Source organism: Coptis chinensis, chromosome 8, assembly GCF_015680905.1.
Source record: "Coptis chinensis isolate HL-2020 chromosome 8, ASM1568090v1, whole genome shotgun sequence".
NCBI classification, from domain to species: domain Eukaryota; kingdom Viridiplantae; phylum Streptophyta; class Magnoliopsida; order Ranunculales; family Ranunculaceae; genus Coptis; species Coptis chinensis.
Window position 1 is genome coordinate 68,013,500 of NC_141463.1, and position 144,179 is coordinate 68,157,678.

The 144,179-nt window shown below is 38.4% G+C and overlaps 10 protein-coding genes, 1 long non-coding RNA gene, 1 other non-coding gene and 1 pseudogene across 18 annotated transcripts; 11 read left to right on the forward strand and 2 right to left on the reverse strand.

Annotated features, from left to right (window-relative positions):
* The first annotated feature begins 26,524 nt into the window (after positions 1-26,524).
* LOC147482607 (uncharacterized) lies at positions 26,525-27,595 on the forward strand. The gene has a single exon (XM_086579360.1). It carries the CDS (start codon positions 26,525-26,527, stop codon positions 27,593-27,595), a length of 1,071 nt encoding a protein of 356 aa, XP_086435486.1.
* Positions 27,596-27,779: 184 nt separating this feature from the next.
* Positions 27,780-29,306, forward strand: LOC147482608 (uncharacterized). Its single transcript, XM_086579362.1, has 3 exons — positions 27,780-28,131; positions 28,224-28,738; positions 28,833-29,306. Exons 1-3 carry the CDS (start codon positions 27,780-27,782, stop codon positions 29,304-29,306), a joined length of 1,341 nt encoding a protein of 446 aa, XP_086435488.1.
* Positions 29,307-31,935: 2,629 nt separating this feature from the next.
* Positions 31,936-33,829, forward strand: LOC147482609 (uncharacterized). Its single transcript, XM_086579363.1, has 8 exons — positions 31,936-32,244; positions 32,335-32,504; positions 32,604-32,889; positions 32,980-33,064; positions 33,140-33,258; positions 33,351-33,432; positions 33,533-33,668; positions 33,743-33,829. The coding sequence occupies exons 2-8, from the start codon at positions 32,346-32,348 to the stop codon at positions 33,827-33,829; spliced, it is 954 nt and encodes a 317-aa protein (XP_086435489.1). The 5' UTR covers positions 31,936-32,244; positions 32,335-32,345.
* A 140-nt stretch (positions 33,830-33,969) lies between these two features.
* LOC147482610 (uncharacterized) lies at positions 33,970-34,952 on the forward strand. 2 transcript variants are annotated; one of them, XM_086581105.1, is made up of 4 exons: positions 33,970-34,087; positions 34,193-34,369; positions 34,441-34,554; positions 34,679-34,952. In XM_086581105.1, exons 1-3 carry the CDS (start codon positions 33,971-33,973, stop codon positions 34,453-34,455), a joined length of 309 nt encoding a protein of 102 aa, XP_086437231.1. In that variant the 5' UTR covers position 33,970; the 3' UTR covers positions 34,456-34,554; positions 34,679-34,952. The 2 variants fall into 2 exon arrangements, with proteins under 2 accessions (XP_086437231.1, XP_086437232.1); XM_086581106.1 differs by having other exon boundaries at positions 34,441-34,550.
* An 8,060-nt stretch (positions 34,953-43,012) lies between these two features.
* Positions 43,013-71,158, forward strand: LOC147482611 (pyruvate kinase 1, cytosolic-like). Of its 3 annotated transcripts, XM_086576942.1 has the most exons (17): positions 43,014-43,034; positions 46,090-46,197; positions 46,277-46,373; positions 46,499-46,596; positions 47,882-48,037; positions 66,161-66,238; positions 66,539-66,670; positions 67,052-67,132; positions 67,324-67,395; positions 67,517-67,606; positions 68,977-69,121; positions 69,216-69,304; positions 69,444-69,539; positions 69,713-69,780; positions 69,952-70,051; positions 70,322-70,381; positions 70,716-71,158. In XM_086576942.1, exons 2-17 carry the CDS (start codon positions 46,129-46,131, stop codon positions 70,866-70,868), a joined length of 1,584 nt encoding a protein of 527 aa, XP_086433068.1. In that variant the 5' UTR covers positions 43,014-43,034; positions 46,090-46,128; the 3' UTR covers positions 70,869-71,158. The 3 variants fall into 3 exon arrangements, with proteins under 3 accessions (XP_086433070.1, XP_086433068.1, XP_086433069.1); XM_086576944.1 differs by lacking the exon at positions 67,052-67,132 and having other exon boundaries at positions 43,013-43,034; XM_086576943.1 differs by lacking the exon at positions 43,014-43,034 and having other exon boundaries at positions 46,301-46,373.
* On the forward strand, positions 43,028-44,819 carry LOC147482612 (uncharacterized). The gene has a single exon (XM_086576945.1). The coding sequence runs from the start codon at positions 43,198-43,200 to the stop codon at positions 44,581-44,583; it is 1,386 nt and encodes a 461-aa protein (XP_086433071.1). The 5' UTR covers positions 43,028-43,197; the 3' UTR covers positions 44,584-44,819.
* On the reverse strand, positions 45,557-45,629 carry TRNAR-UCU (transfer RNA arginine (anticodon UCU)). The gene has a single exon. It is a non-coding gene; the product is annotated as a tRNA-Arg (tRNA).
* LOC147482614 (uncharacterized) lies at positions 51,489-53,739 on the forward strand. The gene is made up of 3 exons (XR_015204273.1): positions 51,489-51,975; positions 52,392-53,075; positions 53,190-53,739. It is a non-coding gene; the product is annotated as an uncharacterized LOC147482614 (long non-coding RNA).
* A 272-nt stretch (positions 71,159-71,430) lies between the features above and the next one.
* LOC147482615 (uncharacterized) lies at positions 71,431-74,598 on the forward strand. Its single transcript, XM_086576946.1, has 2 exons — positions 71,431-71,732; positions 74,211-74,598. The coding sequence occupies exons 1-2, from the start codon at positions 71,484-71,486 to the stop codon at positions 74,328-74,330; spliced, it is 369 nt and encodes a 122-aa protein (XP_086433072.1). The 5' UTR covers positions 71,431-71,483; the 3' UTR covers positions 74,331-74,598.
* Positions 74,599-76,397: 1,799 nt separating this feature from the next.
* Positions 76,398-81,642, forward strand: LOC147482616 (Phototropic-responsive NPH3 family protein). Of its 2 annotated transcripts, none has more exons than XM_086576259.1 (4): positions 76,398-76,894; positions 77,145-77,214; positions 78,794-80,002; positions 80,729-81,642. In XM_086576259.1, exons 1-4 carry the CDS (start codon positions 76,845-76,847, stop codon positions 81,296-81,298), a joined length of 1,899 nt encoding a protein of 632 aa, XP_086432385.1. In that variant the 5' UTR covers positions 76,398-76,844; the 3' UTR covers positions 81,299-81,642. The 2 variants fall into 2 exon arrangements, with proteins under 2 accessions (XP_086432385.1, XP_086432386.1); XM_086576260.1 differs by having other exon boundaries at positions 76,844-76,894; positions 78,750-80,002.
* A 290-nt stretch (positions 81,643-81,932) lies between these two features.
* LOC147482617 (aspartate/glutamate/uridylate kinase family protein) lies at positions 81,933-87,407 on the forward strand. Of its 3 annotated transcripts, none has more exons than XM_086576262.1 (7): positions 81,934-82,814; positions 84,279-84,423; positions 84,545-84,598; positions 84,675-84,766; positions 86,257-86,492; positions 86,606-86,780; positions 86,856-87,407. In XM_086576262.1, the coding sequence occupies exons 1-7, from the start codon at positions 82,078-82,080 to the stop codon at positions 86,875-86,877; spliced, it is 1,461 nt and encodes a 486-aa protein (XP_086432388.1). In that variant the 5' UTR covers positions 81,934-82,077; the 3' UTR covers positions 86,878-87,407. The 3 variants fall into 3 exon arrangements, with proteins under 3 accessions (XP_086432389.1, XP_086432388.1, XP_086432387.1); XM_086576261.1 differs by having other exon boundaries at positions 81,937-82,814; positions 86,606-86,776; XM_086576263.1 differs by lacking the exons at positions 84,279-84,423; positions 84,545-84,598; positions 84,675-84,766 and having other exon boundaries at positions 81,933-82,814; positions 86,606-86,776.
* A 20,567-nt stretch (positions 87,408-107,974) lies between these two features.
* LOC147482618 (leucine-rich repeat receptor-like protein kinase PXC1) lies at positions 107,975-110,318 on the reverse strand. Its single transcript, XM_086577485.1, is given in 3 exon segments — positions 107,975-108,483; positions 108,486-108,830; positions 108,934-110,318. Coding segments are annotated over 3 exon segments (1,941 nt in total). The 5' UTR covers positions 110,204-110,318; the 3' UTR covers positions 107,975-108,157.
* A 7,663-nt stretch (positions 110,319-117,981) lies between these two features.
* Positions 117,982-120,313, forward strand: LOC147482619 (protein FAR1-RELATED SEQUENCE 5-like; annotated as a pseudogene).
* The last annotated feature ends 23,866 nt before the right edge of the window (positions 120,314-144,179 follow it).

Sequence of the window (144,179 nt, forward strand, 5' to 3'; positions counted from 1 at the left end):
ACCCCGATCTCCTATCCTCTCCGGACCTCGGCTCTCCCCTTTGTACGACCCCCTCTCCTTGTCCTCTATCTTTCTTTTACCCTTTCGATCATCCCTCTCAACCTCTTGCACTGCTTTTCCCGATTTCTTCTGTTCCTTTGCAGTTCTCTTCATTATATCCTCATATCGTATGTATTTTTCTACTTTCGGGTATAGTGCGTGCAAAGTAGTAATTTCGATTTTAGAGACCGACTCATGGACTCTCGTTCCTGACCTCAATCCGTGCTGGAAAGCTATGACCGCCGTATGCTCAGCCAAGTTTTCCACTCTTAGCGTCTCTTCCTTGAATCTACATAAAAACTCCATTAACGATTCTGCGGACCTTTGTTTAATATTGAATAGAGCCGCGATATCGACCACCCTTCTCTTTTGGTGAATGAAGTGGTCGATAAATGCGCGCTCCAATTCTTCAAACACTTTGATGCTCCGCAAAGCCAACCGGTAATACCAGTCCGAGGCGCCTCCCTTAAGGCTGGCCGGGAACATCATACAGCGGAGCCCATCATACTTACTCTCCTGCCATAACGGCATTTGCTGCCGAAAATGGTGCAAATGATCAGTTGGGTCTCCTTTCCCATCGTACCGTTCAAATCTGGGGAGAACCTCTTAGGTGCCGAAATTCCATATTGAATCTGCCAGCGGATTTTTATTGAGGCTCGCTACCTCTTTCTGAGCCGCACTCTGGTTCACTTTTTCTGCCACACGGTTCACTTCCCTATCTTTCTCGATCATGGCCTGAACTACCTCCAAAGTGATACCCCCGTTGGTTCGGACGTCCGTAGCGGGTACTCCACATTCTCCCCCTCCGCTTCACTGCCCCTAGGATCCCCCAGCTCCGTTTCCCCCCATGTAGTCTCCCTGTCCTTCCTCAACTCGTCATTTTCATTTCTTAGCCTAACTACCTCTTCCTGCAGAAGTCTGGTGGCGTCAGCCGCCACATCTGATAATTCTTCCTCTCCTACCCCTTCCATCCCAGCGCTCTCGACTTCCTCAACGGCTTCTCTAACTGCTCCTTTCTTAGGTCTTCCAACGCCTCTTTTTGCTATAGTGGTCATTTTCTCCTACGAGTCCCCACAGACGGCGCCAAAATGTATGATCAGATTTTACAACCTCTGAAATTACTATATCACTCTGGTGTTCTCTCTCTCCCTCTCTCTTTTCCTTCCTTTCTTTTCTTTCCTTCCTTTCTTTTCTTTCTCCTCCTCTCTATATATCCCATAACCGCTCTCTTTCTCCAACCGCTCCATCCTCTCTAACCGCTCTCCATGATCTCTTTTCGTGTCCCACGTCTGCCACTTGTCCAACCGTCTCTTTAGGTATTGTGTCTTGGCTACTGTGCTCCTGCTACTTCTTTCCTTAATCCACATTCCTTTAGGCCCCGATATTTCACTGAAACTTATGCCTTTCTAGGTTCCGCGGTACATCTCTGTTCCACGGGCTTGATCCGACGCTCCCACTCTTTCTCTGGCAGTTACAGGGCAGTTCTCGGCAGTTGTATTACCGCGGACACGATCCGCTACATTAGGTCTCTTCTTCCCTATTTGGCATACGACCCACTTGCCACCTATAACCCCATGTGTCATGAATACGTCCTATACAATATTGTCACTTAAAAAAGTATCTCTTTGAACTAAAGCACCATTTAAGACGAAGTCCTTAACGCGTACTTGTTAGAATCTAACTTCGTGTTGAGTGCTCACTTTCCCTTAGCTAACACTTTTAATTCCTCAAACCCTTCTTAGCCCCTAAACGTGTTAGGGAGGGCTTAGAGCTCGTGGGTCAGCCGGGGAGGGGCCGAGGGCCCTAACGTTGTTGTCACTTTTTATTTTATTTTTATATTTTTTTTCCATTCTTTCGTTTTCTAATTTGGTATATAATTTTTTTGCAAAACAAAAGAAATAACTCGTGGGGTGCACTGAGTCCAAACCATTACACAACTCCATAAAAAAATAAAAATCGAGAATAAGCTAGGATTAGGCAGACCCTCACCTGTATTAATAAAATCTATACTCTGTTGTACAATTTTCCAGAAGCGTCTTCCTCCACTATTACACTCAAGTGAGAATCTAGTGGTGGGCTTAAAAAGATACAAAAGGTACAACTCTTTTGGCATAGACCCGCATGATAGTCAGCTGCCCTATTATACTCCCTTAAATATATGATGAAAAGACACGTAATCGAATCGAATGCATACACATGGTTATGTATATCCTTGACAATATCCTCACAATACCAGGGGGGTTTCTCAAGCTTGTTGATAACTTGTATTGCTCTCTTGGAGTCAGATTCGACTTGGACTTGTTTGAGCTGCATGCTAGCGCAATGAGCAAGCCCCACTTCAATTGCCTTTAGCTCCTAATGTATTACTGATTCTAGTCCACCACTCCCTATATAGCCAGAGAGCACATTACCATGCTCATCTCAAATGACGTCTCCATAGCCACACCCATTTGTAGCCACTGATCCATCCGCATTAAGTTTGACCTTTCCTTCTTCAGGACACTTCCATGGATATAGCTTTTGGACTGGATCTTTAAATTGTACTAGTATGCCGATACATGAGATAACCCTCCTTAAGTCAGGAGCATCAGTCAAGTCTCGAAGGGTGACCTGCAAACAGCTTTTCAAATATCTGTATAACTTTCCAAACACCACTGCCACTGGTCTTCTAGTGTTTTGAAATCGTCTAGCATTCCTCTCCTTCCAAATAGCATCAACACCAGCACAAATATATACCTTATACACTTCAGACAAAGGTCTCGATCTTTGACATAAAATGTTAATAACCTTGTGCCTCGTAGAAAATTACATAGCTTCTAATTTTGTATATTTTCTTGGTAGACAAAAAAACTTGGCTGCCCGTATGAATTTCTATAACTTGAAATGTATATAAGAGAGGTTAACTAAAACTTGAAAGAAATAAGTTTTTGACATTTCGTAGAAAGAGTAGTTATGTTTATTTTTAAGGGTTAACTAGTATTACCCCCCTACTAGATGAGCCAATTAGGCTTTCCCCCAACTAGATGGGGAACTTAGGGTCTCTCCCCTGAGTACGCATAAAAAAAACACGGTCAACTCAAATTGACTTTTTTTTTGTGTGTACTGATAAACACCCAAAACTGTAATATTAAACCCCGAGAGACGTAGCATTTTGGTCGATTATGTGTTTAATAATCATGTAATAATTATATTTTCGTACTTTTGCAGGATTCCACAATTAAAATAAATATAGTGATAAAACATGCATCGAAGGCTGGGAATCTGGGGAATAATTGAAGTTTCCCACTCGACTCGCGGAAGCCGAAGTTTCCAAAAGAATGAACCGGTCGCGAGCGGGTCCACATATAAAGAAGCAAACAAACTTTCAAGCTCAAATCGGATAAATCTAGATGCCGACGTTGGCTAGTGAATTTTGCCAAATCAGGAATCTGGGGAATATTTGGAATTCCCACTCAATCCCCCGTGAAGCCCAACAAAGCCCGACTAGAGCGAAGTTTCCAAAAGAACGAGAACCGGCGTAGAGCGGGCCCACATATAAAGAAGCAGGAAACTTCCAAGCTCAAATCGGATAAATCTAGGTGCCGCGGCGTTGGCTAGTGAAGCCGCCATAGCGACGGCGGCGAACTCTCAAGAAGGACAAAAGTCGTAAAAACGCCAAAATCGACGCCACTTGACACATAAGTGGACACTCTCAAGGGCCCGAAGGCATGATGAGTCGAAGATAGGCAGGTGGCAAATGATGGTTTCAATTTGATACCACCTGGCAAGAGAGAAGACCGCGTGCAATTCAAACCGGTGGTTTGAATTGAAATGAGCTACAAGGCCTAAACTTAAAACAAAGAAAAAGACAAAAAGTTAAAAGCGGTTAAAACAAAACTTTGATTCTCAAAGTTTGAACCATTCAATTAGCATAAGGCCAAAAGCCAATTAAATCATTCACGGATAGTCATCCTATGATGCCTATAAATATGAGGGGTGACTTCATATATCCTCCTTCAAAGATATTAATGCTTTAGCTACGCTTTTAGTTTTTTCTTCTTCAAGACTTTACCTTCCGCCATTTCCATTTGGTAGCTTAATCGTAAGTTATTTTACCTTTAATAATGATCACTTCTTGTCTAGTTTAATTTCGTCATTCCGCATTTATTTACTTAATGTATCTGAAAGAAGTTTTATTATTCCTTCTAACGATGATGAGCTAATTCCCCTCGGGGAGGGTTATCTTTGCTTTCGTGTAAAATCCGGATTGACTTGTTAATATTCTAGAATCACTACTTAGGAATTAGGCATAGAATTAACATCCGTCCCAAAATGATCGAGATCGTACAAAGTTGGATCGGCCGATGCTCCAGACGATCTCAGCGCGACAATCCAAAATGTCTTGTGGCGACTCTCTGGTGTGTCGGGCGACTCTCCAACTCGTCCGGTGATGTGAAATCGAGGCGGGAGCTTAAATAATATACCGGAGATGAGGTATTATTGAAACTCCTTATGCTAGTGAAATGCGACCTAGAGATGTGGGCATGCACTAGGGATCAATACTTTCGACGCCGTCTCCTAAACGGAGGCGAATTAGAGATGTAGTGATTTGGTAATAAAACTGTTGAAAAATGATTCTTGCATGAGCATGATTAACTCTCTCCCTGTTTCTCTACTTTTGTTTACCTACATATAATCGCCGTAGTAATTTATATTATTTGCATTACCGTTATTTTAATTAAAAACCAACTAAAAAGAAACCTAAAAATCCTACTCACCAAGTTGTAATTCCAGTTGTGAATCTATCCGAGCCCTAAGGTTTGGACGATCCCTTACTCGACCTATCCTACCAAACCCACGTGAGTAAGGTAACTTGACTAAAACGTACGACCATACGGACGTTGGACTTTAGACTGTGGACCTCGGACTTTGGACTGTGGACCTCGAACTTAAGAAATTAAGTAACTGAAAACCAATAAACGTGTGTGAAGAGCGATCTATCAAATGGCGCCGCTGCATGCCGAAGGACTTTGGACTTAACGTAATAACAAGAATACATCCATAAAAACCCCCTTCCCCTACCTCCTCATCTTTTTAATTTTCATTTCTGTTACAATACTAACTCTTTACCGTAATTTTTTCTACTAACAAATATCTGTGAGCCAAGTTTTGTTTATTTTCATTAAGCGGTCTAAGTACTCGTAGGAATTTGAAGTACTAAACGGACAAAAGAGTCTCGAACAAGACTGAATTAGTAAGCCTTGAAACTAACCCGGAGTATCAACACTCCGGTTTTAGTCTGAGCCACTTTCCTTTTCGATTACTCTTTTGGGCTCTTTGGTCCTGTTTTTCTAGTAAGCATAAGCTTGGGAGTAGTCGATCGCTATATGAAGAATCGCGGGGCCTTGAGGGTTTCAAACTCTTAAACTCCTCAAACTTTGTCGAGGATATTATTTGCTATAACCTGTTTTACCTCGTATATGTATATGTTGGCATGAGAACTCAGTGCATGTAAAGATGGTTCGTCATTACATATTCACGTAACACAATTAATATGATTCGAATATATTTTGATATATGCGTAGCGTCAAACCACCTGCTTAGAATATTTTTGTATGTGTATGTTACATCAATTCACGTACACGGTATTCAATTGCATGAGTTCGTTCTTGACATCCCCCTAGCTCACATATAACTTACATATAATTGCAAGTATAGGTAATATAGATTTGCATGGGTAGACTTTCTGCGTAAATTAGTATATGATTAGTTAGTTCTATTTTGGCATCTATCGTTTTAATTGCATATTTCGTAATCACGTCTCCATAATACACTAATTACGTAAAATAAAATAAAAAATAAAAAATCATAATAATTAAAAATTTCATCTAAATCATCTTAATAACACCCCGCATAATACATCATCATAAATCATCATCCTATTCCATCAGTGCCTAGGAAACTTGAAAAAATTGAGGTTGCCTAATTAAGGAACGTGCTAACACGAACAACCTCCCTCAATTCTCTCAGGTAACCTAGCTGCTGGAATATTCACACGTTATCCTAGCTTCCCGCCGAAAGTTAGCAAATTTCGGAAGGCGCGGCTTCAACTCCCCTCCTTCCTAACTTCTAAAACCTCCGGTCATTATTCGTTCCTTATGAGCACTAAATTAAAATTCATATTTGTATGAGACTACGGTCCGTAAACATAAGGAATTAGAACTTACATATCATCGTCGAAAATACAAGAAACAACTGTTTATGTTATCTCCTAGGCATAGTTCCTCCTCCGTAAATCAACCTCGTCAAACATCTCCGTTTCCATTATCTCCTTTAATTATGGCTGAAGAAAATCTCACAGTCGAGAAACCCCTTTCGGATTTCTATACTGCCATACAGGAAGGACCTGCTTCCTGCATTAAACTCGATGCGATTGTAGGTGATTTTCGTATTCCGCCAAACATTTTCGGTTTGTTACCTGTTTATCATGGTTTAGACCATGAAAAACCGTACAATCATCTTCGTCGAATGCAACAAGTAGTCACCACTTTCCGCCATCCGACCGTTACCAACGAACAAGTCTTGCTTAGGTTGTTTCCCTTCACCTTAGTTGATAAAGCTTCAGTTTGGCTCGCCGGACAAGCGCCGCAATCCATTGACACATGGGCCAAACTTGTTCAAGCATTCATGATAAAGTTTTATACTCAGAAGAAAACTACAGAAATGCTTCAAAAGATTCAATTCTTTCGCCGGCACCCCCAGGGATCCTTTTCGAAGCGTGGAGCGATTTATTGATCTACTTCTCGAATGTCCCCATCATCAACTTCGACACTCGCCAGTATTAGTCCGTTCATTCTTTAATGGTCTCTCGACCATCAAAAGGAAACATTAGATATCATGAACGGGTTGTTTCATGGACAAGGGCGCCATGAAAGCATACACTTTTCTTGAGAAACAGGCCTCACGAAGCACCCATGGGGAAACATCGATTCTTCTAGATCTTCTAAAGACACTCCTACCAAAGTTACATCTATGTTAGAGGTCAAACCCGATCCGAATTAAAACTCTAATCGAGTCCCTAAACAAAAAGGTCGATGCTCTTTTCGGTACAAGTAAATGAACAAAAACCCAAAACAGTCATGGTCGCCAACGCTTCCCCATGCCCTCTTTGCTTAAGTCCCGAAAGCACCCGATTCTTATTGTCCTTTGGTATACGAGTGTCCTCCCCCAACCTTCTCAAGAGGCTTGTGCTTTCAACATCCCTAATGCACCTTGGCGACAACATCCGAATTTAGCTTGGGCACCCCCTGTCCAACAACAAGCTCCTTCAGGTGGCAACAACGTTCCTGTACGACCACCCGCGAACTACAATTCCTATCGTCAAGAAAATCCTCCACAATTTCAGCAAGGGCAAAGTAATTTTCCCAACAACGCAAATATGGGATACCAAAACAACCGCGAACCTTGTTCCCGTAACCAAGGATATGGCTACCAAAATCAACCCGTGAATAATAACCGCGGAACTAGTTCCTCGCCGCCTTTGGTATAATCCACGTACCGATAAAACGGTGAAACTTTCCCCGACATACATGAATCAACATAATCAAATCCTAGCTTCTATCCAGCGCCTCTTCACTGTTAATTCGGGATAAAGTCAAAAGCGGCGTGTTCCCCGCCAAGCGGTTCCAAACCCTAAGCCTACAAACACTGCCTTTGAACTCAACAATGCACCAGGACCTAGTAATCCAAGCCAGGGTGAGGTAAATGCCATTACCACTCTTCGTTCTGGCCGAACCATCGACAATAATATACGTATGCCAGACGAGGAATCGACGGAAGCCACGACTAACGTCCTTCCAACTCCTACCTCGCAACCTATAACGGACGAAGTTGTACCATCAAAATCTGCACCTACGTCCCTAGGAAAAGATACCATTGATCCTTGTACGCGATTCCGTCCAAAAGCTCCGTTCCCTACCCGTTTGGTAAAGAACAAACATGACGAACATTTTGATGAGATCCGTGAAACCTTCAAAAATTTGACCATAAACTTACCTTTCCTAGATGCGCTAAAGCATTTGCCCACGCATGCCAAGTTTTTTAAGGACATGTGCACCACCAAACGACGCATTTAATGTACCTCAACAAGCGTTCCTCATCGAAAGTTTCCCTCGATTACCACTACCAATGGTGTGGTAAAGTATAAGGACCTGTGTCGACCAACCGTACCATGCACACGTTAGGGCGACAAGTATACCGCCATCGCACTTTTAGACCTAGGTCCCGGTGTTAACCTACTTCCCTACTACTTATTTAAGCAAGTTAGGCCTTCATGAATTGAAACCTACCAATATGACTTTGCAACTCGGCGGATCGCTTCTATCAAGTACCCAAAAGGCATAGTAGAGAACGTTATAGTAAAGGTCCAAGATTTTTACTATCCGGTTGATTTTGTCATTCTAGATAATCGAAGTAGCTTGTGACTCCATCCCTATCATCTTGGGACGCCCTTTCCTTGCAACCGCCAACGCCTCATAAATTGTCGGGATTCGGTTCAATGACATTGTCTTTCGAACCTTTTCTCATCGAACTCAACGCGGTTCAAATTAATGAAACAGGTTTCCGATCCTATAATGGAGGGCTTAGATTAGCTTGGTTGATAGTCCGGAACATGATTATTTCACAAACTCTTTTCCCCCAGACGAGATACACCAATTTCTTTCTTTTGATAATCCGGAGTTTGACGATGACTCGTACATAAGGGATGTCCATGCATTATTAGAGTCAGTACCACTATTTGACCCTAACGCTTCGGTGCAAACTAATTCAGAAGAACCGGATTCACTCTTTTCCATTGAAGAGATGATCCCTCACGAATCCTTGATTCCCAATCCTCCAACTCCGGATTTAAAACCTCTACCCCCTAATTTGAAGTACGTACATCTCGATCCCGATGGTAGTCACCCTATAATAATTTCTGCTCACTTGACTACAGACGAAGAGACACGTTTGATTCATGTCATCCGTGAACACCGCTCCGCTATCGGATGGTCCTTAGATGATATTAAGGGAATAGACCCTAGCATATGCATGCATCGTATACATCTTGATGACGACACAAAGACATCACGAGAACCACAACACCGCCTTAATCCCGCTATGAAGGAAGTAGTGAGAGAGGAAGTTCTACGTTTACTTGATGCGGGTATCATATACTCTATCTCAGATAGTGATTGGGTTAGTCCTGTCCACGTTGTTCCCAAAAAGTCCGGCATTCAAGTTGTGCAAAATGAAAGTGGTGAGTGCATCTCCACTCGCATTCCTTTGAAATGGAGAATTTGCATTGACTATCGCAAACTTAATGCCAGAACCCGTAAAGATCACTTCCCTCTCCCATTCATTGACCAAATGCTAGAACGTTTAGCCGGTCATGCCTACTACTGTTTTCTTGATGGTTATTCCAGATACTTCCAAATTGTCATCGATCCCGCCGATCAAGAAAAGACAACTTTCACGTGTCCCTTTGGAACCTTTGCATACGCATCGAATGCCTTTTGGTCTTTTAATGCCCCAGGCACTTTCCAACGCTGCATGCTTCACATTTTTAGTGATATGGTGGAACGTTATATGGAAGACTTCATGGACGACTTTTCCATTTACTGAAATTCCTTTGATGACTGTTTATCCAACCTTTCTAAAGTATTAACGCGTTGCGAAGAGAAAAATCTGGTACTCAATTGGGAGAAGTGTCATTTCATGGTTACCAAAGGACTTGTTCTAGGTCATATTGTTTCAAAAGACGGGATAGAGGTTGATAAAGCTAAAATTGTTAAAACTTCTTCGCTACCCTTCCCACGTATAGTTCGGGATATCCGTGCCTTTTTAGGCCACGCTGGGTTTTACAGGAGATTCATTCAGGATTTTTCTAAAGTTGCTCGACCCTTAACCAACCTCCTACTTAAGGATGCAGTATTCTATTTCAATTTCAATTGCAAACAAGCTTTTGATACTCTAAAAACCGCTCTGACTACCGCTCCTATCATTCAACCCCTTGATTGGTCTCAACCATTCGAACTGATGTGTGACGCTAGCGACTTTGCTATTGGTGCCGTGCTAGGCTAACGACGTGACGACAAACCCGTTGTCATTTACTACGCTAGTAAAACTCTTAACGATGCTCAACGTAATTATACCACAACCGAGAAAGAGTTCCTAGTCATTTGTCTATGCTTTGGATAAGTTTAAGCCCTACCTAGTTGGAACATCGACCATAGTATATCTTGACCATGCCGCCTTGATTTGGTACTTACTTCGAAAAAAGGATGCAAAACAACGATTGTTCCATTTGGATCCTTCTCTTACAAGAATTCACCCCGGAAATCAAAGACAAGAAAGGAACCGAAAATGTCGTAGCCGACCATTTATCAAAGGCCGGTTGGTGACATCGATAGTGATTCGGAAGCTATCGGTGATTCCTTCCTGCGAATACTTGTACTCTATTTTCTCATCTCCATGGTAATGCAGATATCGTTAACTACCTAGATTCCGAGGAAGTCCCCTCCTTTTGGTCACGCCCCGATCATAAAAGTTCTTATCCATGTAAAACATTATTTACGGGATGAACCCTACCTCTTTTAAGTATTGTTCCGACCAACTCATTCGTCGTATTTGCATTCCGACGGGAACACACCGACGTATTATCCTTTGCCATGAACAATCTTGCGGAGGTCATTTCAATGGAAAGAAAACTGCAGCCAAGGTGTTACAATGTGGTTTTCTCGGCCTACCCCCTTTTCGCGATGCACACCTAACATTGCGTAGCTTGCATTCGTTGTCAACACCTAGGTCGAATTACCAAACGAAATATGATACCCCTAAATCCTATCTTAATTGTGGAAATTTTTGATGTTTGGGGCATTGATTTTATGGGACCCTTCCCTATTTCTCAAAGTTTTCTATACATTTTAGTCGCTATAGACTATGTGTCCAAATGGATTGAGGCACTCGCATGTCGCTCAAATGACCATAAGACTGTCGTGAGATTTGTAAAAGAAAACATTTTCTCTCATTTTGGTGTTCCCAAAGCTATCATCAGTGATGGGGGTACACATTTTTGTAACAATTTTTTTGGGTTTTTAATGAAGAAATATGGAGTTACTCACAAGGTTGCTACTCCATACCACCTACAAACGAGTGGCCAAGTGGAAGTCGCCAATAGAGAGATAAAGTCTATTCTGGAGAAAACTGTCAACCCATCAAGAAAGGACTGGTATCTCCGCTTATCGGATGCCTTGTGGGCATACCGAACAACATTTAAAACACCTATAGGGATGTCTCCTTACCGCATTGTTTTTGGAAAACCTTGTCATCTGCCAGTTGAACTTGAGCACCGTGCCTTTTAGGCCATCAAAAGCCTCAATTACAATATCATCGAGGCGGCGAAGTTTAAAACCGCAATTAAATGGTGGAGGAGATTCGAGTGATGCTTATGATCTCGAAATCCTACAAAGCTAATATGAAAAGAGTGCACGCGACACAAGCACATTTTCGCGTAAGGATTTCAAAATTGGCCAAAAGTTTTTTGTACAACTCCATTACACATCTTTCCGGTAAATTGAAAACACGATGGTCCGCGGTCCTTTCATTGTGTCACTGTGAAACATTATGGGGCAAATCTTTGCTTAATCCAAAAGATAACAAATAATTTCAAGTCAATGGACAAGCGCCAAAAAACATTACCACTAATACGGCTTCACGGATGTTGGTGACTCTTCTTGAATCCGGTTTACATCGACTAGATGTTTCATTTGGCGTACTTAATCTTGTTTCTATAGAGGGTACACCATTTTGGTAGCGGGCCATCTTCTATCTTATGATCTCCAAAGTTCTTTGAAGTGTGTGTGGTTGCAAAGCGGAACCTTAGTCCATGAAAACTCCTTTCGTAACCCAGTATAAAATGTCTTCTCAGAACCACGAAAGCAAACGTGCTTTTGGTAAACGATGGGTACCTAAAATTTCACCTCCTTCCTTCTCTTCCCTTTTCTACTCTCTACCTCGCGAACTTCATTTAATCATTTGGTGTAAGTCTCACTCATCACTTAATAAGAAATGGTCGTAGTTCTTTTGCTTTCGTAAACGGCGTCGGCGCTTGAAGGATGGCCGGTGTATGCATTGCCAAATACCCTACTCGGCCTAGGCCGGACTTCCTATCCGATACTAGCGGTTTTAAGGTATACTTTTGTCTAACACCACCGCGCGGGATAATCTTCGTCGCCGCGCCGTTTCTCCCACAGGATGGGATTCGTCTTGAGAATCTGACGTTAAAAGACTCAATTCGTCTTGAGGATCTGACGTTAAAAGACTCACCTTGTAAATATGTTTATTTTGTTACCTTTTCCCTTTGCATTAAGTTTTGCACAAGGGATTCGCGGTCAAACCTCGGATGTTGCATACTTGGAACACAAACGGGCAATGGATTCCACCAGACCAACCCTAGAATTGGTTACTTTGAGTCCCTTGGGGCGGTTTGAGGATAGCCGTATGTAAAAAGGGCAATTTTATTAGACCGTAGTGCGCACGGTCCAGGATGGTACGAATCCCCGCCCTAACCCCATAATACATAGAGGTGAAGCCACAACCGGCTGGATTGGGTTCGCTCGAGAGCCGACATGATAATTGTCTATGATTTAAGATGGTGACTTCGAACATCGGTGTTTTTCACGATATCTCCCTTGTATGTAAATAAAACCTTTACACTCTCCTTCTCTAAAAAAAAAAAAAAAAAATGTGACTTTCAAGAATGACTCATACAATTGGATAGAATTTTTCGTGCCGATCGTTTTCGATATCTCATTAAGCCCAATTCGAGTCCAAACGAAGTCGGGTGCGATTTAGATTTTTAGGTTTAAATCAGGCTTTAGGCTTGATTTGGGCTTCGAGAAATTTTTGGCCCAACCAAAATATCGATTTCTCGGTCCATTTAAACCCGATAACACGCGTCACAAATACACGATTCGTCTTCCTAAAAAACCGGATCTTGCCCCCTCTCGAATTAGTCTCACACGAGACAGGCCCACACTAAAACCAGGTCTCGCGCGAGACCCTCACAGCTCCGATCAAGAATTCCTTCCGTCAGATCATCCCAATTCTCCACCTCATCAGTAATCAATATCCATCCTCTCTATACAACCAGAAATGGCCGGAAATTTGTTTGAAAACGGGATGTTTGCACCATTCTTTGATCACGAAATTCACTCTAGAGGATGGGAGAGTTTGTTATATGCCAATGGAGGGCTTTATTCCAAGGATTTGGTGATGAAATTCTACGACAATGGGAGCTTTAATGGCGACCATTTTTGGGTCACCGTCGAGGGTGTGCGCCACGAAGTCACACCGGTGTTGCTCTCGGGATCGGGCATTCCATCTGGTCGACCACATATCGACTTCAAGAAGTCCGTGTACCCACGGACTTATGACCTAATGCTCGACCGCTTAATCGAGAGAGTACAACATTGATGGGAAATGCGATATCATTAGCTTCGGTCGACGGAAACCAGCTAGCAGTGACTCAATGGTGGGACCGAACGTCATTGGCACCTCGAAGCCTTCCGACATCAACAAGACCTTCCTCCACCTTCTCGGATCCTTCAGGCGAAAAGGGTAACTTCGCGATCGTTACCTTTCTTTTTGATATTATCACACATGCCACTCTTAGGTCAGCCCCTTTGCCGTTCTAGTAGCGCAAGTCATGATTAACCGGGTTTTCATGCGCCACCCCACTACTCCCTATACCACAATATGAGAATATGCTTGTCTTCAAGAAATGCATACAGGACCCTTGGGAACCCACAGCACCTAGGGCTGCGAAAGCACGCTTAGCGTAGGATCCTCTCACCCACCATACTTTGATGAGGACTGCCATGAGTAAGATCACCCAACCCATAGAGGCCATACGGCGCTGCGGGAATGGTCTGCGAGGAGACATGTACACTTTCGCCCGGTATCGATGAGGCGTACCTTGGGCGAAGTTAAGGACAGATATGACCACTTCGCCACGAAGTCGTCGATGCATGCAAAGCATGGGCTTAATCCCCAGAAATGAGAGCCTCCATGACGCATTTTCAGATTAATATGCTCACTCGCGCCGGAACCGGTTTTCAAATGAATGTTCATGGCGAGCCAAAGATCGATTCAGGTGCTCGAGGTGATGGATACTCTTGGTGATATCCAGGAGCAGTTAGTCTCCACGGGAGCTCGTACTGCACAACGTCGCAGGACTCCTGGTTCTTCTTCTGCAGCCCCCGAGGATTCTGCTACAGCACCAGAGGATCATCAGTAGCTAGATTTATTTTTTCCGGTCTTGTATAATATTATATCAGACATTTTATTTACGTGTTTTCACTTTCTAGCTTAATAGTAGATGGTTCCTAAATAGTTTTATTTTGATATATTAGCTATATCTAATATTATAGTATATAGGTAGGAACATATATTGCTAATAATAAATTATATATATATATATATATATATATATATATCATATATATAAACAACAAATTTAAACAACAAATTTTAACGTAACTAACACGTTCAGAAACCGATAATGAAAACGCATAAAAAACGGTCAGAAAACGGTCAGAAAACGGAAATTTTCTTTCTATAAATAAGTTCAACCCTTCCTCCATATTCACTCATTTCATATTCTTCCCTCTACACTTCTTATTCTAAAAAACGTTTTTAGATCACTCCAAGCTCAAGATTCATGGATGCACTAGAAAAGTTTGAGCAAAGCAGCTACTTGAATATGCTACTCAAGTTTTCATGCTTTCGGTTGTTTTATTATAGTCATGTTGTTAATGTGGCATATAGTTCTATCTAATATTTAGGTTTGTAGTTAAGTCATCGTTATCATTATGTTGTGTTTCCATACCATTGTACGTTCTTACATCCTATTGTGATAGTATATCTACATTTTCCTTGTCCTTCTACTTTAAAAAAAAAAAAAAAAAAAAAAAAAAAAAAAAAACAACAATAAACAAAGGGGCACTCCTTGTCACATGCCCCATTCTTCTCATCCACACTTCATCCATGCTTTGGCGCATATCTTAGAAGATACACGTGGTCTAACTACCCCTGTGACACCTCGAACGTATCTTTTACATTTTTTCGGATGGGTGCCTATTTATACCAAGGATAGACACCTCAAAAATTTAACTTCCCTTTTTCCAAAATAATTTTTCACCACTCCATCTTTAATGGCCTTCACTCGAAGTTTCGTGCCTGAGCAAAATTTTATGGAAAATTTTCAAAATGGTCTTTTTCATCCTTTTTTTGACACTGAAATATTACGTCGAGGATGGTACCCTCTTTTACACCATAAGCAAACATTTTATTCTAGAGAATTAGTCTTGTTATTTTATAAAAGCGGTTATTTCCAAAAGCGGACAATTCTTTGTCGTGCTATAACGGATGCGAAAGCATGAATTGACTATGGAAATCATCTCGAGGTACTTCAAATTCCTATTACAACCCAAGGAGTACACCTTCGGGATTCACCTTTCGATAATATCCGGCATCGATGTTTGCAACTATCCTTCACGGCGAATACTGTTGAAAAAACCGTATTGTTTATCAACGATCTTTACAAAAGAACCAATTATCTGTGATCCAATGGGTAGCTCATAATGTCCTAGGCACATCTAAGACTTCAAATAACCAAACCACTCCTCCATTTACTCCGGGTGTTGCGGACTAACCGCAATGATTTTTGCATTATTAAATTTCTCTGCGGAATGCGATCGCGACGCGTGCGGGAAAAAGGCAGCCCCTTTACCAACCATTGTGACACTTATCATGATACATTGGGGTTTTTCTAGTACTTCTCCTCACACACCTCTTGAACGCTAACATTCTTACCATTCACTTAGTATGTAGGAACGGATTCTCGAACCCCGGCGTTGCAAAAGAACCATGTCGGTCGCGAACCAACGAAGATTGTTCCAACCGACAACATCTTTCATGAAAATGCATTATGCAACGTATTTAATCCCATGGAAGGGCTTCGCTTAATTTAACAAGGATTGATGACATTATTCAAACGTCAGAACATTATTATCACCAGCCTTCTTGAATTTCAGGACCTGCGGACAATAAACGAAGAGGAACAAGCACAATTCTTGCACAGCCACAACCAATTCTTGGCAAACCACACTCTCATAATGGAGAACCACGCCAAGATTTACCAGACAGAAAGCAAAATGTTGCAACAGACTGTTGCACGGATTGACGGCATAGAAAATCTTATAAACGGATCCCTCCCACAAAAGGATCTTCGCCGTTACTTGGGCCAATGAAACCATTTAAATTTTGCAATTTTATATTATTTATCATTTTCTTTTTAGTTTTTAATTTTCGTATGGTAATTTGTTTTTACTTAATTATTCTCATCATGCTCTAATATTTTTTTTATCCTTGTCTAAACAGGTCACATTTTTTCACACAATGGAAGCTCCAAAGATGATTCCAGAACAATCCTTCCATTCATTCTTTGAATTCTCCGGCATATGGACATCTTTTTAGAGACTACATCACTCAAGTTGGATGGAACTCTCTCATTCTACACCCGGAGCAGACATACTCCCCAGGTTTGGCAACTTATTTTTATGATAACATGGAAGATCTACCAGCTGTCCAGGGTTTCCCTTTGAATGGGTTTACACTACGTATTGGTAACACCCGACACGCTTTTTACGAGCCAACAGTGGCTATGGCTCTAGACCTTCCTCCTCTTCAGCCAGATCTCCCCATCCAATACATGATAGAGAATGACCTTAATGACTACTCTAGGGAAGATTTTGCTGCCCGCTATGGCGATGGCCTTGCCCACGTCAAAGAACGATCGGAAGCCGGCGATGGCCGTAATTCACTATTCCACTAGCCGATTATGACCATGAATGTTGGAACGCCATGTTATTTATTCTTTCAACATCATGGGAGATTGGCATTTTTCCACGGCATCAAAGGCAGCGTGTAAGACATTCCATGCATTGGCCCAAAGAACGTACCACCTTCGACATTCTGAAACTAATTGAGAATCTTAAGAAGGCTCGGTCTTTAACGGCAACACTATATCACCCCTCGCCCGCCATAAAGATGCGGGATAGTGAGGACGATACTTCCCTCGAAGTTTGTTTGCAGCCACCTTTCGGGGATCTGGGTAAGGGTTGACTCTATGTGTCCAACAAACAAGATAATTAGTTTTCCTTGCGATTTCGGACATGGACACGCAAGGTATCTTAAGAAAGTTCGTTCTTTCCCTAACGATGATAAAATGATAGCTCATCTAGACAATGCAAAGAAGAGGAAGTGGAGTGAAGTCCTGGAAAGCTATGATAGATTGGCGGGATCGCTGAAGGAATGACATTTCTACGAGGGACGAGGCAAGGAGGGACTATCCCCAGTTCAAGGATGGGGCAATGTGAGTTGATGCATGTACATATTTGTTTTATGTTTTGATGTGAAATAAATAAATAACCTACGATTGTGCTGCTACTCTAACAGCGGTGTGTTTCTACTTTTATGATGTATAATATATAGTGTGTTACAATAAATTTACGTAGAGATGTCACTTTATTTTTGCTCAAAGCCTCTCGTATATACTCTTTCTTCCTCTTAACACTTTGAGGAGGAACGATTGTCCGGACTGTTTTGGGGTGGTGAGAACCTTTTGCAAAAATTAGGCATGCATAGTTGTATATAGTTACTTAATGTCTAAATAAACGTATTTAGTGACAAATTCTCGTTTTCTTTCTATGATGAAAAATATTTAGAAATCTCACCCTAGCATCAAAATTAGGACTTGTTCTTAGAAACTTAATTTAATATGTATGCAATAGTTTTTACATCTTTTCATGAGCATTCATGCAATCGACTATCATTAAATGTACACGTGATAGAAGTTTTCGGGACCCACGGTTAGACAACTTAGTTTCCATATCTGTAGAAGAATCTAACCAAAAAAGCCTCAAAATGTATGATATATGAGTAATGACACGCGAGAGGAGTAGTTCTTCCGAATAGAAGTTCACACGCCTACTTCATCGATCACTACCCAAATCCTAGGCGAGAATTTAGGCCTTCTTTGGATCGATATAGCCAAAAAATTCGACCTGAAAAAAATTTTTTTTACCGCTAATTAATCGAACCTTTCATTAATCCTTTCTACTTCACCAATAAAAATCATTACGCATCTAGTAACCACAAATAAATAAGCCTACCTAGATGATGAGTATGAGAAATAGGATGAAGTGCAGAAAAATGAAGAGAAAAACCTTGTCACAAATCAAAATCAGTTACCTGTTTAAGAAGAAAAGAAAAAGAAAATAGAAATATGTTTCCAAAAATCAAATCAAAAGGGAATACAAAAGCTTGAAAAATCCAAGTATGGAAACCCATGTTAGAAGCAGGAAGGAAAATAAGGATTCTCTAGTATAAATATCTCGAAGACCTTATTCTCTCATACTTATCGTTTTTTGAATTTTCCATTCCATTTTCTTCTACACTACCACCTAAGCCGCATAACACCTAATAAAGACCTCTAGCTCAATTAGGGATAGGATAGTGTGATAATAAGTAGTAGTTGTGACTTCTCGACCTCCTGGCTCCTCGACCGTCATTGAGTATGTGAGGAAACGTGTGCCCACCGCATTTGGAGATAGCAAAGCTTGAGTGGAAAAATAAGAGAGAAATTGTGTTTCGACACATACACCGTGAGAACCTACTTAAGGACGCTATCCAAAGGATCCGAAACGGCCCCGCCAGACATTACATTTCATTATTAGATCATCGCATGCATGCTCATAACGTAGATGTTTCGATTCTTGTATGTATATTAAAATTGAATTTGGAAAGAATAAAATCCTTGTTTCCCTTGCTAGTGAGATGTCTAGATACCTGAGATTAATTAAGGAAACAAGCCTTTGTTACTGAGTCGTTGTAGTATAAATGAAGTTTGTGAGTATCTTCTCTAGAAAACTCTCACGAGGCTATAACTCGTCCACTAGGGAATTCCTAGTGGTTCAAGGCCTTGTTGCATACGGTCAATGCAACCGCACTCTGCGAAATGAGATTTATCTTAGGCCAACACATTTTTGACCACTTATCGTCTTAATGTCTCTTCTTTGCTTGAGGACAAGCAAAGTGTCTTTTTTGGGGGTGGTGTGATAAGCACCCAAAGCGTAATATTAAACCAGAGAGGCGTAGCATTTTGGTCGATTATGTGTTTAATAATCATGTAATAATTATATTTTCATACTTTTGCGAGGATTCCGCAATTAAAATAAATATAGTGATAAAACATGCATCGAAATACATGGGAATACGGGGAATAATTGAAGTTTCCACTCGAACCCCCCGTGAAGCCGAAGTTTCCAAAAGAATGTAATCGGTCGCGAACGGGTCCACATATAAAGAAGCAAACAAACTTCGAAGCTCAAATCGGATAAATCTAGATGCCGACGTTGGCTAGCATAGTGAAGGCCGCCAATCTGAGAATACGGGAATATTTGGAATTCCCACTCAATCCCCGTGAAGCCCAACAAAGCGACTAGAGAGCGAAGTTTCCAAAAAAACGAAACCGGTCGCGAGCGGGCCCACATATAAAAAAGGGGAAACTTCCAAGCTCAAATCGGATAAATCTAGGTGCCGGCGTTGGCTAGTGAAGCTGCCATAGCGACCGGGCGGCGAATTTAACTCGCAAAAGGACAAAAAGTCGTAAAAATGCCAAAATCGGCAGCGCCACTGGACACACTAAGTGGACACACTCTGCGGGCCCAGAAGGCATGATGAGTCAGCATAGGCAAGTGGCAAATGATGGTTTCAATTTGATACCACCTGGCAAGAGAGAAGACACGTACCAATTCAAACCAGGTGGTTTGAATTGAAATGAGCTACAAGACGAAACTTAAAATAGCAAAAATACGAAAAGTTAAAACAGTTAAAACAAAACTTTGATTCTCAAAGTTTCGAACCATTCAATTAGCATAAGGCCAAAAGCCAATTAAATCATTCACGGATAGTCATCCTATGATGCTTATAAATATGAGGGGTGGCCTTCATATATCCTCCTTCAAAGATATTAATGCTTTAAAATTTACGCTTTAGTTTTTTTCTTCTTGACTTACCTTCCGCCATTTCTATTTCAAGAGCTTAATAATCGTAAGTTATTTTACCTTTTAATAACATCACTTCTTTTCTAGTTTAATTTCTCATTCCGCATTTATTTACTTAATATATCAAAGAAGTTTTATTATTCCTTCTATGATGATGAGCTAATTCCCCCGGGGAGGGTTATCTTTGCTTTCGTGTAAAAATCGGATTGACTTGTTAATATTCTAGAATCACTACTTAGGAATTAGGCATAGAATTAACATCGGTCCCAAAATGATCGAGACGTACAAAGTTGGATGGCCGATGTTCTAGGACTGGTCGCTAGCGATTCCTAAAATGTCGTAGCGACTCTCTGCAGTGTCGAACATGACTCTCCAACTCGGTCCGGTGATGTGAAATCGAGCCAGGAGCTTAAATAATATACCAGAGATGAGGTATTATTGAAACTCCTTATGCTAGTGAAATGTGACCTAGAGATGTGGGCATGCACTAGGGATCAATACTCGACGTCGTCTCCAAAACGAGACGAATTAGAGATGTAGTGATTTGGTAATAAAAACTGTTGAAAAATGATTCTTGCATGAGCATGATTAACTCTCTCCCTATTTCTCTACTTTTGTTTACCTACATATAATCGCCGTAGTAATTTATATTATTTGCATTACCGTTATTTTAATTAAAAACCAACTAAAAAGAAACCTAAAAATCCTACTCACCAAGTTGTAATTCCAGTTGTGAATCTATCCGAGCCCTAAGGTTTGGACGATCCCTTACTCGACCTATCCTACCAAACCCACGTGAGTAAGGTAACTTGACTAAAACGTACGACTATACGGACGTTGGACTTTGGACTGTAGACCTCGGACTTTGGACTGTGGACCTCGGACTTAAGAAATTAAGTAACTGAAAGCCAATAAACGTGTGTGAAGAGCGTTCTATCATGTACTCAGGGGAGAGACCCTAATTTCCCCATCTAGTCAGGGGAAATCCTAATTGGCTCATCTAGTAGGGGGGTAATACTAAAAAATCCTATTTTTAATAACCAAAACCAAATGCTAAAAAAACAAAAACAAAAAATGAATAGCAAATGTGAAGTTTATGTGTCAGCATTAGCCTCCTCATATGGGGAGGCCCTATGTCTCAATCAATAATCAATAGATTTTTTTAGGCAATCAATAGATGTACGCATGCATATCTATTTTATAAGGAAGAGAAATATGGGGCCCCATATGGCAGTTCCAATTCTCTCTTGCAGCTTATGACGTGGTGGATCTAAAGGATTGTGGCGCAGTTTGTTATTTAGGCACAAGAGTGCTAGATCCTTGTTGATTTGATCAACAAAGACTGTCGGGTTGGGCTTTTATTGTTGGGTGGGCTGGGCTTTAAAGTCTGGTGGGCTGGGGGTTTTTGGGCCTACTTTAAATAGTGTTGTAGGCACGGGCTAAATAATAGTATACTTATATATAAAGCCTTATGAAGTAGGCAAGATGATTTAATCTAATATAACAAGGGAGGGAGGTTTTATGACCAACGGCTGGGATTCAGTTTGAGGGAGGATAAATCGAGGGTCGCCATGCCTCCACGTTGGATTAGGAATTAATAAGAGAGCTTAATTGTGAAAACCCTTCGTCCCTTGGTTCTCACTTGAGAAAAGAAACCCAAAGGTTTTTCAAAACAGCGAAAACATTTTGGTTTTCCTTCGTTATTTCTTCCTCCACCTCTTATCTGTGGGTGTTCTTGATTCTCAACTCTTCATTTTCGTGCACCAAACCAGGTACCTTCTCCATATCTCTTCGAAATCATCCTGCTTAATCATCTTATTCTGTTTATTTTTATTTTTATTGTTCTTTTTGTGTGTTTGTGTGTGTTTGCAAATTCAATCATATTATTATTCCATATTCACATTTTAAGGATTTGAGAATTATCCGCCGTAAGAAAAGGTTTAAAAGAGTTCGGATGAGGCTTTTCTCCCTTCGATAGATTTGACAAAGCTTTTCGTGGAGCATTTATTGGCGTTGCTTAAATGAAAGTCTTGCTTCTCCATACAAAGCGGACGGGACTCCTCTCTTGATTCGTTTTGAATACATCATATAATAAACAAGGGTAGATTGGTTGACAACACCTCCAAGCAAGAGGATCGGGCCGTAACCAATTACCACCCGATCAAATGAGTGAACTTTCTCTTCTTGGGTCTATTCATTTGGCATTGTCCTAGGAGCAGAAAGCCTTTCCTTCTCCGTCTCACTACTTGAAGGAATAAGATTCAGTAACTGGATTAGATCACTTTACAATAGATATGGCACCTCCATCTCTTTGTTCATTCACCACCTTTAACCAATTTTGCGTATATCATATCGATTGCCCCTTGCTGCACCACCTATCTTTCAGAAGTGAGATGCACAAAGATCTACACTGATTTGAGAATCGCAGCATGATGAGTGAGCACATCCAAGTCCGGAATTGAACCTACTGATATCGCATTGGCAGAGTGCCCACAGCTGGACGACAACATCCTTTTTCAGAACCATCACTTGCTCGGATTGAGATGATCTTACAAGGCTGCTACATTGGGAGTGGAATAAGCCAGTTGTTTACTAATGCTATTGGCCTAAAGTTCTTTTTGTCAATTGTTCCACTGAGGGCCGATATGTTATTCACTATTAGGTCTTGGAAAATATATGATTTTCGTCATCTTAGAATATCTTAGAATATGGCTACTTAAACTCTAACACGTAAATTTGTCTTCTTCTTCTTATTTATTGAATTATCAAACTTCCATTGTTTTTTTATTTTTGACTTATCACATTGTTTGCATTCTTAGCTTACTCTGCGGATGAAGTGGATTCAATCACCAAGGATATTCGTAATTCTGTCAAGCAGAAGAAAAACAAAGATGCTTATTCTCTCGAGGTAAGTCTCTTAAGCTGTTTACTTTCCTTTAGGTGCGTGTTTGATTGCTCTTCAAAGTAATCAAATTTACTTTTGGATTTTTTTTTTTTGTGATCACTGGCTTTATTCCTTATAGTGATTAGACCATTTTACCTGTTCATGCTGTTAATATTTGTTCATCCTATCATTTTGAGGTAATGTAGTGCAGTTTCAAACCTTTATTTGTTTGTGTGCAAAAAGAACTCACAACCTTCTTGCTCTTAAAAGTTAGGTTCACGACAGTACGACTGGCAATAATAATTAAGGGAGGGTTAAAAGGAATATTAAAATCAAAGATCGAATGGGTGCGATCAAAATCAAGGGGTATAAATCTACGGTCAAAACCGAAGACACGTGTAAAATTAAAAAAAAAATTAACGAGGGGGAATTAATTTGAGAAATAAATTGCCCGCGTAACACTCTCTCTCTCTCTTTCTGTCTTCCCACGTAATTAAGCTCCTTTTGCTCTCTCTCTCTCAGCTTTCAAGAACAATGAATCCCTTTTTTTTTGGCTCTTTGAGATCAAGTTAAACCATAACATTGAGTTGCGGACACTCTTTTGCTTTGGCAAACAAACATGGAAACGCAAAAGGATGTAGTAACTCAGGTATACATTTTTTTTTCCCAAAAATGAACCGTTGTGATCAAACACAATTTCCTTTATGCATCTCACCGCAGAGACTTTTCATTCCTGCAGATGGATGTGGGGCCTCTGCAACCAAGTAAACGACGACAAATTCGACATATAAATGTTCTTTGAACCTCATGTATGTCGCAAAATCTTTTCCATAGTGTATTCGAGCAAGACAACAAACATTTTCTCTGCTCTCTCTCATGCAAACTCATTTCACGTTGTCTAAGCTATCGTGAGTATGTTTTGACTACTTTTCTCATTTGTAGCCGAATGTAGATATTAATGGAGCAAGGGTGCGTAAGAAAAAATCGAACCAATACTGAGGTACATGTTATTTATTTTTGTCGGTAATGTTTCAGTATTACAATGCTATCACGGCTTAATTTCTTTTTAGCCTTCTTATTTTTCTTTAAAGAATGGTTGATTTTTGGTTAAACTCTGATCATCCATACGTTCGATATTTGGCTCAAGGAAGTTTTGATTTGCAAACCCGACCTCAATTTGTTATTGGCACCCAGGTTTGTATAGTATTTTTCCTTTAGTCTTACAAGTTAACGAAAAAGTGGGTCTACAGACAAGACGCAGGCAGAGAAGTGGGCTGGTGCAATGTGTTTTTGAAATCTGCACATGTATGTCACCATATCAAGTACTTGCAATTAATCATGTCAAATTATTGATAATAGATTTCGGGGCTCCAATCAACCACAATCCAACAACTCAAGTACAGCCTCATCAGCTCCCCTATAGGGCTTGTTACTCTCGAACCATCTCGCGGTGTCTCACGCCGTGCTTTCGAAGGACACGGCTAGAGCCATGTCTTCGCCCAAGGCTCGAGTAGCCGATCTTCATCTGATTTGAACAATCATCCCCTCCATCTGTGCTACCTACTCGGATGGCATTGGCAGGCGGCACGTAGAGAGCGGGAGAAAATGGAGAGGCTCTCTGCCTCTACTTTAACTAACATGGGACATCTATCACCGGTCATATCTTCTCCCAACGCTCATAATGGCCAATCTTCATCTGATTTGAACAATCGTTCCACTCCAAATTGCTACCTACCGGAAGGCATTGGCGCTGGCGTGCGCGTAGAGCTCGGAGAAAATGGAGAGTTTCTCTGCCTCTACTTTAACTAACATGGGTCGTGTACCATCAGAAGCAGCAGACAACTCTCACTCACTATTGCAACCCTGTGTTCTAAAAGACAAAGGAAAGAGCATTGTTCGTGATTTGGCGCCAACCCCACTGTATACCACAGTCACATATTTGGTTGGGTCATCCTCTACTGGGGACTCCACTCGAGAAAACAATGTTCTATGCAAAGAAAATGTTGTGGAACTTGGCAGTTGTTATCCTCAACTGGGTCATAGTCAGATAACCACACCTTTACGAATCTACAGGTCTGTCCCTCTATATAAAGTGTTTGATCCGTCAACGAAATGCCATTTCACCCAATGCATATTTATAATGTATTGCTTCGCATGTTGCTGTAGTTCCAGGTCTGAAAGATGTTCGGGAAGCGATGGACGTTCCAACGAACCAGCATATGAAGAAGGAATAAGTATCTTAAATGAATCAATAATATCGTGTGAAGACATGGAGGCAGATGTTCCAATTGGACCAACGACTAATCTGCCGGTAGAACGTCATTTCCTTGGTTGGATGGATGTGCGTTGTTCACACTGTTCCGCTCTTCACTGGCTAGATGAGAAATTGGCGCACTCATCTAAGAAGAGGCCTAGGTTTGGGATGTGTTGTTTACAGGGCAAAATTCAGTTGCCTCTTCTTTCTCCATTGCCACCTTCTCTCCACTCACTCTATGAAGGATCTGGTGGACACACAAACTCATTCCGTGAACACATTCAGCAATACAATGCATGTAATGCTTTTACAAGCCTTGGTATCATTCCGCATTTAGCGTCTGCGGCCGGGCGGGCGGGGCCAAAATCATTTGTTATACACGGAGAGCTTTATCATAGAGTTGGAGCATTGCTGCCGGATCCAGGCAGGGATCCCGTCTATTCACAACTTTACTTTTATGATGGCAATGAGGCTTTGGATCACCGCATTCATCGTAATCCTAAACTGTCAAAGGAAGTCTTGAAAATCATCCAATCTGCTCTCACAGAGCTCAATGGCTTTTGTAAGCTATATAAGAATGCTTTTGAGATTTTAGATTCCCAAAATCTTGCAGACAACAATGTTCCGGCATGACTTCACTACAATCCTGGAACCGATCGACATCGATACAACCTACCATCAACAGACGAAATAGCTGTGCTTTTGCCAGGGGATGGTAGTACTTTCGATAACATACGAGATATTGTTCTATGTTTCAAAAGGGGTGGGTTAGCGAGGATCAGTGAGTGTAACCCTGCATATTTACCCCTTCATTATGTTCTTTTCTTTCCTAGAGGAGAACTCGGTTGGTCTCCTGATCTCTGCCAGTGGAATGTCGTCAGCAACTGTCCATCCAATGTGCGCTTGACTCAGACGCAATACTATGCTTACTGTTTCTTCGATCGCCCAACCGAGTATTCCCCGATCTTGAATGGTGGTCCTCTAGGATAGCAGTTCATTGTCGATGCTTGGGCAGCCACTGAACAGAACCGCTTGCGTTGGATTAGAAATCGTCAAGCCGAAATTCGTTCAGAACTATATCAGGGGTTGACAGATATTGCAGCCCGGGGGTTAAGCCCAAGCCAAGTTGGGCAGCGTATTATTCTGCCCTCATCTCATACAGGAAGTCCACGGCATATGTATGAAATATACCAAGATTCAATGGCTATCACACGGTATAATAAACATCCAGACATCTTTATGACTGTCACAGCAAATCCAAACTGGTCGGAAATTCAAAATGAGCTGAAGAGTTATCAGAAATCAACTGACAAACCTGTGTTGGTTGCACGCGCTTTTGATCTTAAGCGAAAAGCAATCATGGAAGAAATATTAAAAAAAGGTGTGTTTGGTCGGGTCGTTGCACACGTCTACACCATAGAGTTCCAAAAGCGGGGCTTGCCTCACATGCACGCTCTTATATTCCTTCAACATGAGGATAAGATCCACACTACTGAACAAGTGGATCGAATTGTATCTGCCGAGATTCCAGACCCTGATACACATCCTACTCTCTTCCAGACCGTTATGAAGTGTATGATTCATGGTCCGTGCGGTGCTGAAAAACCAAACGCTGCCTGTATGCAAGATGGACGGTGCAGGTTCCATTACCCACGAGAATTTGTTGAGAAAACGATGATGGATCAAGAAGGCTACCCTCTTTATATGCGTCGCAACACTGGAAGAGTTTACAAGCGCAGCAAAGACACAGTTGGCAACCGAAATGTAGCTCCATATAACCCATATCTGTCTGAAAAGTTTGACTGTCACATTAATGTTGAAGTGTGTGCATCAGTTCGTGCAGTGAAATATATCCATAAATACATCTACAAGGGTTTCGACAAAACAACTATCGTCCTAGCAGGCGCCGATGATGAGATTCAACAATACATTGATGCAAGGTATATCGGGCCACCAGAAGCTGTATGGCGTCTGTTCGAGTTTAGGATGCACGAGGAGGTGCCTAATGTTGTTCGGTTGGCAATCCACTTGCCTGGCGTGTATCGGGTTCTTTACAGCCCAAATGAACCAATGGATGAAATTATTGCTCGAGGAGAGCGTCAGGAGTCAACTCTCACTGCCTTCTTTAAATGTTGTGCTGCCAACCCAATAGCCCGAGGGTATACTTATCCAGAGATCCCTCACCGCTTTGCCTTCAACAAAAAACTCAAACAATGGACACTTTCGGGGAATCAAGCATCTTCTCCCGCTATTGGGTCGGATGTATTTTGAGAAGCCTAATGCGGAGAACGATTCTATCTACGGTTGTTGTTAGATTGTAAAGGGCCCCACATCATTTGATTCATTGAGATTTGTCGATGGTGTTCCATACAATACGTTCAAAGGAGCGTGTGTCGCACGAGGCCTACTGGAAGATGATGCAGAGTGGAAGAAATGTCTTGAGGAGGCCTCAGAAATGAGCACTGGTTATCAACTGCGTAGATTGTTCAGCATTATCCTACTTGAGTGCTCTCCAACCAGTCCAGAATTACTTTGGGCAAGATTTGGCGTCTATATTTGTGATGACCTTGCGCCTAAGATGAAATCAGTTTTGCTTATACAAAATCCAACTCAAGAACAAGTTAATGACTACGGCTTATTTTTATTGGATCAACTTCTTATAGAAGGTGGGAGGAGCCTTTCCAACTTCCCTGACATGCCATTGCCGAAAGAAAAGTGGGGAGATATTGTCCCCAATAGGCTTATTTGGGATCAGCAACAACTCCAACATGAGGGACTGCAGCAAGAGGCAGATACTAATATTAGCCGTCTTAATGGAGAGCAACGCGCCGCTTTTGACTTCGATGTGATTCCGTTCACAATGCAAAAGGTAAAGTTTTTTTCTTAAATGGGGCTGCAGGCACTGGGAAAACTTTTCTGTACAATACCATTGCAGCCTCATGTCGTAGTGTTGGAAATATTGTTATTATGGTTGCTTCATCTGGCATTGCATCTTTATTATTGGCTGGTGGTAGAACTGCTCACTCAACCTTTAGCTTGCCGCTAAATGTGTTTGAAGACACCATGTGTGGTTTTTCTATGGACTCTTTGCAAGCCGGACTTTTCAAAGAGACCAAACTTATTATTTGGGATGAAGTCCCCATGCAACATAGGCACTGTGTTGAAGCTGTTGATCGATCACTTCAAGATATATGTAGTAACAAAAAAACATTTAGCGGCATCACAGTCATTCTTGGAGGCGATTTTCGACGGACTCTTCCTGTTATACCAAAAGGTGTCCGTGAAGATTTTGTTACTGCATCACTACGGAGGTCTTTACTATGGAGACATGTCCAGGTTTTGCATTCGGTTCATAACATGCGTCTCGACATGTCAGAACCAGACAACATCAATTTTGCAAACTTTCTTACAGAGGTTAAAAAATTATTTTGAAATATGTTACTTTGAACGGTTTTCTCACAAATTCTACACATAATGACTAAATTTTCTCCTTTGGTTGATTATTTAGATTGGCACAAATCCAACCGAGACAATCGAGTTACCATCAGGTGTTCAAAACTGTTCGAACCTTGAAGATCTCATTGACTCTGTTTACCCAAAATTAAATGTGGAGGGCACCGCTTCAGCTGAGTTTTTAAGAGAGCGCACTATTCTAGTTGCCCGTAATGACGATGTCAAGGAGATTAATGAACAAGCCTTAAATTTATTCCCTGGAGATGTTATTGAATATCTGGCTGCAGATAAAGCTATTGAAGGAGATAGGGACCCTCGGTCACAAGACAGGGAAGCAACTCATAATTCACCTGCAAATCTCAATGGGTCTCATTCAAAAGCAAAAAAAAAAAAAAAAAATGGCAGATCTAATACAGGTGTTGGTGAGTACCTAAGTGAGTTCTTAAACTCCCTTGATCCATCCAGTTTACCTCCTTTCAAACTAAAGTTGAAACGTGGAAGTCCAAATCATGTTGCTAAGGAATATTAAACCAAGAGATGGGCTCGCGAATGGAACGCGGCTAATAGTTCTTCAATGTGCTACCGTGAGTGATTCAAGCTATGATTATAACTCGGAGACAAAACAGTCAGCCAGTACTTCTTCCTAGAATATCTTTGACGCCTTCGACTACAGAGATGGCTGTTCCCATGACTAGGCGGCAATTCCCTATACGACTCGCATACGGGATGACGATTAATAAATCCCAAGGGCAGTCAGTCAAGTACATTGGGATAGATTTACGGACGCCAGTATTCAGTCATGGACAATTATACGTCGCACTCTCGAGATGCACATCATCAAAAAGAATTAGTGTCCTCCTTCCACAAGATGCTTCTGGTTGTACTACAAATATTGTCTACCCAGAAGTTTTGCTATAACTAGAGGTATGTCGTCCTAATAACTCCTGAACTATTGTAGCCGTCGTGCTGTCCTGGGAAATAGTTGGTTTACTTTGTAATTATGCACTTGACACTATACATGCTGTTGTAAGTCAACCGTTTCACTATCCTAGCCTTTTATAGCTGTGGCTCAGCTCATTCCTGATTTGAGCATTTCTCTGTTTAGGTTTTTTTCCATATATCCTTATCTGACTTATGCATTTCATAACTGAGTTACTTGCAGGCTAAATGTTTACAAAAAGATAACTTCTTTGTAAGCATTAGCTTTCCGTGCATGAGAAGTAGGCATTCTTATTCTACATGTAGTTCAGGTAATATCACATGCCTAACAAAAACTTAATATTATTCCACACTTACTCTTAAAAATGCAGTGCATTTACCCATATTCACGGTTGTCAATCCCGCCAACTGTATGTGGAGATAACCTGTCTGATCCATCGATTTCTGGTGTTTACCTGATTTTTTTAGCAGCCAGAATAAACTGCATAATTCAGGCCTACTCTCAAATTTTGTTGGTTGGCATGTGGTCAATACATGGTAGTTTTCCGAAATGGTCCTGTCGATAGGTTTTTAAAATTTGCGTGTGGCCTTAACATGCTAGGATTACCTAATATTATTCACATTTAATAAACTTTTAGAAAAACTTTAACCACTGACAACGGCAGCTACTGGACCAAAAAATCCACTTTGGAAAAAACATTCTAATTGCTTTTGGTCATGGTGTCTCCTGTTTTGGAAACTGCCTAACTGAGAACCCTTGCTTATTTTGCTAAATTTATCTGTTTCCCGATTCCTACTATACGTATGATATATTTCCATTCGCACCTGTTTGTTTCGCTTGGCATTTGCAATTACTTGATATTATCCTGCAAAAAGAAAATGTTGTTTCGTTTCAGATGCAAACCATTTGTCATTTGTCGGCTTGGTGTAGGGTCTCATTTAATTTCTTTGCCGGCTTGATGTAGGGTCTTATTCCTCACATTCCGGCTTTGATTTCATCTCATTGGATATTATTCATTGTGTGTACAGCCCTTTCCTACAGACAGATTAAAGCTTCACTATAGAATACAACAAAGCCGGAGATTTCTAAAGGCATAAAGCAGAATTTGGTATGGAGTCAAGTACCAGAAGTGTTCCTATGGTGTGAATTAAACAAACTGTGTCTTTCGACCATTTCTTTCCCCACCACCACAAGAGCGCAGCCCAGTTGTTATTTTAAATGCAAAAAAAAATATTGTTTGCATTCTAGGTCTGCTGTTATTTAGTCTCTGTTGTTTGCTCCTTTCGAAGCTTACTTGAGTACCCGACATTCTAAACAAGCTTAGTTGCTAACTTATGGTGCCTGATGGTAATACTCTTGCAATGTGGAAGGATATCTCACCTTTTAAAAAGCATGTTTGTGTTCATGGCATACTAATATATGTCTGCTAATGTGCTGCAAATATTATAGTATTGTTTTTACTAATGATTATAAATTAAATGAGTTCGCTTGGTTAAAGCAGGCATCAACTACACCATGTCCTCGCTGAGTACCTCTTCGTAGACCTTAGTTGCACCCGTTTAGAATGGGTGGCAAGGGCTTTCGGTGTGCACTCAATGCGAAGGTAAGACGTGACGAGATTTACATGCATCCCAACTTGACTAAGGAAACTAAATTGGTTACTTAGCTTTACATCACATTAACCAGGGAACCTTGAATTGTAGTTTGGGAATATGGAATACCAGAAATAGGCCCAACTTTGTGAATGCTACACTTTAGAGTGTTTGCAATCATGCCCGACATCATGTCAAGACAGTCACTGGAGCCTATGCTTCCCAAGCGAAGACGTCCCCTTCCATATCAACACTCGATAGTGACATTGTGTGTGCTCACCCTCAGCAGACTATATATGGCTGCTGCCCCAAGATTATCTTTCATGGAGCCTTAAGCGGATTCGAAAGCAAAATATGGTATTGCAGCAGCTTTCTGTGAGAGACCTTAATGCAGGCTTTTTCAAAAAAATGATTCCAAGTATATATGCATAACTGTTGAGCAACCATACAATGAAGTTGGGTGACCTTTCGAGCATGTGGAGCAGCACTGCTGCATCCCCTTAGTGCTTGAGTTCTTTCTCCTTATATTTAGTAACCCATGTTATAGGGAAGCCCCTGACTTTGACAAGCGGGCAAAGCAATATTCAGGAGTGGGAGTTGGTGTGGGAGTGGGAACCTCTTTATTTCTATTAAAGTTGAATGGTATTAACATGTGAACAAACTATAAATTGCAAGCGCATAAAGACCAGCAAACCGTACGCATTTCTTCCTATCCTACCTCACCCAAAATTCAATCAGACCTTCAACCCTTCGTCTTCTTCAACTGTTATCTTCATATTCCACGTTTAGCTGCCATGTAACAAATGGGCCTATTCTCCTTCCCTCTCTTCATGTATCTTTCTAACCTCTATAAATTCAGGCGGTTTTTCCTTCGTCAACATATGTTCAACTTCTTCACACCAAGAAACTTTCTATTATACAGAATCAGTAATTAGGTAATCCCTTTCTCTCCTCCATTTCTAAAAATTATTTGTTTACCAGGGACTGTCTACTGTTAATTTTGCCCCTTTCATTAAACTTTGCAGCTACCAGTCAGATGTCGACGCAGAATTATCAAGATTTTGATAAAATCCGCAATGGATCTGACCACTATAAAGTTTTAGGCCGCATCACAAGACTCTGGGAATCAGTCAATTTGAGTAATAAGTACACTAGGGAAGTGCTTAGCTTGGAGTTTCTTCTTTTGGATGCAAAGGTAATTACAATACAATGTGCCGTCTATGCAAAAACCAAAAAAAATCCCAGCCAAAACTAATTTATTCACTAACTTGGCTATTTTCAAGCATATATACAGGGTACTCATATTCATGTTGTCCTACTGAAGAAATATTTTACGGATTTTGGAGACATCCTTCAAGGGAATGTGTTAAAGGAAGGTAATATCTACACATTAGAGAAATTCGACGTTTGGTTTGCGAAAAGTTATAGGCCGGTTGAGCATGATCACAAGATCTTTTTCAAAACTGGCACATTGATCGCGCCAATTAATGAAGAAGGTATTGACATTGCAAGGCACAAATTCGCCTTCTCCCAGTTTGACACTGTTTTAAGACAAGTTGGTGACAAGACTCACCTAATAGGTAATATTCTTTCAATGACCACTTACCTTTGTTAACTCAGCACTTTGTTGGTTGGCTTTCTCCTAACATTTATGTTACTAACGATTGTAGACGTGATTGGCCTACTGAAGAGCGTCGGCAACATTACACCCAAATTTGGGACAGTTTTCCAGGAGATTGTTATCATGGACAAGAGGTGACTTGCCGTCCTTACATCTTAAATGACCCCAGTATGAATTTTCCCTTCTAACACAGGTGATCCTATTATCAGTGAAATGGAATTGACTATTACATTATGGGGTCAGTTGACCGCCCAGTTTCCGGAAGACATTTTCTCACAACAAAGTGTTATTGTCATTGCAACTTCACTCAATGCAAAAGAAATTCAAGGTTAATAATTTTTTTGGATTCACACTATTGGAATTCGTTTTGCAGTGCTCACAAAAAAAAGCTACAAGTGTTTGACGTGTCCATATTGTTAGGTAAAATTTGTCTTTCATCACTCAGTGCAACAAAGGTCTACCTCAATTTGGATGTTGCCGATGTTACTGCCTACAGAAACAGGTTTATCTATCCTGCTCGCGCACTAATTCATTCTTCTATCATACAATTTGATCATGTTGCCTCTTACTCATGTCCTTTGTCACATTCCTTTTCATTGTAGTTTGGAGGGTACCCACATGCAGATAGACCACCTTGATCCATCTACAACATTGGGCCTTTCTGAGGAAGAACTGCTTAGAAACCGTAGGGTTTCGATAGACAAATTAAAAGAAATGGGTCTAGATGAATCCTACAAGGTAACGTTCTCTCCTTTTAGGTTTCTTATGTTTCGTTGCGTAATTCATTGATGGAAATGATTGTCTTAAAACAGAGAGAAACATATACTTGCAGAGCAACCATCGGATATATCTTCAACACAAATTGGTACTATAATTCATCCAAAGAACAACAAGTGTAACAAAAATTTGTAGACAGAGTGTGCCCGGTTGTGGGGTTGAAGTTGGCGACCCGAAGTGAGAGGTGACTTATAAATTCCTTATCCAACCAATTCTTTGTTAGCTTAACTATCTTTGAAACTTTATTTCAAATGGGGATGTACATGCTACGCATGGATGTAGAAGATCGTCCAGGGGTTACTCTATTTGTTGCATTTGATAGAGAAGCTGAATATCTTATTCAAAAGTCGGTTACGGAATTGGTTGACTCCTACAAAAAGGCAAGCCCCTGCAATTTTACATGTCACCTCGGTGTTTGTTTTTTTTTAGTTGAAAAAAAAATAACCTAGGTCTAGCCAATTTGAATTATCTTCTCACCGTTACAGGAGAATGGGCCACAGGCTGTTCAGACTGCATTGGAACAAGTTGCTGGAAAAGAATTCATTTTCCAAGTTAAAATAAATTACTACAGCCAAAATAAGGAAAACCAATCTTTTGTTATCTACAAAATTTTCCCAACTACTGTTGATGATGACACGATAAAAAAAGAAACCATTGAAAAGGTGATCCTCTGTTCCCTTTACTAAATTTCATATTAATTCACCTTCATTAAACTAAATCTGGTTCAATGCAGGATAAAACAAACTGAAGCACTGATTTAGATGATGGGCTTATTGGAGTTGAGGTGTCAAGCCAGGCTATGGAATCTGAACTCCCCCGAGCAAAAAAAACAAAGATAATGTAGTGGGTAAACACTTATTCAACCATTTTCTCCATTTCACTTATACTCACTTGAACTACTCTATTGGTTTGTTTGTCAAGAAAATAAAAACCAATCGGTATACCTAATTATTTTCTTCTCCCCAATGCAGGACATGTGTGCAAGGCATCTATCGAATCATGTGACCATTTTCTTCCTTCTCTAAGATTTTGTGCTCACAAACTTCTCTTCCTTCAGCAGTCCACTTTTCAGATCTGCTGCGTTTTTAGTTTGCCTCGGTGACATTGTTAGACACTATGTATTGTCACAAGATTTCTTCTACTTTAAGCCAGGATGTGTTCTTAATTTGTGCTGTGTTTTTAAGATGCAATCTCTTATTTAATTTGATGTATGCTTGGGTTTGATTTTTTATAATTAATTCTTCTTGGTGCTACCCCCCGTCTTTTTCACACTATATTGTTTCACTTGCATACCATGAGCTAATTTCTCCTCTCATAATTAAGCCCCCCTACAATATGGTTTAACCGCTAAAGCAAAGGTAATGCCTTTCAACATGTTTCGCTTCTTTCGCGCAAGCCACTATGGTTAGTCCATCTGTCTTTTAGTATATATTCTACAAGCATTAACAGCTCAATTCTCCTGTTTCTCTTACTCCAAAAATCTGTTAACGTTAAATTATGCATTCAAGCTGTCCCTAATGTGAGAACCTACTTATGCTAAAAGGGTTGACACCCCCACAGTGCAGTTATCGGAGTTGTCCAGAATTAGATCTCTTTAGAGCACTATTCACTTGCCTTCCTTTGCCCGGGTATGGTGACAGTTGTTGCCTGCCTTGCGAAGCTTCGAATTGTTGTTTGGGAATATGTGATACCCGAAATAGGCCCAACTGTAGGTTATGTAAATTCATGCAGTCGATAAGGTTAGTGAATTTCTGTCTTTTTAAATATATACCGAGTTTTCTTTTACAGTTTGAGAATTTCTTATTCCTTTTTTTCTTTCTACTTTAATTTGGTTCTCCATTTGTGTATCTGAGTACATTTGGTTTGTTTTGTAATATTTTGAAAAATGCAGGCCAGTTGATGATCCGATCCACCGTCTTTGCGTCGTCCCCATCAAGTCATTATATCAATATGCATAGGTCCAATCCGGATATAAGCAATCGGGCGGCTAAAACCAAGCAAGTGTCCTTGATAAAGTTATTATTGATGTCCCATCGGACATGACATGAAGATTTATAAGCCGGTAGCAAGAGCTCTTCTCCCTTCGCATCACGGGTAGACATTCTTCGTGCGGCAAAGAACCTCCCATCTTGGCGGGCTTCCTCCTTGAGACTGATTTGTTAAGGAAATCAATAACGGCATCAACAAAGCCCTCTCTTGCTCTCCTATCCTCCCTAAACCCTAAACCCTAAAACCGCTCTCTTGCTTCCCCTAGACTGGGTCTTAACCCTTCTCTTGGACTTATACTCTACTCCTTAGTCTTTGTCATACGGATACCGCGATTACTTCAATGATATGGGTCGTGCCGTGGAGCTCATGGCGATTACCACCCATCCCATGCATGCCTTTCTGCAGTCCATATAACATCATGATTGCTCTTCATGCATTTTCATCCGGGTAATTTGCACGACCATAGGCGTGTGAATAAGGCGATTATAAGTTACCACATTAGGGACGGAACCATCCTCAACCATTTCATCAAGTAACCTGTTTATGGCATTGAACTGTCTGGCACGTCCTAGGATGCCAACCATCGTTGTGTAACTATGTTCATCATGCTTAAACCCAGGTTGACGTTTGAGATGTTATGTTATGTAACAGGGAATAAATGTTTGGAAGATGAGAGTTTTGTGTAAAATAACGGATTTTTATGTGTGTTGGTTCATCTTAGACATGTTATTCAGTATTTATATCGATTAATTTGTATCAAAGGGTGAAACTTTGAGCGATTTCTAACGGCCTGTAGCAGCATTTGGTCTGAAAGTGTTCGTATGGTGTGGAATATCAAACTGTGTCTTTGGACAGTTACTTTCCCCAACACAACAAGCATCGGTCGTTACTTAAAATGCCCATATATATTGTTCAGGTGCTATGTTTGTTGTAGTTTAGTCTCTTTTGTGTGCTCCTTTCGAAGCTTACGTTAGTGCTACCCATTTGAAACGCACTCAGTTGCTAGCTCATGGTGCGACTCTAATACTCTTGCAATATCTAAGGAGGCTCGCCTTTCAAAAGCCTTGTTTGTGTTCATGACATGCTTACATATGTCCGCTCTTATGTCTTGCAAATATTATTGTATTGTTTTTAAGAATATTATCAATAAGATGAATTCGCCTGGTTAAAGTAGGAATCGGCTCCACCATGTGCTGGATGAGTATCACTTCTTTCACCTTAGTTCTACCCATTTAGAATAGGAGTCAAAGACTTTCACTGTTGAACTACTGTGTGAGGGTTAGCCAGGCACTTAGATTTACACGCAACCTAACTTGATCAAAAAAACTAATTTGGTTAATTATCTCTACATCACATTAACTAGGGAACCTTGAATTGTTGTTTGGGAATATGTATTACCCGAAATAGGACCAAATTTGAGTATGCTGCAATACAAGGTGTTTATAATCATGTCCGACATCATGTCAAGGCAGTCGCTGAAGCCTACAATTCCCCAGCCAAGAACTCCATTTCCATAAGAACCCACATATAAGAATATTGAGTATGCCCACACTCAGCAGCCTCTATATAGCATCAACCCCAAAATTATCTGCGATAGAGCCTTCAGCAGCTTTGATAACCAAAATGGGTACAACTGGAAGCAGTCGTTTGAGACCACAACCGTTTCAACACTGAAAAAATAAGAAAATTCGGCAAAAAAACACACCTTGCCGAACGGCACTGCCACGTGTTCAAATAGATCACGTTTCTAAACTGCAACATACAGCAAACTGAATGACCTGTTATTTAATGCTTCAATTATGCTATGAACTAAATGAGGGATTTACGCCAAAAAAAACATGTGACTTTAAAGCACATTAATACCCATAACTAAAACACGTTAGTAATTAAGTCAATTATAACTTAATTAACATTAGGTTTCACTTTTCGGTTCCACGTTAAGCTCTGACTCTATATAAATCATTTTCAACCAGATGAACAACAAAATTTGTTAAAAAGTTTCCCTTTTCTTTCCCCTCTTTATTGTGGTATGTTTGTATGTATTTTAAAATATTTCTTTCTAAATAGTTTTATTTTTTATTTTTATTTTTTTCTTCTATTATTAACCCGATTAATCATAATAAACTATCATTATTATAACTGCTACTAATCTATACTTTTTTCCGATGGAATTATTCCTACCTCATTCCTCTCAAATATTTTGATTGAATTAATATTTTTCTTTTTCAGGAATAGATAATCTGCCAATCATAGCTCCAAATACATGCAAGCCATCATCAACATCCTCTGAAGACAAATTCACCATTTATAAGGCCCATAACACCTCAATTATTACAAATCTAAAAGCAGTGAAATATGTTTTCGACTACATCTACAAGTCGCACATGAAAATAAAGATCTCGGTTGGGGAGAAGCCAATCGCAAAAAATAACGATATAGAACATGACTCAAATTCCATGGACGACATCAATTAATTTGTAACACATCACGAGTTAAACTCAATAATCACTTGCCACTATCTTACCTTCAACAAACAAATTGAAACTGTCGAGTTTTCTTATTACCATTATTTCCCCTTATAGTCAAATTTATACATTATTTATCTACTCCTAAATGCTTTCAATGCCTTGGCAAAATATTTAGTAAATAAAGTTACCCCAAACTGCATCCCCAATTAAGTGTTTTTTTTTTGGGCTGATTACACTTCCCATGTTGCCTACATTTCAAAAAAACGATCAAACTATAAATAATATATGCGTTAGTTTATATTATATAAAATCGACTTTGTGCATCTATTGAATATCGACCATATTCAAACCAGGCGATGCATTGTTAACATATATATATATATATATATATATATATATATACAAAGTCGAGCCTATAACTAATCACGATGTGTATACTAAACAAACTAAAAAAAAAACATTTGCAACTATATAATAAGGTAACAAAAACTACAAAAAGTATGGATGGTTAATACACCTAATAATATTAATTTATACACTCTGTGCCGAAGGCACGGGCACTCACTAGTATATATATAGAGGAGGGATCAATATACCATGGTTAAACCATACTATGGTTTATACCATGTCCCCCACAGTTTCACCCACAAGACAAATTATAACCTAATTTTTTGTGGATAGGTCCAACAAACCATGAAGATCACTTCCAAAAAAATTCATCTCATTTGATATATATATATAATTGTTCTAGTCAGAAGGTTACATATGATCTATTTTGTTCCAGAAAATCCACAAGCCTTGGTGGAGGCATATTGTGCCATTGAACATTAGTAGGGATAGATTTTGCAAAAGAAGCAATCTGGAGTGCCACCTTATTACAAGTTCTAGGCACCCAGTTACATAAGATTGTCCTAAAAGTGGACATAATAGATATAATATCATCTAGTATTAACATAGAGTTCCAGGAAAGGCTCGAAGGTTTCTGTTTTAGGTAGTTAATAGTAGATTGAGCATCCATTTCTACTTCTAGGGTTGTGCATTGGACTTGCTTGCACCATTCTATGGCTCTGAGTACTCCTAAGCATTCCACATGTTCAGCACTGGTGGCACAATCTCTGAAGCTTCCTGGAAGAAGCCTTTTGAGTCTCGCAATACAAATCCAAAGGTTGTTGTTTTATCTACTTTCCTAAAACTTGCATCCACATTCAGTTTAAGGGAGTTTAAATCCAATGGTTTCCATTTGGTATTTGGTATATCTTTCAGTACTAAGCCCTGCATAATAGTAACAACATTTTCTTCAAAATAAGTAGCAATCAATTTCTGCATATTATAGAAATTAGTTTGGTCTTCTTTTAGAGTGATAAACTTCATATCTCTCTGACCAAATTTGCCAATAAAGCATAAGACATAATTTCTTCTAGGCTTTGCTTTCTATTGGCCAGATTTTAGGTGGATAGAACCATGCACATTTCTATCCATTCCTCATCTGCCTGCAAATTCACAAAATGAGTCAGTCTGCCAAGGTGTGGCATACCATAAAGCTTGTGTAAAACGACAAGCAAGAAGTAAATGGTGTATGCTTTCAATGTGCATGCCACATAACAGACACCTTGTGTCAAGAGCATAGAAAATCTGTGCAAGATGGTCTCTAGTGGGAATCATGTTATGATAACACTTCCAAGCAAAGAGAGCTTCTCTTGGTTTGTTATCAGTATGCCAAAAAGCCATATTTGTTATGTTGATCAACACAGATTGATCACTAAGAATATGATACATGGATTTAACAGTGTGTGCACCTCTTTTAGTGTGATTCCATTTAAGGTTATCTTCCAAATGTCTTCAAGACAGGAAAATATTTTGTATGTTCAAACAAGTGTTAGTATCAAAAAGTTAATTAAAAATATCCACTCTCCAACTTCTGGAGATAGGATTGATGAGTCCAGATACATTAGTATAGGAAGAATTTACAACGTTTGTACAAGGAACAATGCCATTAAGGGTTTCTGGTATCCATGGATCTTTCCATATGTTAATATGTTAATGTCATGGCCTAGACCTATTTTCCAAGTAGAGTTATCCTTAATAGATTGTAGGTATTTTTGAAAACCAAACCAAAACCAAGATGAACCTTGCTTACTTGTTGAATGTAAAACATTTGTATTGAAAAAAGAGGAGTTAGTTATGATTTGCCAAATAATTTTACTCGTGTAGGCATGATTGTTAGTAGCCATGTCTTTAATGCCTAGTCCACCAGATTTTTTTGATTAATCAACAAATAAACTTCCAACTCTTGAGATATAGAGGATGTGATTTTCCCTTGTTAGTTCTTCACCAAAAATCTTATTAATATTTTGGGCCCTTTTGAGGTGATTTTGGGGCAAAGCAAGGTGTGACATAATGAAGGCCTCAAAACCATTTGAAAGGCTTACTCGAGGTTTGTACACCACCATTTGAAATTTGTTACGGATTTAATTTGAGCATTTTTGTATTGGTAATAAACTTTTTGTTCACTTAAAGTATGAAAAATAATAACTTTTACCTAAAATGTCTCTTGACAATATTAGATACACAGCCATGAATGACTACTAAGTTGGCTCCATGTACACCGTATTGTGCTTACATATGATTCAATTTGTGATGGATATAATCTACGCATTTTTGTACCGATAATAAATTTGTTATTCATTTAAGATTTATGGTATGAACTTAATTACTTTCACCTAAAATGTCTCTTAACAATTTTAGACGTATGCCAGTTATAAATTCGTACACATCGTGTATGACTAGTAAGTTGGTCTTTCTTGTTGAGCGAGCGAGTCTCAAAATTTGATCATGTAACAATGTAGATGGCAGGATTTCAGAGAAATTTTAATTTACATATCATGAATAGTAGGTTCTTGTTCTCAATTTCTTACAACGTTGTTGATTCCACATTTTCATATTCATTCAGCTGGTTTTATTTTAGTTAATATCACTTAATTTTTTTATTTCCCTTTAAGAAAAAAAAAAAAAAAACTTTGTAAGTGTATTGACATATTATTACAATTTTTCACGGCAAACTTTTTGTTACATATATAAGTGTAGGGTGAGGAGATTTTACTTAAAATCTTATATATTTAGGTTTTTCTTATTAGACGTGATTGCTATCCTTCAACTGACATTTTACTTGTAAATGGTGAATCAAACCATGTTTCTTATTGGTGTTTGCGTGTGTATCTCTTTATTTTTTATTCTCATTATCATTTTTGAACGTGATCTAATTCATATATTGAAAAAAAAAAAATAGAAAATTTCTCTAGTTCGAGATTTCAAGAGCTTGATTTAATCTAGATTTCCAAGGTCGAAGAAAATGATGTCAAATATAGCCAGTTGTGCTTATACTCAAATATTTGCAAAAGACATCATTATATTTGCTAAAACATGTTATACGTACATTAGATATGGTCGATATATATAAAAAAGTATTGATATACAATCAAGATCAATTGAAAAGAGGTGCTGAATTTACAACATTGTCAATATTTTTCTTTTTAAACAACTTAATTTCCTTTGCCAAAACTTCAGATTTCGGTTACATTGAGAACTCTTAATTCGTCCTCGATCATCCTTTGCTTTATTGGTTATCCATCAGGAGCTCAACAAAAGTCTTTATTACAATTTGTAGATTATAACAATTAACAAATCTTTACCATCAATTGTAGTGTATTTAATATATCTCCATCTAAATGATCTAATATGTTCATCTTTGGTAATTGCAGAAACAATAATAAAGATGGATAAGCTGTTATTGGCCCCTTTCATCTTGTGGCAAATGCCGCAACGGAGAACAATTCCAACAGGATCAGCGATTTACCATAAACAACTCTCGCATTTGTCTAGGTAAAACTCTAAAACTCTATGGTATTGATCCATTTTGCCAACACGTGTGTTTTTTCTTTCTCCAAAAAACAGAGGAAGTTCCATTACATTTTGGTAGACGGAATGCTAACACCAGGGTACATTGTTACTGATTTCGAAGTCAAGAAAAGTTGATTGGCCTTGTCGTAAACCGGATTGTACTTTCTCCTGCTTAGAAGTAACTTATCTAAAATAGTGTCAATTTAGAAATAACCATAAAATAATTATTATTTTTCGATAATGACTATAAAATTCAATAGTCAATTGAAATGCTTTTAAACTGGCGAAAACAAAATATCCAAATCCTTACTACACATCAGAGTTCTCTAATAATTTGGTAATTACTTATTTGAAACTTAATTAACCGAGAATCTTCACTCTTGTTTGTAGGTTCGTCCGAGCAAAGCAAATGCGAATTGTACAAGACTAGCTAGCAGCCTCTCTTGTTGGTTCTGTAAATGTCGAATTAGTGGTTGATAAACCATACTCATTCGGCCACCCCAACATTGGAGCAGATCCAACAACTATCTGAACGACAACAATGCACCACATCAAGTCAGGTGCCTTGGGAGCTTTGGCTAGACACATGTATGACAATGAGTTGTGGTTGTAAGTTTGTAATTGTTGTGTATCAGATACGAGTAACATGAGGTATAAATATAGTTACCAAAAAAAACCATGACGTATAATATAATATAAAATATTTTATTTAATAATACTGTGGATCAATCCCACTGCGGCTTTTAGTATTACACCCAAAACCATGGGCAGTTGTTTTCTCTGTTTGGCCCCCACACATAACTACATTTCACATTCACCCCCTCTTCTTTATCTCTAGTTCTCTACTCTCTAAGTTTCAACCTTGAACACCATTTCTATGGTTGATCTTGTTCATGAAATCAGAATAAAACCCATTGTTCCTGATCAGAAGAAGTAAAGATAGGTTCTTGCATAACTTTTAATCCAAAACCAGGTGCTTCTACATTCTTGACTGAGATTTCTATATTTTTTTTTCTTTAATGGTGTTGTCTTATTTATCATGTTTAAGAAACTCATGTGGTTGAAATTCACGAAAGTATAAGAATTGGGTTTTAATTATTTTTTGTTTTAAGATTAGTTCAAGGTGGGGTTTTGTAATGGAGAGCAATGGTGTAAAAGCTGGAATGCTTGGGTTAGAAATGCCTTTGCATTCTCTCCACCAACAAAACCACCCAAGTAGTCACAATTTTAATTCCAATCCACACCAACAACAATACTCAAACCAACAGCACCAACAAATGGTGTCTTTTACTGCTCATGATACCAACCATAATACTCACCCGCCCCAATATGTTAAAAGTACTTATCCTACTTGCACCACTAAAGCCAAGCAACCCCAACAGCAACAAATGGCGTTTAGTGATGAAGATGAACCAGGATGTACTGCTGATGATGGTAGTGGAGATGGAAGGAAGCGGGGTTCGCCATGGCATAGAGTAAAATGGACTGATAATATGGTTAGGCTACTTATAATGGTGGTTTTTTATATTGGAGATGATGCTTGTCCTGAGGGTAATGAAACACAAGGAATGAGTAAGAAAAAGTCTGGTGCAATGTTGCAGAAGAAAGGAAAATGGAAATCGGTTTCGAAAGCAATGATGGAGAAGGGGTTTTCTGTGTCACCGCAGCAGTGTGAAGATAAGTTTAATGATCTGAATAAAAGGTATAAAAGAGTTAATGATATACTAGGAAAGGGAACCGCTTGTAAAGTGGTAGAGAATCAAAGCCTTCTTGATACAATGGATCAACTTTCACCTAAAATGAAGGATGAAGCGAGGAAGTTACTTAATTCTAAGCATCTGTTCTTTAGGGAGATGTGTGCTTATCATAATAGTGGTGGAGCTGTTGGTGCCCATCAGTCCTGTGAAGGGGCAATAGAGATTACTCGTCATCAGCAGCAAGGGTGCTCCCATCCATCGGATGGTGTTCAAACTGCAAATTCAAGGAGGATGGTGAGGCATGAAGAAGATGATGAAGATGTGGATGATGATGATGAAGACGAAGAGGAAGATTCAGAGGATGATGAAGATATGGAAGACGTTGGGGGAAGTCGGAGGTGTCTTAATGAGCACAGTGGGGGACATGAGGATGGGGGCATTATTGGCAAATTATCATCAAAGAAAAAGCAAAGGGGCATGTCCTCATCGTCAGCTCCATTATCACCATCAATACAACAGTTAAGCTTTGAATTAATGAGTGTCCTACAAGATGGAAGGAAGAGCCCATTGGAGCAGAAGCAGTGGATGAGGAACCGGTCAATACAGTTGGAAGAGCAGCGAGTGAATTACCAATGTCAAGCATTTGAGCTTGAGAAGCAACACATGAAATGGGTTAAGTTTAGTTGGAAAAAGGAGAGGGAGATGGAGAGGATGAAATTGAACAATGAGCGGATGAGGCTTGAAAATGAGAGGATGGTTCTTCTTCTTCGTCAAAAAGAGCTCGAAATTCTTGACCTTCATCGGCAACAGCGTTCGTCTAGCTAAAGACCTTATCTGTCCAGATCAATTGTAGAATTTAAAAGGTTAGGTAAATGTATACACATGTTGCTAGGTGGTTCTTTTGGAAGTTATTTTCGATCTGTTTCCAGTTTTGTACTTACGTTTCTCAGTTAGATCAATAGCACTCTTTCATATCTTTTGGTCTGGCTCTTTTGGGCCTTGGGGGTGCTGTTACTTCATTGTTGTAATGTAGAGAAACTGGAAATCAGTTGAAGCAAAAATGTCTTTGAAGAAGCTAGTGCGTAAATGAAAATGGATTGAAAGTCACTGTACTACCGGGGTGAATTGGAAAAACGTGACACTCATTTTTGGTGATATATAGGAGGAGACCAAGCACGTATTCCATCTTACTGATCTAGCCTTCCAGATTAACACCTTGCTTTGCATGTGTGCAGAATGCACAAATTTGTTAGGATTTAGATTTGCCGAGTTTAATAGCACCTTAAATCTTAACAAGCTACTTTTAGTCATCTATTGATTTTAGTTCTTTGAAAATCAACAGCAACGAAGAAAAACTAGATATGTGCATTTTCCTGAAGTATCAGACTAGTTGGGAGAGTACTTGTGAACATACATGATACATGGTACGAAACCACTGAAAATAGACCGGCTAGAATCATAAAATCTTAATCCGCTTCAATCATTGGCAATTTGGCATAGCGTAGCACTATTGCTGCAAGTCCTGCAACTCGTCCCTTGTCAGAGGGAAGGTGAGTGTTGGAATAACTCATGGGCCTGAACAAAACATGGCTAATTCCAATGGCAACAACCAACCAGTTAAATCTGGTTTGCATTGTAACCCGAAGATGCGAAGCGCATATTACGTGTCACTTCGGATCACCATCAGAACAGACACTACGAAGCTATGGTGTTAATGATTGGGCTGAATCTTTCCTTCAACAAGAGGCGCCCAACAGTAAGAAAAAAAACGAGAAAAAAACTAGAAGGGTTGATCAAACACGCCCGGTGGGACTCGAACCCACAATCGCCTGATTAGAAGTCAGACGCCTTATCCATTAGGCCACGGGCGCTGCTTTGAATGCTTTGGAAACTTGTCAAATATAATATAATAATAGTTTGCTTTCCTTATAAGATGGCAATTTAGAATAGACCTTAAGATCATCCACATCATTTAATCACTTCCCAGTTAAGCTTCCGAAGTAGACTTCTATAGCACTTCATCTCCAAATCGGAGGTGACCAATCTGGCCAATAAGACATTTTTCGATGGAGTGTCGACTAACATATATAAATAAGATTTGATACATACACTTTATCGAGATCAAATAAATACATCTACTCTAATCATTTGATTCCCCACTTATACTCTAATCTACTATATGCCATCTGTGACCTGTATATTAAAATTGTCCTTTAACGCGTAGCATTTGTGCAACACCTGTCGTGGTCGGTATTTCATATTTTGTCTCTGACGAATACATAATACTTGCTTATCAAGATTTATTAATTTTTTTAAAAAAAAACACAAAAGAAAGAAAGAAAAAGAAGAAGAAGATCAAAAAAAACAAAAATGCATGGAACTCACCTTTTTCTGGAAGACCCAATTCGCATGGCTTCGATCCTGGAACCATCAAAACCAGTAAGCCTTTACTTTACTGTTCTTTTATCATATCGCTCACTATTTAGTATTTACAACACTGTTCACTAATTATTTGTAGAGTTTCTTTCCATCAATGACAAAGATTGTCGGGACACTTGGTCCGAGATCAAGATCAGTTGAAGTCATTTCTGATTGTCTCAAAGCTGGAATGTCTGGTATATATGCTTTATTTTATTTCTCTCATCTCATTTAATTTATTATTAGTTTATTACAGTCATGTGATTCTGATGTTTTGGTGTTGTTGTGATTTGCTTTTGTGGTGTGCGTGGGATATATATAGTTGCGCGATTTGATTTTTCGTGGGGAGATAATGAGTATCATCAACAGACTTTGACTAATTTGAAGCTGGCTATTAAGAGTACTCAGAAGCTATGTGCTGTAAGTAGTTTAATTCTCTTTTAGTTGATCAATTATTTTCGGCATTATTTATATGAAATGATCAATTGTGTACTAATTGAAAGGGGATCGAGTTCAACCAACCATAGTCTAAAAGTTAAACAAATGAATATGATGAACTAGAATGATATTGGATCTTGAACTAGTAAGCTGTTTAGTTGCAACGTATGTACACGATGGCCATCCATCCTTCACCCCTTTTCCCTATTTTTTTAGCTATCATGTTTTGTTCCTCAACTTAAAGTACATTGTGGTTCGGTTTTCTGTGTAACAAAAGATCTACCATTCTTATCAGTGTTAATTTATGATGGTCGAGGTGTTAATATTTAGCAAAAGAGTAGTCTTAATTATTAACAAAAGAATGCACAAAAGTAAGTGATCCTATTTGCACTATGGCCTTGGATCTTGAACCAGTAAGTTGTTCAGTTACAATGTAAGGGCATCACCAATGCAGGCCCTCAAAATAGAGGGCCACATCACCATTTTAAAGGTTAGGTTGAAGGAGAGACTGGGTATGAAGGACCTCTAAATCATGGGTTCTCCAACGCAACCTTTATAATCAAAATTAAAATCCAAAGGTAATGAACAATCTGGTTTTCAATGGACTAGTGGCAAAGTTTGTGACCAGAATAATCTCGAGGGTGGGCACGGTGTGGGTTCGACTCTTAGCAAGAACATTTTTTTTATTTCTACAATTCCAGCCTTTTGTAACTCAAAACAGTTTAAAATTGAGAAGTTACCCATTCCAGGAACACCTTCTACCAACTATGCTGGGTTTTCACCCATTGAAATGTTTTCAGACGTATTTCTCTTTAAGTCGCGAAACGGACCGGGCCCTCAATAAATGTGATAGAAATAGAGACACTTTTAAAGGATGATAACTGTAGAGGGCCATATAGGGCTTGCATTGGAAGCCCATTTTCGTATTGTTCCTTTAAATTTGAAGATAGAGGGCCATATAGAGGTCCCATTGGTGATACCCTAAGTATTTTAATGGTATCCATCCTCTACCTCTTTTTCTCATATTAAACTTATGGTGGTTCATTTCGCAACTTGGTGTACACTGTGAATTGGTTTCTCGGAGAGTGCAAAAATATATATATAACAAGAGATACTTATTTAAAATTGAAAGAAGATGAAAGCTAACATTGTACCATTCTTTTCGTCGTTGTTAATTTATAATGGTCAAGGTTTACTGGAAACACATTTATTTGCTATTATGAAAATATTGCATCTTTTTATACTATCTGTTTTTGCACTTGTTCAGGTTATGCTTGATACAGTCGGCCCAGAGTTGCAGGTTGTCAATAAAACCGAGCAGTCTATTTCTCTTGAGGCTGATTCTTTTGTCGTTCTAACCCCAAACCAAGATCAAGAAGCCACTTCAAAGCTATTGCCGATCAATTTCCATGGGCTGCCAAAGGTGAGCAACAATATAGTTTTCATCGTATAGTAGTTTTGCATGTACAAGGGACTAAACAGTTTATCTTGTGTCTCTCCAAAGAGTTTTAAACTTTTAACGGGGGGGATGCCAAGACAACATTCTTCATAGACACCACCCCATTATACCTTTCCAGACATATGCCCAACTTGAATGCATAATGGATTATATTCCAATTAGTGCTTCCTTTTGAGAAGATATCTGTTAGGAAATAATTATCCATTGATCATTAACATGCTAATCTATTATTGATTATTAAGAAATTAAAAGAAAAATGCCTTCAAAGTCGGAATTGGAGATTGACAATAAAGAAAAGGGTGAACTAGTGTTACCCCCACTAGATGGGCCAATTAGGATTTCCCCCTCACTAGATGGGAAATTAGGGTCTCCCCCCTAAACACATGGTCAATTGGGTTTGACCATTAACTTTCAAGTCAAACAACTGAAAATGATATAAATGCTCTCATTATTTTCAAAAAGAAAATGTTTAATTTTAATTAGGTGGGGGCATTTGTGTCATTTTCAGTTGTTTGACTTGAAAGTTAACGGTCAAACCAAGTTGACTGTGTGTTTAGGGGGGTGTGTAATACTAGTTAACCCTAAAGAAAAACTTTCCAAAGCTGAATCCAAAATACTTAGTCTTCAGCCTTCTAGTAGTATTTACCACACAACACACCAAAAAACACTTTTGCTTTTCTCATACTTTTAGTTCTACTTTTTCTGGAAAAATTAATGGTCTCTTTCACCAAAAAACCATTCTCTTATATAGAGAAACTTTGAGAATACGTAAGTGTGTGTAGTGAGATCCACTTAGGATTCCAAGTCTTATCTAAAAGAGGACAAGTTCTTGTTATACAAGTACTTGTACTTATATATTAAAACACTTTTAATATATATCTCTTTAATACAGAAAGTGCCCATTAACAAATCCATATTTACAATATGGCCCATGGAACTATCAAGAAAGTCTTTTCCTACTATTATTTAAATCTAAGTCCCTCCACCTCACTTGTATTTACAATTAGACCATTGAGAATATGTTCTTCACTGTCGCACTCACACCTATGTCTAATTGACCCAATATGACATTCAACATTAATTAATTGAGCATTAAAAAACTGCTTCTTATACCGGCCGGGTTTGAGCTCAATTAGTTATGTCACAATTTTCTAATACATTACTCCGTAGAGTGGTAGATATTTTATTAGAATTTGTGATTCAAGACATCCTACATTCATTTCCCAAACATTAAGTCTAGTCTATGAATAGATATTACTTTTTAACGTCTCAAATTAATAAATTTGATACACAATGAATTTTCACAATTCCTCAAATCTAGGGATTAATTGGTAGAGTGAGATTTGCAGATTAACCTTAACAGCGAAATTATAGTGTGTTCTCACTTTGATTCCGTCAGTGTCAGTTATGTGACTATACCAATATACAAACTTAGAGTCATACTCAAATAATAAATATATCATCATCCTATCATATAAAAATTATGTATATTACAGTCGTATAAGTGAAGTATCTGACTTTACCCCTAAGTGTAAGCATTCTAGGTAAATAGATACAATCAAATCTCTCGCACATGGCTCTTCATATACTTGATTGTTCTAATTCTATTATCTATGGAACTTATGGTTTTATCATATGATATTAGTTCACCTATGTGCATAATAATAAGATTCGTGTATTTAATCATCATGTATAAATAATAAATGTTCATTGGCTTTGTAAAGGTCAAATATCCCAACAATCTCTCACTGGCCTTCAAAGCCATTTAACAACTATTCTAAGACCCATATTATCTATATAAAGGTCTGCATAATCATATACCAATATTTAGTGTTTGGTCTTTGTTTTGGCAATAACCTGTTTCAATACAACGAGAGCAAATGATAAAGAATGCACTAAGAAACAGAGAAAATTGATGTTGGGGGAGATGAAACTGAACCAAGATAATGGCTGTCTACGTACCCAAGATCTATTATCTAGGGATTAAGTTTCAACGTAGTTCACATTATGAGAACAAATAGTTTTTATATGAATGAAGAGATTGAGTCCTACGAGGACTGTGTTTGTTTGTGTCAAAAGAATTCTTATCTCTTTGAACCTCTATCCTTATATTCTACAATAATAAACCTGGACATATTCATAAATAGACCAGTTATTGGGTGTAGCTAGGATTAAGCCCTTGGGCTGGATTTGTGGGCTTAATGAACCACAAAGTGGGGGTCTATATATCGCCCTCTCTTTGATGGATGGGCAAAGCCTATGTAGCAAAGAAGTTAATATTGAAAAAAGAATGGAAGAACATCGATTTAAAAGAAAAAAATAATAATAAATAAATAAAATAGAAAAAAAAATGTTACCAAGTACTGGCGTGCGGAATTTCATTGTCAATGGCGACAATAGGCGATGACAGTAGGCGAAAATTATTGGCGACAAAAGACGAAAATTATTGGCGGAAATTATTAGTGGAAATAATTAGTGAAATTTTTTGGCGGAGGTTTATTGGCGAAAATAATTGACGAAAATTAGTGGCGAAAATTATTGGCGAAAATAATTGACGAAAATTAGTGGCGAAAATTATTGGCCACTAATTTTCGTTGCCCTTTACCTTTTTAATAGTTTTATAGCTTTACCCCCCCAGAACTTAAAGCCAATTAGTTTTATCCCCCCAGTTCTTTCATCTAGAGGTTTACCCCCAAAACCACAACACATCTAAGTCAACTGAGTTTGACCGTAATGTTTTTGATCAAGACAAATGAAAAGACTCTAATGCCTTTTTCTAGGTATAATTACATAAATACCTTGTGACTTTGGCGAAGACAAAATTGGAATTAAAATTATCTATGACGTGTCATGATCTTGTGAACTCTATCCGACGGCCATATACCATCACTGTAGCATTATATTCTCCAAGTCATACACCACTACCACATAAAAAGACTTTATTGTCCTTTCACGGTTGGTTTTTTCCTAGCATACATGTAGTTTTTAACAACTGTGAGGTTAATTAGGTAATTTCATAATATTAAGGGTGTGGATGTCATTTGATAAGGATTGGTGATAGCCGTCGGATAGAGTTCACAAGATCATGACATGTGTCCTAGATGATTTGAATTCCAATTTTGTATTTGCCAAAGTCATAGGGTATTTATGTAATTATACCTAGAAAAGGGCATTAGAGTCTTTTCATTTGTCTTGACCAAAAACATCACGGTCAAACTCAGTTGATTTGGATGTGTTGTGGTTATGGGGGGATAAACCTCTAGATTAAAGAACTAAGGGGAGTAAAGCTAATTGGCCTAAGTTCTTTGGGGGGGGGGGGTGTAAACCTCTAGATGAAAGAACTGGGGGGATGCATTGACCAAAAAGATAACAGTTGACTTGGATGTGGTGTGATCTTGGGGGGGTAAACCTCTAGATGAAAGAGGGGGGGTGGGGTAAAAAGTCGCCCAAGTTAGAGGGGTAAAGCTAGAAAACTGATGAAGTAAAAATGCTTGGCCGGTATTAAGCACATGGAATTTGGCCGGCTTAATAGGATGTAAGTATTGATAATGGATAGGACCGGCTAAAAGTCTTGGGAATAGAATTTGTTTTAGTACTTGGTTATTGAGCTGGTCGTAGATAGATATTACCAAGATGACAAAAAAATAGGCCATGTGAATACGTAGGGCCGACCTTATCTATTTTGGTGTTGTTTTTGGTTTGAGAAAGAGACAAAACATATTAGACCGTTAGGTTTGAGAAAGGGACAAAACGCACGAGACAAAACTAAACAATCTTACGATTTGACTTTTTGAAAAAGGTGAAGAGCAAACACGGTAGTATAAGGAAACCAATAAAATAAAGTTTCTGAACTTGTTCGATTTTAGAGTAGAATTCCATTGCTCGAGGGAAACAGACTTACAGTCAAGGCCCAAAATATCGATATCGATGAATATATCGGTGTACCCAAAAACCGATATATATCGGATATTTCGGATATATCCATTTTTTTTGTAACAAGTCTAAACTATTTAAAATATCGGAAATATCGGAAATATAATATCGGAAATATCGGATATATATCGGAAATATATTGGAAATATCGGATTTATATTTTAAAATGGTCAAAAAGTCAACCGATATATATCGATTATATCGGAAATATCGATTATATCGGCGATATAAAGTTTCATATCGGAAATTCCGATATATATCGGGAAAAAAAAAATTCTATATTCGGTGGATATATGTCGGAAATATCGATGTCGGTGTACCAAAATACCGATATATATCGGCGATATATCGGATATATCGGCGATATTTTGGTCCATGCTTACAGTTCTAATCCAACTCAAACAAAAGAGTTCATCATTATAAATAACAAGGTACGACACACATGGATAAAACATAGTGAAGGAAAGAAAAAATAACAGGAAAGCGAGATTAAGCAATCTGATTTAACAAATTAAAAGTGAGAATTTGATGCGATAATGGTGAGAATTCAACTTCAACGAAGATGGACTAAGACAAAGGGTACTTTATACATACGAGGTCAACTAAGGAAGACTCCAATAACGGAGATAAAGCAATGTTTTGCATTACAAGAATTCAATGTGGACAGTGTAAAAAGTGTTTTACAAAAAACCAAAGAAGATGAAGTAGTAGAAACATGGCACCAATTATCATATGGGTTGAAATTTTCCTTGGATAATACCGTTACAAGGATCTTAAAATGGTGGCATGTTACACCTGTACAGATGTCAGTTCCGTTTTGGTTAATAGTTTCAAGGATGCAAAAATTACAATTACGGTACAAGCAAAGATCTGGGTGTCAAGAGCTTTACTCAATTGCAAGGCCTCGTGTCACTCCGAAAGACAATTTCATAATGCTCGGTGTGCACTTTAAAAAAAGAAAAGAGAGGTTTAGTGGTCTTCCTGATAGCTACAAGCATTGGGAAGATTATCCGTATCACACGAGAGAAGTGGAACACGACAGGAAGGGACGTTCCAAACAATTTTACTAGTAAGAAACTGTATTGTGTTTACGCATAGGTCGATACTATGTTTGTGTTAGGAAAGGAAGATTTTGTAATAACTTAATTACTGATTATGTTTTTGTTATTGGTTGTATTTGTAGATGAAATTCCGCCGATTGATATTGTAGACATAGATAGCAAAACACAGGATAACTTAAAATTTTACTTCCATGGCAAAATACCATTTGAAGTATTTGACCTAAGTTTCCCATATGATATTGTGGACTTCTTATGTGAGGTAGAGAAAGAGGTGGAAAAAGAGGATGAGAGTGAAGGGCAAAAGAGTGAAGAAGAAAGTGTTGAAGGAGAGGATGAAGTTGAGAGTTGTAAAGTGGTAGGAAAGAAAAATAGTAAAAGAGGTGTGGAGAAAAAGCGAACTATAGAATTTGAAGTTATGAGTGGACAATTAATTAGACAAAATAAAATCAAATATCAAAACAATATTATAAGGAATAATCGAATAATCGTAGAAGATGAAGATAGTAATAGTGATAAAGAGGAAGAAGGGAATACTTTAAAAAAGAGGAGAGCATTAAAAAGAAAAGATTATGAGTTACCGTTGAAAGACGACGGTGAAACTTACAAATTTTTATAAGATGGTTATGGGAGAGAAGATAGCGTAAAAGAAAAGGAGAAAACTGTGGCTAAAAATTTAGAGAAGAAAGACAATACTGTATAGGTTGGATTTGACATTTTAGCATTGAAGGAAAATCACAAAACTCAAGGTGAATCCAACAATTTAATCCATGTGACAACTAGCATGCAACGAGAGAAAATGAACGAGGTAAATTATGTTTCTATTTGTTTATTATTTATCTGTAACATGTGTCTTAAGGTTACGTTAATATTTCAGGTAGTGAGAATAATGGAAGAATTAAATTAGATGGAAGAACAGGAGTAGAACGCCGCTGTAAGGACCGAAGAATTAGAAGATTTGAAATCCGGGGTGAAAACTCAAGAAGAAAAAAACGAAAAGATGACTGCAAAAGTGTTGGGGTTAGAAAAAGAATTAAGTGCTGCTAAGAAAGAGAATGTGGAAAACAAGAAATTGTTAACACAAGCTACTCTAGAGATAGGAAATAAGGAGATGGAAAGGATGCAAGCAGTTATGCAAAAGGCAGATGTTTTAGAAGCGAATGAAGAGAGAAAGTAAGCCTATAATAAATTATATCTAATGTATATAGAGATTGTTAAAGTTGCTCCGAAAGGTGTGCCTTTTCCAGAGGGAACTTAAGAGACTGTTGATTTTGAAATAAATGTAGTAAAAATACTACCAACCTTGAATGAACATGCATCGTTGGCAATAATTTGATAATAATACATCATCTTGCTTTTGATCTTGCGTTCTTTGTTGCATGTCGAGACGTAGTATGGATAGAAAAATATGATAGCGATATAATGAGGGGAAAGCAGACGCCCCCAATATAAAATCCATTAGAGAAAGTGTGCTTGAAAGGCAAAGGGGCCATGATCATCCTCAATGAACCTAGCTATTCAGGTGTCAAAATATTTGTACCGAACGTGAGGCAAGACCTGACAACTGTTGGAGTTTTCACAGGTGCAAGGTCGTTACCCATGCACTGTGACCAAACTAAAAGACAACGTCGTTGCCTTAGTAGTGGAATTTGCACGGATATTGTAATTTGGGAGTATTGCAATAATTGTACCGAGCAAGAATAACCATCTTATTGATTTGGATTTTCTTCAAGTAGGCATGAATGCGACTTACTTGGACCGAAGAAGGCATAATATGGACGGCCTCTCTAGAATTAACGTTAATGAATGGCATTGTTGAAAAGAAGAGTACAGAAGAATAGAGTAATGTAAAATGACAAACAAACATATGAGAATGGAATTTGAATGCCTTTATTGATGGATAAAATAAAACGAACTACATAGAAAGATAGATTTGTGATTGATGGAGTAAATGTAAAAGTGCAAAAGATTTCATAACGGTAAAACTTGCGAAGGTGGTAAACATTCCATGGCTTCTCTATCATTCTTTCAAAAATAGTACGGAGGAAATATGACCCCGTAGATGCTAGACGATCTATGATGTAGAGTCCTTGCCAATTTTCTCCAAACTTTCTTGATTCTATAAGCTTTGGGTTTCTACAGAGAATCCAGTCCTCAGGAGCAAAAGACTTAGGACGGATTTTCTTGTCGTAGTTCCGTTTCGTATCAGCTTGATACTTAATAAGCTGTTGTAGTCCCTCAGAGCGAACCTCATCAATAGGAGCTTTTGGCATGGCTCACACCTTTCAGATAGGTGTTTTGCATCCTTTTGCATCTCTGGCCACCAATATCCCTGTGTCATAGCCTTATGAGCTAAACTTCGTCCCTTGGAGTGGCTTCCGCATAAGCCAGAGTGAATCTCTTCCAAAACTTGAAGTCCTTCGTGTTTTGATAAGCATCGCAACATAGGGTTTTAGTCAGAGCTTTTGCGATATAATTGCAAACCTCTGTCAGTAGTGCAGATATCACCAAAAATTTCCATGAATCGCATTTGATTCTTTCAGTGAGTTTTGGTTCTGGTGGAAGTGAAGAAACTTGCAAGTATTGGATATAAGGGAGACGCCAATCTTGCTCATCGGAGATCATTACTGGCTCCGATAGTATCATATCAAGAACTTCAGGACTATCATCTACTTCATGTACCAACTCACTATCTGTTTTTGGAGCGAACACAGGAGGTACCAGTGTTATCAGACCCGGCCCGGCGGTTTAACCCGGTGAATCGGCGACCCAGTCACCAAACCCAGTTGGGTCACATAGTAGATCGTTTAAGTAGTTGATCCAGGCCAAACCCGGTTAACTCGTCCGGTTTTCTTGTAAACTGTTTTAACCCGGACGGTTTAGTCCGAGCCACTGGTCCATAACTAACTTTAGAAATTATAAAATTTTAATTTGTTGGTACTAAGACTCGAACCTTGGGTGACTATTAAACAATCTAGGATCTTTACCATTACACCACAACAGCTTTTCTTGCTAGTTATTAACTATATAAGAAATATAAATAACATCTAATAGTAAACTAGTAAAGAAATATTTTAATTTTGAAAAACATAACTTGTATAGACTCGAACCTTGGTTTATTGGAATATGAAATGTCTTTAAGACCACCTGGGCCACTAATAAAGTTGTGAGAATGTATGTACTAAGTGAATTATATAATATTTTCAACTTAAGTATTGACCATTTGGTTGAACCCGGTGACCATTTGGTCGAACCGGTGACCCGATGACCAGTTCTTTTTTGTCGGTCGATCTGGTCCGATAACTATAACTATGGGAGGTACAAATGGATCCATGGACTCTAATGGAAGATCCAAAGTACGGTCATGTTGTGAATTTTCCATCTCCCTTTTCCGCTTTCGAGTCATGATTAGTGCGATTATACGTGGGTCATATTTCGCTATTGCGTACAAGCAAAAAAGGTAATTGCTTTCATTTACATACAAGTCATGCAACTCTTTTTCGGTAAAGGCAATGTTTGGCTCTTTCTGGAACTCCACAGTGATGTGTCTTGACTCTTTGTTTCTAATTGCGGCGGAGAGATAAGCCAACGAATTTGGCAGCCTCATATTCGGCTTCGTTATTTAAAGCGGCGAAGCCAAGTCGAATAGATTTCTCAATCTTCTCTCCATCGGGTTTAACAAAAATGCATCCAATTCCAGACCCAGAATTATTATGGGAGCCATCTGAGTAAACAATCCATAGGTCAATGGTATTAGGAATTGTGTTTTCAAGTTGGTCTTCGTCGCCCCCAGTTATTGGCGGCAGAATGTCTTCTATAGATTCTTCTTGGTGCAAGAAATCGTCAATAGGAGAATCATCAATCGGAAAATCAGCTATCAAAGAAGCCAGAGCATGTCCTTTTTTAGCAGTACGACTTTCAAAAACAATGCTATATGCACTAAGATAACTTTCCCATTGGGCTAATCTGCTTGATTCCCGCGTTACGAAAGATTTTGCGTAAAGGGATAATCGATTATAAATTCGACCAACCTCCCCGAAGTATGGTTTCAATCGGGCGGCGGCATGAACCAATGCAAGTGCAATTTTTCCATTTTGAATAACGAGACTTCGACTCGGTTAAAGTCTTATCGATAAAAAGGCGGGTCTACCATCATCAATGAAAAGAATAGCATTAACGGCTTGAGTTGTAGGCTGCTAGGTATATGCGATAGGTTGACGTTGAAGGACTTGTCAATATAAGAGGGGCCCGACTAAGTATTTCTTGGTTGTTGCAATGCCGTCTCGCGAATCAAGCGTTCCAAGTTGCCCACCCTTTTTAAAGTCCGGAAGAAGGGATGACAACGATCGGAATATTTAGAAATAAATCTATGAAGAGCGAAATGCAAACCCGACTAGTAAGTTGTTGAATTTCCTTCTTATTTTTGGTGATGACATATCAATAATGGCGTGTATCGATCGGGATTAGCCCTCAATACCTCTACGAGTCTTGAGGTATCCCGAAAATTTTCGGAAGAGGCCAAAAAGAACATTTGGCGGGATTGAAGTCTCATGTTATACTTGTTAAGCCTATCAAAACAAGTTGAAGATCGGAAAGATGATCACCAAAAGTTTCGATTTAACGACTATATCATCGATATAAGTTCTCAATTATTTTTTCAGATTCGGAAAAATTGTATTGACAAGCTTTTGGTAGGACCGGCATTTTCAGACCAAAAGGTATAGCGATTAGCGAAAATGCCTTGGTCGGTGATGAAGCGGTGAACTCTTGGTCATCCACATTCAAAGATATCCGGTAGTACCACGAAAAAGCATCCATGAAAGATACTGGCGTTGGAAGCCCGAAGTGGCCACACCACCGGAAATTCGTGGCAATGGATACGGATGAATCGGACAAGCTTCGTTAAGGTTTGTAAAGTCAATACAAATTCTGATTTGTTCGTTTTTTTCAAGATCGCGCGGCGACATTAGCAAGCCATTTTGGGTAAGTAACTTCGTCGGATAAAGTTAACCCAAGTAGCTTATCAATCTCCTCCTTAATTTTTGAAGCCCGATCGGGTGCCATTCTTCTTGGTTTTTAACCGGCCCGAAACTTGGATCAATGTCAAGTTTATGACAGGCAACAGAAGGGTTTATACCTGGCATTTCCTCAATTTTCCAAGCGAAAATATGCTTATTCCGCTGTAAAAGGGAAACCAATTTTTTTTGCTCTTCACTCGAAAGTTCGGTAGAAATAAAAGTGGTTTCTTCTGTTGAATCTCCTACTTGATCCACTGTAGGCGGCCCTTTCACATGAACCTCAATATTATAGATGGAGGGCACGCCGCTTGGTATGGGCGGGGCACTTGCAAGGATTGTATTACCATAAACTTCAGATTTTTTATAGTCATCCATTGCTTTGTCATGGCAGGCATGGGTAGATACCTAGTCACTACGAACCTTGCAAATATGCCCAAAGAATGGGAATTTGACACACTGATGAAATGTGGAGACTACAACACCCATGGAATGTATCCAATCTCTGCCCAAAATTGCGTTATAGTGGGAACGACAGTCCATCAATAAGAAATCGAGTTCAACTTCTTTGTTCATTAATTTGATTGGTAAGGTGATTCTTCCAACCGCTGAAGATGTTGTCCCGTCAAAACCGATGATAGGATTCTCTTGGCGATGATCATACCCCTCGAAGTTGCATCCGAGAATAACATCCAGAAAAAATGACGCTGGAAGTGGCCCCGTGGTCGATCATTACCCGTTGAACACGAGAAGTACCTATAGACACGCGAATTACGACCGTGTCATAGTGTGGTGATATACACCAAGGAGATCATCATCGGTGAATCGGGGGGCTCTTCTTCGAAGTTTGGTGGCCCGGATTCCTTTGACAAAATCGACTTTGTTGACACGGTTAAACTCACCAACATAATTAACTTTCAAACGCTTTTGATTTTTACTCTGACTTTTGGAAAGAGACTCAACATGAGAATGAAAAACATTAATGACATGCTCATAAGTTAAAGTATTACTGTTGTTGAGTTTTTAGTAAGATATTCGTTTAAAAGTCCTTTCTCCACTAATTTCTAAATCTGACCTCGGAGAGAGCGACAAAGTTCTGTCTCATGGCCATAGTCATTATGGAATTTACACTGCAAGGATTTGTCCCTTGTACTTTTGGTATCTTCTAAAAGCGGATAAGGCAGGGAAAGAAGATTTTCACTTTTCAACTTCTCATATATAATAGAGTACTTGGCATTGAGCGGAGTTAGCTTTAGCTCAGGTAGAGTCTTTCCATCACGGTTGAAATTGACTTATTTCTGATTGTCATTCTTTCCATCGTTATGTTGTTGATCTGACTGTCCTTGTGTTGGCTTAGAATTCTTCTTTGTCGAGGAAAAATTTTACTCGAATATCAAATCTCTTCTTTGCTTTTCGCCCGATATGTTATCCTCGATACGGATGTGTTGTTCAACCCTAACATACAAATTGTACCGAGTTTTAGGGACATCTTTAAGTAGAAAATGGTAAAGATCCTTACAATGAAATTCGAACTTCTGTCTTTTTCATAATATAATGCTTCTTTAAAGGCGAAAAGAAGCATCCCATCAGAAACTTCTAGAATATCTGTTGTTGCCTTTCGGAACCTAGTAACAAAAGTACGTAACTTTTTGTCACGTTGTTGCTTGATGTTCAGAAGTGAGTCGACATCTTTTGGCGTCTTGCAATTGTGGCGGAAACGATTAACAAATTAATTTTTCTAGTTCATTGTATTGGTGAATTGATCTTGAAGGCAACTCACTAAACCAACGTAATATTTCTCCCATTAGAGTTGATGGAAAGAGTTTACACATGAGCGGATCATCTCCACCCCATAACACCAACTTATTTTTGAATGATAGAATATGCAAGCCAGGATCTCCTTCCGACTCATTATAAAGTTCAAAATCGGGTTGTTTGAAGTCGGGATGGTGGTAAGTTTCACGAATGTCGGTTTAAAACTTATCAAGCACGCCATCGTTGGATCAAGTTTTTATTCGACATCCCTCGACTCTCTATCGTTAAGTTCTTTTGTAATCAACTCTTTTCAATTTGTTATTACGTTAGAGTTAAAGTATTGGCTCGAATAATTTTTCCTCGGTCGTGCCTATATATGGAGAATGATACTTTCCATTGTCTCTTATTGGAGTTAGAGATCTTTTTGATGACGCACAATCGGCTCAAGCCGGTGATTGTCTTTTCTATCCCTCAGAACAGCTTTGTCTAGGGCGGTAGTCACCCTTGGCAGGGTGGTCGGTATAATTATACCGCTTCTCCATGTTTTGTTGCTCTTGTCTGGGATGCCCGCCTTCCCAGTCATGTCGGACATATCTCGGATGACGGTCTTCCCTGAAATTGCTTCTCAGAGATAAATCTTCCCTTTGAGATCGGACATGTCTAGGGTAGTAGTTATCCCTGCCAATCTAATTCTCCCTATAAGTACGGGTAATAGGGTTATTACTTTTAAAGCGTGCACTGTTTGACTGTGCTTTAGAAGTAGCACGTTGCTGAAGACGATGAAGTGGATCTTCAAAATGGTCCCATACACTAGAATGGCCTGCGTCCCTGTGTGGTCGCTTTAATATAGTTGAATTGGCAACATCGTCCACCGGCCTTTGCCTCTTTGCCAGTTTCCTTCTCAAGTTCCTATTTAAATTTTTGACTTGTCTTAACTCACGCTCAACCGTATTAGGGGTGTATTGGCTGTTACTATCCCCTTTTTCGTTAGTTGGTGTGAGAGTAATGTCCACGTCCATATCCATGTCAACTGAAAGATTGACACGGACGGATGGCGGACCACGTGGGGGATTACCGACTTGCAGGTTTTCTTGTTGCAAGACTGGTGGCGGCGGTGCTGCTCCACTAGGAGCAACTCGATTGTTCAACGATTCTTGCATTGGCCGACTTGAATTTCGAGGGTTGCGATTCCTATTGACAAGAGGAATATGTTGACTGTTCGATCTGCTTATTGTGCTTACCATCTTGATTGTTTCACGTGATAATGGATTCTAAAAAACTCACAGACGGCGCCAATTATATTTCGGCAATAACCTGCTTCAACACAACGAGAGCAAATAATAAAAAATGCACTAAGAAACAGAGGAAATTGATGTTGGGGGAGATGAAACTGAATCAAGATAATGGCTGCCTACGTACCCAAGATATATTATCTAGGGATCAAGTTTCAACGTAGTTCACATTATGAGAACAAATAGTTTTTATATGAATGAAGAGATTGAGTCCTACGAGGACTATGTTTGTTTGTGTCAAAAGAATTCTTATCTCTTTGAACCTCTATCCTTATATTCTACAATAATGAACCTGAACATATTCATAAATAGACCAGTTATTGGGTGTAGCAAGGATTAAACCCTTGGGCTTAATTGATTTGGGCTAGATTCGTGGGCTTAATGAGCCACAAAGTGGGGGTCTATACAGTATTTATAGGCTATATCATTCATAATGAATAGTATATCATATACATATGAGACCAAAAACTTTGCCATCTTACCTTCAACCTTCTTGTAAAACACAAGGTTCTTCCTCACATTGATCAAAACCAAATGATTTGATTGTTTGATCAAAGTTTACATTCAAACTCATTACATTGTTGGAATAAAATGACTCCATTTCTCATCTCATTAATTCAAGCCATTTACTCAAATCAATGTTAGAAATTGATTCTTTGTAGTTTATAGGCCAGATCTACATCCTTGTCATTTGATATAATATAGAAAGTTTCCCTTAATAATAGGGTTAACTTTTCTGGAGGTCTAATTGTTCTCCCACTATGACGAAGTACTGGAGTAGGTTTAGGTAAACACTAAACTTTACATGGAAGTTTTATCTAAATTATAAGTTAATAATTTTTTAACATAAATAGGAATATCTGTTGACATTGCTAAGGCTTATCTCTAAAAAGATATAGGGAGAGTTTGAATAACTCACCATAGTCCAAACCATATCCAATAAGGTTATGTTCCTTCTTTCTGTAATCTCATTTTGTTGTGGAGTTCTTGGTGTACTTAATTGAAACAAAATCATATTTTGCATTAAGTTACCCTTTTTTTTCCCACATTTATAGGCCTATGTACATCTGTATCTGTATGTACTAACTCCATTAACTATGTGGCTCTTGACCCTTTACTTTAAAAGATATATTAGTTATCTCTCCTTCTAAATAAGTTTATAGGTTGAGGAAAATTATAAAGGGAGTGAACTTAAAATCCTATCTTTCACCCAAGCTATCAATTTTATTCAGATTGATATGACCAAGTCTTAAGTGTTACAAGTTTGTTGGATTATTATAATAAAATATCCTCTTTTGAGGTAAAAACATATGATGAATTACTAACAGCAGTATCATTTATTTCTAGCATAGAAGAAAATAAATAGAGACCATTTTCCAAAATACCAAAGGCAATAATCTTTCTATTTAATCTGATTACAACTTTTGAATCAAACAAAATAGAATATTTTGACTTATAAAGTGCATAAACAGAAACTAAATTCTCCTAATCTCTGGAACATAATAATAGTATTCTAAAACCAACATTTTCATTTCTAATGCTAAATAATAAACTCCTATTGATACTGCAACAACTTTTGCCTCTGCCTCGAGTGTCTGGTACACCTTTCCTTCATTCATCCTTCTTTTCCCTTGAAACTCCTATAACATTTTACAAAAGTGGTCAGTGGCCTCTTATTCCACATAACAGGTGTCATAAGGAAAAACCAACGCTTTGGTTTCAAGAATAAAGGATTGCATACCTTCTTGTTGTTTTTGTTTCATAACCAGATACTCTCTACAGTTCCGCTTCTAATGACCAGGTTTTTCACAATGGGCAATTACCTTTTGCTTTAGCCCCTGAATTCTTCTCCACTCCCCCTTTTGCCCCAAGGGCAAACCTTTTACCCTTTTTCCACTTGCCTTTGCTTTTCGGCTTATGCTTAGAAACACCAACATTTTCTGAGACCATTACACTTGGCTTAACCTTAACTAAGTCTTTAGCCTGTTGCAAATAGTTCATTAACTCTGGCAGTGTCAGATCCATATTGTTCATGTTGTAGTTCAACTTGAACTGATTAAATGAAACTGGCAAAGACTGAAGAATAACATCAACTTGAGAATTGGTGTCTATCAAAGCGCCTAGGATTTCCAACTCATTGACATAGACAATCATTTTAAGGATATGCTTCCTAACTGGAGTCCCATTAGCTATTTTAGTATTCATTAGGTTAGACATTGCAATTTGACGTTTAGTGTGATTTTGTTTGCCAAATATCTCTTGCAAATTGGCCATGATCTCAGTAGCTGTACCAAAATTTTGGTGTTAGTGTTGGAGTAGACATGGATGCCAGGAGATAACACTTGGACATCTCATTGGCCTTTTGCCACTTTTCGTACTCATCTCTCAACCTAGCACTAGCATTGGCTGCTGGTTAAGGGGGGAAGGGGTAGTGAGAACGAATTTGTAACTTTCAGCAGTTATTAATGTTACACTTCCAGTCCACATAATTAGGACGAGTCAACTTGTTCGATTAAAATTTAATTGAGACATATCTGGAACATTTACATATACACAAAAATTATTATAATACATTTAATATTGGTTTTGGGAATTTAATAAACCAATTACCCGCTTATATTATAAAAATACAATACCCTCCATATTGTATCAATAATATAAATATAAGCAATGGAAACCTAATACTTATGAATAATTTCTTATCCGTAGGGTATCAAAATTATTTAACTTAATCAGGCGGGTTCTACTAGACCCATCAATTTTTCATACAAGTAATATGATTTCCATTATCATGTCTTTTGCTACTAAAACGTAATTGCATAACCGTGGGGCTGCAACTATATTTTAGTCAAGTGTACCATCATCATAATTCATTAATGTAACCGTGAGATAATGAATCCGTAAGGGAAAACACTCCCACTAGCCATACATAAATTTTTCTTCTCAAAAATAGACAATAGGCCAAAATATTTTATCATGCAATTAATTTATCCGTAGGGATCATATTAATCACATCTAGCAATGTAATTCTTATCGAATTGATAATAGTGTAGTAAGGGATTCAATTCGTAAATTAAATGCTTTTACCACTTGTTTCTTATAGAGCGAGAGTATTAATCTACAAATATCCAACGTTAACAGTTAATGACAATGACATCTTTCTGCTATCATTTTAACAGGATATGCATCTCATGCCAAAATTAAAGATCTATCATTGATATATTAGTGTATTATGGAAAATCTGAATAGCTTGCATCATATGCAAATAGTTATCTCATAACTATCATGCATGCATATAAGAAAAGGATCTAATTTAGCATGCAAAGTGTGTACTTAAGAAAAAAACACGTCATGTGTCCATGTGTGTTATCATGTATGTTATAGCAATGTGTGTCTTGGAACAAATATGCATATAACAAGAAGTAAACTACTAGATGTGTGTTATCTAATATATGCATATTTAGTACATAGTGTATGTCTCCATGTGTTTAGTCTTTGTGCATCTCATGCAATGAATTAGTACTATACCTTTCCTTCTATGTTTCAGTAGACAAAATAGTCAGCGAACTGTGCACACATCTAAAACAATATAGCTTTTACTTATTGACCCATGTCTGATTGACTTGTTGACCCATGTCACGTCAATCTATGTTCTTCACTGTCACGTCACACCCATGTCTGATTGACTTATTGACCCAATGTGACATTCAACATTAATTGAGCATTAAGAAACTATTTCTTATACTGGCCGGATTTGAGCTCAATTAGTTAAGTCACAATTTCCTAATACATAACTCCACTCCATAGAGTGGTGGATCTTTTATTAGAATTCGTGATTCAAGAAGTTCTGCATTAATTACCCAAAACGTCAAGTCTAGTCTATGAATAGACATTACTTTTTAACGTCTCAAAGTAATAAATTTGAGACACAATGAATTTTCACAATTCCTCAAGTCTAGGGATTAATTGGTAGAGTGAGAGATTTGCATACTAACCTTAATAGCGAATTTATAGTGTGTTCTCACTTTGATCCCCTCAGTGTCAGTCATGTGACTACACCAATATACAAACTTAGAATCATACTCAAATGATAGAGATATTATCATCCTAGCATATAGCAGTTATGTATATTACAGTCGTATAAGTGAAACATCCGACTTCACCCCCTAACTGTGAGCATTCTAGGTAAATAGATACAATCAAATCTCCCGCACATGGCTCTTCATATACTTGATTGTTCTAATTCTATTACTTATGGTTTCAATATATGATATTAGTTCACCCATGTGCATAATAATAAGATCTGTGTATTTAATCATCATGTATAAATAATAAATATTCATTGGCTTTGTAAATGCCAAATATCCCAACAATATCTAGGGACCATGAGCTAATAATAATTCCTTTGCTGAATCAGGCCAAACCAAATGTACACCCTATGATTGCCCGAAGAAACACCGATAGATTGATTGCACAATTAATGTTCATTTGCATATCTTTTAAAGCGTCTTCTACAGTCTACAAGTCTACAGTGACTGTATGAGAATATTCAAGTTCCACAGAATGTCAAAGTTTGTAGTGATTATGTCTTGCACATAAGCTTAAGTGCATATGTGTTTCTTCCTATTCCTAAGTGTTTGGTAGGTTTCTTGTTCTTATGAATTTTCATTGGGGATCTGGTCTCCTGCACATCTAGTCCTTCATTAGCTGTAAAAACTGGGATCGTAAACTACCAATAAATTTCATGATGCTATTAGTTGCTTCAAGCTAGAATTTCTATATGGTGTATCGATGTACAAATAGATGGGGAGAATAGAGAAGTGTGACAATTCACAATTAAAAAGCTCCTGCAGTTCTTAGTTGATTGGATGCTTGAGATTATTCCCTCCTTTTGATGTACAGCAACCAGGGAAGAGAACAACACATTTTCTTATCATAAAATGTTTTTTTATTTACACTTAATTGCTGAATAAGTATATACTCTCTTATATATTTGTTTTGTACACAAGCTGAATGAAAATGAGTGCTCTGCAGGCAGTGAAGAAGGGAGATACCATCTTTATTGGTCAATACCTGTTCACAGGAAGTGAAACTACTTCCGTCTGGCTGGAGGTAAGGCACTATTAGGAGATTTGCCGGTTAATTGGTCATATGCTTGGTTTTTTAAGCTCAGGATGTCTGGTAGACTTGACTGAGATAGGAGTATTGTGAAATTGGTTACATACTTTTGTAGGAATGACATCAGATTATTTGTCATGTTTCCTTTTGATCCTTTTCCGATTTTAGGAAGATGATTTGTCCTACTAATGATTTATAATGTTTCAAGAAATCGTGTGCTAGTACCAGATGAATAATTTTATGTCATACGCTTTGCCATAAGCTTTAGGTTTAAATCCACAAATATTACTGCAGGTATCTGAGGTGAAGGAGGAGGATGTGGTTTGTGTGATAAAGAATTCTGCTACTCTGGCTGGATCATTGTTCACCTTGCACGTTGCTCAAATTCGTATTGAACTACCTACCCTCACTGACAAGGATAAAGAAGTAAGTGTTGAGTTGCATGTAAATCTTCTCATCTATAGAGATGAGCCAGTAATTGATGTGAAAGAACAGAAACATTTGTGCCTTCTGAGAAAACCAATATATTTAACATGGTAAAACTAATAGGTTTGGAACAAAAGCTAATTGGAGCTTTAGATCATAAACTTGTTCCCACCAATGAAAAGATGAAAAAAATCTTAATCTTGTTCCCTCCTCTGAATTCTGAGGAATATCTCATTATGTGCTGTCTCTAGTGACAATTATACACATTCTACAATCACTTGAGCTGTTTTTAAGGTTCAATGCTCATATAATGTGCTCGGCAGTAAGTTATATTTGCTTTTTCCTAGTACCTTTAGGTTGTTTATGTTATGTGTATTTCAGGTATTAAGTACATGGGGCATTAGGAATAAGATTGATTTCCTCTCTTTATCTTATACCAGGCATGCAGAGGATGTTCGCCATGTAAGTAATTCACCGATGGGTTTCTTGATGAGTTTTTTTCTTGAATTTATTTGTGTTGGTCTACATTACTATTATTCCCTCAAGTCTATGCTCACTCTTTTTTCATTCTATGATCTAGTTATAATGTATTAAGAGTCCAGTGTTTATCCCCACTTCTGAAGTGATTATTTCCCTAATTCCATTGGGTGCAGGCTCGCGAGTACCTTTCCAAGTTAGGTGATCTCCAGCAAACACATATCTTTGCAAAGATTGAAAACATAGAGGTAAATTCTGCATGAAGAATATCCTACTTGAATATTTTCATGCTTGATATATCTACTCTGTATTATTTTCTACTTTCACGAGCACAGCATCTATTACAATGTCAACTTGAAACTATTTCAGGGACTAACTCATTTTGATGAGATCCTACAAGAAGCTGATGGCATTATACTATCTCGTGGAAATCTGGGTGTCGATCTCCCACCTGAGAAGGTCAGGGCTATCTTTGTGCACAACATGCACTTCTTTTTGTACGAGTTGCACATGGACAATATATTGATTATTTTGTGTATAATTTAATATATGGAACTCACAGAATCACAGATACACTATGTTGGTTGTCTTTTAGCACTCACTGAGTGAAATTTCTTTGGGTTATATTGGTAGACAAGGTTGTGTGTGAACAGTAAAAAGGAGTCCTAGGTTTAGTAAACAGAGATCCCTTTATTGAAATGCTCTTGATACAATTTGTCTGAGAGCAAGAGACAATGCAAACAAAACATCATAACCCAAGTTATAGTTCTTGTCAACTGATGTGATCAGCACTCATGAATTTTGGTATGCAGTTAACTCTGTAATCCCTTTAAGCAAAAATAATGTTGGTTTACTCTATGGAGCGTTGATTATGATCCTTCCTATCTGGATAGCAAAATGGTAAGTTGGTTGATCAAGAAATTGATTATCCAATTGGAGCATTATGAATTATGTAGCTTGTTTGTTGACAAAAACAGGGACTTTCATGTTTGTTTTTTTGTTTGTACTTGTTAAGTATTGAGGAATGGAAGCCATGTTTAGGCTCTTAGATCTTCTTTATCAATTAATCAGTCTGAGTACATGTATTGAGTCTTAAAAAAAAATTGACATGGAAGCAGCTGAAGTGCTGAACTACTGCGAAGAATTCAAGTGGCAGATGTGCCCATCTTTCATACATCTATATGCTCATACTCGTTTTGGTGGTTTAATGTTTTATAGTATAGTTCCAAACAACATGTACTAAAGCTTACATTTGTGATTGTTTAAAAACAAGACACTCCTCAATGGAAAGCAGTTTGTGTACACTTTTTCAAAGGGGCATTAATGTAAGAGTAAAGTGACATACTTCATCCGTGTTAATCTTAACTTTGCACCATAATCTATGCTTATAACCATGCACATGAAGGAATTCCATTTCTGCTCTTCATCTCAAGACCTTCATGTTGTTTATGTAACTGGTATGCAGTATGCTTGATTTCATGCATGATGCATGCTTATGCCAAACAGTGCTGGGGTTGGGCTGTTATTTATTACTTCTTAGAAGCAGTTCTCTTCCGAAGTAGGATTGCTGGGACAAGGCTTTTGAAGTTGTATTTTGATTCCATAAGTTCTGAATTGGTGAACTGGCAAGTAATTTCTTTTCGTGTGATGGATCCTTTTTCCAAGTGTGAAGCCTTGGTCATATTTTAATGTGCTTGTTGGGAATTATCTAACTTACACCCTTAATCACCATTTTTGTTGGTTAAATCGCTAGACATTCCGTAGACCTCTGCTAAATTTCATATTGCAGCTTCTTAAGCCATTCTAATGTCCTTTGAAACCCTTTACAGGTGTTCTTATTTCAAAAGGCTGCTGTTCACAAATGTAACATGGCGTGTAAACCTGTAGTTATAACTCGTGTGGTGGACAGCATGACAGATAACCTGAGACCTACTCGTGCAGAAGCAACTGATGTGGCTAATGCTATATTGGATGGTATGTGTTGTTTGGAGATGGTTGACATGATCAGATTTTATGTGCTTTTTCCATTTTGTCTTAATATATTTGTATCACTTTTCATTCCGTACAGGTAGTGATGCAATTCTTCTTGGTGCTGAGACACTGCGAGGGATGTACCCTGTTGAGACAATTTCTATTGTTGGTAAAATCTGCTCCGAGGTGAGTCTTCCTGGCTGAGTTATGAGTATTGATTGTTCATCGGATGTGCAATTCGATCAGGTTCATCTCATATTTTGACCGTTTGGTTATTATCTGACATGTGAAAATTGCCATTTGCTTATAATGCGACATTTTACAGGCAGAGAAGGTTTTCAATCACGACCTGTACTTCAAGAATACCGTGAAATACGTCAGTGAGCCGATGACCCACTTGGAGTCTATTGCTTCCTCTGCGGTATACTCTTTCTAGAGTTCTCTTATGGATTTTTTGCCTGTTTATATCAATTGGTTGAGTTTTTGTCTTGGTTAGATGTGTATATTAGTTAAATGTATACTTTTGTTTGCTTTTCTTATCTTTTTCTTTTGGATTTTCTACAACTCTATTTTCACTGGTTACTGTTTATCTAGGTACGAGCTGCAATTAAGGTGAAGGCATCTGTTATTATCGTGTTCACTTCAACTGGAAGGGCTGCAAGGTCGTACCACGTTTTTCATTTTTTTTAGTGAATTTTCAGTCCAACTTGTTGGTTGAATGCTTCTCACGAGGGCCATCATTATTATTAACAAAGTGTTATATAACCAAATGACCGAGGTTTTCTGACTTCTTTGTGTCCTCAGGTTTCTAACTCATTTATTCTATGACTCAGATTGATTGCGAAATATAGGCCAACAATGCCTATTCTATCAGTTGTCATCCCTCGTTTAAAAACTAATCAACTCCGATGGAGTTTTACTGGCGCCTTTGAGGTACACTACTTACTGTATTCAAAGTGTTTCCTTTGCCTGAATTTTAATATTGTCTTCAAAGAACATATATATTTAATTTAGCATGAACCAGCGATGGTTTTCGAGTGCCCACTCTTACTCAGTGTCCACAGTGTGGGGGAGATGATGATTTACCAGTCAACCATCTCCTTGACTCCCACGACACTGAAAATTCTGCTTTTGTGTCTTACAATCAATTTAAAATCACTTCAAGGAACTGACGTGTTAACATCGTGGTGTTGAATTTGGCAGGCAAGGCAGTCACTTGTAGTTAGAGGTCTTTTTCCCATGCTGGCAGATCCTAGACATCCTGTAAGTTGTTTCTGACTTAAAGTAAATGCTTTAACTAGAGTAAAAAATTGTCTATTTATAGGTGTAAACCCAGATATTCTGAACGAATTTGCTAACTAGGTTTCTGAACTTTGGTTACTAATGGATATTGTACTTGTCACATATGTTGCTTCGATTTCATGATGTACATGGGAATAATGGATCTCCGCTTTCCCCTGTTGACCTGAGTAGTGCTCTCCCTTCTATACTTTACCCACTGAGGATATACCTCTTTGGGGCATACTTATGACTAGCCGTCTTGCTGTCCAAATCAGTCTCATATATGCAATCTAATACTCTTCGACGAATTCTGCAGGCTGATTCTACAAGTGCGACAAGTGAGTCAGTTCTAAAGGTTGCTCTAGAACATGGCAAGGCCTCAGGTGTAATAAAGTCACACGACCGTGTTGTCATTTTTCAGAAAGTTGGTGATGCGTCTGTTGTGAAGATTATCGAGCTTGAAGATTAGACTTTTCAGGCCTTGTGAATTGGGATAGTGTTTGATCTAATAGCTATCGTACGCTCAGAAACTCGTTAAATTTAAGGAAGAGCTTGTCAGTTGGTATGCACAAAACGTGTACAGTCGGGAAAAGTTATTACTCTTTGGTTGGGTATTGAATCATATCATATCCACTGTTATTCAGGCTGCATGCCTGCATCATTCGATTTCCATAAAATACAACTTATAAATGCTATTGTAGTCTACCGACTAGTGGAAAACATATTGTCAATGGCAGCAGTGAGTATAGTTTTGTTCCACATGTGGCAATTGAGCTTCCATTAGGAATTGATTATCTTTCATGCTCCTAATGAATCACAATTAAACAACATTGTATCTCGGTACTTTTGACATAGATACTAATAACTCATTCCTTCCACTTGTGTTGAGAACTTGATGGATTCAATACAGGCCGAGTTTGGCAAAATATGGTGTGTGATCTTGAAAGATAAAACCAAACCAAAATAGATTCGAAAAGAAGAAAAGATGAGGGTAAAAAAGAGAAAGGAACAAAAAGACGTGGCACGTGAAAACAAAAAGATAAAAGTGAAAAAGAAGGCAGCGACTGAAAACACAAGAAAAAAAATGGCAGACAAAGGCATAAGAGAAGAAGAAAATATACAAAACCCATTTTTGCCCATCGTTTCTTTCTTACAGAATCTTCATTTTGAGTTGCCTCCTCAGTTTAAGAGGAAGAAAGAGGTAAAAAAAGTGGAAAGTGAGAGTAAAGTAGTTGATTTTGTGAAAGTTGGTGATGGGAGGAATAAGAAAGAGTTTCCGGGTTTGAAGTTGGAAGGAGATGAAGGGCAACAAGGTGGTGGAAACATGTGGCAGGTTTGTCTTTCTCTCCCTAAATGTTTTTATTAGATGTATATAATTATATTATAGCTTCAAGAATTTTTTTGTTTAGTGTGAAATCACATTTGATTGCAGTGCTCTTGTCTGGTTTCGGTTAGTTTATAGGACTATTCTATTGGAAGCCAGAAATATTTGGGATCTTTATATTTTAGCTTTCTCTAAAACTTGAGCTGTCAGACATAGACGTGATAATGTATATCTTAGGGATGCAGCTCTCAAACAGGACTCTGACATACAGAATTCCTGAATTGTTGTTATTTTTTACCAATCTGTGTATATTTAGTCCAAGGAGTCTAGTGCTTCTGTGGGAGATTGTTATGAGAGTTTGGACAACCAAAAGATTGGCTTCAGAGAGATTTGAGGATGCTCAAGAGCACTTGGGATGCCAGTGGATTTTTTTATTATGTTACACAAAAATGTTGCCTTTTACTTTTAAGTGGACTTTTAATGGAGAACTTCTTCCTTGATTACTGGAACAGTACTACATGTCTCATTCTTGTTTCTAATGTGGACTGGTTTCGTAATTGGTCTCAGCAACCACCAATCTGCGTCATATTTGCAATCAGGTAAGCTATGAATACTGGACTTTCAAATGGAAAATTAGCAGACAACTTGACCAGGCAGGTAGATGCTCCCTTGACCTCTTTGGTTTCAACTCTCCATATACCCAGTTCTGGCAAGCTGTACTTTTTGTCAGCATGAGAAGTTAGTTCTTTTCCAAACAGAGAACATAGATTGTTAGAGTTTTACCATTAAAGCGCCGTCACTCTTATAGAACAGAAGCAATTCTACAGCGACTGCTTCTGTGTTCTGCATCAAGTTGTAGGTTCTTGCAGTTTGTCTATCACTCTGTTGTTTTGAATGACAATTGGTTAGTTGCATAACTCGTCACTGGTCCATAAGACCATTATAAGTGCATATGTCCATAGCCTGTAAGTCTATTTTTGATTGAAATATGCTCGAGTAACAGATCAGGCCCTGCAAAATACATGATCCTACGCTTGTCGAAATCTCAATTTATAGCAAAGAGGTTTTTCTCTCTCCTATTCTATCCCTCTGTCTGAAACGTGAATGGCGGAACAATATGATCTACAACATCATCAAACGTGGACAAGAGATTGAGAGATGACCAAACCCATCCTGAAATCCAAATATCTTGTCTAGTACCCCTTTAATCCCTTTAATAAGCGGCAACAAGGGCTTCTGCAATCAATCATCAATATGAACAGTTGAATAAGAGATCGAGGGTATAACAAGAGATCGAAAAATCTCGTTAGTCTAGGTTCGTGTTTGCTATTAGTGTGTGAGATTAAGAGATTTGTAAGCAAAGGAAAACATCATCATCTTGTTTTTAAAGGAAATTGATATCCACCATTTCAACCTCTTTATAGAATCTCGTTCCGATTTGGTTTTCATTCTTCTTTCGATGGCACTTGAAACTTGTACTTTCCAGAGAAGTGCTCCCCACCTTTTTTTTTGTATCCCTGTGTATGATGCTGAGATACCATTTATAATAGGTCAGGATAAGGCTGTCTAAATCATTTTTTTTATATCTGAATGGACTCAGCAGTCATAAAACCCTTAATGATTTAGTGAAGTCATAAGAATGAAAAGGAGTGCTGCTATAATCTCATGGAGATTCTTTCTGTTGAGATCCTTGGGCCATTTAGCAATGTTATGGCCCAACCAATATATTTGAAATTATGAGGCTGTGTCTGAACCATGTTTAAAGACTAGTTGGAAGTATGAAATCTATTCACTTTTTGTAATAAAAGTAATTATTGTTCTGTATTATTATTATTATTATTATTACTGGGCAAAAAAAAAAAATTTATTATTATTATTAGTTTTGCCCGATTTTAGGAATAGCATGGAAACGTAATATTTTATTGTGTTATACCTTTTGCTTTCTGATCCTCATTTAAAAGACAAATAAAGAAAACAAAATCGATATGTATCCTTGCGATTAAATAAATTATCTGAAGATCCTTCTTCCCTAAACACAGAAACCCTTGCAACACACACACACACACACACACACACAAGTACATGGGGTATAGTGCAGAATGTATATTTTAATTTACACGCTGTCCTTTGTTGTAATTACAACTGAAAACATGCTCAGGTTTCCTTCCAGTTATCAGCTTCTGTCTTTAGAAGACCTTTTGGTGCTCATGACAATAGAGTACAAAATTTTCCTTGTTTTAGATATATGGCCGAAATAGTCACCAGTGGGATGAATGTGATTGCCCATGGTTGTCCACCTCTTGTAAAGTCTAGAAATCTGATGCCATATTGGTTTGATAGTGGAGCAGTTTTGTATTTGGTTTTCCCATTGGAATGAGTTGTGGGAAAGCTGACTGCTTGCTTATCACTGTTTATGCACTTCTTTCTAGTCAGTGATAGGTCTACAAATAAACCTAATTAGATCTAATTCTCTCTTTCTTCATTAAGGTCTATGCTCTTGGCGGTTTCTTGGTTGGGAGGTGGTTATGGGCCAGATGGAACGAGAGGAAGGCTGCTAAATCTGATAAAGAAGAACCCTCGGGAGACCCTGAGCCACCATCTCTTTAAAGGGTAATGAAAAGTTGAAAAAGCAACCTTTGCTTGGTGCACACTGCTTCTGATGGTTGTTCCAATCATGGGTTCTAAACATTGATAGGTGGTTGCTCATTGTTTATTGGTGGGTCTCTGTGTTCGTTACACATTCTACTATTCTAGTGCTAGATCGTATTAAATAGTTTGTTAAATTTCTTTACACAATGATTTAAGTTAAGCATGGCATTATAGTTCTTTGTTTTTAAGGTCGTAATATATTTTGAAATAAACTTGTGATGCTGAAGTGCTGATGTTGTGAAGCTTTGCTTCCTTGCGTGTAATGCATGAAAAGGTGACCACTTTCTTTACAATGGATTGTAGGTAGTATGTTTGACACTGCTCATACAGAAGTGCACAACATTGCCGTTATTAAGATTTAAAGAAAGGGCCCCAATGATGTGTAGAGCTATCATTCTAATAGATATATAACGAAAACCTCTGATCAAACTTTTAAATTTTAAATTCCGCTAATAATATTATTGGATTCCTGCCTCCATTGATATATTTTTTTTATTCATCTCATTGGCCTCTCTTGCTCCATGAGTCAATGTACTACTCTTGTTAATATTAATTTTTTCACTAGAACAATGCTTGTCCAAAGTCTCACCCTAATGAATCGAAATTAGATAGACCACATAGAAAAGAAAAGGGAATATGGTTCTATCATTAATTCATTACGTTATAGAAAATGTTTAGAAAAAGAATTTATATTCTTGAGCTGATCTTAGTATCTTACCATTAGTTGAGGTTAGGTCACCTGCTTCAGATTGAGCTCACCGTTAGGACTTGAGCCGTATCAAATTTATTATCAGAAGTTAGTGATATAAACTTGGTCAAAGTACACCATTAGTTTCAAATCAGATTAGGAGAATAACAATGAAGGCAACATCAATTAGGTAGCAATATCATTGAAATGATGGTGTATATAATGATGGTTTATATCAAGGCCTAAAATTTCGATATTGGTTAATATATCGGTGTACCCAAAAACCGAGATATATCGGATATATCGGTTTTTTGGTGACTAGTCAAAACTATTTAAAATATCGGAAATATCGGACATATAATATCAGAAATATCGGAAATATATTGGAAATATCGGATTTATATTTAAAAATGGTCAAAAAGTCAATTGATATATATCGATTATATCGGTGATATAAAATTTCATATCGGAAATTCTGATATATCTCGAAAAAAAATGAGTTCAATATTCGGTGGATATATATCGGAAATATCGATATCAGTGTACCAATTTATCGAGATATATTGGAGAGATATCGGATATATCGGTGATATTTTGGGCCATGGTTTATATTGCAGGAGTCCTTGGTTGACAACGAAGCTGACTCCATACCATCATTCTCTACTGAACTAATCGATGTACTGTATTATATTCTTCAACTGTGGAGAACTGGAGATATTGATGCACGCTAAATTAAATTATTTTTTTACTATTGTGGGGGACTGTAGACAAAGGTGGTGATTTTTAAAGTAGTTTAGATGTCAGTATGTGGATAGCTGGAGATACTTCATATGTATGTCAGTATGTGTCATGAACTGCGAAATCATTGACTCATAGTCATTGTAAGCCAAAAGGAGGATGGATGGTAGTAAGTTGCAGACTTCAAGGTTGATATGGGGGCTAGTAATCTAGTATAGAGAGGGCTCTCATTTTTCACGAACAGGCCATTACAAATCTTTTCACGCCCTCTGGCAATCAATCATATACTATCATAGCGATTTGACTACTTGATCTTACGCACTCACATTAAATTTGTCCAAAAACCAATTACTGGAAACAACTCTACGAAAAAGGATTCCTGTTTTAATACATTAAACAAATACGCCTTGCGGTGTTCAACGGTATAGAGAAGATTAGCATGACCATTACACAAAAATGACATGCACATCATAATCTTCATGTTGCGCAACAGATATAATCTGAAATTACAACCAGAAGTCCATAACTACAACATCAAACAATAAATACACTAAGGTGAAAGTGGGGGACAAAACGCACTCTATGTATAGCTGTAAACTGTGACAAGTAGAGCCGGCCATGAGTCCATGACCCAAGCACACACCACCACAACCTTTTAAGTAGGTGGTCCACTCATAAACCCCACACCAATTTTTTGGTGGTGACTGGTGACTGCTAGAATGCTAGTGTTGTTTTCTTTCTTTTTTTATATATAAAAAAATCTCCAACATACATTAACTAGTCAACTATTGAGTCGGATGCTCTGTTCTTTCTTTCTTTCTTTCTAACTGAAACATAGACACAGACTCATTCCTCTCTGTTCGCCGGTTGTATGTCGTGATGTTTATAATTCTAGTTACTTGTACTTTAGTGATCCCATGGTGTCGGTTACTGCTTTGTTTCAGTGCTGCTGGCAGTTAATGATAACTCATCATCATCATGTCTTTCTTTCTTTTTCTTTACACCACCTCATTTCACTTTAACTCAACTAGTAAACTTGTCTTGTAATGGCTCCTTCTAAACTAGCTTCTGGGTTATACCGTCAAGGCAATAACTGGTATGTTCCGTAATCTCTGTTTTTTCAACAAATATGGTCTCTTTTTGTGCTTTTTTTGATACTTTTGATAAAAAATTATTAGTGGGTATCATTGAATTTTGAAAAGAAATGGTTTTTGGAGATCTATATTGTGTTTTGGTATGATGGGGATGAGTTTTTTTGCAATTCAATATGTTTTTAGTGATTTGGTATGAAAATTTGGAACCCCTTTACACTACTTTAGCTATGGACTATGTGTTTTGTATAACAGGTATTGTAATGCTGGTTTGCCAAGTGATGTTACCGTTGAAGTTGAGGGCGTAGTCTTTTATCTTCATAAGGTATGTTGTTTTTATCACTACTGCCGACTAGAAACAATTTAATTGGATACATTGCATTTGTTAAAAGAAGTAGAATCATGAAATTTATAGTAATATGAATTTTCTTTTCCTACGTGTATTGGTTCAAATTGTTAATGCTGAATATCCGAGATTTAGTTTGCAATACCAAACTCGGTGCTTGACTTTAATTATTGAAAAATCTAAAGAATTGAATTAAATGTCTTTGAAGTTTCTATGGAAAGAAAAAGTTATAAAGAAAATATCTAATTATTCTTGTTACTATAGCTGCTTCCGTGCCTTCATAAGGCTTTAAAATTCCTTGTTTGAGACATTATGGTATTATGTAAGTACTTGGGTGTTAATGGATACATTTTGCTGGAAACTTCCCATCACTTGCAAGCTTTTCTCTAAATTTTCAGATAATTGTGTGGATGGTAAAGATATTTCTTGTTTTATACTAGGATTTAGACTTTTAGAGTGATGATTTTGGTGCACCTTGAATAATGGACTTGTTTCGTTAGTGAATTCAATGCATGTAGTTTATTGAAGGTCAGGATGAAACTTGATAACAACATTCTATGCGTCAAAAAGGAAATTTACGCATTATTGACCAATGACTAGTAATAGAAGCAACTTATAGAAATATCACTAGTTCAATTCTTCTGGTGTATGAAAATGGTAGAAAATTGATGTACATATACCTACAGTGTTAAAGTACTTACCTTATGGATTTACAAATATGTTATTTTTGTATAGATTTGAGGGCATTTCCTTTTCAGTAAAAATGTTTAAAAGAATAAAAAGAGAGAAAATAAAAGGATGGTTCTTTTGAAATAGAAACAGCAGAGGATGTTACCTCAATTTGAGAAATGAACTCGTCAAACTACCCTTTGGAGATGGGCAATCTTTAATGTCCTATTGATTCTTGTTCTTTTTGTCGCACCTGCACTTGTATTCATCCAATAATCTGGCCTCTTGCGAGTTCTTTCACCTTTCTAAATGGATTTTTGGAATTCCAGCTACTTCTCAGTGATCATTACAAGTTGTGTTTTTCTAGTTGTTCCAACACAAGTAGATGGATGTTAAGCATCCATCCAATCTGATCAGGTCAACTTGTTGGACAAGGTGGTGGTGGTGGTCCTTTTCCATGTTGCCAACCATTGCATGCGTGCTACTTCTGTTATATTCTGTTGTAATTTTTCTTCACCATCTTCGGACAGAAAAACTGGACTCGTGTATCTTTACCGATTAAATATATTCTTAGGGATTATATTTCTATGAGATATGTTAGCCAAGGTGGAATTTCTTTTGTTTGCTAGTTATATCATGCTCTGGTATTTTGCAACTTTCATTTTTCAATTTTATGTCAAGTTTTCTTGAGTTGGAGGTTTCCTTGCAGAAGATTCCTTATAATGTTTTTTATCTGGTCTTCACTCCCCAGATATTTATGCGTTGTGCATATCCTTTTTGGTGCAATTCTTTGCACATATATTTACCTTATTTGTTGATACTTGATGTGTATATTGTTTTACTAGGAATCCAGTCGCACTCCTCTAATTATAGTTGTATGCATTTCCAGTTTCCTCTCATGTCGAGATGTGGGAAGATCACAAATCTATTAGAGAAATCTCAAGTTATCCAGGGGGAGTCGTTCAAAATATCGTTAACTGAATTTCCTGGTGGCCCTGACACATTCTTAATTGTGGTCAAATTCTGCTATGGAGTTCGTGTGGAATTGTCACCAAAGAACATACTGTTGGTGTATTGCGCAGCAGATTTTCTCACAATGACAGAGGAGTATGGAGAAGATAACTTATTGGCCAAGGCAGACAGTTTTTTCCATAAGACCATACTTCGTAACTGGAAGGATTGTATAATGTCTCTTCAATATTCAGAACCTGTTATTGAAAGGGCTGAAAAGGACCAAGTAGTTGGCAAATGTTTGAATGCTCTAGCTATGATGGCGTGTACAGATCCGAGTTTGTTTGGGTGGCCCATGATGATGTATGGTAGCTTACAAAGCCCTGGTGGAAGCATCTTATGGAATGGGATAAACACAGGGGCAAGAATCAGAAGCAAAGAGTCTGACTGGTGGTTTGAAGATATCTCGAATCTCAGTTTACCTTTATTTCAGAAACTAATTGTAACGATGAAAGAAAGAGGTATGCGAGCTGAAAACTTAGCTGGCGCCATAATGTACTATGCTAGAAAATATTTACCTGGTCTTGGTCGGTGGCAAGGTGGTCAGGTTGGCAAAACAAGAACTGTTGTAAGTCTTAGCATGACACCTGCTCCTGTTGATCAGAAGGTTGCGCTTGAATGTATTGAAAAGCTGCTCCCTGAAAAGAAGGGGAAATCTTTTTGCCGTTTTTTACTGGGACTTCTACGTGTTGGGATGATAGTAGGTGTCAGTAAGATATGTCAGGAATCTCTCGAGAGGCGAATTGGGATGCAACTAGACTTGGCTACCCTTGATAGCCTTCTTATGCCTAGTTATTCAGATTCCGATACACTTTACAATACTGATTGCGTTGAACGGATGGTCCAGCATTTTATATCATCAGGACAAAGTGTAACATTTTTTTCTCCATCATCAGTCAACTTAGAAACATCTCCTTTATCTGGGCCGTTAAGGCGAGTGGCAAGGTTGATTGACAACTATATTGCAGAGATTGCTTCTGATGTGAATTTGAAACCTGAAAAGTTACGATATCTTGCAGAGGCCCTTCCAGAATCTTCAAGGTCGTTGCATGATGGCCTGTATAGAGCAGTGGATATCTATTTCAAGGTTTGTATTCAATAACGTCTTTTAAAACAAAATTTTACATATTTTCGTCAATAAAGGTTTTGTTTCCCTATCACATAAAGCCGGAATAAATGGACGTTGAGAGGCTTGTGCAGAGATACTGTATCCTTCTGTTGCCCACTTTAAGGAATGCTAAATTACTAGCTTCTGTATCTCAAGCTCTCAATTAAGTATTAGTCCCTTGGACAGCTACTTTTAACCGAGGACCCTATTGTTTTTCAACATGATGATTTCGTGACCATGAGGTGGAATAGGGGATATTATCTGTGGGAAATGATGATGTAGCAAAAATTGGGATTTATGTCATAATTGGAAGATTCACTCGATTTCCTATCAGTTGGTTGAATGTTGTCTCAGCCACTAGAGTTGCATAAGAAAAAACATGGAGGAGGCTAGTCTTTGTACCTATATTTGCAAGTATTAACTAATCTGCTAGTTGTGGTTGATAGGTAACTGCTTCAAGTTTCCTATAGTTCACAAGTATTTGTAAGAATCATCCAAGTGGAGTCCGATTTTCAAGAACCAACCCAGTTTAGCAATCAGTAACCCTGTCTACCCTGTCTACTTGATCGCCTTTACCTGAATTATTGCAAACTATATGTAACAAATTGTTAAACAGGATGCAGACACTTGACACTTCTACTTCTGCAGATGCCTTGCTACTGTATTAGTTTTCTGCTGACATATCTTCTCATGGTTAATGGGCAGGCACATCCTTGGCTCTCGGACAATGAGAAGGAGAAACTTTGCAACATTATTGACTATCGGAAGTTATCCATTGATGCATGTTCCCACGCATCCCAAAATGAGCGCTTACCGCTCAGAATCGTTCTCCAAGTGCTTTTCTTTGAGCAGTTGCAGTTAAGAACAGCCCTCACTGGCTATCTCCCCGCCTTTGATGGTGAAAGTGGCCTTGCTGGTGTCGACACTGCCTCCAATGATATGGCAGGCCAAGTAGTGCAGAGAGGTGGGTGGGTTACAGTTGTCCGCGAGAATCAGGTGCTGAGAGTTGACTTTGAGAGGATGAGGTCCAGAGTTGGAGAACTAGAACAAGAATTTTGTAAAATAAAGCAAGAGATGCACAAAGTGACAAAATCTCATAGCTTTATCAGTTCGCCACGTTTGTTTGCAAGGAAACTTGGCTGCAAGCTTCTACCAGGTCCATCAGATGCACAGGCAGATGTAATAGAAAGTGTGGCCCCAAGCCCTAGAGCGTCAGTTGATCAGGCACATTCCAGACATCGGAAAAGCTCCTCTTCATTAAGGATTGACCCGTAGTGGACATGTATAAATTGTAGAAGATACATACATCAAAATTTGATGATGGGAAGAAGTTACCATCTGCTCGAGTCGTGGACATGGCATGCATGCAGCTTCGTACAGTCATACAAATTTCCTCAATTCTTTAGGCGAAGGTGTAATCACTGGATGCCAGGTATACAACATATTTAAAATACGCCGGAGGTTTTATTTATATATTATATACCACAGGTTTTTGTTACTAAAATGTATATGATTGATTGTGTGATATAGAACTGTACAGCTATGTGAACAATGTTTGACAATTTCGGGAGCGTGGATGATTTTTGAGCTCCCCTGACTAAAAAATAGCTCCTTTTTTCTTTTGTTCTTCCCTTTGATTTGTATTTGATATATCCTGCATTCGAAGCAGCAAAACATGGATTTCACGATCATATAATAAAGTCCAGAGTTGTACAGCTGCTAATATATTTAACCAAGATCCTAACATGGAAACTCTTTTCACACTCATTTACTAGAAGTCCCCATAAACACCAACAAGAATCCGCGATCGCTTCTCACAAGACAGGACGCAAGCGATATATGAATACATATGTGTTTCGGAGAATCTCTCTTTGGGAATCTTCTATTACACAGTACACACTCAAAACTCAAAATGAGAAAATAAAGCGTATGATCATTTCGGTCGCAAATATCGAAATATCGTTTCGGTTTGGATATAAAGAATAATTATTAACGGGCCCGTCACGTCCGTCCGTCTCTCTCCGCTTAACCCTAACCCTAACGTCCGTCCCATCATGGCTTCGTGCGACGACGATTTCACCCTTCTCTCAGATCACCATCACGTGCCACCACGTGCCATCCAAAACATCGGAGAAGAGGAAGAGGAAGAGGAAGAGGAAGAGGAAGAAAATGAAGATGACGAATACAGTGACGCCGGTTTCTGCTCATCCCAACCACCCCCCCCATCTTCTTTATTCCCATTTCCCGAGCAAAAGCGAAAAACCCGCTCAGATAACATTATTAATAATGACTCATTACTATTAAGTAGTGATACACCAACTTCATCATACTACAAGAGATCAAAGTCTGCAGGAGGGGTTGAGTATAAAGTGGATTCAAGAAAAGATAGAGAAGAATGGAGTGATTCAGCTATTGCCTGTTTACTCGACGCATATACCGACAAATTTCTACAGTTGAATAGAGGGAATTTGAGAGGGAGAGATTGGGAAGAAGTTGCCGCCATTGTTAGTGAACAACGCTGCTCTGAGAATACTGGTAGTAATAGTAAGGGGAAAATGGGGAAGAGTGTGGAGCAGTGTAAGAATAAAGTGGATAATTTGAAGAAGAGATATAAGGTTGAGTTGCAGAGGATGAATAATAGTGGGAGTAAGATTACCCATTGGGTTTGGTTTAAGAAGATTGAGAATATTGTTAATAGTTCGCCTAGTGCTGCCAAGGTGAATGTTAATGGTGAGGATGAGGATAGTAAGGCGACTGTTGGTTCCGCAAGTATGCTTAGGCAGACGAAAAGGTATGGGTTCATTTTTCTTTTTAATGCTCAAATTTCTAGTTAGGGGTTTATGTGAAAATGTGACCATGGTTTATTATGCATGTTTTAATTCTGCCCCCTAGTTAGTGCTATACTTGCATGTTATTATAGTAAGTGCTTGTCTTGTATTTGGTAGTTAGAAATTTGAGTTGTATATTGGTAGTGAGAATGCTGTCCTAAAATTGGCTGATCAATATGCGACAATGTGAGCATGATGAGTAATGTATGTTTTTACTCTGTCTTGTAGCTAGTGCTATATTCACATCATTATGGTGCATGCTTGTCTTGTATTATGATACTACAAATTAGTTAGTCTTGGTTGCTTTGTTTTCTGCTGAGGAGCGACACATGCCCTCTTGCCATTGTTATATAGGTTTCTTATTTTCTGATAGTTGCTATTTGAGGCATTGTTGAATAAGAAATCAAGTTGAGAGTCATTGAGAAGGATTATTTAAAGTACTAACAATTGTGGAGTGCTGCAAAGTTATAGAACATGGGACATCTTCCATATCCATATTGCTGTCTTGGGTAGTGAGGTTAACCAAATTAAGATATCTGACATAGGCCAGTATTTGCTCTGCATTGGTGTTAAGTTGCAGAGGAATTTGGAAAAGAGAATATAATGGATATCCTTATAATCTTTGGTCGTATGGTTAAACTAGTCGAGATATCCTTAAATGCTCTGAATTGATGTCAAAGTGAAAAGCAGTTTGGAAAATGAAGTATTGCATTTAGCTGCGAGGCTAATGTGGACTTCAGAGGATAGAGCTGCTAGGTGCATTGTTGGCTTCTTACCCATGAACTTTCTTGGCGACCGTCCCTTCTACTATATGTTCACTCTTTGCCAAATTGAGATATCTGAGGGAAGTCCTTGGGTCCGCTAAATTGGTGTCAAGTGAAATTGTTTTGGAAAAAGAAGTATGAGATATTGCTTATATGTGCGAGGCTAATATGGTTATCATTGAGAAGAATTTACTATTACCTAGTCAATTCGGATAGGACTTGCATTGACAAAAAAAAAAAATTGACAAAGGAAGACGGGTTATCCAGGATTTCTTCTCAAGGTTTGAAGAGTGTATATACCAAGCATAGGTTATATATTAGGTTTGCAGTTCTGGATCGTGTCCCAATCCTCAGAAATGGATCCTTCTTCAAAATGTATAATCAGGTTCAGTGTTTTTGTCAGGTTACTCATGCCATGCCTAGGGAGTTTATTCATATATGAGAGTATAATCGTACACATATACATGCATGGTAATTTTTCCTGGCCTCTCTGTACCTAGTTTATGTTTCTTTTTTTGCTGTAAAATGTTGTTTCTCGCTCTTGCACCTAAATTAGCTCCCATTTCATGCATTTATATTGGTTGTAGCTCTGAATTTATTTAATGAACTTGGAAACAAATTTGGCTATTCCTTACACAAAATATATGACATTTTTGTGGGCAGATATCCTGCTGCAACAAATTTAACTGGGGGCTTGGTGAATAACATGAAGCCAAAGTCATTATCAAATCCTCGATGGCGAAGAGTGGTTTTAAAAATTAGTGGGGCTGCATTAGCTGGAAGTGGATCTCAAAATATTGATCCCAAGGTGTTTTGTTATTTTTGAACATTTGGTTTGTCCCCAGTTGCTCTACATTTGTTATGAAATAGTCACAACCCACAGCCTTTTGTTGCAGTATGTAACTTGAACTGCTTCCTTACATTGTTAGGTGGCCTTGTTGATTGCTAGAGAAGTTGCAATTGCTTGCCGCCTTGGTGTAGAGGTACTTCCTGAATCCTCCATGTACAATCCCCCGTCCCCTTCCCCTCTTTATCTAATACCTCTTTTACACGCTTTAGGTAGCAATTGTTGTTGGAGGTCGTAATTTTTTTTGTGGAAACTCATGGGTAACTGCTACTGGGCTGGATAGATCTACAGCCTATCAAATTGGGTAATGTCTTTGATCTATTCTTTTTTGTCTTTTGCATCGCAATGTTTACTTAAGCTTTGGTGCATGTTCACCGCACGTTCTTCGCTGTGTGTACCTAATGCAGATATATTAGGCACCTAACGCCTTGAATGATTCTTTTTCTTGAGTGTGATATTAGACATTGGATATATATTTTTGTATCGTTCAGTTAGAGGCGGATCTTAACTTTAGAAGCCTTTAAATCTTTTGTATTATTTACTGAGATGATGCCCTGCATACGTCAAAATTTAGCATTATTGTCCCATAATGCTAATTTAGTTGTGTGCGAGGTGGCCCACTGGGCGTTCGAGGGCAGCACCCCCGACCCGAATATTTTAGGCAGTTTCTGTTATTGTAAACCCTGATTTTCATATATATTGAAGTGATACAAGGCCAAACCTTGTTTTTTTCGATGAATACAAGGTCAAACCTAATGAGGCCGTACCTCCTTTTCTCCAAACTTCTTCTCCATTATGATAAATACAATTTCACTGTTCTATTTAATTTAAGTGACTACATGTCAAATGTGATACTCAACGTATATTATGAAGCACGGGGTTTCGGCATGTTGGTTAATATGCTCTTTTGATGAGGTGAAAACAAAATGTGCTTTCAATGCTTAGATGTTAAGCTTTTCACCGGTTACTGGTAGTTTGCACCTGTCTTTGTCACATTTGGCGCTGTTTGTCATGTTATGTGATAACATCCATGTACCTACCCATGGTTTTCTTTATCTCCCTTGATCTGGCCCAAGATTCCCTTACTAGGTTTTCTACTTCTCATAAGAACTAATTTAGAGTTTGAGTAGTTTCTCCCTCGGCGCAATGGTGCATAGGACTTGGAGATCACTGGTTCGAGTCAGGGAGTGCAGTAGTAAAGCTGCGTACATCTGACCTTGGGTGTTGGCCGTGTCCTCTTTTGCAAAGCTAGTTATTTCTGTGTGATTATCATCTTGCCTTCTTATAAAGATTGTTTCTTTGGCTACCCTTTCTTCACAAATTCAAAACGTCAAAATTTTATTTGTTGTTCCCAGTGTATAGTAGTGTAATAGTCTTGACCGTGCTGATAAACACGTACACTTCAAAAACCTTAACTATTAAAAGTTATATAAATGCAGCTGAAGGTAGACGTTTTTATTCTATGAGTGAATTATCCAATCAAAATGTCTTGATTGACTAGAAACCGTCTTCTATATTACAAAGTTGAATGTAAACATACTTTTGTGTAGTAGTGTGGGTTGACTAGACACCATCTTTTGGCATAAGTGTACAATTATACTTCAATATAAAATTTGAATTTAACAAAATGCATTGTCAGAACTAATAGTATATTAATATTTGATATTTTCGTGATTTCTTGTTTTGTGGCTTTCATCCCTCTTGTTATAAGCATGTGTTGCAAGGAAGGTGCATATTTATTCTGGTCACTTGTTTGGCTAACTTCGACCTACCCACCTTGTGTAACGATTCCAGGATGATGGCAACTGTGATGAACTCCATACTGCTTCAATCAGCATTAGAGAAACTGGGGGTCCAGACCCGTGTACAAACAACATTTGCAGTACAAGAGGTCGCTGAACCATATAGCAAGCGACGGGCTATTCGGCATCTTGAAAAAGGAAGAGTTGTTATATTTGGTGGCATTGGTGCTGGCACTGGAAATCCACTCTTCACCACAGATACAGCAGCAGCTTTGAGAGCATCAGAAGGTATGAAATCTAATATTGTCTAATGTTTTCGCTCTCTGGATGCTTGATATATTTTTATCCATCCGTAGCTTGTTCTTGAAGGTGTTGTTAATGCAACACTTCTCTTTGGGCAGTTAATGCTGATGCAGTCCTTAAAGGTACAAATGTTGATGGTGTCTATGACTGCCATTCCAGAAGCAACAATTTGGCATTTGAACACATTTCTTACAGGGAGTTGATTTCCAGAGGTGTTACTTCCATGGATATGATGGCTATAACATTCTGTGAAGAAAATGGAATTCCTGGTTGGTTGGTTTCTCTCCTTTTTGGTTTATCATTTGGGAATTCAGCCCCTCTTAACTAAGGTTTACACTGTCTATGTAGTTGTGGTTTTCAATCTACATGAGCCAGGCAACATTTCAAAAGCCTTGTGTGGTGAACAAGTTGGTACTCTAATTGATCAGGCTGGTAGGATTAGCTGATGTACGAGAAGCATTTCTGTCCTAATGTCGTACTACATAACATTGATAAGTGAGGAAGCGCTGCAATGAAGAATATTCCATCTGGAAACAAATTTTAACTCCTGGGCTCTGTTTGACACATTCAGTTTCAGCCAGTTCACACAATTTATGCCATGTGACATACAAAAAGATCAAGCGGTATAATTTAATTTTCGACCACCCTTGTGAATTTGAATGAGGTTAATGATTTGGGTTACTGATTAGGCTTTAGGAGGTTATGTTGCCTTGTTGGTGCCGATTGAGAGCTGCAGAATTCTCCTAGTGTCTCTACTTTGTACTGTTTGTCTGTACAGTTATTGGTTGAGGAAATAGTTCAAAGGAATTTGTAATGCGGAATGTAGTAAAACACACTATTGATGTACTACTGTTTATTAATTTATATATGAATGAAAGAGGAAGCTAGTGTTGCTTTCAATATTGTTTCTGTTGGATTTTTAACTATTTGGTTGGGTATTGTTTCCTGCTTTTATTGTTGGTCGAAAGATAGAACTGCAAACAGAAGACAACCAAGGATAACACAGCATTTCATTCGACTTATGACCATAAGTCTAAGTCGGGACACTGTGACGTCACTTCTTTCTCTGAATAATCCTGACCAATAGTAGTCTCTAGAATTGCTTTTTCTTTATGTTTTCTCCTTGGCTCTCCAAGACGAATTATTCTAATTGAGAACCCAAAGTTTAAACACGAGACCTTCAACACTTAGACTTGCCGCGTAGAATGGGATATTGTCTCTGAGAATCCCTGTAGTTTCGCTTGCCATGAAGTAAATTTTACATGGTAATACTTCGTTCTTATGCTAGCGCTACACCTGCATGACTCATTATCTTATGACTATTAGACATCCACTGCCATTACCGTTGCTTTAGTGAGAGCACCTAATGTTAGGTAAATGTTGTAGCTTTATGGCTTTCAGATGCTAGAGAGGCAAGGTGATGCAATACAAACTCTAGCAAATGGCTTTATGGACGCTCGTGATCGTGTGTCAAAGGTCTAGTGGTTTTTTCCTTCATTCGTTTTGGGCCTTTTGTTTTGGCTTTAGTTTTGTGTCTGTTTTTGGTTGCCTATATTAGGCTAAGAGTATGGTTTTAGAAAACACTTCTTGATTATTAAATTTTGTTCAATCAACTCTTGGTCAGAGCATAGTACAAAATATTCCGATATATCGCGATATTTGGATATATCTATCCAGATTTCTGAGAAAGATATATAAATATCACGATATATTTAGAGATATATATGACTGCAAATATCGGTGATATTTCGACGATATTTGTGATATTTTTGATATTTGGAGATATTTTGTGATATTTAGAGATATTTGGCAATATTTTGTGTATATAACAATTTTATTTAATATTTACCATTATATTTCAAATAAATATAAATAATGTATCATGATATATCAATAAATATCTACAATATCTGCGATATTTATCGATATTTTAAATATATCAACGATATTTGCATGTGAAACAATGTCAAATATCCCCAAAGAGAGGGATATATCTACGATACATATCCAGAAATTGAATATCGATAAATACCCATATCCTGATATTTTGTACTATGGGTCAGAGAGTGATCAATCAACCAAGAAAAGATATTAATTAATCACTCTCTGACCAAGAGTTGATTGAACAAAGTTTAATAATCAAGAAGTGTTTTCTAAAACCCTACAATTAGCCTAATGTAGGCAACCAAAAACAGACACGAAACTAAAGCCCAAACAAAAGGCCTGAAACGAATGAAGGAAAAAAACACGTAACAAAACCACTAGACCTTTGACGCATGATCACGAGCGTCCATAAAGCCTTTTGCTAGAGTCTGTACTGCATCACAAGGGCCCTGAAATTGTTTTAATTCTGTTAATGTCAGCAAAAACATCATAGTGTTAGAAAATTTTGGGAACGAGGTAATGTTGAAGTTATCCCTCACATAAGGAAGAGGAGAAAAACTTGTACTGTTCGTGTGAAAAGGTCTGAGCACGCACGCGCTCAAATTGGTCATGACCAAGGAGCGCCTGCACCCTTGCCGTGAAAAAGAAGATAATTTTTTTTTCAACCCTCTCATGACACATGTCTACTGGAGTTTTGAGATGGAAAAATAAGAGGGCGCGCGTGCGCTCAGATTGGCCTTGCCAAGAGCACGCCCGCGCTCATGCCTTAACATCTCAAGTTTATGATTTTTCTACAGTAATGCGAAATTTTGCAGACGCGCTGAAATTTCATATTACTATAAAAACAAAAGTTAGGTTTTGGAAAACCAGTCTTGAACAAAAATCCAATTTTGAGAGCAATCAAAATTGAGAGAAAACCCTTGCAAAGATAAAAGCTTGTAAGGAGATAGGAGTGATCTAGTAAGTTGGAGAGACTTAAGAGAAGTGATTGTAATCTTTCTTCCCATACTTATAAAATGATTAGCTATTGTGGAAGTAGACATCATTAGCCGAACCACGGTACATATTTATGTTGTGGTATATTTTATTTGCTTTATATTTCTATTGCTTGTTTGTGATAGTTATTTCTATAGTTTAGGTTGTGGTTGTTGGTTGTTAATTGTAGTGAAAGATTAGATTTTTTTTATTGGAGTAGTAGATTGTCCAAGTGAAAACTATTTTAGTCGGGATCGATTGGTATCGTTTTTCCCAACAAGTGGTATCAAAGCCAGGTTGGATTAAGCCTAACAAAGTTGTTATCCAAATCTTGCCGAGAAAGTATTTGATAAAATTCCTGAGAGGAGGTTTGAGTTAAAATAGCTTGTTGAGATGGACCATTCTGTAAACACTCGCATGACTAGTCTGAATAGAGCTAACTACACTATTTGGAATGCCAAGATGGAAGACTTGCTCTATTGCAAGGACTTGACACAACCCATTGAGAATGAAAGAGTAAAACCAGACGCAATAGTGGCAGCTGAGTGGAGCAAGCTATTTCGATAGAAAAACAATTGGGTACATTCGACAGTTGATTGACGACAGTGTCTTGCACCAAGTGTCCCAAGAGACTACCGCTTTTGACTTGTGGAAGAAACTCAAAGACCTCTATGAGAGGAAGTCGGCCGGAAACAAGGTACTACTCATTAAGAAGTTTGCTAACACGAGGTACAAAGAAGGTTCTTCGATGTCTGAGCATCTTAATGAAGTATAGAATACCATCAATTAGTTGCATTTGATGAAGATTGATATGGGTGACGAAGTTGAAGCTTTGTTCCTATTAAACTCTCTACCCGACAATTGGGAGACGTTAGCAGTTTCTCTTAACGGAGCCGCTAAGGATGGAATCATTTCCATGGAGATGGCTGATAAGAGCCCAAAACTGTAGTTTTAACCCCAGAATATCATACTATTAGACCAATTATGTGAGTAATAATTAAGAGTTAACGACATGTTTTTATGCATTTCAGCTTCAAAGTCCATTATGTGCGTAAATGTGCCACTTTAGCGAGATAAAGGAGCAAAGGTCGGTTACTAAGGAGTTCCGTGACTAAAGGCCAAGATTCAAGAAGACAAAGCCTTTCTAAAGCCCGGCCAAAAGCTGAAAAGTCGACGCGGGCGTAAAACACACAAGTCGTGAGAACTTCCGATGGCCGTATCTTTGGACTCAGACCTCGGAATGAGGCCTACCTTATGTCAAAACGACCAACTCGGAAAGAGCTTTCCAATGGTATAAGGCTTGATCCAATCAGAGGAGTAAAAGTAGACGAAAAGTCTGTTGAAGCCAACTGCAGTTGAAGAGGCCTTTTGATTTCGAAGATTGGTTTTGGGCCTGATTCTCTGGCCCAAAACATGGCTCCAAGCCCATGCACGATTTTTGGATCTTAAAGTATAAAAACCAAAGCTTCACTCTTTGTTAATGGTAGCTAGTTAGACCTAAAATAGATAATTATAGATCTAGTTTTCATGTAATAAAATTAAGTTTAGTTAAATTCAATTCTTATTTTAGATTAAACTCTTAGAATCATTATTCTTAATTAGTTTGATTAATAAAATAGCTAGTTTGTCAATTTCGATTCTTGTCATTACAATTGTGTAGATCTAAATTCCCTTATTACGTAGATAGCTAGACTTAGATTAGTTAGATTATTAATTTAGTATTTGGATCATTGTTTTATTATTCATTAGATTAATAAAATAGTGTTCTCCATAAGTTAGTTTCATTTCCATTAATTGTTTAGTTTCAATTCGTAGATTTAAGTAATTGTCATTATTAGTTTAATTCAATTATTGCATTAGTAGTTTTGAATTGGGTTTAAACAAGCAAAGTTTCAATCTTTCTACCATGTCTTGTTTAAATTCCATTGGGAATGATAGCGTGATGATTCTCGGCTAAACCTCCATTGAGGGGGTTGAGAAGCCTTGATGAAAGCTTGATTTCGATTATCGTAGAGTCGTCGTAATTTCCTTTCCAATCTAGAAACGATTAGTTCACCATGAGAATGGGTTTAATCGTTCACATACTAGTTATGAATTGGTAGAAATGCCATGTGTAATTAGGGGATTAGGAGTAACCATATTGTTACTGCGGGCGATTCAATTCGATTTCTTGACGATTTGGCCGTTAGTAGGATTAAGTCGAGTTAAGATGGAATCAATCTCCCTCTAACTCCTTATCATAGAATCAATGTAGCATTCCTATAGTTGTTCTGATAGTTGACTAGTTGCATCTTGTGGGTAGTTGCATCGTAGTCTAGTTGCCATTTCGTAAATCTCTCATTAGACTTTAGTTTAGATTATTTATACGTAGAGAACATTACCATGCGGAAGGACTAGGAGTGGAACAAATTTGTTACTCCACTCTATTTCGATAGAATTGAGAGTAGAAACTTTGATAAATATAGACACGTAAATAGTTTTAGTTTACTTACGTTTTGAGTTCATTTCGTAGGTAAACTATTCATTTTAACGTTTATCAAATGGCGCCGCTGCCATCTTAGTTTCACTTTCGCATTGTTTTTGTAGTATAAGTACTTTTCTTAAAGTCCCATTAAACCCACCCACCCTTGTTTGATTCATACTGTGGTTGTCCGTTTCAAAGATTGAAAAGTTCGCGAAAAATACACGAGTGTGACCGCTTCGTGAGCGCAGCTTTCGCCCATAAGCTGGAACCTTGAGCTAACTCGCCTCTATCTCGAAAGTCGCGACCCGCCTAAAACACTGTAACTTGAGTTACACGGAGCGATCATGCCTAAGCAGCATGCGCGAAATGATTTTTGCCGAATTTCCACAGGTTTGATTCGAACTTCGATTTTTCAAGTTTTTCAGTGTACTAACTATTTATATACACTGAACACGCGTAAACAAGACGCTATTCATAAGCGAAGCAAGGACGCAATCAGGTATTCCTTTCTTCCGCACCTCACATCTCCGGTTAGAGGTTTATACTAGTATATCAGAATTGTTTGGAGTGTTGATGTGTTTAGCTAAATTTGGTCTTAGCCTTGTATGAGATTAAGGTCTGGTCGAACAAAAACACAACAACGTCAACAAACGATTCTATCTAGTATACCACCCACTACACCTCTAGCTACTATTTCACACACACCACCTGACACAATGCCCGACGAAGGAGAGACTCCTCTCTCGGACTTTTACAAAGCCTTGAGCGATAGCCCTAAATCTTGCATTGTTCTAGCAGACCCAGTGGGGGATTTCCGAATCCCCCTAAATATTTTTAATTTGTTACCCGTTTTTCACGGTTTAGACCATGAAAAACCCTATCAGCACATGCGTAGGATTGAACAAGTCCTAACAACATTCCACCATCCTACGGTTGGTGCGGAACAAATTAAACTAAGGGTATTCCCTTTTACCTTAGCCGATAAGGCGGCATCTTGGTTAACTGCCCAAACGCCTAATTCTGTGGACTCGTGGGCTAAACTTGTTCAGCTGTTTATGGAACATTTTTACCCACCCCTAAAGACGGATGAGATGCTTTCCAAGATTCATTTCTTTCGACAAAATCCTCATGAATCATTTTCAGAGGCTTGGAATCGTTTCACCGATCTCCTTATAGAGTGTCCACATCATAACTTAGCGAAAGACACGTTAGTTCATGCCTTTTTCAAAGGACTTCTACACCACCATAAAGAAGTCCTTGACATAATGAATGGGGTAGTTTCTTAAGTAAAGGAGCCCGAGGCTTATAAATTTTAGAGGATCAAACTAAGTTTTTAAATAACAACGGGGGTAGTGACGATATCCACCGCTCCGCTAGTTCTTCTAATATAGTTAAGGCCGCCAGTATGTTTGAACTTAAACACGATCCCGAGCTTAGAACTCTAATCGAATCACTCACTAAAAAGGTAGAGGCCATTTCTGTTCAACAAAAGCCTAACCCCGTCATGAATGTAAATTCAAATCCATATAGTTTCTGTTGGAGCCTTGAGCATCCCGACTTCCACTGTCTTATAGCCTATGAACAGGCTTGTTCCATTAATAGTGAACCTAACGCCCCTTGGAGACAAAATCCCAACTTCGGTTGGAGAAATAACCAACACGCCACACCTCCGTGGTACAATAATCAATATGTTAGGCCAACGACGCGGTTTATCCAAGCTCCACCACGACAAGATTGTGTGGGGGTAATTTTAATAATTACAACAACCAAGTGCAACCTCGACAAGGTCAAGTACAAGGTCAAGGTAGTTATAATAATTATAATGCTAATAGAGGTATCGTTAGGTAAATAATAACTATCAAAATCCTTCCATAAATAATTTACGAGATAGTTCAGTCCACACCACCCGTGACTACTACACCCCACACAACCGGATCGTCTTGACACCTTCATACAAGTGAGCCAAAACTTTTCCAAACCATGGCTCAATCTAACCAACGGTTTTACAACCTCGTTAATAATTTAAGCCAACAGTTGGCCCAAGATAAATCCCAACCCAAAGGTGTGTTTCCGTGTCACAAAATACCTAATCCTAAAACAACAAACACAGCCTTTGAGGTAACCGATAATACTAGTAATGAATATGAAAATGTAGGTGAGCTAAAGGCCATCACCACTCTCCGTTCAGAGTGGTTGATAACAAAGTAACTATGCCTATAGTTACCCCACCAAGAGCCCCTACACCGCTATTTTACTAGATACCCGAAATAGAAACTCAAGAGCCTACCATTTGTAGAGGTACCGGCCATACAACACAACCTAAGAAACGTAAAGCCACGGTTAAACATCCGGTTTATACCATTGCTAAATATAGATGTAAACCACCGTTTCCACAAAAATTAGCCGTGTTAACTAGGGATACTAATTATGAGGAGATTAGGGGACGTTTTCAAGAATCTAACTATAAACCTTCCCTTCCTCGAAGCTATTAAAAGCTACCACACCATGCTAAGTTTCTTAAGGAGTTATGTACTACTAGGCGTAAGACAAATATACCAAAAGACGCCTTTTAACGTAACAATTCCCAACTCTATCTGAATATAATGGAATTGTTAAGTACAAGGACCCCGGGTTGTCTCATTGCATAATGCACCTTAGGAGATTCTTATCGACGACCGCGTTATTAGACACGGGGCTAGTGTTAACTTACTCCCGCTTTTATTTGTATAGACAAATAGGGTCTAGACGAGATGCAACCCACTAAAATGACGCGTTGCAATTAGCTGATCGGTTTATTAAGTATCCTAAGGGTGTGGTCGAAAATGTTCCGTAAAAATTCAGGATTTCTACTATCCGGCTGATTTTGTCATCCTCGATCTGAAGTCGATTAATCGACTCTATCCCGATCATCTTAGGACGCCCTTTCCTCGCAACCGCCAATGCGCTCATTAATTGCCGTGATGGTTCAATGTTCATGTCTTTTGGCCATCTTCTTTGTTGAAGTCAATGTTTTAAAACAAAGACACCGCATTACCCGATTAAATCTCGGGCAAGGAGAGGTTAGCATGATCGAGAGCTTTGCTCGAGATTATTTCAACAACACATTCCCTGATAATCATATGCCCAAATTTCTTTCCTTTGGAAGTTCAGACTCCAACATTTTCATCCCTACACTAGTCGATACACATATTACGGATGAGGATGAGATAGATGACTTTCTCAAAGATGTAGAGGACTATCATAGTAACGTGGATATGACCAATTTAGATGAGGAATTGATGAGTTTCTTAGAGCGGTGATGATTCACCCTATCAAGAACTACTTTGCACAACATCCACCCTCCCTCTCCTTCCACCCTTTCAAAGGAATCTCGAAGTTTGCACTCGATCCTTTTGTTTCTTACGTGCTTCATAATTTTTTAAATCCACCTAGTAAACAAATACTTGAAGAACAAAGCATTTGACACCTTCATTTTCAGACTTGAAAAGCAGTCCCCTACACACACCATGAATGAGTTTTGTGCTAAACCCACATCCTCATTGTTTACATGCTTTCCTTCTACAACTTATCCATATCCACCATATTCTCCACAACCATTCACTTTTCCACACTTATTTACTAGAACACCCTCTCGTTCAAAAATGAAAAAAGAAGGTGCATGCTAGGTTACGTAATAGGGTTATCCGACTTCGCTTTCATTTCACTAGGTTGCGTCATAGGAAATCTTGGTGCTTGATTGTGTTTGGATATATTTTCTGTGATATTTATTTATGGAATGATCCACAACTATTTCGGGTTGTTGATATATGATAAACTACATGTTCATACATATATGTTTAGATAAAGTCTCGAAAGTATCCGACTATAAACGACTCAACTTTTGTGTTTGGTGCATTTCCTTTCATTTCCATATATTGGTGAGTGCACCATTAAGGTAATCGGGCCCACCCTACGGAGTGTGTGGCGGTAAGTACCGGATCCTAAGTCCACGTTTAACATAATTCACGTTTTCCACTCTTGCATGTTTTCTGGATTTTTGAGTCATGTTTCTCTATGGGGTGAATTATGTCTTTCTTGTTTATTGTTTTCATTATAAAAGTATATATATATATATATATATATATATATATATATATATATATATATATATATATATATATATATATATATATATTAAAGAATAAACATAGTAATCTAGGAAGTCTCGAATCGACTTTAAAAGACCCATCGCTAAAAAAACAAATTTTCTAAGCTTTGTTGTAAAAAAATTGTTTGGGGGTAGGGTGTTCGTGTTTCCGTCCTAGAATGTTTTATGTCCCATTAGAGTTTCTTAGGCCGTTTAATTGTATTTCGATCCGGGTTGACATAATCATGAATTTAGAGTTCAGTCGTTCGCATAACGTACGCCATGCACGCACTTCGAGGCGTTTTCCACTATCTTATATGTCATCCACAGTCGGAATAGAGTGTTTTATGGATCATTGGATTGGAAATTCTCTCCTGATCATTTCCATATCTCATTCGCAAAAATCGGACCGGTAACGAAGCGGCAATTTTGATTTGAAGTTTCGCGAAAAATCAAAAAATTCAAAAATTTTGAATTGGGCTTGGGCCCAACCCGCGCGCACCGGCAGCGCACCCGCGCCCTTACCTTTCCCCAAATAGTCGCGTTCATCTTTCCAAATCGCCATTAACGACCACCAAAGCTCCAAACCTAAAAAAAAAAAAAATTAAAAAGAAACCAAATTAACCCACACCAACCATCAAAAATCCAATTCAAATCTCCTCTAAAACCAAACCACCACCAAATCCACCAACTTACATCACCAAAAACCCACGAAAATTTACAAATTCAAGTTGTCGCGCCACCATCGCGCCACCACCACTGTTTGCTTCAGTCGGTCGATTCAAATTCCAACACCACATCCCATTTAAACCCCCACTACATTCCAAACACTAAAATGGCTCAACAACGTCGAATTTTGCCGGAGCAAGCTTTTACTGGCGACCACTTCGCGCCGTTTTATGGTGACGAAATGATCAGTAGAGATGGAATAGCTTGTGGTACTTTCGACGAAGCCTTTTACCACGGCGACTTAGTCCGACGGTTCTACAACACGAGGGAGTTGGAGGGACTAGAATTTTGTTATGGTGGCGAAGAGGAGGAAGGAAGTAACTACGGGGTTGTTGGTCGAGATTCTAGGCATTCCGCCTAGAATCCATCCGATGTCATGTTACAGAGTCCCAATATAATGGGGTAGAGCCGTTGATGACGCGGATGGCATTCGGTGGAACTACAACGCGAGATCGCATTGTGTTCGCCAGCATCCCGAACCAACCCAACCACCGGCATTTCCATGGATTGGTCGGAACGCCCCGGGCAAGGAGAAGGTCGGCGACATCGGCTGAACTGCCTCCACATTTTATGGATACTCCGTGAGCGAAGAGCACGAAGTTCGTATCAGATTGGAGTTTTGCATAGCATGATTAGGGGAGTAGGGAAGGTCATTGCACCTCTCCCTCCTGGTTGATAACCAAGATCATCTTTGAAGTTGAGAGCAGCGACTCCGGTCGATAGGTCTTACATCACCCTACACGAAATCCTCGCGATCTATAAGGATTGTATCCAACGAGTTTGGCGGTTGCCCGAGGATAGGGGTAGAGGATGAGGAGGATGGTGGAAATGAGAATGCCGAGGAGGATGGGGGAAATGAGAATGCCGAGGAGGATGAGGAGGACTTGACTTGTTTTGATGCGGATGCCCTGGAGAGGTGTTGGTCAGATGCAGAACGCATGGTCGTAATTCATCGCGGGTGGCACGCGTTCACTCAACACTATCTCCGCGTAGACCTCCGGACTCGACAGACTACTATCCATCATAACTTCGAGATCCGATCCCGTAGCGGAGGACGAGCGGTGATGGGATGATGAGGGCCGAAGCTAGAAAGCTCGCCGCGGTCGCCGACATGCTTGCAGACGATTCCCACCTCACGGGGATTCTCCTTCCGAGGACACACCATCGAGGCACGAGCGTCGTCGCCGAAAAGACGAATGGTATCGCCTGATCGGGAGCTCGGGGAGCCATCTCTGGCGTGTGCCCTCCGCTACCCGACCGAAGTGGTTAGGGATAGTATCATTTGATGTTTATTTGTAGTTTCATTATTGTTATTTATTTTATTGTAAGTTTAATTCAGAATTTGAATTTTGTAGTGAAATGTACTTGAATGAAAATTTTAATATAATGAGGTTATTTTCATCATGCGTGGTTGTTTAATATTGATCCCACCTTCCCAAATTGTTTGGGGGTGGTGTTATCTATTCCAAAGATGATTTTTATATGACCCTTGTTTTAGAGTTTATCATGGAGTCAAGGTGAAAATATGGCCGTTTAGGCAAATCTATGAATAAGTATATGAAATCTCGATTAAATAGGTAGATTCTATCCTAAATTCAACCTAAAAGATACTAGGTTTGTTTTAGAATCAAGGAAATAAGTTGTTTCCGTTTTGGGTTTGGAAAGTTTAGGATTTCGAAACCGCCGTAAAACTTTTGGCAACTTCCCGATCCGTTTTAGCAACTTTAAACCTATATAAACTTCATTCATTCTACACTCACAACTCACACTACACCTAACCTCCATCACTCACCTTTCACTCCCACGATTCCCACGTTTCGTCTCAATTTCCGATCAAGACACCTCGAGCTGGCGCTGCGCCAAGGTAAAGAAGACTCGCTCTGCATTTTTTTTCAGAATTTTTGTCGAGCGCTTTTCGCTTCAAGGTGAGCGACCGCCAAACACCGGAATTCTAAAACTTTAGAGCGCCTACGCTTCAAGTAGAAAGCGACTCGCTACCGACTTCCGTGGACCAGAAAAATTCCAGTTTTTCTGCGGGGTGTTCCGGATCATTCGCAGCTATTTCAGAGCATAATTTTGAGATGACATCTCCTACATTGATACCGGAACAGTCTTTCGAAGATTTGTTCCAAAGCACTACTTACGGTGCTTGGTTTCGCTGGCGATTATATATATAGGGCTGGGAACCGCTTATGGTAAGACGATGTACTTTATTCTCCAACACTAGCATCTTATTTTTACGATAACGCATTTTCTTTGAGAGACCGGATGGAGAACAAGTGTTCTCCATCAACATCGATAATGAACCAATGGAAATTACCGTGTTCTTGCTAGCATTTGTGCTTGGACTTGCTATGCCCCTGAAATACAAGACCCATGGTGTTATTGGGTAGATAATATGTATGTCTACACTTATGAGTTTTGCATGAGTCATATGGCGCAGGCATTTTCCGTGATCGAGGACCAAGGGGAATATAACGTCGCGCTTTGGTAGCCTGGGTCCATGAACATAGGAACTGTTATGTTTTGGATCATGCTAAACATTTTAGGGAATGGCGCTTTTTTTCCGCGTGAATGATGCCACTTGCGGCGTCTTCCTTGCTTTAGCCACGGGACGTATGTGTCATGACCTTCCCCAAACCTTGATGTCTAGTTTAGCTCGATCCCATAGCATGAGGCATAAGTTCCTTCTTATGCATGTTCTAATTTCCCGTATTATGCTATGTTTATTTCCTGTTTTTTGTACAAGTTTCACGGATTGGATTACGGTCGACACTGTAAGACCCACAAATAGTATTATTCGATCTTTCCGTGCAATGACTTGGCAAGGGTGGAGGATACAACCTCATCAGGTTTCACCCTACACCCCGTCAGACCAAGTGACTCTTAATAGGTTAACAATAATAGATGATAAATTGCGGGAAGCCTGTCAAATTATCATGGCATGGCAGGACGCGAAGGAACCTCACTTCTTTATAGAAGAAGAGGATAAGGAAGATGATGAGTAATGCGGGAGATAAGGTCAGTTTTAATTCTAGTTAGTGTCTGCTTATGTCCCAAGTAATTTCATTCTTGTAAACCCCATAATGGGTAGAACTCGTATAGAGTTGCATCAGTTTTTATTTCCTATATTAGTACGTTCTAACTTTGTTTTATAGATGTTCCGAATTTCACGATTTCAATAGTATTTTTCCTACCCTCTTTATTTAAAATACTTTGAGGACAAAGCATGCTTCTTGTTTGGGGCGGGCATAGAAACACGCGGTAATTAAGGCATCTGTTAGGATATAGATATGTATAATATGCATTTGTTTTCTAGTCAAAATTTCAAAAAAATCAAAAAAAATATAAATAAATAAGTTCATGCTATACACTTAGGAATATTGGTATTGTTTTCCTTCTCTATGCTCTTAATAATCTAGAAGTCTCATGTAGATTTTGCATTAGAATAATTTTTAGAAACTTAGGTTAATATATAGGTAATAATCTTTGCATCTATCAATAAATATATTACATGAGTATCGATGATTGTTAGCAATAAGTTTTCAAATCTAGGCTAGAGTACTTATTCTACAAATCCTGTGAGAATATAGCCTAAAAGCCTTATATAGAGCGAAACATTTGAGAAATGACACAAGGGAGAAGTAAAATCCGGATAGAGAAATCACACGTCCACTTGCTTGATCACTAAACCATATCCTAAGCAAGAATTTAGGCTCTCTTTGGATCGATATAGCCAAAAATTCAAACCTATGAATTATTTTCCGCTAGTCACCCCTCTGAACCTTTCTTTAGCCTTTCATAAACTACAAATCTTTTACCCTGTTACAAAACAAAACAAAATAAAAAATTCAACCTACCCAATTTAGATAAGTCTGAGAATAGAATGAGGAAGAAAGAAGAATAGAAAAACCTGTGTATACAAAAGTTAGTTAATTGCTTCAGAAAATAAAGAAAAGAAGTTTCCATCCAAAGAAAAGAAAAATAAAAATAGAAATAAAATAAAAACTCCAAAAATAGAATAAAAAGGAGTCAAAAGCCAAAGAAAAGAAAAAGAAAAAAATATGGCTAAGGATGGAAACAAAGTATAGAAGCAAAAGAAAATAACAAGGTTTTCTCTAAGTTACATAATATGAAGACTCTATTATCTCAGACTTGTCCTTTTTGAATATCCATTTCTTTCCTTTTTAAACCATCTCCTAATCCCCGCAACACCTAATAAAGACCTCTAGCTCAATTAGGAATAAGTTAGTGTGATAGTAAGTGGCAGATGTGTTTGATCGACTCCGGCTTCCTTGTTGTCATTGAAATTGTAAGGTAAAGTGTGCCCACTACACACTGGAGTAGCGGAACTTGAGTGAAAAAATTAGAGTGTTGTATCTTGACTATTATTGTGAGAACCTACTTAAGGACGCTATCTCGAGTTTCAGAAACGAACCTGCTAGGCATTTCATAGTATTATTCATTGTATATATATTTGTTATAGATGATTGATTATTATGCATATATTAGCTTAGGTTTCGACTTGATTACTCTATATGCATTGCTAGTGAGAGGTATAGTTAATTTAGAGCATGAATAAGGAAACAATAGTTTTATTTCTTAGTCGTTGTAGTATAGATGAAGTTTGTGAGTACCTTCACTAGAAAACTCTCACGAGGCTATAACTCGTCCACTAGGGAATTCCTAGTGGTTTTAAGCGCCTTGTCAGATATGGTCAATGCAATCGCGACTCAACTAAAACAGAGTAGTTTAGAACTCCATTTTTGGTCACTTATTCTAATTTCTCATCTTTGCTTGAGGACAAGCAAAATGCTGTTTGGGGGTGGTTTGATAAGAGCCCAAAACTATAGTTTTAACCCTGTAATAGTCATACTATTAGACCAATTATGTGAGTAATAATTAAGAGTTAACACTGATTATGTGTTTTTATGCATTTCAGGCTTCAAAGTCCATTATGTGCAGAAATGTGCCACTTTAGCGAGATAAAGGAGCAAAGGTCGGTTACTAAGGAGTTCCGTGACTAAAGGCCAAGATTCAAGAAGACAAAGCCTTTCTAAAGCCCTGGCCAAAAGCTGAAAAGTCGACGCTTGGCGTAAAAAAAAGACACAAGTCAGCAGAACTTCCGAAGGCCGTATCTTTGGACTCAGGCCTCGGAATGGGGCCTACCTTATGTCAAAACGGCCGGCTCGGAAAGAGCTTTCCAATGGTATAAGGCTTGATCAAATCAGAGGAGTAGAAGTGGATGAAACGTCTGTTGAAGCCAACTGCAGCTGAAGAGGCCTTTTTGGACTGAAAGAATTGGGTTTTGGGCCTGATTCTCTGGCCCAAAACATGGCTCCAAGCCCATGCACGATTTTTGGATCTGAAAGTATAAAAACCAAAGCTTCACTCTTTGTTAATGGTAGCTAGTTAGACCTAAAACTATAGATAATTATAGATCTAGTTTTCATGTAATAAAATTAAGTTTAGTTAAATTCAATTCTTGTTTTAGATTAAACTCTTAGAATCATTATTCTTAATTAGTTTGATTAATAAAATAGTTAGTTTGTCAATTTCGTTTCTTGTCATTACAATTGTGTAGATCTAAATTCCCTTATTACGTAGATAGCTAGACTTAGATTAGTTAGATTATTAATTTAGTATTTGGATCATTGTTTTATTATTCATTAGATTAATAAAATAGTGTTCTCCATAAGTTAGTTTCATTTCCATTAATTGTTTAGTTTCAATTCGTAGATTTAAGTAATTGTCATTATTAGTTTAATTCAATTATTGCATTAGTAGTTTTGAATTGGGTTTAAACAAGCAAAGTTTCAATCTTTCTATCATGTCTTGTTTGAATTCCATTGGGAATGATAGCGTGATGATTCTCGGCTAAACCTCCATTGAGGGGTTGAGAAGCCTTGATGAAAGCTTGATTCGATTATCGTAGAGTCGCCGTAATTTCCTTTCCAATCTAGAAATGATTAGTTCACCATGAGAATGGGTTTAATCGCTCACATACTAGTTATGAATTGGTAGAAATGCCATGTGTAATTAGGGATTAGGAGTAACCATATTGTTGTTCTCGGCGATTCAATTCGGATTACTGACGATTCGTCGTTAGTAGGATTAAGTCGAAGTTAAGGTGGAATCAATCCCCCTCTAACTCCTTATCATAGAATCAACGTAGCATTCCCATAGTTGTTCTGATAGTCGACTAGTTGCATCTTGTGGGTAGTTGCATCGTAGTCTAGTTGCTATTTCATAAATCTCTCATTAGACTTTAGTTTAGATTAATTATACGTAGAGAACATTACCATGCAAAAGGACTAGGAGTGGAACGAATCATCTACTCCACTATATCTCGTAGGATATGAGAGTAGAATCTTTGATAAAATTTAGGCACATAAGATAGTTTTAGTTTACTTACGTTTTGAGTTTTATAGTTCATTTCGTAGGTAAACTATTCATTTAACTTTTATCAATGGCTACCAGGGCATTATTGAATGAGGAGAATGAAGTAGCTCCTCTCACTCAGAAATCATTGTCACAGAGAAACGGGATAGAGGTAAGAGCAGAAAACCATCTCATTCTAGAAGTGATGACAGAAGCAAATCTAGGGGTGAAGCTAGAACTCCTAAGAAATAGAGACAATGTTACTATTGTGCCACCAAAGGTCACTTCAGGTATGCGTGTAGAACACTGAGGAGGGATGAGAAGAATAACTGTGTACATGAAGACATGGTAAAGAGGAACGAAAGCACAGGCAGAGATACTACTGCACTAGTCGACAATGATCTAGTGGGAATTGTGTCAGATTGTGGTAAGTGCTATGTTAGTACCTCATGCCAAGATACATAGTGGGTGATAGATATAGGAGCATCTTATCACGTCACACCCACATAGGGGATTCTTTACTACCTACAACTGTGGTGAATTTGGTGAGGTAAAGATGGGTAACAGTGGCGTCTCGAAGATTATAGGCATTGGGGATGCTCATGTAGAAACCAATGTCGGCTACACCTTGACACTCAAGGATATAAGACATGTCCCTGACATCTGGCTAAGCCTAATTTTCGTTGGGTAGTTAGATGATAATGACTTTCAAAACTCGTTTAGTAACGGGGTATGGAAACTGAGTAGAGGTTATATTGTAGTAGCCAAAAGGAAGAAAATTTACTCGCTATACAAGACACATGCTAGTTTGTGTAAAACAGAGTTGAATGCGGCACAAGAAGAAGCTTATTCTAAATTATGGCATAAGAGACTGTGTCATATGGGAGAAAAAGGCATGGAAGTTCTTGCCAAGCAAAAGACATTGCCAAACATAAAAGGTACGCTTTTAAATAGATGTACTCACTGTTTGGTTGGAAAGCAACATAGGGTGTCTTTCCAGAGATTCCCCTCTCATAGAAAGGACAATGTCCTTGAGCTACTACACACATACTTATGTGGTCCTATGAAAGTAAAGTCCCATGGGGGAGCTCTGTACTTATTGACTTTCATTGATGATGCGTCAAGAAAGATATGGGCATATAGTCTGAAGACCAAGGATGAAGTTCTTGGCGTGTTCAAGACTTTCCATAGCATGGTGGAAAGAGAGATAGGAAAGCCTTTGAAGTGTATTCGCTCAGATAATGGGGGAGAGTACCTTGGGTCATTTGAAGAGTATTGCAAGAGTTATGGGATTCGTCATGAGCAGACTGTTCCCAAGACTCCGCAACACAATGGTATAGCTGAGAGGATTAAGCAGACCATTGTAGAGAGGATGAGATGCATGTTGTCTCACTCTAAGTTACCTAGGAGTTACTGGGTAGAAGCAATGCGCACAGCTGTACATGTGATCAATCTATCGCCTTCGAAACCTCTGAATAGTGATTATCCAGAGAGAGTATGGCCAGGCAGAGATATTGATTATGGATACTTGAGGGTATTTGGGTGCATGCCATTTGTTCATATTCCCAAGGATAAGAGATCCAAACTTGATGACAAAGCCAAGCAGTGCATTTTTCTGGGTTATGGGGATGAGAAGTTTGGCTACAAACTTTATGATCCGATCAACAATAAGATAATCCGAAGTCGAGATGTTGTGTTCTTGGAAGACCAAACAATAGCAGACTTTGAGAATGGTGAGAAGCTAGAAGCTTTCAGTGATGATCTTGTTGACTTAGAACCATAAGTTCCTACTATGGAACGTGTAGAAGGCATTGAGAATGGAGAGAACCATGTGTTTGAAGCTCATAATTATGATCCTATTGCTCATGATAGGATAGAACCTATTGATATAGAAGATGCAGATGAAGTGCATGAACCACCACCTGAGCAAGATGAAGTGTATTCTCCTGAGCCACAAGAAGATGGGGTAAGGAGGTCCGATAGAGAAAGACAAGCTTTAACCAGGTATCCACCACATACGTGTGTTTTACTATATGATGGTGGAGAATCTATGTAATATCAAGAGGCTCTTGAAGGTATAGACAAGGAGAAGTGGTTGAAGGCCATGCATGATGAGACTTATGACATAGTTGAGAAATCGAAAGGAAGAAAAGTTCTCAAGAATAAGTGGATCTACAAAGTCAAACATGCGGAGAATAATTCGCACCAAAGGCACAAAGCTCGCCTTGTTGTGAAGGGATTTGGTCAAAGGAAAGGTATTGACTTTGATGAAATTTTCTCTCCTATAGTAAAGATGACTTCTATTAGGGTGGTATTGGGTATGACTGCAAGTATGAATCTAGAAGTTGAGCAACTAGATGTCAAGACAGTTTTTCTTCATGAAGACCTTGAAGAAGATGTCTACATGGATCAGCCAAAGGGGTTTGAGGTTAAAGGCAAGGAGCACCTGGTATGCAAGCTAAGAAAGAGTTTGTATGGGTTGAAGCAGACATCGAGACAGTGGTACACAAAGTTTGATTCCTTTATAGTGAAGCATGGCTACTTGAAGTCCACTTTCGATCATTGTGTGTTTGTTCAGAAGTTTCTAGATCGGGATTTCATAGCGCTCTTGTTGTATGTGGATGATATGTTGATAGTTGGTCAAAACATCAACAAGCTAAGATATCCAAGTTGAAGAAAGACTTGAGTAAGTCCTTTGAGATGAAAGATTTGGGTCAAGCAAAGCAGATACTTGGGATACGGATCACTCGTGACAGAAAGAGTGGGAAGTTATAGCTTTCTCAAGAAAGCTACATTGAGAAAGTGTTGAAGATATTCAACATGGATCAAGCGAAGCCAGACAGTCGTTCGCTTGGTGGCCAGTTCCGCATGACCAAAGTTATGTGTCCAAAGGGTGAGCATGAGCAGAGTTAAATGGAAAAGATTCCTTATGCATCCGCAGTGGACAACTTGATGTATGCATTGGTATGTACAAGACCGGATATTGCTTTCGCCGTTGGTGTTGTAAGCTGTTTTCTGTCAAATCCGAGTAAAGAGCATTGGGAAGGTGTTAAGTAGATATTGAGATATCTCAAGAGCACTTCCAAAGCGTGTTTGTATTATGGTGGTAGTAAGATCTTGCTTGAAGACTACACAGATGCAGACATGGCAGGTGATGTTGACTCGATGAAGTCCACTTTCGGTTATTTGTTTACTTTTGCAGGGGGAGCAGTTTCTTGGCAATCTAAGTTGCAAAAGTGTGTTGCCCTCTCCACTACAGGAGCCGAGTATATTGCAGCCACTGAGTGTTGCAAAGAGATGCTATGGATAAAGAGGTTCTTCGATGAACTAGGACTAAAGCAGAAACAGTTTGTAGTTCTATGTGACAGTCAGAGTGCCATCTATTTGAGCAAGAATCCGAGTTTTCATTCTGGATCCAAGCACATACATGTGCGTTATCATTGGATTAGAGAAGTTCTCGAAGACAAGTATTTGTGTATTGAGAATATCATATCCATACCGACAAGAACGGGTCAGATATGATGACCAAAGTCTTACTGAAAGGTAAGTTTGATGTTTGTTATGCTACCGCCAGACTGGTAGCACACTCCTCCTGTTGATTTGGGAATGTATGGAGGTATCCATCCTTACTATTCGGGAGGGGGAGATTGTTGGAGTTATCCCTCACATGAGGAAGATGAGAGAAGTTGGTATTGTTCGTGTGAAAAGGTCTGAGTGCGCACGCACTCAAATTGGTCGTGACCAAGGCGCGCCTGCGCCCTTGCCGTGAAAAAGAAGATAGTTTTTTTTCAGCCCTCTCACGAAACATGTCTACTAGAGTTTTGAGATGGAAAAATAAGAGGGCGCGCGCGTTCAGATTGGCCTTGCCAAGAGCGCCCGCGCTCATGCCTTAACATCTCAAGTTTCTGATTTTTCCATAGTAACGTGAAATTTCACAGACGCGCTGAAATTTCAGATTACTATAAAAAGAGAAGTTAGGTTTTGGAAAACCAAGTCTTGAACAGAAACCCAATTTTGAGAGCAATCAAAATTGAGAGAAAACCCTTGCAAAGAGAAAAGCTTGTAAGGAGAGATGAGTGATCTAGTAAGTTGGAGAGACTTGATAGGAGTGATTGTAATCTTCATTCTCATACTTATAAAAGGATTAACTCTTGTGGAAGTAGGCATCATTGGCCGAACCACGGTACATCTTTGTGTTATGATATGTTTTATTTGCTTTATATTTTTATTACTTGTTTGCGATAGTTATATCCATAGTTTACGTTGTGGTTATTGGTTGTAGTGAAAGATTAGATTTTTTTTATTGAAGTAATAGATTATCAAAATGCAAGCTATTTTAGTGGGGATCGATTGGTATCGTTTTCCCCAACAGTTAATGTTGTGTAAAATGATTCAACAGCATCATCGTACTGTCATCGGAATTTGGATACAACGAGGTTTGGGCAACCAGAAAATGCTTTATTATAGGAGGGTGATCGATTTTTTTAGCAGATATCGATCCACGCTGAAGAACAAGGTGCTGATCAAGAGGCTTTGGGTTGAAGGTGTTATGCACTGTAGAAATTAGAAGTTTTATTTTTTTAAGCTTTTACTTAGACCAAAATCTAGCATACACTTGTCCAAAGTATCGTCCTCTACCATTAGATCTACAGTAGTTATAAAAACCGTTTTTTGTATACGCTTTTGAGTAGAACAAATAGTAAAATGCTGAAAAACGCTTCTTTCCTGTTCTAGCAGAATACATAATTAATCCGAATGTCCTTTTTTCCCAAAGAAAATAAGGGTCAGTCAACTGCTTCATTTTTCAAGGAGATTGATTAGAATTCTTAGATCAATTATTGTTATTTCCTTCTAATTTGAACAGTTGCTAGACTGAAAACTGAAACTAACTATTGTAAACTTGAAAAGTAATTAAGCATTGGTGGTAGTATCCCTGCAACTAAACTAACAAGTAACAACAGCATATATAATTGACAGAGTATCTGCAGTTGGCAATGAGGTAATGCACATCAAGAAAAATACTGAAACAAATTACAACTGGGTGGAAATCGATTAACAGCAGCAGAAACCGAAGCAGGAAAGGGCAAGGGATCAATAGCTAGCTCGTGCGTCTTCAGTAGTCGCATTGGACGGTGAAAGTGAATTGCGTGATTCATCCAAGTCCTCTCCTACTGGAGATTGCTCCACTCGGATCTCCTCGATCAACTTTGTCACCTCAAACATTGTAGGCCTCTTATCTGCCTGTTCTGCCACACAGGCAAGAGCAACATGGAGCATAGCGACCAATTCATGCTCAATGTTCTTGTACCTCAATAGTTCAGCATCAAACACCTCTACTGTCCACTTGTCTTTCACTACTGATCGCACCCATTTAGGAAGATCCACCCCTTCTTCCTCATCAATATGCTGAGTACTTGAGGACACTGTGATGGAGCTTTACCAGTGAGTACTTCCAATAGTAAGACTCCGAAGCTGTAAACATCAGCCTTCTGAGAGAGTTTCTTTGTTCCGACTTGCTCAGGCGCTTTATACCCTCCCAATCTTGCTGTGGCATGAATTGGACTTAGAAGTAGAGCTAACCCGAAATCAGAAATACAAGCCAGACCATGATTGTCAAGAAGCACATTTGATGATCTCACATTCCCATGAGGAATCTGGGGTGCATTGTACTCCTCATGTATTTGAGCAAGCCCGCGAGCTGCTCCTAACACGATACTGATTCTCGTTGTCCAGTCCAATGGAATCCTACCTGGTCCACGGTTTCCTAGTTGCAACAACAAAATGAGATCAGATAAATTTGTCCAGTAAATGCAAGAAAGTGAAGAAACTAAATGACTGAGTTATTTGAGGACTAAAGTGTCACCAACCATGGAGAAGGGAATGTAGACTTCCATTAGGAAGGTAGTCATTGACAAGAAGCTTTTCATCCTTCGCGTAGTAAAACGCCCTGAGACGAACAATATTAGGATGCCTAAGCTTCCCAATTACATCCATATACTGTTCGAAATCCTTCCTCGGACAAGGATTAGAATCCTTGAGCCTTTTCACAGCAACAAGGCACCCATCATCAAGCTCCGCTCTATAAACAGTCCCCAAGTTTCCCTTCCCCAACATCTCCGCCGAGGCTCGAAGCAGCTCTTCCAGTCCAAACACTTTGCTTTTATCAAAAAACACAAGTTTACTCCTCTCCCCTTCACTCTCCCTACCTGCACTGCTAGCATAGACCTTCTCACTAGAACAACTAGTCTTATTACTTCTTTTCCCAAGCAAATATCCAACAACAAACAGCATAACCAACAACAAACCCACAACATTTCCCACAACAATAGCAACGATAGCACCAGTACTTAGTCCTTTATGAGACTTATCACCTCCTCTTTTCTCTACCTTAGGCTGAGAGCTCGGATTCGATGAAACTACTTGGCTCGTTGAGTTAGACGAAGGGGTGGTAGGAATCGCACAAACACGCAATGGGGATGATCCACAAATCCCCACATTCCCCTCAAAACTTATCTCCCCAAACTTCCTCAACAACTCATCACTCACTTTTCCAAAAAACTGATTATTAGATAAATTCAACTCTCTCAAATTTTTTAAAGATGAAAAGTCAGGAACTAGACCTGATAAAACATTGTTTTGAAGACGAAGCGTAACGAGACGAGAAAGATTCAAGACTCCACTTGGTAATGAACCTTGAAGATTGTTATTTGAGAAGTCTACTCTAACAAGACGTCTTAAAGATCCAAACTCTTTGGGTATTTCTCCACTGAAGTCATTTTTTGAAATGTAAATAAGTTTGAGGTTGGAGATTTGAGTAATGGGCTTCAGAGAACCGTTTAAACGGTTGTTTTGAAGGTTGAGAAGACGAAGTTGGTTGAGCTGACTTAATGAGTCAATTGGTCCACGTAGGTTTAAAGAAGGGAGTGAAAGCGCTGTGACTCGATTGTTAGTACATTTGACACCAAGCCATGAAGAAGTGCAAGCGTTGTTTGTTGTCCAGTTTTTGAGAAGGGTGAAGTGGGAATCGGTTTGGGATCGAAACTCAGTTAGAATGGCTGCGTCATTGGTGAGTTGAGAAGTGGAAAGAGTGAAGAAGAAGAAGAGAAGGGTGAAAGAGAGAGTGGGAGAGCAAGCCATTTTCTTCGGTATGTTTCAAGTGAGTTGTTAGGCGGGAACATAACCAATAAGTTCAGTCACTGTTACTCACTACACTCGTGCCGTACTGCTGTCCTCTTTTTCTTTTGTTTCTTTTCTTTTCTTTTCTTTTCTCCTTTTTTTTAAATTCTGAAATGATTATTTGTTAATAAAGTGGGGAAAGCACGGGTTCTCGGGTTTGCACTTTTCCTTTTTCTCTTTTTTTTTTTTTTTTTTGGTAATTCTTTATTTGGGGTGGGTGGGTGGGTTATCCCTTAATCGAACCAAAAAATAAAATAAAAAACCCAAACAAATAAGTCCAAGTGTTATTTTTTCTTATAAACTAAGACCACGGGTTACACACTTAATGACTTACACTTACCCCATAACATTTTTTTTTTCTATCCCTTCTCATCTATTTTAGTAGTTTTAGTTACTAAAAAAATCTCTTTTAGTTTTCTACTAATCAATATTTTTTGCCCATATTAGCTATACCCTCTTAGCTCTATTTTTCAAGGCTTCATAGAGTTTCTAATTTTTTATAAACTTTAACACTAACTACCAAAAAAAAGGAATTCCAAATCATTAGATATATATTCCAAATCATTAGATACTATACCGTCACCAATCTATTTTTGGAGCACTCACAGATCCAGACTCCAGTTTTTTCTAAATTCTATTACTAATTACAAAAAAATAGGATATAAATAAAGAAACAATTTCATCTAAAGTTTCAGAGAGTTTCCAACTTTTCCTAAATAATATAGCTAATTACAGAAAAAAAATTGAGACAGACAACTAAATTGCTAAAAACAGTAGTTTCAACAAAAAACAGTTTTTCTAAAACTCTTACGCTACAAAAAATAGTTTCCACACTAATCTCAGATGAAGTTTAACATAACAAAGTTTTTTCTAGAAAATGACAATAAATCTATGAAAGAACAAAGAAAAAAAATGAATTGAGTTGCTTGAACATTTACCACACATGTGACTGAAAAAAAAAAGAAAAAAGTCAACGAATTATAAAATAAGTAACAGTATACATCCAAAACAAATAAAATTGTATTGTATGCACTATATATATGGGCCTAAAAAATAAAGTTGGATCAATTTAATGTGTCATCCACTGTGGGATTTAGACATTTAGTCGTAGTTAAGAATTTCAAAAACCACAATTCCGGCCACAATAATTACAACATATTTCAATTACATTTATGAATTTTATAATTTCCAATTTTAGCGGAATAACGAGATTTAGTTAAAGCAGACGTTGACTTAAATAAATTATATAACTATGGATTTAGTTAAAGTGGAAGTTGGGCTTAAATAAATTATATATCAAACCAAAACAAATTACTATACATGTGGAAAATTAAATTATACAAAAAATAACATCACAAAATATATAATAGAAAATAAAATATAAATAAATAACGGCAAACCAATAATGACAAATATTTTAAAATATATATAATACTACATGAAACTACCGTCAAAGAACAATTAACTGAAAACAGAAAACTAGATGCAAATACATCGAACTAACCTCAAATAATATTTAACGGGAAATCGGAAATTGGATGCACATGCAAGCATTAAACTAATCTTCAAAAGTAATTAATGGAAAGTCGAAATATTGATATAACTGCATTAAACTACCCTCAAAGAATAATTAACGTTGGGTTATCGAAAAAATAATAATAAGAATTAACGTGAAATCAAAACTTGGATGCAAATACATCGAACTGATATAAAAAAAATAATTGTGGGGAAATCGGAAACTGGATGCAAATGCATTGAATTAACCTTCAGAGATTAAATTAACGGGAAATCGGAAACTAGATGCAATTGTATTGAACTAACCTAAAAAAATTAACTATAAATTAGAAACATGATGCAAATGCAAGCGTAGAACTAATCTTAAAAAGTAATTAACTGAAAATCGGAAACCATATGCAACTACAGTACTACACTAAACTAATCTAAAAAAAAGATGCATATGCATTGAACTAACCTTAAGAAATAATTAACGAAAAATCGGAAATTGGATACAAATTCATTGAACTAACCTCAAACAATAATTAATATGAAATCAGAAACTAGATGCAAATGCAACCTTATCGAATAATAAATGAGAAATCATAAACTGGATGTAAATGTATTAAACTAATCTCAAAGAATAATTAACGAAAAATTAGATGTTGGATGCAAATGCATTGAACTGATCTCAAAGAATAATTAACATAAAATTGGAAATTGGAATGCATTGAACTAATTGCAAAAAATAATTAACAAGAAATCAAAAACTGGATGCAAATGCATTGAAGTAACTTCAAAAAATAAATAACATAAAATCAGAAATTGGATGCAAATGCATTGAACTAATTTCAAAATATAGTTGTGTTATATGTTGTGAGAATGTCTCGATAAGTATAGTTTTACCTTTAAAACGGTGTTTTTATTATTTTTTTTCGTATGATTGGAAACGTCTTACTATTCAAGTAGCTTCAAGTAGCTTATTAGACAATCTCATAAAACTTCAATCAAACATCCATTATTAAACAACAAAATGAAGTTGAAGGATTTTATCAATGGTGAGTTTTTTTTTTAGTGGAGAGTACGTACGTGGGGTTTTCATGTTATAAGAAATTTGGATAAGTGATCAATATAAAATTTGTATATAATAGTTTTGCATATATAGTTGCATATATTTTTCAGAATAATTAATATGAGAGGACCTGTTCGTAGATAATCTTTGAAGATCCCACATAGTGAGTCAGATATAATTTAAAGAATAACTAACGGAAAATCAAGAACTGGATAATCTTTGATAATCCCATATAGTAAATCAAGCATAATTTATTTTTATGTCATGTTTGCAAAAATACTACAAGTGGATTAGTAGAAAGTTAGTATTACACACCACATTGGATAATTAAAAGAAAGTTGAAAACTAGATTCAAATACATTGAACTGAGCTCAAAGAGTAATTAACGGAAAATCGTAAACTTTATGCAAATGCAATAAACTAAACTCAAAAAGTAATTAATTAGAAATCAGAATCTAGATGCAACTGCATTAAACTAACGTCAATAACTAACGGGAAATTAGAAATTAGATGCAAATCCTTGAAAAATATTTAACGGGAAATCGAAAACGGTATGTAAATGCATCAAACAAACCTCAAAAAATAATTAATGGGGAATCGAAAACTGGATACAAATGCATTAAACTAACCTAAAAAAATAATTAACATGAAATCAAAAACTGAATGCAACTGCATTGAACTAACCTCATAGAATAATTGGCGGGAAATCAGAAACTAGATGCAAATGCATTGAAATAACTTCAAATAATAGTTAACGAGAAATTAGAAACCGGGTGAAATTGCATCAAACTAACCTCAAAACATAAATAATTAGAAATCATAAATTAGATGCAGATGTATTGAACTAACCTCAAATAATTATTAATGACAAATCGGAACTAGATACAAATGCAATGAACTAATCTTAAAGACTAATTAACAAAACATCGAAGACTAGATGCAACTGCACTGAACTAACCTCAATGAATAATTAACGGAAAATTGAAAACTTGCTGCAAATGCATTGAACTAACCTAAAAGAACAATTAATGGAAAATCGAAAATTGGATATAACTGCATTGAACTAACCTCAATGAATAATTAACTAGAAAATCGTAAACTGGATGCAACTGTATTAAACTAAAATCATAGATTAACTAACATGCTAGGAAATCATAAATTGAAAGCAATATCCTTGAAGAATATTTAACGAAAAATCGGAAACTGGATGCTATGCATTGAAATAACCTAAAAAAATAATTAACTAGAAATCGAAAACCAGATGTAACTGCATCGAACTACCCTCAAAGCATAAATAACCGGAAATTGGAAACTATATGTAAATGCATTAAACTAACCTCAAAAAATAATTAACGGGAAATCAGAAAATGGATGCAGATGTATTGAACTAACCTCAAAGAGTAATTAACGAGAAATTAAAATCTGGATGCAAATGCAATGAACTAATCTCAATAAATAATTAACAAAACATTGAAAACTATATGCAACTGCACTGAATTAACCTTAATGAATAACTAACGGGAAATCGTAAACTTGGTGCAACTGCACTGAACTAACCTCAAAAAATAATTAACGGGAAATCAGAAACTTGATACAACTACATTGAATTAACCTCAAAGAATAATTAATGAGAAATCGGAAACTAGATGCAACTACACTAAACTAACCTCAAAGAATAATTAACGTAAAATTGGAAACTTGATGCAAATGCATTGAACTAACCCCGAAACATAGTTTTACATTAAATCGGAAAGTATAGTTTTACATTTAAGTAGTATTTATTGTAATTCTTTTATTATGATTGTGAATGTTTTGTTATTCAAGTAGCTTCAATATCATCTTCACCACATTAGACATTCTCACAAAACTTCAATCAAACTTTAATTATTAAATCTAACAACAAAATTATGTTGATGGGTTTTATCAAGGTTTGGTGCTTTCTTTTTATAGAGAGTGGTGATATAAATTTGAATGAGTGATTAATATAATTTTCATATCTCATAGCTATGCATAGTCGCTAATATTTTTTAGAATAATTTAATATAACAACACCCGTTCGTAGGACGGGTTCGAAAGCTAGTATATATATATAAGGGGAGGGGTAGTCTTTCTTTAAAAAGTAACTACTTAAGTTAACTTAAAATAAGTATGTACGCAAAACTTTATTTACAAAATGAATTCAAACCTAATTTTTTGTGGTTATGAAGTACTTAGCATAATAATTATCTTCCCAAAATTTTAGCTCATTTGGAAATCTCTAACATAGATAAAAATTATTGTCATCTTTGAAAAGAAATCTAATGGTCCAGAAATGTCGAGTTTTTGTAATTATTTTTTGCCAATGTTAAAAGTTTCCAAATGAGCTGAAATTTTGTGGAGATTATCTTAATATTAATTATATCATATTCATAAAAAATTATGTTTGAATTCATTTTGTAGGTAAAGTTTTACTTACGTAATTATTTTAAGTTAACTTAAGTAGCTATAGTTGTCATGGGTACATCAACTGGCAATTATTCTTGTAATGAGTACTGTCCAACCATGTTTTTGAATTTTGTAAGTTTTAAAATTTCCAATTGATAACTTGATAGGTTCTTTTATTTTGTACTATTCATTATATCTTACCTTCACCAATTGCTTGGATGTGTTTGAAAGCCTCGAGATGAATTTACTCTTACATAAAAAAAAAAAAAATTTCCAATTTAATTCTTATTTATATTAAATTTGTTCTCTTGTGTACTTGGAATTCCTAAACTAATTAACTCGGATCTAGTTTACGATGCCTAATTTTCCTAAGTTACATTGACACGGTGTGTCTATATCCGACATGGATAAGAAGTGTCTAACATGACGAAATATAAAAAATTGAGGTATATCACATACAGTATGTGTCTATGTCATGTGAGTATGTGCAAGATTTTTATTAAAATTTTGCATGTCCATTTTTTTTTATTGGCAAGTCTGTTTTTAAACGAGATCAGTAACTCGTTAATACGGTGGGGTTCGAACCCTAGACATCTGGTATCATCACCCAAAGATTTTACCAATTTTGCGTGTCCATGCATGTTAGATCGGGTTATTTTTTTTTTTTTTTAAATACACCTATTGCAATCTATTTATATGATTTTTGATGTTCGAAATATACTTGTTTTATGATCGGATTTGAATTATTAGTTAGAAAAAAAAAATTATTATTATTTTATTTTATTTTTTTTGTATGTTTGGTTGTTGGGTGGCTCACTCTCACAAAAATTCCTGGCTCCGCCACTTATTTAATAGTGTTGTTTGAACCGTTGGAATGATTTTTAATTAGCTTGCTGGTCTCCACTTGAGAGCACACTCAAGTGTGGCTATGTAATTTTGTAGGTCTATCTATGTTGTTGTTTGGTAATATCGAACCAAAATATTAAATGTCATCAAAATTGGCATCCACTGTTAAGATGAGGTTTTGGAATTTGTAGTTTGGTTCCTTCAATATAAAGTTATAAATACTGTTGCGCCTTGTTAGGGCATCTCCAATGGGGGGTGTAAACCGTATAGAGTGAAAATTTTACACCCCAAATATAAAAAAACTCTCTCCAATGGGGTGCTATACCGTAGGTAATAGTGTATTAGCTAATAGAGAGGGTGGAGAATTCCCCCTCTCGCTATTAGTTAATAAAAAGCCCGGACGTCACTTAAAATAACGTATGTTTAACTTAAAAACTCGGACGTCACTTCAACACACGTTTGAAGCTTTATTTTTCTATTTGCGACAGTCTAAGTCCGTCGCTCAGTGATTTAAAACTGTTAAAAACACGGACGTTGCTTTGAATGACGTTTGAAAGTGGACCTCTATTTGTTTTAAGCTTTTGCGACGGACCAAATCCGTTATTTTACATTATTTTGAATGGGCTGTGACAGTTTAAGTCCGTTGCTATCTATTTTTACACATTTGCCTCCACCTACTATTGGAATAGCCACAAATAGTAAATATACACTTTATGTATTTGGGATTTCTCTAGAGAGTAATCCTAATGACGCCTATGTGGAGGTGGATTTTTCCTCTCCATTGGAGATGACCTTAGGGAAATTACACTGCATAGTTGTAAAGAAGTCGCATTTGAAATATTTTCGAATTGACTTGGCCCATCATCTGGCTGGCTCTTCTTTTTGACACAACAATTAGGTTCCTGCATAGGTGAACAGGTGAACAACTTATTATTGAAACCACCCATGCTCAGTTGTTCAATTGATGAATACAATCACAAACATTAAAAGTAATCAAATCCAACAACTATCATTCCACCAGTGGATTCCACGCGCACTGTTTTTTTTTTTAAAAATAAAATAAAATCATAATGCTGTGAATAGGAATCATACTAGCTGTTCAGGGCTTCAGGTAGATTTAGTTTTAATATTTGAATGAAACATTCATATGTTAATGCCTTAATGGTACTGAAATATTACAAAACGTAACATGGAACATTGTAAGGGAAACTGAAATTGTTTCCAACCAATTCCTTCAACAGAAGATCATTTCTAAATTAAAGCTCCAATGCTCTTTTTCACTTTTAATAGAGACAGTTAAGCTACACTTAAATTTCAAGTAATACAAAATGTAAAGAAAGTGGTATAGCAAAAGCACAAAGAGAAGGAATATTTGGTGCAGTGCTCGACATAGTGGAGTTAGAATTTGACTTATTGGAAGTGTGGTAGACTGGTGAGATCTCGTAGACTGGTAGTATACACATCTCGTCGCATTCTCAAGTGGCAAAAAAATGTGTTATAACTGTGCATAAATTGCAGTGCAGGATCCTTTGAACTTAAAAAGAGGGGAAGGGGGGTTTACTTTGAAGGAGCCTACCCGCTTCGACTATTGATAGAACCCCTTCATATTCAAAACACATTTCCAACTTAATTATTAGTGAGAACGAGTTACCTTTATGCTTTTTGGGAAATGCTTCCAAGTAACTAGCGCGTGACAAGTATTTAATAAGTTGTTTTTTTTTTTTTCCCAATAACAAATCAATTCATTTTTCCCTCCAAAATGCACGACCTTTCAGTTCCTTCCCCCCAAAGCACGTTTCCAGTTAAGCTTATTTCTTACAATATGAGTCTTAAGTTATCCAATTTTCTTCACTGCTTTCATCATTTGAATTTTTCTCACTTTTATTATAAGATTAACTTTTCAATGGAAAATTTCGACAATTTATACTCATTTGAAAAGCATTTGTGGGATCTTAACTTAGACGTAGCTGAAACTCAAGAAACGATTGATATCGACGAGAAAGAAGGTACAAATTATCAGAACGATTGTCAAGGCACAACTGAAAATGAAGAATCTATTGGTATAGACGAGGAAGAAAATGTCAAAAATTCAATTGACTGTCAGGACTCCATTCCTAAAATTGGTATGATTTTCAACAGTGAAAGTGAAGCTTATAGCTCTTATAATCAATACGCTAGGATTGCAGGGTTTAGTGTTAGAAGATCTCATCAAAAGAAGATAAAAAAATGGACAGATTCGAAGACGCCAATATGTTTGTTCAAAAGAAGGTGTTCGAGCAAACCATCCTAGAGGTCCCGCAAAACATCCAAGAGCAAATACACGAACTGGTTGCATGGCTAGAATATTGTTCAAAGTGCAAGAAAATGGAAATTGGATTGTGATCAAGTTTGTAGAAGAGCATAATCATCTTCTGGCAAGTAGTGAAGAAGCACACCTCTTGAGATCACAACGGAAAATTGACAATGTGCAAGGCACTTATATGGATTCCTTGTATTCAGCACGGTGTGGCCCAACTCAAGCTTATTTAGTCATGAGTTCTGAACATGGAGGTCCCCAAAATGTAAATTTCACACTAAAAGATTCCTATAACTACTATCAAAGAAGGCGGAGAGATATATATATAAAGATGGGGACGCTCAAGTGGCTCTGAATCATCTTAGGCATATGCAAAGAGAGAATCCAGCATTTTCTTATGCTATACAACTAGATCGTGAAAGCCAACTATGCAACTTGTTTTGGGCAGATGCCAAGTCGAAGATTGACTATGACTTCTTTGGTGATGTAGTTTGCTTCGATACGACATTTCGAACGAACAAATATAACATGCCTTGTGCACCGTTTGTTGGGGTGAACCACCATGGGATGATTTCATTTATTATCTTTGGGTGTGCATTACTCTTGGATGAATCGGCTAAATCTTTCGAATGGGCGTTTGAATCATTTTTGAATGCAATGTCAGGAAAAAAACCCAAGACAATTCTCACTGATCAAGCCCCAGCAATTGCAAAAGCTATAGAAAATGTTATGCCAGAACTAGAAACTCATCATCGCCTTTGCTTGTGGCATATTTTTAAAAATGCTGCCAAACACCTTTCCCATGTTTATGAACGTGATAAGGAATTCAAGATAGAATTTCAAAGCTGCATTTATGATACTGAGACTAAGGAAGAATTTCAATCGAAATGGGCAGCTATGCTTGAACGATTTAATTTGACTAAGAATGAATGGTTGGGAACTCTGTATGGGCCGCTGCGAACACACAAGTGGGCTCTTTGCTTATGGTCGAGAATTTTTGTGCGAGGGGATGACCACTACGCAACGAAGTGAAAGCGTAAATAGTTTTTTTAAGGGTTTTGTGAAGGGCACAATTTGCATTTCAGAATTTATCATACAATATGATAAAGCAGTGTCAAATAGGCGTGCGAAAGAGGCTGAGGAAGATTTCCAGTGTAAGCAAACCAACCCAATCTTAACGTCCATGTCATCTTTCGAAAGACAAGCATCAAAAGTATATACAAGACACGTGTTTAATATATTTCAAGATGGATTTAAAAACTTTGCTTGTTATCTTGATCACGTTGAACGTGAAAGTGGAACAACTTATATTCACAGGGTTGAATTGGTGGATAAGATATGGCGTGATAGAGATCGATATGTGACTTTTGATTCTAAGGAAAACACAGTGGAGTGTAGTTGCAAAAGTTTTGAATTTACAGGAATCTTATGTGTGCATGCACTGAAAGTATTACTATCTAGACGAGTTTTTCAAATTCCGTCACAATATATTTTGAGGAGATGGACAAAAGATGCGAAGGTGGGTGTTGTAGTGGGTGAAAATGTCGCGGTTCCAAATTATACAGGTTTGAGGTACAGCAATTTGGCCCACATAGCCCTCACTGCTGCAGTTAAGGGGGCCACAGATGAAGGTTCCGAAGAAATAGTTAAACGCCATTTAGGTGATTGTTTAAAAGAGTTAGATGCATATAAAAAAAAGGCAAGTACGACTACCATTCCTACTGAAGAACATAGTATATCAAACGGAAGAGACGAAAGTTCTCGTGTTGATGATCATATTACTATAAGAGATCCACCGACAAAAAGAAAAAAAGGTGAACCGAGCAAAAGGATAAAGGATGCACTGGAGAAAAATTCAGTCAACAAAAGAGCAAAAAAACAAGTGAATTCATGTACCAACGATGCCCTCGTACAGCCAGAAAACATGGATAATACTTAGTGTTTGTCGTGTTGTCGATACCTAGTTACATATATCTTTTGGCCGAAAGCTTTTGGCATGATGTAGTACTTTTCCATTCATCTCTAACTACTAGTTTTTCGTTGTAATTGACTATTTTCTCATCTCAAGTGTCATTTGTTCTTAGCATTTATCATATTATATAGATATATAACCTTGTTCATTTCAGAACATACACAGAACCTTGGTGGATTTGAACCACCACCTCTTGAGATGCTGTAAGCAGTCTCAAGTGCTCTTCCTATTTGAGCTAAAGATCCAGATGTAATTTAATAAATAGTTCTATCAAACACCAAACACTGTTATCCTTATACTAGTAAGTAGTAATGTTATATCTATCTGTCTTTTATTCAAACACTTGGTATGAATATACAACCACAAAAGCTTTTCTAGTTTCTAATAAACAATTGAACTAGTTCGAATTGACATGTTTAATAATTTGTTAAAATTGCTAATTAGTAAGAATCAATTAGTCGAATAACTTTGAAATGTAAACAAAGAAGACAAATTAAATATGTAATATATAGCATGAAAACGAAAATAGTTACCAATCAGAGCCCCAACTCTTGTCTTCTTGCTTGGTATTTTACTGAAAAGAGCAAGGAAGAAAACGGCTTCGCCATACAACACCTATGAGAGAAGAAGTCAAGTCACAAAGTCTCACTTTAGGCAGGTACTTGTATTGGTGGTTTATTACAGGTATTTTAATTTTGGTGGGTGTATTTATAATAATTACACATGAAGTTTTAAATCCCAAAAGACATAAAGGCATAAAGGTAATTTGTTCTCACTAATAATTAAGTTGGAAACATGTTTTGAATAGGAAGGGGTTCTATCAATAGTTGAAGCGGGTAGGCTCCTTCAAAGTAAACCCGGGGGGAACTGATTTATTGGACTAGTTAATGCGATGATACGTGACTGTTACGCTGCTCACTTGGTTTTAAATTTAAATTCAATCCGTTTAGTAGTTTAATATTGTGGATAATGAACTAATCAATGCAGATTTTTGGGTACCCAGATTTTAAACTACACGTGTTTAGGAATCTCGTATTCCTTTCTCAAAAGGAGCGCAACTCCCTATAAAAAGGCAAGGGGGAAGAACAGGCAAGGGTCGATGCTTGTTTTTATCTTTTAGAGTTTTAGATATAAAGAACATAATTTGGAGTAGGGGTGCCAACTATTCGGTTTTGGTTCGGGTTTTATTATTTATGGTTCTATTGGTTTCGGTTTTCAACGGTTTTAGTATGAAAATTATAGAACCCAATCCAAAACCATAAAAACCTACGGTTTTTTTTTATTGGTTTCAGTTCTAATTCGGGTATTTATTATTTATTATGATTATTAAACAATTTTAGTCATTTAAACACTAAAACTTGTTTTTATTTTTATTTTTTTATTTTCTTACATGATAATATTTAATGTATAATTAGTAGGGGTGTCTCTTTTTTCCGAAAACCCAATTTTTCCGAATTCCGATCCAATATTTTTCTGAATTTGGCAATGATATTTGTGTTCCGAAATCCGAAATTCCGATATCTAATTTTTCCGAAAAATAATTGGATTGGAATTGGATATGTTTTCAAAATTCGATTTCCGATTAATTTCCGAATTTTTAACATATCCGGTCTACTTCATATAGTTACTAAATTAAAACTACATATAGTTTACAAACCAAATAAAAATCCTAGAGAAATTGAACATGTCTCTCTCACAACTTCAAGAAATCAATATTTTCATTCTAGTACATATCTCAATTTATCTCATATTCCTATTTACTGAATTAATGCATTAACATGCATGAAGAAAAAGTTTGCTGAATGAACGAGTTAAAAGGTCTAAGTTGTTTTTAAGAATTAATACATTTCAAAATGATTGCTAAATGAATGTATTTACTGGATAAAAAAAATGGTTATTCTAAGAGAATCCGATTATATAATTCAAATTTCCAATTTACTTCCATATTTTGTGGATTCCAAAATTTCCGAAAAATTTCCGATTTTCCGAACTTTCCGAATTCGGAAAAAAAATTGTCATCCGAAAAATAATTGGATCGGATTTGAAAAGGATATTGCCATCCGAAAAAAAATTGGAAATTTTTCCGAAAGCCCTTTATCCGACCCGATCCGATCCGATCCGAAGTCACCCCCAATAATTAGTGATGCATCAACAATTATATTTACATCAATCTATGAACATATATCAATTATACACATTAAAAAATTTACCATTCATGTGATAATTTTAAGCTTTGATATAGAAATTAAAATAATCAAATATCTAATCCTAAAAATTTGATTTTTTTTTACGTGCATACACATATATTTGTTTCCTTATATTAACTTGATTGTGTACACGTGCAATATAATCACATATATCTGTTACCTTGATATATTTTACGAGCATACACATATATTGTACACGTGTATTAACTCGCATTTTAAATCAAACATGTGAGTACATGCGTCTTACAATTACATCTCATCACTAATTTTTAACATGAATACTACATATTGGTTTATAATAATTGTGTACCACAATATATCAATCATGTGTATCATATTTAAATACTAGGTATAACCCGTGCCTTTGGCACAGTTGTATTTACATTTATTGATTGATGCACATTGTGCTTAAAAATTAAAAGAAAGTTAATATAAGTCATCAAATTCACTTAATATATGTATTTTGCAAAAAAAAAGAAAAAAGAAAAAACTCTTTATTGAAGTATACTACAGACAAAGGCAAAATATATGGTTAAGCTATTTACAATCTGCAAATAACTTGTACAACAATGACTTCCACCAAATATCACATATAACTTCAATACAGATGAGCCAACTATTGCACAGATAAAGTAAAAAACTTTGATGAAATAAAGTACACAACAATACAACATTAACTAATTATACATTAAGTAAAACCATCCAAGGTACAACAACCCATAAGGTCAAGCTTCAACGATGATTATCCAAAAAAATGCTAACTCTTACTCGTACATACATGTCAATTGCTTTGGGAGGTTCATCAATTTCCACAATTTATCTTATATTCGATGGGCAAGAAGGCTGGTGGTATACCTACTTGTCATGCCTTAACAACTTCTACTAATTTCTCTTGGGCATTCTTGATTGAGCTGTGTTTGTTGCAACTGGGTGAATACACATACATTCCAATGTTGTAGGTGTTGTATTCATGTTGAAAAGAATAATGTTAGACTTTAGGAGGCTAAATTTCTCATCGAGGATTATCAGGAAAAAAAAGGAGAAACTTAACATCATTAACTTTAAGCTCGGTGAGTCTACTAATCTTAGTGAAATTTCCACTTTATTTGGAAGTAACCACAAGAACTCATCTAACCATCAACAATAGTACTAACTATGTCAAATCTCAAAAGAATCTTCATTACTGAGAATTGTTTTTGTTCCTAGTTGATTTAAAAATGGTATCAATGTCACATACCATAAAAATTCCATAATTCATAGGTTTTTTCCCAACTTTATTGTATTGTGAAAAAGAGCTGCAAAAGTGTACCTCTATTCCCAAAATAGGTATGGGAGTTGTGAAAACCTATTTACACTTCCTTATGAAAATTTTGGTTGTACATAACACCAATCGTGAAACCAATTAATCCAACAATAGAGGATGAATAATGACATCAACACAAAAGTGATATCTTTTAAAAAAAATTAGTTAGCATTAAAAAAAAAACATTCATTCCATTTCAAAATCTATAAAGAAAAGAAAATGATTTTATATCTTGGAAATCAATTGTGGAAGTCACGAACACACCTGCTAAAAAAAAAAAAAAAAAGTCTGATTTCAAATGGTAAAGCTTGACTACAATGAATATGCCCAAATCATTCCCAAGCTAAAATTGGTTCTAGAGACAGCTAACTTACCATTAATTGAAGATTTATTTGCCATAGCAATCTCCAATGTCACAAAAAATAAAGAGTGCATTCTTCTTCATTTAGTAAAAGGGCAAGTGGAAAATATATGTGGGCAACTACTGGAAGAGGAAAAGAGAATATTAGATAGCCAAATGAATAGGTGGATCTTAATTTTGGTTTGGTATATCCTTACTCCTCAAGTTTATGTATTGGTTCTCTTGTACACTTGTCTTCATCGAACTAATCTAAGTCCATTAACAGAGAGAGAACAATTGCTTCAATATTTCAAAGCAAAGAAAAAATAATCATCACGGATTATGAATGACCTATTACAATTCCTTTAATTTCAACGTACAACAACAACAACAACATGTGTCAAATATATAGTAAGCACAAATAGTTGTTTAATTGATCGAGACTCCTACTCAATGTTGCAAACTATCTCAAGAGGGATTGAACTTCCAAGCTTTTGTTTAGTCTGCAATTTGCTCCCATACTTCATTATTTTATTAAAAACTAACCAATAAAGTGTATACACTATATGCCCAAAACAAAATATGTGTCCATTACTGGAAAGTAATAAGCTATAAGTACTTGGAAGTTGGAACTAAAAAGGTTTTGCACCCTTCAACACTTTATAAAAAAATGGATAATTGTCCCACTGCAGTTAACATATAATACCCCTTCCTCATTACCCACAAACTTCAAGCCACGTATACCTCCCTTAGCAATGTATACCTCCCTTAGCCACGTATACCCATTGAGTAGCCATGTTTACACCCAATTCAACCAATTCATATATCTATCCCCAAACTTCAAATTATTTTGTAAAAACCAAATTTGGCACAATGAAATTGGATCTGGCACCTGGACATTGTAGATTTAACAAATCAAGTGTTTTGGTATAGATTGGAACATTAAATTTTTCTTTATGTCAAAGAAGCCAATAAAGCAATAAGTAAGAATAAAATGGTTGTCATAGCTTCTCATATACCTCTAGTCCATGTAATCTTTTACCACTCAAAAAACTCTATCAAGGAGCATTAACACCTACCTTGCTAGCTACTGCTTCCTAATTAAATCAGGGAGAAAAACTATGCTACTGCTTCCTATCCATGATGAAAATTTCAGCGAATATATTAGTTGCCCGCAACTGGAAAAAATAAAGTAGTGATGCAACACAAACTTTAAAATACCAATGAGTATGAAGCCTGAATAGTGTCTACCTTAGAATCCAATAGCAGAAATTTTAGGCCCAAGAGTTGTTTTTTATCTTTCAAATTAGTGGAGTCCATCATATCACTCTTGTAATGCGTCCCCTTATTTTCCCTCAGTCTGTTCCTTTACATAAGCTATCAAGATCTTGGTAAGGCTGAATCGCCATACCCGTAGAAAAAAAACTCAGAAAAGAAGCAAAAAAAATTATCACAACGTATATGGCCTAAATCTATTGAAGTGGGAAAAGAAGCAACATGTTTTGCTAAAAATGGAGAAAAGAAAAAGAATCTAAAGCTAGCGCAGTAAAAATTTATCAAATATTCGAGACGAATAACTCTAACTACTACTGATTGATTAGTATCAAACTATGTATCAATTTCAATTCTAGGTAATACCCCAACAAAACCATAAATCAAACCAATACTTCCAGCTAGTGAAAAGTCCAAATCTTAAAACCCATAATACCCACGAATTTTCAATACCACCAAGAACGTTTAGATGTTAATGCACCTGAAATTAAAAATATATGAGTCTCACTTGGTTTCCTATATATGGAAGGTTGTGGCCTGTGGAGCAAACAACCATGTCTATATGCAAAACAATGGTATTGATGAACCAAAAATCAAAACAATAGAAACTAAAGTTGATTTTTTTTTATCAAATGCTCGTCATCTTTTGTATTACAAATTCTAATTACAAACCGATAATTTTTGAAGCCGGGCCAAGGGATAAGACAAAGGGTGTTGGTATGAAACATTGTCCTATATGAAGTTCGCCTTCGAGTCGATATTGCTGAAAGTAGTCTTGTTTCTTCCTGCTCCAAAGTCAGTATCATAAATTCCAATCACTACAGTGTACGCCCATGAAAGAAATTGGAAAATTCAATCACAAATAAAGATGAACCCAACTAAATTAAAAAAAAATGGAGAGGGACCTTTCACAGATTTCAGAAAGAGATAAGGAACGAACCATGTGTTGTAGCTGCTGAAAGAACTAACCATTTTAGAATATTTCCGTTCTTTTATTTTTCTTTTACATTTCTTGGAGAGTGCTAAGATGTAAAACCCTTGTAAACCGCCAGCCCACTTTAACCTGATGTTATTGGGCGTTTCTTTTATCGGAAAATTTAATCCAACCCCTTAATTTTCAAGTTACACCCTTGGAGTCAGTAAGTGTGTTATTAAATGAATCATTTAATTTACAATATTAAATGCTCCATTCAAAATGATCCACACTACACCCGTGTCCCCCATCATGACAATTGTGTGGAAATGGTGTTTCAAAATTCAGATGGCCTGGTGTAGAAATTCAAATGTAATAACTATTAATACAACTTTTTTTTTTGGTAATTAGTGAACTTTTTCTAATACAACCCTTGTAAAAGCACTTAAATGTTATTGAGAATTAGCCTCAAAGGGGTTTTAAAACTATCTCCCAATCGAAACACTCGAATGCAAAATAAAGTAATCGAAATAAACATTTCATTGCAAGTCTTGATGCATCCAAAGACTTTTGTCTAGCTTTCTTATTAACAGTGTTAAGAATCCTAGGGTTTGGTTATTCAGCTATACTACTTGCCTACGTCCATCACCAATCCATCATAAAACAACAATAACATCTTTACTTTCTACAAAGTCGCGTATATATTCCAATGTCTTCTGCACATTTCGGCTACATATACACAGACATTTTTTTATAAACTTCTAAAAAGAGATTGCCACTTAAACAAAAAGTCATGATTAGTACGGTGGTAATGGTATATTGTGCCACTTAGGCACTTAGTACCTAGTAGTGATGGTTGCGACCTTTACTCCCATTGGACTGGCCAAATTAAGTTTGATAAGATGTATCAAGAAGTTCTCTAGGAGCCCCTCATGGAGGCCATGTCGGGTTCATTGTTAAGGATGTTGATGTGAAAGATCTCAATCCAATTGGTTTGTGCATCAAATTCCAAAGTTGATCCCACCAGGGAGACTAAACTTCAGTACCAAAGTTAATATCATGGGGCAGATTGGAAATGGATATGCTCTAGTCCTAAATATTCTCATTTGCCACATCATTGTCACATTTTAAGTTACTCAGCCAGATGGAAAGGCTATTTGGTAAGAGCTTTAGAAGGAGTCACATTTCTTCAATAACAGTGGCACCGGGTTTGTGAGAATGATTAGTCCGTGGTGGTGACTTTCTCAAGTATGCTCTTCATGGTTGTTTTGCTGTGAGAGACATGAGTCAGATAGTTTCAATGGGAGTCATAAAGAGTCCAAAGAAAAAGGATCCCAGTGGAGGCAATGTCACCAAGTCTGATCTAATGCCAAGCAAAAGTGCACCCACGTGAGTTATTAGTCGAAGTTTGAGACTTTTACTCTTATAAATATAAAGACATGATGATATACAACATGAATTACTTATCACACCAAAATTACTCATTACATCAAAATTAATTTGGGTATTACTTGAATTGTGTAAACATTGAACATTCTCCACCTACTTCGTATACTCCTATGATTTGGGGCAATGAGTCTGCATGCAAATCATAGTTCTTTGACTTGAAGCGTACCCTCCTAATAACAATGCAAATAAGTTTAGGACATGAAAACAAAATTACGGAAAATGAAGATGATAATGTTTTTATCTTTGAAGGCAAATATCTTTGCACGCCTTCGGATCTAAATGTTATGAACACCAGGTCGTAAAGAATTTCAGTAAAGGCTATCCTGTTTTATTGATATTCTAATACTTTGGATCCGGTTATCAAATGAAACAAACTTTCTTACCAAATGAGGCAACACCAACTAATTTTATACTGAAAATCCAAAAGAAAAATTACGAAGTTGCAAACATACCAATTAATCGAATCAAGCTCACGATTATACACTTTTACATTTTAGAGTTTCTAGTGCACATACTAAATTCATGTAACAATAGCAAATAGAACAGAGTAGCCAGCTAACATACCACGCAACCAACTAAATGAAATGGATTGAATTGGATAGCAAAGCAATAATCATTTGTGGTGTACACCTCTACTCTTGAGGTGGTGAGAACCTACCTAGGGTTTGCTCGGAGACTTGCTCTTAAATACCCAAGTATTCAGCTTTGACACAAATACTTCGCCTGCAATTGCACTCTAAAGCTTTAGCTTTCACATTTCAATCAATGAGCATTCCTAATTTAGTCATAGATATTTAATCTATGCGATTTCTCAAACCGATGACAATTCAAAGTTAGGAAACTAAAACAATGTTCCATTTTGTGGGTTTTCCAATGGTTGGATTCCTTGTTATGTTATTTTTAAAGCAGCAATTCACAATCTAATAATTTCGGCTTCATTTTGCACAATCAGAATTTGGGTCCAAATTTGGCCTTTGCCTGCTGTGAAAACCCCGAAGCCAATAATAGGTTTAGGTGCACGCATTACACTCGCGTGCTCGGGGATCAGAAATCTAGCTCCACTCTTCTGGCCTTAATGGACCTACTCCAGCCAAAATTTTCAGTTCTTTTACCAACAACTTGGGGTTGGGCAAGGTATGAGCATGGACTTTGTGCTCAGGCGACATCAGATATCAAGTCCGTTGACCAAAATCTACCTAGCTAGTGGTCCACTTGGGAGACATGATCTTAAATACCCAAGTATTCAGCTATATTCAACTTTAACACAAATGAATTGAAATTTAAAAATCTACTAATGAATAATCTAAATTGAAGAAAATCAGTAGTATTAAAACAAAATAATAGAAAAGCAAAGACAACTCACTGTTAGACTTCAATAGGCCTTCATTTGACAATCTGCGCATACAAATGTACAATTTCTGTGGCAAAATCAAATTAAGTAAAATGTATATACTGCATGCTTATTAAAAGAACACGGCAATTTTTTTTTTTTTTTTTTGAGATTAGATAGTATCATCTTCATGCAATTTCATTGCTACGTAATAGAATTTGGGTAATTAAGAAAAGTATGTAAGTGAGATGCTTATGGAAGAACGTACTTGAGAAAAAACACATTTAGCTTTCAAGAGGTTGTATAATTTTGAATTGATAGGTGTAGGGGTAGTATGGAGGCCCGAAGTATCAAAGGGAGGATGCGCCCGAGTCGACGAGAGGTATAAAGCCGCGGTGTACTGGATCAGCGCTAAGTCACATGGCCGCAGTACGGAAACCCTACACGCGTAGAGAAGGGGACCGCGAGATGGAGGGACAGGTGGAGGGCCCGGATGGAGAAAGGAATCGATATAAAGAGAAAGAGAAGAGAAGGGAAAGAGGAGGAAAAAAAGGAAAAAAAGAGGAGAGGAGCGGCCATTGGAGAGAGGGGAGAGAATAGTGATAGAAGATTGAGGGATAGTGAGAGTAACAAGGTTTGGGTTGTAACATTTGGCGCCGTCTGTGGGGAAGGTAGAAATGGCACCAAAGAAGGCGGTGGGTAGACCTCGGAAGGTAAGAGTCCTAGAACAAATGCCAGAAGTGGCGGTGGAGGAAGGGGAAGAGCGAGGGGAGGGAAGGAGAGAAGAAGAAGTTCGGCTTATGCGGGAAGAGATTGAAAGGCTGAGGGGAGAAAATGAGGAGCTGAGAAGAGAAAGAGAGAGGAGTGAGGAGGAGTCCGGGGAAGAGACAGGGGAGGAATCGAAGAACGAGAAGGCGGAAGAGGAGGAGGAACAGGGACCGACTCTGGTGGACAACCCGGTGACAGGATTAACGATGGAGCAAGTCCAACAAATGATAAACAACGACCGGGAGGCGAATCTTCTGCAAACGAAAGTTCAAACGGGCGCGGCCAGTCAGGTGGTGGCGGGAATGAACCGCAACCCGCTGGCAGATGTGATATGGACTTCTGAGGTGCCAAAGCGCTTCAATCAGCCAAGATTTGAGAGATACGACGGAACGGGAGACCCAGCAGATCACATCCATCACTTTCGGCAACAGATGCCTCTCTGGCAAGAGGTGAGGTACGATGGTCTGCAGTGTATGATGTTCCCGGCCAGTCTTAAAGGGGGTGCTTCCGGCTGGTACTATCGGTTGCCGTCAAGGAGCATAACCAATTTCCAAGAGTTGGAGCAAGCATTTGTTGATCACTTTATACATCAGAAGAGAAGGGTGGTAGACATCGCGGCCTTATTTAATGTCAGACAAAGGTCCGTCGAATCAGTCAGGGAGTACCTATGTCGCTTCAAGGCGGAAACACTTAAAGTGGAAAATTTGGATGAGAGGACGGCGGTAATAGCGTTCGAGAAGGGGCTGCGACCAGGGACGGCGGTACACCAATCTGTGGCGAAGAATGAGATTGCAACATTGCACGAGTTATATCCGCGGGTAGAGAAGTATATCAGATACGAGGACACTATGCAGAAAGACTCAAAGAGGGGAGCCAAGGCAGTTACAGCGGTGGAAAAAGGAAGGGAGCGCAGAAAGACAGAGGGAGAAGACAGAGGTGGGGAGAGGTATCGCGGTCAGCCATCACGGCCGGGGAGGGGGAGAGAAATGGCGCCTGAGGGGAGCAGAGAGGGAGAAAAAAGTCATATCGCGAGGTGGAACAAGTGCCCTTAGCGAGACCGTTGAGCGAGATACTGCCATTGATAAAAAATGTGCCGGGATATGAAGGGCCGCGGACATTTCCTGCCGAAATGCCTAACAAGCCATACTGCGAATATCACCAGGTGCACAATCATGGAACAAATGACTGCTATGCCTTAAAATGGTTGGTTCAGAGGTTAGTTGAGAAGGGAGTGAAGAGGGAGTTTGTAGCGGAACCACAAAATAGGGAGCCAGTGCCCAACGCGGGAAGAATATTGGGAACCATAACGCCATCTTCGATTGGGGAAGACCGAGTCACAATGCCCACCGGGATAAGGTCAGGAGGACAGCGAGCATTCAACAAGTCAATGAGTCCCACCGAGGGCAGAGGTACGGCACAGAGCTAACAAACGGGGAAGAAAGGATTGCATTCTCCAGTGCAGATCTCTGAACCGTGGATACTCCACATGAAGACGCTAGTCAGTCATCACGCGGTAGCAATGGGTAATTATGTGGTCAAAAGAGTCCCGATTGACCGCGGGCGGCGGCCTGGATTTGTTTGTTCAAGGAGCTCTTGTGGAGATGGGGATAGACCCAGGGCAACTAAGGCCCCCGCGGACCAGTTTGTATGGGTTTAATGGGAGCGTCACGGAGCCTATGGGTGAACTTTTGTTGCCGGTAACAATGGGTCCGGTGACGGTGTTCTCGAGATTTATGGTGGTCGACTCCAATTCCCAATACAACGCGATCCTGGGGAGGAGATGGATACATGAGATGAGAGCGGTACCCTCGACCTATTATCAAGTCATACGCTTCCCTTACCCTACGGGAACATACGAGGTCCGCGGAGATCAGGTGGCCTCCAAGAACAGTCACCAGAACACAATTAAGAGGATGTCCCGCGAGCCGGGGTGTGGATCGGTGAATCCCAGGAAGAGGTCGGCATAGCAATTACAGTGCGGGGCCGTAGAGGGGGCGGAAGAGGCCGCGATGGTTCCAAATACTTTAGATGAAACAGAAATAGTGGACCTGGGAGAGGGCGGAGAGGAGAAGTTGACGTCAATTGGATCGAGGCTGACGAGCGAGTGGAAGGATAAGTTGGTGCAATGTTTGGTGGAGAACAAGGACGTATTCGCCTGGGGGATAGAGGATGTTACAGGCTTGGATCCGGGATTCGCATGTCATCGACTACATATGAGGGAGGACGCGAAGCCAGTGAGACAGAAGATGAGGGGAATGAGAGCTAAATACGCTGAAGGAATCCGGGAAGAGGTTGCCAGGCTAAAGAGTGCAGGGATCATAAGAGAGGTGGAGTTCACGGAGTGGTTGTCCAATATAGTCGCGGTTCCAAAGAAAAATGGGAAGGTGTGAATGTGTGTTGACTTCACGGATGTAAACATGGAGTGTCCGAAGGACAGTTATCCTATGCCGCGAGTGGACGAATTGGTAGACAGGACGGCGGGGTTCACCATATTCTCATTTATGGATGCATCCATGGGGTACAACCAGGTTGCGATGTATGGACCTGATCAGGAAAAGACATCATTCGTGGTGGAAGGAGGCACCTACTGCTATACGAGGATGCCATTTGGGTTGAAGAATGCAGGGGCTACGTTCCAGCGGTTGGGAGAGAAAATGTTTGAGGGCAAGATCCGAAGGGGCATCGAGATATACATCGATGATATGGTGGAGAAAAGCATGTTAGAACTAGAGCACCTGGAGGGGTTGAAGGAGACATTCCAGATACTGCGGGTCCACAACCTGAAACTCAACCCAGAGAAATGCACATTTGGAGTCACCACAGGGAAATTTCTGGGGTACATTGTGACACAGCGGGGAATAGAGGCAAACCCTGAACAGATAAGATCACTGGTGGAGATGCCGTCGCCGCAGACAGTGAAGGAGGTGCAGCGGTTGGCAGGTAGAGTCGCAGCTCTCAACAGATTTATTTCAAAGTCATCCGACAAATGTAGGCCGCTGTATTGACTGTTGAGAAACACCACAGATTTCAAATGGACAGCGGAGTGCGAAGATGCGTTCCAGGGGCTTAAGAGGTATCTAGAGGAAACACTGTTGTTGTCGCGGCCCGAAGTGGGAGAAAAATTGTTTTTGTACTTGGGTGTCACGCATTATGCAATCAGCTCATCCCTCGTCGGGTAGTGGATAAAGTAGAAAGACGGTGTACTTCCGAGCAAGACCTTATTAGACGCAGAGAGACTAGGTACGGTCGGTAGAGAAAGTATACGGCCTTGTGTGTTCGGCCCCGAAGTCGAAGCCCTATTTCGAAGCCCACACAGTAATTGTGGTAACCAACTTGCCCTTCAAGCAGGCTCTGAGGGCTGAAAAATCAGGGAGAATGCTGAAATGGGCCGTGATGCTTAGTTCATATGAGATTCAGTATCAAGTTAGCACGGCGGAGAAGGCTCAGGCAGTGGCGGAATTCTTGGCGGAGTTCCCTGCAGAGGATCCTACCTGGGGGGAGGAGATGGTTTTGGAGCCCGAGAGAGAGGAGGAACTGGATTGTTTGAACCCCTGGGATGTGCGGAATGGTTGGAGGGTGTTTGCCGATGGTTCGGCAACGGATGCAGGCAGCGGAATAGGCGTGGTACTGGTCACTCCGGAGAACAATAGGTTAGAGCAGACGATGAAATTGGGATTTGCAGAATCAAATAACGAGGCGGAATATGAAGCTGTGATCACGGGCATGAGAATGGCAGTAGAACTGGGCATGAAGGAACTCACCGTATACTCCGACTCCAATTTGGTGGTATGCCAGGCGAATGGAGGGTTCGCGGCTCGATGTCCTAGAATGGCAAGGTATTTGGGAGTCCTGCGGGCTTGGGCCTCGAAGTTCGACCAAATCCGTTTCATCCATCTGAACCGCGGGGAAAACCGCCACGCCGATGCTCGGGCTTACGCGGCCGCAGCCCATTCCGTGATCCGAGGAAAGCGACAATCGAGATAAAGAAGTCGAAAGCGTGGTGGGCACCGAGGAAAGATTAGAGGTAATGATTGCGGAGGGAGATGATGGATGGATGGGACCTTTCAACCAGTTCTTGGAGGGGGTTGAGGTGACCGACCCAAGAGCAAGGCGGAGGTTGGAACAGGTGTCTCGGAGGTACACATCGATTCGAGGAGAATTATATCGGCGAACTTCAACGGCCTTTGTTGAAATGTTTGGGGCGAAAATGGCTGGCTCAAGAGGTGCTCGGGGAGCTACACGGGGGATGCGGGGAGCCATTCCATGGCCGGACAACGGTACGTGTTGCTAACACAAGGTTATTTTTGGCCGCGACATGAAAAGAGACTTATTTGTAGAGTTCGCCGAAAGTGTGAGAAATGTCAAAGATTCTCTCAACCGATATGGCCCCCCAGAGAGCCATTTGCAGATCGCGGTATCTAGCCCATGGCCATTTGCAATGTGGGCCCTCGACATAGTGGGGCCGCTGCCAACGGCCCGAGGTAAGAGGAGGTTTCTGTTGGTCGCGACAGACTATTTTACAAAGTGGATCGAAGCCGTGCCCCTGCAAGTGGTAAAGGAGGTCCAAGTAATCAAGTTCTTGTGGGAGAATATTATTTGCCGTTTTGGGTTGCCGCATGCTATCATTGCAGATAACGGGACGCAGTTCACGGGATCAAGAGTTAGGAGTTTTCTGCAGGCTTATCATGTGAAGCAGGGATTCTCGGCCCCGTACAACCCCGAGGGCAATGGGCAGGCGGAATCCTCCAACAAGACCATACTAAACAATCTCAAGAGAAAGCTGGAAAGCAAGAAGGGGTCCTGGGCCGACGAGCTCAATCATGTACTGTGGGCATATCGGACAACTCCGCGGACCACTACAATGGAGACCCCCTTTTCGTTAGCATATGGTGTGGAGGCCGTGATACCAACAGAGCTGGTGGCAGCGACCACTAGAACCTTAGCCGTCGAGGATGGATCAAACTGGGGCATCCTGGCCAGAGATATGAATCTAGCTGAAGAAAGAAGAGACACCGCGCGCATCAGATTAGAAGAGTACCATCGCCGCCTCCAACGGCAGTATAACAAAAAAGTGAAGCTAAGGAGCTTTAAGGTGGGAGACAAGGTACTTCGGCGGGTGACCCCCAACACCAAGAAAGTGAGCGAGGGAAAGCTGGGTCCAACATGGGAGGGGCCTTATGTGGTGGTTGAGGTGGGAGGATCGGGCACCTACAGGTTGCGAACTTTGGAAGGGAAAACGATTGAAAAACCGTGGAATGTAAGGCTGCTAAAAAAATTTCATGAGTAAATGTAATGAGAGTGGCTGTAAACTGCATGAGCTAGTTGTACATAAATAAAACCTTAGCACTTTTGAGATGAATAGTGTCGCATGAATTGTTACTGCCTTCAGAGTAAAGGGAATGGAAGGGGGGAGCCTTCCGAGGATGAGAGGTCTAAAACTCAGTCGGGGCAAAAAGAGTGTCCACGACGGGTGTGAGATCTCACACGAGCCGGGGCGAGAGGAGTCGCCCCGGACAAGATATGAGATGCCGGCAAGAGGAAGCGAAGAGGCTTCCTCTATCCGCGGACAAGGGGTCCGACATGTGTAGAGCTAGGGCGGGGCCCCGACCCTAACATGGGGCAGAGAGAGCGAGTGCTCCCGACCCAACGGGTGAAGACGATGATAGAGGTTCACTGTCGCTAAGGTCATGCAGATATCGGGTACCGACAAGGGCACTTGGAATTCACAAAGACAAAATATATGATATATCCACAATCAGTTATCCTCAACTAGAGAGAGTAAAAATAAAACGGAATGTATCAGAAGTACTACAAATTGCAATGAAAGAAGCCTGGCCGGGGCACAAAATAGGCCATTTCAAGCAAAACACGCTTAAGCGGCTTCATGGATCATCGACTCGGGCGGCTTCGAGGGGCGGCATCCGTAGCAGCGTCTATCACCCTGGCTACTAAGACAGCGACCTCATCGACCCCGGGAGCAGAGTCCGAGGCGTGACAAAGAACCTCGAAGGGGGTCGGCGTGGTCGGGCTTCAGGGAGAAGTCGTCCTTCTTTGACAAGCCGCTCATGCTCCTCCTTGATCTTCTTGGCCACTCTCTTGTCGGCCTAGGCACGGAAGTGATTCTGGAGCTCGTCCATGTCAGCGTCGTGCTGCTTATGGAGGGCTGACATTTCAGCCTGGTGCTTCTCAGAGAGGGAGGCCAGAGCGGCGGTATGTTGAGCTAGGAGGGTTTCCCGCTGATTACTCGGGCGGTCATTAACCTTATCCATGTAAGCGAGGTGGGCGGCCTCAGCGTCTTCAGCTCGTCCTGGGCCCTGAGCTTCTCCAAGTCCACGGCCGCATTCCTTTGCTCCAGGCGGGCAACGTCACCGTCCAACTGGTCGATCCTGGCCCTTGCACCAAAAAGGCCTCGGATCATATAGGAGATGTCCAAGCTCATCTGAAAAGAAGTAACTGTAGTTAGAGTATTCAGAGGGAGGAAGGGAAAGACACCCAGTACGAAGGAGAGAGTACCTTCTCCCAACCAGTGTAAAAGGAGGTCCGGTGAGAGTCAAACGTTCCCCCGTCAGCATATGCCATGTCTCTAGGAAGATGAGACCCGTAGAACAGAGAGGAGGCCACGGCGGCGTTGTCCAAGGCCGAATCGCGGATGTTGAGAGTGCGGTTTCGAACCTTGAAGGTGGGGCAGAAAGTAGGAATGGGCTCTGTCCCCCCTCTTTCGGAGCGGGGAACCACCTCCTTCCCAGGCCGCTGTTCGGCACGAGCGGGAGCAGCAGGGTGGTCAGTGGATTGATGGGCGGGGTCCTCTCCAGACGCAGAAGTCCGCGGACGTTTAGAAGCCGGAGGAGGAGAGGATTGAGCCGCGGCTGTAGGGACAACAACAGAGACCTCCTCATTGTCTGAGTCGCTGTCGAAGAGCTTATGCTTATGGGCGCCCATGTCGGGATGAGGAGAAGTAGTGGAAAGCGAATGAGGAGAAGAGTATTGATCTTCCCAAGTGGTCAGGGACCGGTAAGGGTGAGGGTCAACAGAATGAGGTGGAGAAACGGAGGATGAAGGTGAGGGACTGCGGATTGGTCTATGGCGGGGGGAAGCTTTCTTGGGGTGGCGCTTCTTCTTGGGAGGGGGTGTATCCCGAGGCTTTCTCTCTTTGGGCGGTGGGGGGCGATAAAATGGGAAACAATATTTTCCAATGAGTTTTAGCTGAGGATCGGAAAGGAGGGGAGTGGCAGTGACAGGATCAATCCCTAGTACCGCGGATTGTGCCTGTCCCAGGTCGCGAATCTTTCGGAAGGTGGTAGAAAAGAAACTATCGTAGGGCCGCGACTTCGAGTCCGGACGCCAACATGAAAAAGAAAACGTTCAAGTCAGAAGAGGGAACAAAAAAGACCTACACCAAGGGGATTAGTAGATAGGCAGACTCACCGCTGGGGAGAAAAGCCAGGTGATTAAGGTTCAAGTCGAGAGGAAGATCCGCGGAGAAGAAGTTCCTAGAGATGTAAAGAGGGTAATGGTGCCACAACTTGTCCGAGGAGGTGACACGGAGAATAAAGTGCTGCTTTCTAGGTCGAACGCAGAAAGAGTGGTATCCCACGCTGATATCCTTGGTGCTCTTTTTAATGTAAAAATGAGCAGTCATGTCGCAGACTGTTATTTTGGGGACTTCGGACCGGTTGTAGTAGTTCGCAGCATACATAACCCTCCAGAAATTGCCGATGCCTTGGCAAGGAGGGATGTTTAAGTGATTGCACACCTCGATGTCAAGACGGGTGAGGGGCAAACGGAGGCCGGCTACAATCTGCCCTACCGTGGCAACTAGACAGCCCGGCTTGTAGGGAACCAAGTGGGGGTAGTAGGTTAAGGCAGGGACATGCTCTAATATGACGTCAGCGGGTATGCCGTAAGCCGCCTTAACAGCTTCAAGATTAGGTCTGCGGCTGCGGGGAGGGGGCGATGGAAGGGCAAAGGGTCGCCCAGAGGTGGAAGGGGGGGGGGGGAGGTGACACCGCGGGACGGGGAGGAGGACGAGGTGTCGAATCTGGAAGCCGACATCGAATTCAAGGAAGAAGTTACACAGTCAAGGCAGGTGGGAGAGAGAAGAAACCGAACAGTCTCAAACTCAAGAGAGAAACACGCAATATAGCAATAAATGGATTAAAAAGGAAAAGGGACCAACCTGAGGGAAGGGGGAGCAGCAGGAACAAAACCTTCAGAAAAAGAAAATCGGAAGAACGGCCTTGTGGCGTGAACGGAGTAGCTAATCAGGGGAAAGAGTAGAGAGAGAGGGAGAGCAAATGGGAAGAAAATGAAAGACTGAATGGAGGAGAGAAAGAATCGAGCGGGCTTTTTATAAGAGGAAGGGGCAAAAAGTAATTGGAGGGGCTGAAATTGAGCTGACACTAAAAAGGGATCGGTCCAGGAGTGACGCGTGGATGCGCAAGAAACGAGGGGGCGCAAGTTATAATTGCGATGGGACTCGTGAGTCCAGCGGTGAAAAAGAATCTTTTGGGACCGCGGATGGAAACGTGACGTTGTGGACTCTCGACTCCCCGATCACCAAATGGTCGCGGACTCGAGAGGGGGCATCTGAGAGGTATAAAGCCGCGGTGTACTAGATCAACGCTAAGTCACATGGCCGCAGTACGGAAACCCTACACGCGTAGAGAAGGGGACCGCGAGATGGAGGGACAGGTGGAGGGCCCGGATGGAGAAAGGAATCGATATAAAGAGAAAGAGAAGAGAAGGGAAAGAGGAGGAAAAAAAGGAAAAAAAGAGGAGAGGAGCGGCCATTGGAGAGAGGGGAGAGAATAGTGATAGAAGATTGAGGGATAGTGAGAGTAACAAGGTTTGGGTTGTAACAATAGGTAAATATTCCTTAAGCAATCACCCAAACACTAATAAATTGTGAATATCATAGCTTCCTTCACTGAGATATTCTTTGATCAATTATAACCTGAAATTGAGAAATAAACCATCAATCAAAGAAAGAAAAAAAAAATAAGAGAGAGAGGAGTTCGATGGCTTGAGAGTGTCTTTATATACCATTTACGATATATATATATATATATATATATATATATATATATATATGAGAATGTTTTGGCTTTGAAACGTTTCAATTATGAGTTATGAGCAAGCTGCAACCGTGGCCTCTGAAGGTGAAAGGAATTATGTGAGACTTCTGATTGCTGTTTAGAATTAGGAAAATGTTTTGTAATAACTCCTTTATAAAAAGTGTTTTGTCTTAAGTTTATTGAAAAGTTGAGCTATTTTTTGGGCTTTATACTTGACATTTGCAAATTAATTACCAAAATAATAATCATGGGCCGGAAGTTTGAGAGAGATACTTGATTTCAAAGTGAAACCGTTTACTTTGGTAATAAGAGTTTAAGAAGAGCTTATAAATTCCATTGAGAATAAGCCTAAAAGAGGTTTCAAAATGCTCTAGACCGTACACGTGTCCCCCATCCAACGCAGATCCCTAGAAAATCCCGACCACCCTTTGTCTACCCATTTTGTTTTATTATAATAGATACACGTGCATAAGTTAATAAATATAAAATGTATTAGTTAATTCATAATATACACGTTGACATTATTTAAATATACATATGCATAAGTTAATAAATATAAAATGTATTAGTTAATTCATAATATACACGTTGACATTATTATTAACATATATATATGATACACTTGTTTAACGTATAGTTATAAAATATACATTTAACAACACGCATTCACTATTATGCTATATATATTTAATAGACTTTTACACGTAAAAAAACATATTTTATATTATAATATATGTATGAGTTTGATTATTTAAATGTAATATAATACTAAATTGTATATATTGAAATTATAATAATCGGTTCCGGTTTCGGTTATGGTATCCACGGGTTTTTTACTATTCGGTTCTTTATCGGTTTGGTTCTTAATGACCCATTTTAAATGGGTCTAACTTTTTAAGACCCAGAACCGAAACATTCGGTTTCGATTCCGGGTAATCGGCTACCCATTGGCACCCCTAACTTGGAGCTTTTGGCATCAACCACTGTATTAGTATCTCATGTGTGGTTGATTGGCAATATGGATTCTAGGAGGACTAAATTTTTTACCCCTCCCCCCTCCCCCCCACTATTTCAATTTTTTAACCTTATATATAACCAAGTCGTACATGCATTACCATATGCAGTGATGTGGGTGTTCCAAAAGACGAGAAACAAACACAAACACAAACTTATCTTTAAGCACAAAGCATCCTCCATGAAGGAAAGAAACGATACTTGAAGTAAAGGGTCAGCACTGTGGTATTGGATGTCATCCTCTATAGATAGAAAGAACTATTATTTTAGGGATCTGGCTATGCATTGGTTTGAGGTGATTTTGGGGTCAATGAGTGAATTTGATGCAAGGGGTTTCTTTTTGCATTGGGTAGATATGTAGTCTTGTGTGATCGAGGATCCCACTCTCACTGCTGTAATGTTACATCTCACCCTTTGTAAGTTTCTTTTGTGCTTATGTACGCACTTTCCTCAATAAAATTAACTTATCAAAAAAAAAAAAAAAAAAAGTTGAACAAGAAAAATTGTAAAATTACAAAACTTCTTTATCTATTAATTGATTTGTAGTTACACTATTTAATCATTCCATGTTTGGAACTTCGACCATCATATAATTTGTTGTTAGAAGTAATAATATACAACTTTTCCAAATTTCGTTTTTGACTTCAATATTCATGTTTGAAGCAAGTTAAAGATATTGAATTACTAGCTAGGTTAGCTACAAATTCAAAGAAACAAAAAACAATTTAGAATTACAGGAAGGAGACAACTATAACACATGGCCAGCACCAAAAATAGTTACGAAGTCGATGCTCATTGGTGGGTTTGGGTGATGTGGCAAAAACAAAAAAACAATAAGAAAAAAAAATCATAATCGGCTAGAAAATATAGTGAAAATAGGGAAATAAAACAAATACCAAATTATGAACGCGAACAAGAATAGAAATAAAAACCAAAAGACTCAAACAAAACAGGCGCTTTAAACAGCACACCTCTCTTTTCTCTCTCGATGGTGATCGACGTTGATAATTTCCAACTAAATCTCTCTCTCTAATTTTGATTCACTCTTTAGTTGTTGTAGAGAAAAAAGATGTTTTCCTCTCTCTGGTGTTAAGGGTGCGACCCGCGCTCTATGTATGCCTGGACAAGGCGTGTGGCGTGCTCATGCCTTTGGTGACTTCTAGATCGTTAGGCGCAACCCGCGCTCTATTTATGCCTGGACAGGACGCGTGGCGCGCTCATGCCTTTGGCGATTTCCAGATCGTTAGCGCAACCCGCACTCGACTTTGCCTGGCCAAGGGTGCGACCCGCGCTCCACCGTATTTCAACAAGATACGACTATTTCACAAGTTTTTTTTGAAACAGTATAAATATAGGTTTCTTCTGTAAAAACCTAACCTAACCAAAACCAAGAAAGAGAGAGATTATAAGAGAGCAATTCTTTGTGAATGAATTGAGAGATCTTGTAATCTGTTACTCTGGACATCAAGGAAAGCTTGGAACTCGCAGTGTGAATGTAGGCAAATTGCCGAACCACGATATATCTTTGTCTTGTGGTTTGTTCTTCTTTACATTAATTGTTTTACTTTATATGCGTGTTTATTGACATTGAGAAGTGTTGGGATATTACTTGGAGGGTGTTGAAGTCTTGTCTAGTGAGAAGGATCGATCTTTGTGTAGGATTGATCTATTTGTTGTGGATAACATTATTTCCGCATTGTCCTATTCACAATAGTTGCGATATCAATCATCGTTTCTTGATTGATATTGGTGGTTTTATGCAAAAAATAGATTTTTGTTTTTAAAATATATTTTTCATAATCTCATGGCATCAAATTTCAACAGTTTTAATCCAATTGGCGAGGTTCTCGATGGTTTTGAAGAAGAAATTTGGTGCTAGCAATTAATTAGTACAATATTTTGTTTGGAACGGTTAATCGGGTGCTCACCATAATGGCCGTGAAAATGGCGTTTTAGTATTTGAAATTGAAAGTAGCATAGAGCGAGAACCTCTTGCCTTTTGGGTTTGTCAAAGGAGTTGTGTGCCCTCCTACTCATATGTATATAAGCTCTGGTTTTTTTTTTACTGGTGGTTCTCTTTCTCTTTGATATTTAGTGTGTGTAAAGTGAGCAGCTCCTTCATAGTTTTTTGATAAGCTGTTACCAAGAAGACTTACTATGGAGTCTGGATATTGTCATCTTCATAGAAGAGAACCACAAAAATCTCTGTAGTTTGCATTGGCAAATCATATAATTAAGATAAATTTAATTCACTAGGCAAAATATTACAACTGTCATGTTGAATAAAAAAAAAAAAAAAAAACTATGAACAAAATGTTATACTTTGATCCATGATGAAATCGGCTTTCTTTTTTGCCAAAATTAATTCCAAGCCATTTCTGCCATTTACAAAGCGCACCTACACATGAAAATAATAGAATCAATGTCATAGATACACCAGATTACACTAGCTATTGCGGTAATAGAAAAAAACACATACCAAACAAAAAGAATTTGATTCTTATGATTTTAAGTCAAGTGATTACTATTTACAAAGTCACAACAATGAATCCTGAAAGATGGAAAAAAAAATGGCGTAAGTAGACTTATACTGTGAACAAGTTTTACTGTAGAATACTAATATAATCACCTGCAACATAATGTTGAGATCAATGCTTGTAATTCCATGAGGTTGTTGAGGCCTCAAGAAAAGATGTTCAAAAGTTCCCTATATATATATGTTTGTATTAAAAACTTTGCCACATGCAAAGGTTTATTAATAACAAGCGAATTGAATTTAGAACTTCAAATACCTATTCAAGTTGGTGAATTCCTCTAGTGGATATGATGTCGCATCATGTTGTATCTCAAAATTATTTCTGACTAGAAAGGACTCCTATATAATCGCCATGGAACCATTTATGCATCTAGCTATTATGTCAATACTGCTTTTATCTATTTAAGTGCAAAGGTTGTATGGTATCTGACTCAAATGGAAAGGTTGATGATTAGGCAGAAAATTACGAGTACTAATCCCAAAATACTCCTAACAACAGTCAACAAATTTCAATATAATAACATGTACAAATGCAATAACAACCACCGGCAAAAAAAAACAATTATAACACTAACCTGATTAAAAGAGGGGAGCATGAAGTCATGAGTGTATCGAGATTGTTGTTCAGTATCCATCATAAGGTCCTACGAAATCCAGAAGAATATTGTTGAATAAAAAAAATAGCGAATGCTACTAAATAAAGTTGAACACAATTTTAGTTACCTGACTGAAGGTGTGGAAATCCGAATCTCTTTCGGTAGCCCCTCCATCTGAGAATTCCTTTCCTTGAGTTTTCTTCTTTTTGTCATTTGGCTTTGCTTGAGTGCTTTTCTTACTGCTTTTTCTTTGTCCCATTTTTTCTATTATCAAGAAACGATGTAAAATCCTTGGGTCAACCTTTGGGCTTCACAAAAGGTGAATCAAGTAATATAATGGCTTATGAATATGGGCAACTGGGGTTCTTGTTTGATTATTTTGCTCCTTTTCAATTTCTTCATTCTGCTCCTCTGAACGTAATGATATATTCCTAAGTGCAGCTTCAACATCTTATAAGGTATTGCATAAGCCTTTCATTGCCATTTCGTATACTTCATCAGACGGTGAAGCCTTACACGTAATATTGACTCCCAATTTGCAAAGTTTGCAATATTTACTTGTTTTACTTTCTTGACAACTCACTTGAATTTCTTTATTTATGAACAATACACTACTGAACCAGATTTTGCTTCTCTTGTCCATCTTTTGAGTACATGTTGTTTTGTGAAAGTTTGAACATCTTCAACCAAAAAAATCTTCAAGACATGCCTACACAAATAACTTGCAAATTCATACAATTGGCAGCTACACTTTGCACTCATGGTAGAAGGCTAAAACAGGCCACGGTGCGCGCTACCTGATCGTGCCTTTCCATCCACACTTTGTAGACACATTTTGTTCCATGCTCCTCAACTTTCCTATGGTGGTAAGAAAGACCTTGATATAATTGCTCTTGAAACTTACAAAAGATACTTCTTGTATAAACTTCAGCTACCTTCTTCTCAATTTTAACGTTAAGTCTTAAAACTGGCCTTGCATAAATGGTGGCATGCATAATCTTCCTTGTTTTCTTCCTCCCGCTTATCCAAGA

Coding starts and splice junctions, on each gene's coding strand:
- LOC147482608 (XM_086579362.1), top strand. CDS start 27,780: ATGAGCACTGGTTATCAACTGCGTAGATTGTTCAGCATTATCCTACTT. Junction 28,132..28,223: donor GGCAGATACTAATATTAGCC/GTCTTAATGGAG, acceptor ATGGGGCTGCAG/GCACTGGGAAAACTTTTCTG. Junction 28,739..28,832: donor TTGCAAACTTTCTTACAGAG/GTTAAAAAATTA, acceptor TTGATTATTTAG/ATTGGCACAAATCCAACCGA.
- LOC147482616 (XM_086576259.1), top strand. CDS start 76,845: ATGGCTCCTTCTAAACTAGCTTCTGGGTTATACCGTCAAGGCAATAAC. Junction 76,895..77,144: donor TACCGTCAAGGCAATAACTG/GTATGTTCCGTA, acceptor TTTGTATAACAG/GTATTGTAATGCTGGTTTGC. Junction 80,003..80,728: donor CAGTGGATATCTATTTCAAG/GTTTGTATTCAA, acceptor GTTAATGGGCAG/GCACATCCTTGGCTCTCGGA.
- LOC147482615 (XM_086576946.1), top strand. CDS start 71,484: ATGGCAGACAAAGGCATAAGAGAAGAAGAAAATATACAAAACCCATTT. Junction 71,733..74,210: donor GTGGTGGAAACATGTGGCAG/GTTTGTCTTTCT, acceptor TTCTTCATTAAG/GTCTATGCTCTTGGCGGTTT.
- LOC147482607 (XM_086579360.1), top strand. CDS start 26,525: ATGGCTATCACACGGTATAATAAACATCCAGACATCTTTATGACTGTC.
- LOC147482609 (XM_086579363.1), top strand. CDS start 32,346: ATGTCGACGCAGAATTATCAAGATTTTGATAAAATCCGCAATGGATCT. Junction 32,890..32,979: donor TGACAAGACTCACCTAATAG/GTAATATTCTTT, acceptor TAACGATTGTAG/ACGTGATTGGCCTACTGAAG. Junction 33,669..33,742: donor GTCTAGATGAATCCTACAAG/GTAACGTTCTCT, acceptor GTCTTAAAACAG/AGAGAAACATATACTTGCAG.
- LOC147482612 (XM_086576945.1), top strand. CDS start 43,198: ATGGAGAGCAATGGTGTAAAAGCTGGAATGCTTGGGTTAGAAATGCCT.
- LOC147482611 (XM_086576942.1), top strand. CDS start 46,129: ATGCATGGAACTCACCTTTTTCTGGAAGACCCAATTCGCATGGCTTCG. Junction 46,597..47,881: donor GTACTCAGAAGCTATGTGCT/GTAAGTAGTTTA, acceptor GCACTTGTTCAG/GTTATGCTTGATACAGTCGG. Junction 70,382..70,715: donor TGGCAGATCCTAGACATCCT/GTAAGTTGTTTC, acceptor CGAATTCTGCAG/GCTGATTCTACAAGTGCGAC.
- LOC147482610 (XM_086581105.1), top strand. CDS start 33,971: ATGCTACGCATGGATGTAGAAGATCGTCCAGGGGTTACTCTATTTGTT. Junction 34,088..34,192: donor TGGTTGACTCCTACAAAAAG/GCAAGCCCCTGC, acceptor TCACCGTTACAG/GAGAATGGGCCACAGGCTGT.
- LOC147482617 (XM_086576261.1), top strand. CDS start 82,078: ATGGCTTCGTGCGACGACGATTTCACCCTTCTCTCAGATCACCATCAC. Junction 84,767..86,256: donor TCTACAGCCTATCAAATTGG/GTAATGTCTTTG, acceptor TAACGATTCCAG/GATGATGGCAACTGTGATGA. Junction 86,777..86,855: donor TGAAGAAAATGGAATTCCTG/GTTGGTTGGTTT, acceptor CTGTCTATGTAG/TTGTGGTTTTCAATCTACAT.